The 143,938-nt window shown below is 40.2% G+C and overlaps 1 protein-coding gene and 2 long non-coding RNA genes across 5 annotated transcripts; 1 reads left to right on the top strand and 2 right to left on the bottom strand.

The window, feature by feature from the left end:
- Positions 1-56,039: 56,039 nt before the first annotated feature.
- On the bottom strand, positions 56,040-83,211 carry LOC308610826. 3 transcript variants are annotated; one of them, XR_014014661.1, is made up of 3 exons: positions 82,137-83,211; positions 81,127-81,242; positions 56,040-56,104 (listed from the first exon to the last, which is right to left on the bottom strand). It is a non-coding gene; the product is annotated as an uncharacterized lncRNA (long non-coding RNA). The 3 variants fall into 3 exon arrangements; XR_014014662.1 differs by lacking the exon at positions 56,040-56,104 and adding an exon at positions 57,661-57,804; XR_014014663.1 differs by lacking the exon at positions 56,040-56,104 and adding an exon at positions 75,981-76,646.
- LOC308610830 (speedy protein E4-like) lies at positions 70,234-75,019 on the top strand (the record flags this gene model as incomplete). The annotated part of the gene is made up of 7 exons (XM_081259828.1): positions 70,234-70,353; positions 70,448-70,529; positions 71,036-71,257; positions 72,063-72,121; positions 72,606-72,691; positions 74,209-74,377; positions 74,538-75,019. 7 exons carry the CDS (start codon positions 70,234-70,236, stop codon positions 74,796-74,798), a joined length of 999 nt encoding a protein of 332 aa, XP_081115954.1. The 3' UTR covers positions 74,799-75,019.
- An 8,729-nt stretch (positions 83,212-91,940) lies between the features above and the next one.
- On the bottom strand, positions 91,941-110,647 carry LOC308610827. Its single transcript, XR_014014664.1, has 3 exons — positions 110,245-110,647; positions 93,020-93,104; positions 91,941-91,988 (listed from the first exon to the last, which is right to left on the bottom strand). It is a non-coding gene; the product is annotated as an uncharacterized lncRNA (long non-coding RNA).
- Between the last annotated feature and the right edge of the window lie 33,291 nt (positions 110,648-143,938).

Here is a 143,938-nt window from a genome sequence, read left to right as displayed (position 1 = left end):
CCACATAGACAAGGACTCCTCAGGCTGCCCCTGGGAACGCACAGCTCTCACTTTCCCCAGGGACCCCCTCATCAGCCCCTTTTCTAACGCCTGCTCGGCTAGGGGCCTTCTGGGGCATCTGTACCGTCTTCTGCATCCCTGAACCTTCTGGGGAGGCAGAGCTGCTCTTGTGCCTTTCAGCCCTCTGGACACTCACCAGTTTCTAGGATGGAGCCTGGAGACAGCCCTTGTCATTATGGAGCTTCTCTCTGCTTTCCTCATGTGGCCAGACGACGGCGCTGGGCTGACCCTCCGCTCATCCAGGGTTTCCTGTGTGGGTGGCCTGACCAGAGACGAAAAGTCTTGGCCATGGGGACGGGACTGTCTGCCTCATCGTAGCGGGAGCATCCTCTAGTTCCACTGGGATTATTGCAATGTGGAGAGTGGTGGAGGCAGCTACCTCTTCATCCCAATGAGGATGCAACAAGGGGAATGGGTGTGGGGAGATTCATAGGGCACCCGTTAAAGGTGTGTATAAGGGAAAGGACAGTCGGGCCCCTTTGTGGAACTTGTGGGATTTCTGTGCAGCAGCATCTCGTTCAACTGAGGGAGGAGGACCCATGTGGCTGTGGCCGTGGGGACTGGCGTCCGGGGCCTCCGGGTCTGCAGAGACACCCCAGAGCTACTGTCCCTTCCCTTTGCACCCATGGCTGGACGTGTGTGTGCACTGGTATCAACACTGGTTTGTATCCCCATAGGAAATAGGTCCTCCTAACAAACTATGACCACGTTTCACAAGAACAGCTTGCTCACAGGGGCGGCAGGGGGTGGGAGAGGTGTCTGTGGCCCCAGATCTGAGTGGGAGCTGGGATCCATGCTGAGGAGTGTGGAGGCCTCAGTCACCGTCCTGTGGGTGTCGGCAGAGGCTTCGAATCATCAGAGCAGGGGAAATGACCCCCTCATTAGAGTGAGATGAGCAAACAATGAGGGGCAGGGAGTAGACCCCCGCTGTCTCCCAGAAGTGCCTCCCCTCCCAGTCCGCTTAGCCTCTGTCACAGCCTGTGCTGGCCCACCTCTGAAGCCCCTTCCTCCTAAAGCACTGAGATGCTCTGATCTTTTATGGACCTGCCCTGGGCCTCACCCCCCCTTCCCTGCTGGCCAAAGGCTCTTCTCCTGCTTCTGACTTCTGATTCCTTCCCCAGGACCCAGGCAGGTGTTAGGACAACAGAGATTCCCTGAACATGACCCCTACACCACCAGCATGCAAAACTGGGGCCGCAGGCTTCCACAGGTGGCATGACTCTCTGCTGGACCCTGCAAAGAGCTTGGAGAAGAAAGGGGCTCATGTCTCTCCACCTCCACAGAATCTGTAGGTCAGCCTCACAGGTCCCCCTCTGTCCAGGTGGGCAGCACATGTGTGCTCCCAGCCCTCCTTGACCCTTTGTGAAAGAAAGTTTTTGCAGCTTAGTAGTCTGATATTAGGCAAGGTGTCTCAGGGCTTGTTCCTTTTGAAGCCCTACAGGAGAATCTGTTTCCTCTCCCTTTCTGTCTTCTAGAGGCTGCCTGCATTCCTTGGAATTAGTCCCTTCTTCCATCTTCAAAGTGCATCACTTTAATCTCTGCTTCCCTCATCACATGGTCTCTCCAACTCTGACTCTTCCTGTGTCCCTCCTATACAGCTCTTTGTGTTTATATATAGCCCACCCAGAAAATTTAGGATAATCTCTTCATCTCAAGATTTTTTACTTAGTCACAGCTGCAAAGTCAATTTTTCCATACAAGGTAACGTTCACATATTGTCATAGGAGGGGTTAAACACGGACGTTTTGGGGGAACCAGAATTTACCCTACTAGAAGAAATCCACAAGAATACCTACCATCAGAATCCACATGAATAACAGACTATGACCAAGTGGAATTTATTCCAGGGATGCAAGCCTTGTTCAATGGTAAAAAATCATCAATGTAATCTACCAGATTGAGTCTAAAGACGAAACACGTACTGTTACACCAATTAATACAGAACAGGCACTTAACGAGATTCAACGCCCATTCATATTAAAAATGCTCAGACAACTAGGATTAGAAGGTCACTACCTCAACCTAATAAAGAACATCAAAAAACCTACTTCTAACATCACATGAAATGGTGAAAGAATGAATGCTTTTCCGAGTTCAAAAACAAGGTTAGAATGTCCACTCTTATCTTAGTTTTCAACTTAGTACTTTAGATTCTAGTTAGTGTAGTATAGCAAGAAAAGGAAAAAAGAGGCATACATATTAGAAAAGAAGAAATATAACTGTCATTCTTTACAGATGACATAATTGTCTACATAGAAAATTCCAAGGAATGTATAAGTAGATTCATAATAAATTATAATAACTTGCTTTAGCAGGATCTCAGAATATAAAATCAATACATACACATTAATACACAACATTGATCATATTTCCATATACTAGTAACAAACTGAACGATTGAAAACCAAAATTTAAAACATATTAAATAGGTTCCAGTTCAAGATGGCAACACAGGAAGATCCTGAACCCACCTCCTCCCACAAACACACCAAATCTACAGCTACATATGGAAAAATTTCCTCTGAAGAAAACTAAAAGATGGTGGAGCAACCCCTTCACATCAGGAAAACCAGAGGGAAACCACATCAAAACAGGTAGGAAAGGCTGAGACACAATTTTGCCATAAACCCCATCCTTGGTGTGGAGACACACAATTAGGAAGGAACTCAAAACCTGGAGCTTCTTCCTGAGAGGTGAACGGTATGGACCCCACATTGGGCACTCCAAATTTTAAGGCTGGCACCTGAGAGATACACCCTCAAAACATCTGACTTTGAAGACCAACAAGGCACATCCCATGAGACCCACAGGGCTGTGGTGAACTGAGGAACAGCTCTTAAAGGGCCTGTGCACAGACTCACCTGTCCCAGGGCCAAGTGTAGAAGCAGCCCTTTGAAAAGCACTCTGACTTTTTGTGAAAGGGACTCACTTCCCAATTTTAAAGCATTAATCTGAGGAACAGGGGCCTGCTGGAATACTCCCCAGGGACAGAGGCTGGCGGGTGCCATCTTCCTGCTCTCTCTCTGCCTTGATAAAACTGAAAGGTGCCATCTTTTTTCCCCTTTTTCCTTTCCTGCAGGTGACAACGTTGTGCTCCAGCCAGCTGGCTCCTTCTTCCCTGCTCTTCCTCTGTCTTGCTATATATATATTTTTTTCTTCTTCTTTTTCTTTTTTTCTTTTCCCTATTTCCTTTTATTCAAATGGTGTCATCTTTGCACTCTTCCCACCGCCTCACTCAGCCAGTAAGCATCATCTTCACACTTTCCTTCTGATGTGCTCCAGAGAGCCAGAATCTCCAAGACAGGAGATCCCATTTTTTTGGCCTCCACTCAGGGGATGCTCCTTGACCACCTGGCTCTGGAGGCCAGGAGGGATTTCTTTTCTGGGTCCCATGGGACTGTAACAATTGGAGAGACAGTTCTTGGCAGGATACCACCCCCAGGATGTACCACCACACATCAGACTGAGACACAGCCCCAGCCTTTACATGAAAAAGGCCTATTTGCTAGTAGGGACAAGACTTAAGAGCAGGCTTCAGGTTCAGCACACATCTAGAGGCTACGGATGTGCTCTCGGGGAAGGTAGGCTGGGGGTGCCATCTCTCCACTCTCACTCTGCCTTACTACAGTTCACTGGTATCTCCCAGAATGGAGCTTGTACACTTATCTGAAGCACTGTTTTCTTGTGACTGCTCCCCAGGGAACACCTTCAGATTGCTTGCTTCTGGGGCGCAGCAGGGCTTACACTTGCAATCTCACAAGACTAAATATATCTGCATTCTTTAAAAGCTGGTACCAAGTTTTCTGGCTTCCTATCAACCTGAATCTAGGTGCTGCCTGAGATCCTCCACTTTGGGTTGCTCATTTGTCTTGGCACACCCTCAACTGCTGGGATGGTGTGCCAGGTCTATTAAAAATAAACTGCTTAGACAATCACAAAGGTTTGAGAGGCAACCAAGAGTAGACGGGGTTAAATGACAAGGTTCATCTGTCACACAGCTCTTCAAGACTGGGAGATGTGGCTATTTCACTTAATGCATAGAAACCAACACAGAGAGTCAAGCAAAATGAAGAAAGGGAGGACTATACTCCAAAAAAAGAACAAAATAAAACCTCAGGAAAAAATCTTAATGAAATGAACATAAGTAATTTACTTGATAAAGAGTTCAAAGTTATGGTCATAAAAATGCTCACTGAACTCAGAAGGAAAATGGATGAAAACAGTGAGAACTTCAACGAAGAAATAGAAGATATAAGAAAGTTCCAAATAGAAGTCACAGAACTGGAGAATGCAATAACTGAACTTAGAAATACAGTAGATGAAGCAAAAGAAAGAATAGGTGAACTCAAAGACAGGTCAGAGGAACTCATCCAATCAGAGAATAAGGAAGAAAAAAGAACGTAAAAAATGAATATAGCTTAAGGGATTTATGGCACATCAAATGGAATAACATTCACCTTATAGGAACTCCAGAAGGAGAAGAGAAAAGGGGGCAGAAAACATTTGTAGAAATAATATCTGAAAACTTTTCCTAACCTGGGGAAAGAAACAGACATCCAGATACAGGAAGCCCAGAGAGCTCCAAAGCAGATCAACCTAAAGAGATCCATACCAAGAAATATTAAAATTAAAATGTCAACATTAAAGATAACAAGGGAATCTTAAAATCACCAAGAGAAATACAACTTGTTATATAACTTGTTATATACAACTTGTTATACAACTTGTTATATAACTACATCAACCTAAAAAGCTTCTACACAGAAAAATAAACAATCAACAAAATGAAAGGGCAAGCTACAGAATGGGAGAAAATATTTGCAAATCATGTACGTGATAAGGTGTTAATATCCAAAATATATAAGGAACTCATACAATGGCTATATATATATATCTATATATAGATATATAGATATAGATAGATATAGATTTTCAAACAGTTCAATTAAAACTTGGGCAGAAGAACTGAATAAAAAATTTTCCAATGAAGACATCCAGATCACCAACAGGTTCATGAAAAGATGCTCTACATCACTAATCACCAGGGAAATGCAAATCAAAACTACAACGAGATATCACCTCAAAGAGACTAAGAGGTAACAAATGTTGACAAGGATGCAGAAAAGGAAACCCTTGTGCACTGTTGGTGGGAATGTAAATTGGTACAGCCGCTATGGTAAACAATATGGAGTCTCCTCAAAAAATTAAAAAGAAAACTACCATACATTAGCAATCCTGCTTTGGGTATATATATATATCCAAAGAAAATGAAATCACTATTTCAAAGAGATATCTGCACTCGCACGTTCATTGCAGCATTATTCACAATTGCCAAGAAATGGAAACAACCAAAGTGTCCATACATGGATAAATGGATATAGAAGATGTGGTATGTACATAGATGGAATATTATTCAGCCATGAAAAAGAAGAAAATCCTGCCACTTGCAACAACATTTATGGATCCTTGGGGCATTATGATGAGTGAAATAAGTCAGAGAGAGAAAAATAAATACTGTATGATATAACTAAATTGTAGACTCTAAAACAGCCAAACCCAGAGAAACAAGAGAATAGAATGGTTGTTGCCAGGGGTTGGGGTTGGGGGAAATGGGGAGATGTTGACCAAAGGGTAAAATATCCAGTTAGCAGATGAATTTCTGGGAGTCTAATCTACAGCATGGTGATTGCAGTTAACAGAACTGTATTATATACTTTAAAGTTGCTAAGAGAGTAGATCTTAAATGTTCTCACCAAAAAAAAAAAAAGGTATTTATGCGAGGTAACGGAGTTGTGTTAACTAGCTCCGCTGTGGTAATCATTTCACAACATGTAACATACCAACAGGTTGTACACCTTAAACTTACACAATGCTATATGTCAATTACATCTCAATAAAGTTAGAAAAAATACAGAAAACAGACTGTTGCCCAACATTCAAGCAAAAATACTAGTTTGGGACTGCTTTTTCTTGAATTTAATCATTGTGCCTTCTTGAATCTGTTTTGTATCACATGATAGCAGACTCATAGAGGCAGCTTACTTCTGATCAGGTGCAGCCAAAAAGAAGCAACTGAGGGTATATGGGAGTTTAGGGATAAGCTACGCGATTTCTCCCTTTCTTCCTCTACTTTGTGAAGATTCTCCAGCAGCAAATGTGTAACTTCCACGGCTCCAACTCCAATGAGACAGAACTGGTATGGTCTGACATTGATGATCATTTAACCTGGCCCTGGACTCCTTTACAACCCTCTCCTTAACTTTGCCTTTCCAGCATAGGGGTACAAGTAAATTCCTGTTCCTACTAATCACTCCATTATCTAGGTGGCCCTTCTCAGAAGTTTCATCACTGGTGTTCTTAATACCCTGTATTAAATTTATTTGCAAAGACTTGAAACAATTTCTATTTTATTTGTTATCGGCAAATACAGTATAATAGAATTTAGAAATATTAAAAAAATTAGAAGAGACATGAAATCTCAAAATGGGGAAATGTTAGCCATGTTTAGGAAGAAAATGTACTAATATTATTGGAGGAGAGAATTCAGGAATTGGAAGATAACACTAATGCGTTTGGAAGGTAGAAAACTGTGGAGAAGTTTGAATGGTGGGCTTCATGCCACAGGAAATAGGAAGTGATTCAAAGTTCTATAAAGATTGTGCTCACTTCAGCAGCACATATACAAAGTTTTATAAGATTAATCTGAAAGTGGTAGGCAGTTTGGAGTATGTGATGGAGTGATGTCAAAGAAAAATTGCACCAGATGGTTAAACAGGCAAGGAGTACTTTACTCAAGATGATTCTGTAATAGGGGAGAGAGGCTGAACTCCGTTCTACTGGAACAAAAGGCATGGAAGTTTTTAGATGCCAGGATGAGCTGTAGGAAAAATAGTAGAGGATGCTGGAGAAGAGGTTGGTCAATATAATTAGACCATCTCTGTTTGCTTTGGCTCTTATTAAAGTTAGGCTCCTATACTCCCCACAGAGACTGGGAACTAGGGGCAATACCTTTCTTGAAGGTTATATTTCAAAGAGCTGACTCCCAGGTCCTTGAGAAAGACATTTCTGGGTTGGAAAATTATCAAGTGACTAGGAGAAAATTTACATCTCAAAGGGGCAGAGAAAGAATTTACAATTTCAAGTTTCTTAAAGTAAATGTTTTCAGAAAAGGGAGGTTAGAGGCCTATGGTAAAGAAAAATCCTGTCTGAAGTTTAGCCAAACTGAGGGAAACATTAAGGCCATCTTGATCAGTAGTTAAAATTAGCATTACCTTCAGGAAGGTTATTTTATAAAGAAAAGCAATGCCTTAGAAACTTTCTCAGAAGAATCAAAAGTAACTGTCTGCTAGTTAGATACAGGTCAGGAATAATGAGAAAGGGCAGTTACAAGGTAAACTCAACTAATGTTCTCTGTGTTGTAGCTTTAATAAAGATGAAATAAGTAGAAAAAAAATAATCCACTGGTACACGGTGAGAGCCAGTTGGATGGATTGCCCAATTAGAAATACTTCTTTATTTTCTAGTCATTATCAGTCAAGGATTAACAAACCTACTTTTATTAGATATACTTCTGTCTAGGGATTGAGAAATATCAATTATTTAAACTTAATCACTACTTTTTTCTGTGAGATTTTTAAAAATATACTTTGGGGAGAAGTAATGGAAGAGTGATATAGCACTAAAACATTGACGTGAATGACATAATAAGATCCTATCTTTCTCAATTTAAGGAGAAAAAAAGGGAGGGCAAAAGAAATGGGCAGAAAGTAAGTTTACCTACCAGTCATTGTGTTAAGTGTTTTCATATATTTATCTAATTTAATACTCACAAAACAATGAGACATAAGGAAGACATTTATCCCATTCCATAGATGAAACTCTATTTACAAAGTAATATATCAACCATTTGTAGAGCTGACCCTTGAATTTAAGGCCTTACGTCTGTGGAAATGCAAGAGCCAAACCCTGCTAATACAAGGTGCTTAGAAGAGGTAGACTTCAGTGAGCAGGAAAATCAGAGCATGCGTGAACTGATGACAAGTTTTGCTGATCTAGCAGCTTTGTGAGATTTGTCTAGATTCAAAGGCCCTTGCTCTACTAAACCATCAAATTAGAGGTGGTCTCCTTCTTAAACAACCAATATTTGCAGAGCTATTCAGACTTTGGGTCATGGTATTTTTTCAAGGATTAACTATTATCACTGGCTTTTCAAATTTTAACTTTAGAAAGTCCTTGCTTTTGTTGGAAGCAATGTTACATTTTGATGCAGTTGTTTGCAGGGATGAAACTTGGTCGCCCTCTGGAGGCTATTCTCAGGTCCGACTAGCATACCTTAATTTTGAGAAAGAAGTCAGGTCTTAACAATTTAACAAGTCATTTTAAATGTGTGGAAATTATGTATATACATTATACTTTTTTAGAAGTTACAAAACATTGAGTTCAAAATGCTCAAAATATTTTAAAATGCTGAATTAAACGATTTATGGCATAGCATGTTTTGAATTCCTGTTCTCCCTTTGGAAATGGAGATGGTCATCATTCTCCTTTTATCACGCAATATCTATACTGGGACTAAAACCGTTATTTTTTCCTCCCCTATTATAGGAACACATGGGCAATTAGTTCTATAAAATGAATAATAAAACATATGACACAATACTATACACTCAATTACTACCAAGATCTTCCATTTTAAGTTTTAAAAAAAAATCTCTAAATTTCCAATTAAAAAATTTTTTTTTCTTTCTCTCAGAGACAAAACATCAGAGCTTACAAGAACCCTTAAAAACAGAATGGCTCAAAGGATAAAAATGTTTTGCTCCCTAGTTCATTCTTGTTCAGTTTTCTTGTAGAAGGTGTATTATACCAGTTAGTGTAAATTATACAAGCAAAGTTCTTGCCATATATTGGTGACAGCTTTTCTACATAAAGTAAGCAGTTAAGGGGCTTCCCTGGTGGCGCAGTGGTTAAGAATCCACCTGCCAATGCAGGGGACACGGGTTCCAGCCCTGGTTCCCGAAGATCCCACATGCCGCGGAGCAACTAAGCCCATGTGCTGCAACTACTGAGCCTGTGCTCTAGAGTCCGTGTGCCACAACTATTGAGCCTGCGCTCTAGAGCCCATGTGCCACAACTACTGAAGCCCGTGCACCTAGAGCCCATGCTCCGCAACGAGAAGCCACCGTGATGAGAAGCCCGCACACTGCAACAAAGAGTAGCCCCCACTCTCCGCAACTAGAGAAAGCTCGCGTGCAGCAACGAAGACCCAACACAGAGCCAAAAATAATAAATAAAATTTTTTTTAAAAAGTAAGCAGTTATGATCTGCTATAAACCTACTGTTTCTTTACTTGATTTAAATGAATTTAATTCTTTAAATAACTGAGCAAGTAGAGAATTTAGACTCAGCCATTATTAGAGGTACCTTATACAACCAAAGTGGTATAAAAACCCTGTAACATGAAAGTGTTGTGGAGGTCCTTCTGGTCTTCTGAGACCGGGACACCTGTACCTTTATGTCCCATTTATAAATGCTCCTCTATAATGTTTGGGATGCTGAAATATTTGATGAGATAGATACCTCATGCCTATTACATGCCTTCCCTATATCTCTCTCAACTACATCCCTCTAATGAGTTGGTGCAGCTCCAAGGCTCTATCCAGTAACAAGGTAGTGTCAGGCAGTGCTTGTTGTACTCACTGGCTTTTAATCCTCCAACTGCCTTGTAATCTCCTCCTTCACACCTTGAGGCTTAGAAATGGCATATTTCCTGAGGAAGAGGTTTCTAGGGAGTCCTGTATACTTGCTTGAAATGGGGACAGGAGGATGGAGGAACAGAAGGGAAGATATACGGAAGATGAACGGATTTTTTTTAATATAAATTTTTCTGCCATAAAAACTATAGGTACCAAGCAAAGCAATCAGGGAAATATATATTCATGCATTAATTTACCACTTACAACGATGAGTAGATAGAGGACATTAGATAGATTAAGGAAGTATCTAGGAGGTAAAATGGATAAGATTGATAATGGATAGGATACAGTGGCTGATGCGAGAGGTTGAACTCAAGGATTATTGTTAGGTGCCTGGTTTATACAACTGGGTGAATGGTGTCACTACACACTAAGACAAATGAAAATGAAGGAGGAGAGATTCGGCAGTTTAGGGAGACCATGAGTATTTAGCTTTATGTATATTTTAAATGAACAGATTTAGATGTTAATTAGGCAACTGGATTTACAGAATTCAGATTAGAGGTCTCAGGTACACAAATGTCCAAACTTGATGGAGTTGGTAACTGAAGCTGTGTGTTTCTGTGAAATCATATTATGAGTTCCAGAGTGAGAGGACATAATGGCCTAAAACTGAATTTTGAAGAATTTCAACATTTAATGTCTGAGGAGAAGGATACGTACCTGCAAAGAAGATAGAGAATGAACTGCCGCAGAGATGAGAAGAAAACCAGAGGAGTTTTTGGGTCAAGGAAAATCAAGTCTCAAAGACAGAAGCAAATCCTACTTACAGGTCAAGTAACTAGGAGATAAAATTTTCACATCGCATCCATGGATTTGGAAATAACTTATGAAGTACCTTTTTATTGGAGTAATAAAAGATGGATTCTATTGGGAGTGGGTTGAAGCATGAGAAGGAAGTCATAAAGTGAAGGTATCAAATATAGATAAACATTTTTAAACAGCTTTATGGAGGTATAACTGATGCACAAAAAATGGCACATGCTTAATGTATACTATTTGATGAGTTTGGACATATGCATAAACCCATGAGACAATTAACACAATCAAGGTAATAGACATATCTGTCCCCTCCAAAAGCTTCCTTGTGTCCCATTTTTTCTGTGTGTGGTAAGAACACTTAACATGAAATTGACCCTCTTAACTAATTTTAAGTGCTTAACACTATTGTTAACTATAGACACTATTTGTACAGCAGATTTCTCAAATTTATTCATCTTGTATAACTGAAAATTCATACCTGTTGAACAACAGCTCCCCATTTCTCCCTTTCCCCAGCCCCTGGCAACCAACATTCTATTCTCTGCTTCCATGAGTCTGATTATTTTAGATACCTCGTATAAATGGAATTATGCAGTATTTGTCCTTCTGTGACTGGCTTATTTACTTAGCGTATTGTCCTCCAGGTTCATCCCTGTTGCCACAATGGTAGAACCCCCTTCTTCTTTTAAAGTTGAAAATATTCCATTGTAAATATATACTACATGCTTTGAACCATTCATCTGTTGATGAACATTTTGGGAAAAGCTTCTTGACACTGATCTTGGCAATGATTTATTGGCTATGACACCAAAAGCACAGACCACAGAAGCAAAAATAGACAAGTAGAACTACATCAAAATAAAAAGCTCCTGCACAGCAAAGGAAACAACCAACAGAATGGAAAGGTAACCAATGGAATGGGAGAAAATATGTGCAACTCATATATCTGGTAAGGGGTAAATATCCAAAATTTATAAGGAATTCCCACAACTAAGTAGCAAATAAACCAAATAACTCCATCAAGAAATGGGCAAAGAACTTGAATATACATTTTCCAAAGAACACATATGAACGGCCAAAATGTATATGAAAAGGTACTCAGCATCGCTAATCATCAGGGCAATGCAAATCAAAATCACAAAGAGATATCACCTCACACCTGTTAGGATGCTTAGTTTCAAAAATATAAAGGTAACAAGTACTGGGGAGAATATGGAGAAATTGGATCTCTTGTACACTGTTGGTGGGAATACAAAATGGTATATAGTCACTATGGAAAACAGTATGGAGGCTTCTCGAAAAATTAAAAATAGAACTATCATATGATTTAGCAATCCCACTTCTGAATGGATATATGTATATATATATGTATATATATATGTGTGTGTGTGTGTATATATATGTATAAGAGAACTGAAATCAGGATCTCAAAAAGATTGCACTCTCATGTTCATTGAAGCATTATTCACAATTGCCAAGATACAGAAAAACATTTTCAAGAATTATCTTAAAAACTGTGCCTTTGAAGAAGAGATAGTGTGGTAATTAGTAACAGAAGTCAGGTGGAGAAAGGTGAGTTTGCTTTTGCTTTTCTTTTTTGCTTTACTCTTCTTTATTATTTTTCCCAATTTGGAAGATTTTAGAATGTTTAAAAAAGATAGTGGAGGGCTTCCCTGGTGGCGCAGTGGTTGAGAGTCTGCCTGCCGATGCAGGGGACACGGGTTCGTGCCCCGGTCTGGGAAGATCCCACATGCCGCGGAGCAGCTGGGCCCGTGAGCCATGGCTGTTGAGCCTGTGTGTCCGGAGCCTGTGCTCCACAACGGGAGAGGCCACAACAGTGAGAGGCCCATGTAACGCAAAAAAAAAAAAAAAAAGATAGTGGAAAAGATCCAGATTAGAGAAGGTATTGAACAAAATAAGGATCCTTAGAGAGTGCAAGGTGATGCAATCTAAATCAGGAGTAAGGGAATTGGGTTTAGTAGGAATAGAGCTTCTGTTCTGTTAAATTACCAAAGGAGATAAAGATGGTAGCAGATGTAGTAACTCTATTATGTTAATTAACAGGAAAGTTCTAATGTTTTTTCTTTTCTTTTCTGTGAATTAAGAGATTATCTCCTGATATTATAGCAAATGGTGGGGACATGCCATTTAAGAATAGTGCAATAGCTGAATCACTTTGTTATACAGCAGAAACTAACACAACATTGTAACGCAATCATACTCCAATAGAGATTAAAAAAAAAAAAAGAATAGTGCAGAAAGAGAGAACAAAGTGTAAAGAGTGGGAAATGATGGGTCCAGATTAATGTAGCAGAATTAAAGGGCAATATTAAAGGACCTTTTAGGTTAGTTATCATGAATTTATAAAGGAAACAATCTAAACTATTATACACTTTACTTGGGAAGACTTTGAAAGCTGGAGATCAAGAAAACAGAAAGCAATGGTTTGGGTTGATCCAGCATAATTAAAAGACACTGGAACAGGGCTAGGGACAAACACACTATTAGATAATGGACATTGGAATGTAAGAGAGTAAGGGGAGATACAAAGGCAGTATCAGGAGAAAGCAAGGGAGTAAACAGACTTGCGTCAAAGTACTATCATAGTGGTGGGGTATTTGAACAAGTGAACTGGAATGTGAGAAGTTACTGTAAAGGGATGGCATATTTGTGTGAATAATTTTTAAAGACTATTTCTCTTTTTCCAGCTCTGATTTTTATTTTAGAGGACTGACTCCTGAAAACTCGGTTTCCCAGGATTCACTGACAACTAGCTTCCAATTAATTTTGAGTAAAGGAAGGACTGGTGAGAGTTTGGAGGAAGGGGATAGGGGAGAACCCAGAATGCCCTCTTTCTTTGAGTTGTACATACAACTGAGGCTTCGTCTCCCTCATGCGTCCAATTCCTGCTCAAGGGCTTCTCCCTCCATGTTCCCAGCACCCACCAGCAGTCTCTACATTCATTCCAGTTCTGCTTAGGGGATTCAGTCTTTCCAAACTCTAGGTTGCCTTCCTATTTCATTTGACTCCAGCTTTTATAACTTTTGAAACAAGCTCCTTTTATTAAAATCTACTTTCTAAACTTCCTGAAGCAGATTTCCTGTCCTGCATGAGTAATCCCAGGAAAAAGATGCTCAAGATGGGACTCTGGAATAAGGTTTTGAGCTTGAATGTAGTAGTGACTCCATTGCCAATGCAAAGACAAGTGCTTCTTCCGAGTAGTGGAAGCAATAAATAAATTACCAGCAATATTTGCTTTGAACATATTGCCAGTTGAAGACAATACATTTACATCTCAAGCAGCAGCTGATTTTGTCTATTACAGCAGTAATACCTACAAGCACCATGGGGACCATTAGCTGCTTCTTATAGCACCAGAGAGCTTACAAAATGAAAATGTTTACACTTAATGTTAAAAGGTGTTAGGTGTTTAAACTCTCAGATCGAGGCATGGGAAGACACAGAGAGCCACACTGAGGGCCTTAAAATTTTCTCATGTCTTAGAGCCACACAGCAGACATGGCTGAGGATCAAGTTTCAAATCTAAAAGTGTGGGTTGCAGAATTAAAATGCAAGTTCAACGTACATCTGTGCTAAGCCTCACAGATTAATATCAGGACACTGATCAGGAAGAGTTGGGTATTAAGATAAGGATATATTGAGTATTTAGGATAAGTGCAGGTAGGCAGACTCAGATTCATATGAAAATTTTTAACCCAAATCTTCCTGTGGTTTCCTCGCCAAAGGAAGCCACCCTCCTTCCTCCCCATTTGAGGAAACTAACCTTCCCTTACTTACTTAACATATCTCTAAAGACCTCATCTAAATAGGTTAGCTTTCAAGGAAATTTCTACTTTTCTCAAGACCCACCCACATCAGCACTTATTGCATCCTAATAACTACAGTCAGATTCTACCAGGCCCCAGTAGGCAAGTATAATGTCCACCCTGGTAGGAGTTAGCATATACATCAAAAGAAATGCTATATCCTGCTAACGTGTATCAGCAGAAACCTGTAGAATGTGTGTGTGGCATATGTTTTTTTGGGGTTTTTTGTTTGTTTTTTTGCGGTACGCGGGCCTCTCACTGTTGTGGCCTCTCCCGTTGTGGAGCACAGGCTCCGGACGTGCAGGCTCAGTGGCCATGGCTCACGGGCCCAGCCGCTCCGCGGCATGTGGGATCCTCCTGGACCGGGGCACGAACCCGTGTCCCCTGCATTGGCAGGTGGACTCTCAACCACTGTGCCACCAGGGAAGCCCTGGCATATATTTTATAAGTGTTAGACTGAGAAAGATCGAATATAAAGTTGCAAGGGGTTGAATTTATTATAAAGACGTTACCTGAGATTCAAAGTATTAGCTCTAGCTGATGGAATTGGCTCTAATCGTTGGCTTGTTTGGCTGACTGAAACATAGATTCAATAGTCAGCAACATTCAAAGAGGGCAAGATGCCATAATTTATCTGACAGAATGTAGACAAAGGAATCCATGTACATAAAATGAGAATGTTGGAGTGGATTAATTATGTAAAACCCACTCAACTATCCCATAGTTATGCCCCCACAGAGGTCACCGATAACATTCTTCTTCAAGACATTAAGACATTCTTTGATGAGAGAAATACAAGCATCCTTTTAAACCTCTGTGGCATCTGTCTTCTGTGGGCTAAAGATGACAATGCGGGATAGCACCAATGAAATGGCCCCCGTGCTTTTTAACAGGAACATTGGGTTACAAAGTAGCAGAGGTTAAGTGGTAGCATTTAATATGAGAAACAAGGTGAGTGCAATTATCATAAAGGTCAGCAGGGCAGAGTGGCAGTATTTTGACCCAAAGTGACTTCCAGCAGTAACAGATTAATCACATTTACACTGGGAATTACATTGATGAGCAGGCTTGAACTGTATAAATGAAAATAAAATTCAAGCACAAATGAGCAGAAACCTGCATTGATTTTCCAGGAATGAAAATTACAGCCTCGCCCAGACCTAAACCAGAGATCAGGTGGCTACAACAGCTTCAGGAACTTTGCTGCAACACTGTCAAAAGTATAGAGTGTGATTATTTTTTTCCTCCAGGTCTACCTCAAAGGGGTTTACAATTTTCCAGGGGGAATGTTTAGAAAGAAAAGTGGAAAACTCAGAATTTTTCAGAGATTATTAAGATAAATTTATACACCTGAGGTTCCAAAACATCACTGTGGTCTTCAGGTCATAATAGGGCTTATGGAAGCCATGTGATAATTGGAATTTTGACACAAGTTCACCTCACTAGAAATCTTGTGCAGTGACCTACACTATATTTCCCCATATCTGAATGTATTTTTGGAGTACACATACTTGGAAAATGACAGAACTCTCAACCAAGGTCAGTGCTATTAAGAACGGCTACTGCCTGACATCCATTAGGATAGCTATTATTAATAACAATAATAAAGAACAAGTATTCACATGGATGTGTAGAAATCTGAACCCTTCTACATTGCAGTTCCTCAAAAAATTAAACAGAACTACCATACGATCTAGCTATTCTACTTCAGAGTATATATCCAAAGGAATTAAAAGCAGGGACTTGAACAGATGTTTGTAATTTCACGTTCTTAGCAGCATTATTCACAATAGCCAAAAGATGGAAACAACCTAAATGTCCATCAACAGAGGAATGGATAAACAAAATGTAGTATATACATACAATGGAATATTAATGACCCTTCAAAGGTAAAAAATTCTGACACACACTACAATACGGATGAACTTTGAAGACATTATGCTAAATGAAATAAGCCAGAACCGAAAACACAAATACTGTGATTCCAGTCATATGAGGTACTACAGCAGTCAAATTTATATAGACAGATAATAGAATGGTGATTGCCAGGGTCTGGGTGCAGTGATGAATGGAGAGGTGTTATTTAATGGGTACAGAGTTTCAGTTTGGGAAGATGAAAAAAGTCCTGGAGATGAATGGTAATGATGGTTGCACAACAACGTGAATGTACTTAATGCCACTAAATGGTACACCTACACATGGTTAAGATGGTCACTTTTATGTCATGCATATTTTGCCACAACTGGAAAAAAATACATAGGAAGGGCCAAGTGGAAACTCCTGGAACTGTCCCTACATGAAAACGATACCAAAAAATAGCAATAGCACATATCTGGGGAATTTGCAGAGACTAAAATAACCATGCAGATGGGAATCTCCATCACCTGCCCCATTTAAATAATCTGTTTGGCCTGTAAAAAAGGCAAATAAGTCATGGACAATGGTTGTTGATTATCATAAGATAATGAGGTACTAATTCTAATCAAAGCTGCTGGATTTTATGGGCCTTTTTTTCCTGGAACAAATCAAAACATCTCTAACTCCTGATACACAGCTATTGATCTGGCGAATAGTTGTCTCCACATCAAACAGCAAAGGTAACGGAGCAGTTCACTTCTATCTGACAGAGACAGAAGTACACTCAAACTTTGTCTTACTTGAGTGCTATGCCAAGTCTCCCGATGTCTATAATATTATAGTCCATAGGGAGATTAGTCATCTGGATATCACAAAAGCATTATGATAGTCCCTTGTATTGATGAGTTTATGGTGATTGGACATGAGAAAAAGTAGGGAGTACTCAAGTTGTGTCAGTAAGATACATAGATGTCAAAGAGTGGGAAATAAACTCCATGAAAATTTAGGATGTCAAATATATCACAGCCTAAGTATGATAAGCAGACAAACAGAAACCAACCTCCAGAAAGCACTGAAGGTCATGTTGATTTGTTTTAAAGATGCAGGCAGCACACAGCTAGGATTCCGAAAGATTTGTTACACACTCCCTTTCCTAAATCCCATTCCTGGTAGTGACTGCTCTTTCCTTTTACCTCTTCTCTCCTGTCCTCACCCTTCCTTTATTGTTCCCTATCCTTCTTACCCCTCTGCCCTCTTTCATTCTTCCTCATAGAGAATAGCCTGGGCTATTATTTGTATTCTTTACATTCTTTATATCTCTCTCCCGTCCACCCCCCACCTCAACAAAGGCCTTGTACCAATTAAGAAAGTAAACATTTCAAGTCTTCAGAGTATTGACAGGAGAAAGGTTATGGGGAAATAGCAAATCCTGACAATTTAAATATTCTCTATGTATCACATAAGTATATTTATTGTAAATAAATTCATACATGCAATAATAGTACAAATAGAAAATATTCACAAGCTACCAGACTGCCAAATTCTGCATGAGATACAAAATCACATACCTATACTACCTGCTTTTCAATTTATAATTAAAACCATGTTACCTCAGAATTTTAAAAATAGCATTTGGATAATTATAAAAAAATTATAACTACATTAAAATTTTAAATTTCTGCACTTTTAAAGACACCATTAGAAAATGAAAGGGCAAGCCACAGATTGGAGAAAATATTCATGAGATATAGATATAGATATAGATATATACATAACATAGACTGGCATCCAGGATATGTAAGATGATCTTACAACTCAATAGTGAAGTAGTATTTGGGGGAAATACTACTTCAGAATTATAAGAAACAAATATTTGTGTTTAAGCCACCCAGCCTATAGTATTTTTTATTGAGATATAGTTGAAATATAACATTATGTAAGTGCAAGGTGTACACTTGTTGGTTTGGTACATTTGTATATTGCAGTATGATTACCACCAGTACCATTAGCTAACACCTCTATCATGTCACACAATTATCATTCCTTTTTTTGTGGTGAGAATAATTATGATCTAGTCTCTTAGCAACGTTGAAGTTTATAGTACAGTATTGTTGACTGTAATCACTATGTTGTGCATTAAATCTCCAGGGCTTATTTATCCATCAATACCAGTTGAAAGTTTATATCATTTGACCAACATTTTTCCAATTTCCCCACCCCCAGCCCCTGGAAACCACCATTCTACTCTTTGCTTTTATGACTTTGGCTTTTTTAGATTCCATATATAAGTGATATAAGACAGAAAAAGACCGTCTATGGTATTTTTGTCATAGCAGACCAAACAAAGGAGTATTTGGGAGATGCCATATCATGTAAGTTTTTTAGTCAATGGTGAGAAATATTGATTTTATTCAATTACAATAGGATAGTGCAATGCAGAGTTGGGTTTGGAGGCTTAAACATGGGAGAAAAATGATCTAATTTAATTTTTAAAGATTATCTATGGGGGGAGGGCTTCCCTGGTGGCACAGTGGTTGAGAGTCCGCCTGCTGATGCAGGGGACACGGGTTCGTGTCCCGGTCCGGGAAGATCCCACATGCCGCGGAGCGGCTGGGCCCGCGAGCCATGGCCGGTGAGCCTGTGCGTCCGGAGCCTGTGCTCCGCAACGGGAGAGGCCACAGCAGTGAGAGGCCCATGTACCACAAAAAAAAAAAAAAAAAGATTATCTATGGGGAGTTTCCTATAGACAAGTAAACAAGGATTCAAGAAGAAACTTTAGAAGGCCCTTTTTAAGAGTCCAGGTAAGGGACAGCAGATTAAGGTGGTAAAAATAGAAAAACATTAACTAGCAATTAACTGAGAAATAGATTTTCAGGAACTAACCCCCACACATTTAGATAATTCATCTGAAATATGCTATTTGAAAATATAGCTTCTTAGGATGCATCATATCTCTGAAGGAAACGCTAAAATACCAATGGATTGATAGTCCAAGCAATGAAGATTTACTGAGTGTGTGTGTGTGTGTGTGTGTGTGTGTGTGTGTGTGTGTTCCTCAACTGTCCTAGGTTCAAGGAAAGGCAAATAGAAATAAAACCTTCATGTTGGAATACTGTCCCACAGTGAGTAAAGGTATCATGTACTTTTAAAATTGTATCTATTTAAACAAAGCCTAATATAATGGGAGAAATAAACTAGACCTGGAATCAAAAGACCTGAGTTTGAATCGCAGCTTGATTAATTACCAGAATATTAAGTTCGGGCAAGTTGTCCACATTTGATCAATTTCAGGTTCCTTATTTACAAAATGGTAGGCTGGATGGAGTGATCACTAGGCTCCCTTCTTGCATGAGATTTTGTTATTCTACAACACCATACTGGTATTCTCATTAAAGTGAATTTCAAGTGTTTGGTCAAGAAGAGGCTCCGGCTTCCCTGGTGGTGCAGTGGTTGAGAATCTGCCTACTAATGCAGGGGACACGGGTTCGAGCCCTGGTCTGGGAGGATCCCACATGCCGCGGAGCAACTAGGCACGTGAGCCACAACTACTGAGCCTGCGCATCTGGAGCCTGTGCTCCGCAACGAGAGGCCGCGATAGTGAGAGGCCCGCACACCGCGATGAAGAGTGGCCCCCGCTTGCCACAACTAGAGAAAGCCCTTGCACAGAAACGAAGACCTAACACAGCAAAAATAAATAAATAAATTACTAAACTCCTACCCCCAACATCTTAAAAAAAAAAAAAAAGAAGAGGCTCATTCACTTCTTTTATTTCAAATTTAATAATAATGTAAGCCCTCATCCCATCAGGCAAAGAAGAAACTCTACCATTTCTCATCATTCAAGAATCCATTTCTTTCGTTAGGTCACATGAACATTCTAGAGGCTTAAAATAACTCTAGAAAGTGTGGGAGAGGCTCTGTATTTGGGCCTTAAACAAAAGATATATCTTGTTGAACTTTCATGGTGGCTTTAAATCTGCTGACTCTACTGCTTCACTGATAAACTGGAATAACAGGAAAGTTGGTGCCTGAACCCATATTACTTGCATGAAGTGCATAACCCCTGTTTCTAAAATCTTTCTGTATCTCTGGAGACATGCTCTATTTTCACATTGCCATAGTGAATGTTTAAGTTTTCTGCTACATGAAGATATGTCCCTCTCTCCAGCCTCGGGGACATCTATCCCTCTTCCTTTGGAGTCTCAATGGCTCTCCTCTGTTTCCTCTCTCTCTCTCTCACCTAACATTATTCTTTCAAAGTATTTGTGCTTTTCAAAGAACAAAGGAAAATCGGTCAATTCCAGGAAACAACAGCTTTTCACCCTAACACAAATCTCCCCTGAAGTAATTAACAGCAAATGTTGACTACCATCTTGAAGTGGTGGTCATAGAGTTATTGGGGAAAACAAACACAAGTTAAAGCTTCAATAAATTATACTGCCATAACTACAAATAATTAGCTCTTCAAGAAAACAGATTTATATATCGACAAAATCCTTGTTTTGGAGCCTCCTCACCAAATAGCCTTAGTCTTTAGGGGAACAATCAATGATTTGAAATCTATCCCTCACCAAGCATACTTTGAAAAGTTCATTCTACTATACAGCTCATTAGATCGAACTTGCAATAAATCTTAACAGACTCAGAGAAGAAAATGTTTACTTAAAGTGGTAAATTTTTCAAAACTTCACGTGGAGCCTGACGGGTATTTCCAAAGATCTGATTCCTGCATTTCACTTCAGATCATCCCCAATCATTAGAGAGATCTCTATCCAAAAGGTATGTGAATCTTCTATGTTCATGTTGCCATATCTGACTACATATATATTCTTATTTAACACACACAAAAACTCATGTACACACTGTCTCTCGCTCTCTCTCACATACACACACAAACACACACACACCCATCCCTTCAGTTCATATATTTGTAAACCTACATACTTTTTGTAACTGCAATTTATTTTTTAAATTCACATTATGTTATTATGATCCACCCATGTTAATACACACAAAAACATTTCATTCAATTTACCTATTGTATAATATTACTTCTGAGAACAAACCATAATTTATTTATCAATTACCTTTAAGAAGGGAATTTAGGTAACATCCACCTTATTATAAACAGCACTACATTAAGATTCCAATGCACATAGCTTCTAATGTAGATAAATAAGAATTTCCTTAATGATACAGAGGCTGACCTTTCTTTTATAAGTTTCGTGGCCACCCAGATTTATTCTTTTCTGTTTTTATTTGTCCATTTGTCTATACTGCTGTGGAAATGTTTCAATATGAACGTCATATAATCTGTTCAGCTTTTCTTCATACTTTGTGATTCTTTAAATGTTGTGTTTAAGAAACCTTTCCCTAACCTGACTTCATAAAGCTATATCCATATTTTGCTCTTAAAGTATTCATGTTTTTTCTTTCATATTTAATTTTTGATTTGAACTGGAATTTATTTTCTCATTTCTTTAAGATAGGGGTCTAATCCTTTGTCCATATGAATTTCCAATCATCTCAACACCATTTATTAAAAGGTTCATCCTTTCTCCACAAATCTGTAATGTTACCACATTAGTCTTTTTTTTAATCTATCTATGTTCCTGGGCCCTATATTCTGTTCAATTTTGTTTGTCTATACCTTTGCTGTGCCAGTACCACACTGTTCTAATTAATATGACTTTAAATGTTTATATCAGGCAGCATAGGTTGCCCTTTCTTCATGTTTCTTAATGTTTTCATATCTTCTTCAGAATTTTTTGGCTGCTTTCAACTCCCTACTTATACGTAATGGTCACCTTGGCTAAGACACGGTAACCAGACATTTGGTCAAACATGATTCATGATACTTGTGTGAAGAATTTTTTTAGATGAGATTAACATTTCACCCAATCAGTTGAAAGTCTTAATAGAAAAAAGACTGACGTCCCCTCAAAAAGAGGGAATTCTGCCAGCAGACTGCCTTTGGACTCACACTGCAATATCAGCTCTTCCCTGGGTCTCCAGCCTGTTGCCCTGCCCTGCAGATGTTTTGCACATACACATCTCCTATTGGCTCTGCTTCTGGTTCTCTGGAGAACTCTGCCTAATACACTTCTCTCCCATATAAACTTTAGATTTAGCTTGTCACGGCTTATGAAAATATCTATTGCAATTTTCATTGTGATAGCAATGCATACACAAGTTAGTGGCATGGTCAATTATAAAATATTGATTCATTTTTACAAAGAATATTATAAAGTGTTCCATTTAATTTTTTACATCCTTTAAGAAAGCATCATTTCCTCCATGAATATTTGACTCACGTTATTATATTTATTCTCAAATACCTGATATTTATTATTCTATTGTGAATGATATTTTTACTTAATAGTAAAAGTATTAATGGAATAGTATTTACTAATAGTAGTACATTTTCTTACTGGTTGTTGCTAATATTTTAAATTCTTATTGGTTTTTGTACGTCAGTCTTGTATCCAGCAAGTTCAGAGATTACAGATTTTCTTGTATTTTGTATGCAGACATTTTCCACCTCTTTTTTTGTTTTCAAATATATTTTCCACTGGCTTTTGCTTCTGTACATATAAATTAATCTTGTGTTAATATTTTATTTGGAATAGTTTTATTGATCTCTATAAATGGATGTGTTGTATATTTTATTTATTTATTTATTTTGGTTTGGCTATTGTATATTGAAAAAGTGAGTATACCCTCTTGTTTCACTCTCTAAAAAATTTTATATAAGATAAAAGTTAATTTGATCCCTGAAGGATTTGCAAAAGCACTTTTAAAATGTCTGGTCCTGGTGTTTTTGTTTGCTGATTTCTAGACATTTGACCAGACTATCCTATTCATGTAAAAGTTGTTAGTATACTATGTTTCTCTATTTCCTCTTAAGACAATTTTGCTAATTTTATTTTTTAATTCAAGTTGTTATAAATTTTCATATTAATGGCATGATACTCTTTACTTTATTCCTATAATTAGTAAAACTCCAAATATATGTAAGTAAAACCCCTATTCTTTCATAGTTTTGTTTGTGCCTTCCTCTTCTATGAACATAAAAAAATACCATTCTTTATATTTTCAAAGAAACAAAATTGAAGTTTACTGATCCTCTCTATTGTCAATTTAGATCCCATTTTTTACTGACATATAATTCACATACCATAGAATTCACCTATTTATATATTTCAGTGATTTTGAGTATATTCACATATAAGTGCAACCATCATTACAGTCAATTTCGAACATTTTTATCACTTCAAAAAACAAATCTAATATTCTTTAGGCATCACCTCCCTATATTCCCACCCTACTTCCCACAAGCTCTAAGCAACCACTAATCTATCTTCTGTCCCTGTAGATTTCACTATTCTGGACATTTCATAGAAAGAGAATCATACAATATAAGGTCTTTTGTGACTGACTTTTTTACTTAGTGTAATATTTTGAAGGTTCATCTAGGTGATAGCATGCATCAGTATTTCATTCCTTTTTATAGCGAAGTAATATTTCATTGTATGGACATACCAATTCTGTTCATCCATTTATCAGTTGATGGACATTTTCGCTGTTTCCACTTGTTTGCTACTATGAAAAATGTTGCTATAAACATTCTTGTTTAATTGGTGTGAACATATGTTTTCATTTCTCTTGGGTATACATCTAGGAGCAGAATTGCTGGGTCATATGGTAATTTCATGTTTAATTGTTGGAGGAACTGCTTAGATGGTTTTCAATTGAGTGATGCCATTTTACTGTCCTACCACTATTGTTTTAAATAGTGTGAAGTGTGAGTCCTCCTACAAGTTGGAGATTATTGATACCCTCTATAGTTTGTTTTCTGTTTGTCCTACTTGTTTTATTAATTATCTCTTCTTCTATGGCACAATCTATTTAATTCTTATGTTGCAAACTTAATTTCTAATAAGTTTCCTTTCAAATATGTGTGTGTGTGTGTGTGTGTGTGACACAGATTACAAGTACTGATTTACAGGTTCCCAGCAAGGTTTGTTATAAAAATATTTATAAAAATAAAAATATTTTTATAAATATTTAGTAAATTCTGACAGAAATTGTCATTAAATAATAAAATAGAGCTTACAGTTTCAAACTTAATAGAGTCAAAGTAGACTGCTATAAATATTTCACGATTCCAGAAGAAAAATATGAAAGAATTTAGACAAGTAGGAAAAAAAGGAAGATTTAAACCAAATTAGTAACTACATTTAATGCAAATGGATTGGCTGCTCCAAATGAAAAGAAAATACGTGTCAGATTGTATAAAATTACATGTAACTATGTGCTATCTTCAAGAGACATACCCAAAGAAAGTGGAAGAAGTAAATAATAAATGCAAGAGCAGAAATTAATGACATAGAAAATAAACAATACAAATTCAAAAGCTAACATTTGGCTCTTTGAAAATACTAATAAAAATGGCTATCTACTTGAGAGTCTTCTCAAGACCAAAAAAGAAAAAAAAAGATAGAAAGGACAAGAAGCCAATATCAGAAAGGTAAAAGGGTCATATATCACATACATGTTACAGACTTTACAAAGGAAAAAATGAACAAAGTGTTTTCAAATAAATTTTAAATTTTATAAAAATCAGTCCTCTAGAAGAATATAATATCAAAATAGATTCAAACAGAAATAGAAATTTATACATACATTTATACATTACAGACACTGAATCAGCACTCACTATTCTCACCATGAAGAAAGCTGAAATCCAAGATTTTTCACTAGTGTGTTTTAAAGAAAGGAAGAATTCCAGTAGTACACAAACTCTTTGAGAATAGAAAGAGGGAACACTATTCAACTACTTTTTAATATTTTCTTCATTTCAAGACAGGAAAGGACAGTATAAGAAAGGATAATTAGAAGTGACCTTACCCAGGAAAACAGATGGTAAATATAATATAAGCAAACTGAGTCCAACATAAAAAGCTAATTTCATGACAACCAAAATTATTTTACATAACAAAATTAATAAAATTAAAGATACAAAAAATTAAATCCAAAGTTTCTTATAATTTCAGCAGTCATGTATGATTTTACAAAAACCTGCAGCTAATCTTATCAAACTAGAAACAGAAACTTTCTTAAATGAAAATTAGCTATCTACCATAGAGTAACATTATAGATACAGGTGAGATGATTAAAGATTTAAAGATCAGGAAGAAGACAAGGATGCCCCCTGTCACCACTCTATTCAGTATTGTACTTGAGAGTTTAGCCAGTGGAGAAAGTCAAGAAAAAGAACTAAAATGTCTAAGGATTAGAAAAGAAAACACACAACTTGTTCTATTTAGATATGATATTGTTGTGTACAGAGAAAATACAAAATAATGTACAGGAAATTGCTAGGATTTGTAAGAGAGCTTCTTAAGATTTCTAGATAAAAATCAATAAAAATAAATTGTGTTTTTATATAATAGCATCAAACAGAAAGTGATAGTAAAAAGAAAGAAATCCTTTTAGATAGCACCAAAAGGCTGAAGTAGCAATAAATCCAATAAGATATACAAAGCCTTTATAGACAACATTATAATAGTTTTTCAAAGACCTTGAAGAAATCAGAAATGAAGAGATATATTTTGTGTTTATAAGTTGGATATCTTAATAGTGAAAAGATGTTAAGTCTCTAAAAATTAAGTTATAGGGTAAGAAAAATCTAAGTGAAAATGCCAAAGATTTTGTTTTGGACCTGAAAAACTTCTTTAAAAATTTATACGGATTACAAAAGCCTACCACACACTTGAAGAATAATATAAATGTGGGAAAACTTGTTCTACTGAATATTTAGTGTTCTTATAAAGCTCTAGTAACAAAGAGGGTGAAGTTTTGATATAGAGACAAACAAATGAACCAAAAGAAGACTTAATAGAGACACAGAAAAACAAACCAAAACATATATTGTTAAAACAAAATCATATGTATATATACACACACACACACACACACACATACATATGGCACCTCTGTATAACAGAGGTATCACAGCACCTCAACAAAGACATAACAAACTTTTCGATTAAAAAATGCTGAGCACTAGGGTATCCATAAAGAAAAAATAATTAAAATTGTATCATATTGTAAACAAAATTATTTCCAGATGGATTAATGACCTACATGTGAAATGGTACCAAATATATTTTAAAAGACAATATAGGAGGCTATCTTTAAGCCACAAAGTAGAAAGATGGAAAAAAGTATAAGCTTTAAAGGAAAAGATTGATGTATTTACCCACATTAAATTAAGAAATATTTTCCAACAAAAGAAAACACAAAGATAGTTAAAAGAGAGGTCATGCCACAGACCTGAAAAGATCATTGCAACATATAAAACCAATAGAGAGACTACTATTCAAAATATGAAAAGAACTTAAAAAGAATAAAGCTGGAGGTATCTCACGCCCTGACTTCAGACTCTAGTACAGACCTACAGTAAACAAAACAGTATGGTACTGACACCAAAACAGACATATGGAACAGAATAGAGAGACCAGAAATAAACCTATATACACTTATGGTCAATTAATCTAAGACAAAGGAGGCAAGAATGTTCAATAGGAAAAAGGTCTCTTCAATAAGTGGTGCTGGGAAAACTGGACAGCTACTTGTGAAACAATTAAATTAGAACACTTTCTCACATCATATACAAAAATAAATTCAAAATGGATTAAAGACCTAAATACAAGATCAGAAACCATAAAACTCCTTGAAGAAAACATAGGCAAAACACTCTGACATAAATAATAGCAATATTATTTTGGATCTGTCTCCTAAGACAAAGGAAACCAAAGCAAAAATAAACAAATGGGACCTAAATCAACTTTAAAGCTTTTGCACTGAAAAGGAAACCACTGACAAAATGAAAAGACAACCTACTAAATGGCAGAAAATATTTGCAAATGATATGACCTATAAGAGGTTAATATCTAAAATACATGAACATTGCATAAAACTCAATATTAAAAAAACAATTAAAAATGGGCAGAAGACCTGAATAGACATGTTTCCAAAGAATACATACAGGTGGCCAATAGGCACATGAAAAGATGCACATCACTAATCAACAAAGAAATACAAATCAAAACCACAATGAGGTATCACTTCATACCTGTCAGAATGGCTATCATCAAAAAGACTACAAACAACAAATGTTGGCAAGGATGTGGAGAAAAGGGAACCCTAGTACACTGTTGGTAGGAATATGAATTGGTGCAGCCACTATGGAAAACAGTGTGAAGGTTTCTCAAAAACTAAAATCAGAACTACCACAAGATCCAGCAATTCCACTCCTGGGTATATATCCAAAGAAAACGAAAATACTAATCCAAAAAGATGAATGCACCCAATGTTCACAGCAGCATTATGTACATTATTTACAATAGCCAAGATATGGAAGAAACCTAAGTGCCTGCTAACAGCCAAATGAATAAATAACATGTGCTATGATACACACACACGCACGCACACACACACACAGAGAAATATTACTCAGCCATGAAAAAGAAAGAAATCCTGCCATTTGCAACAACATGGATGGACATGGAGGGTATTATGATTAGTGAAATAAGTCAGACAGAGAAAGACAAATACTGTATGTTATCATTTATATGTGGAATCTAAAAAATAAAATGAATGAATATAACAAAACTGAAATAGACTCACAGTTATAGAGAACAGACTAGTGGTTACCAGTGGGGAAAGAGAAGGAGGAAGGGGCAAGATAGGGGTAGGGGATAAAGAGGTATAAAATGTGTAAAATAAATTAGCTACAAAGATATATTTACAGTTCAGGAAATATGGCCAATATTTTATAATAACTTTAAATGGAGTATATAATCTATAAAAATATTGAATCACTATGTTCTACATCTGAAAGTAATATAATATTGTAAATCAACTATACTTCAACTAAAAAATGAAATAAACTCTTAAAAGCAAGAATAAAAAGGCAAATAACCCAATAGAAAAGTAGGCCAAAAATTCAACAGACCCTTCAAAAAACAGCAAATCCCAAAAGCCAATAACTATATTTAAAACTGTAAAATATTTATATTTTCAATAGTAATCATGAAAACTAAAATTCACACCATAATGAGGTACCACTACACACAGATTAGGTAGGAAATATTAAAATAAGTGATAACAACTAATGTCAAGGAATTTAAATATGAGTCACCACCACTGTTGGAAGTGTAAGTTGATTTGACCACTTGTCATTATCTTGTGGTTTAAGGACATATTTTCTCTGTGACTCAGCATCTCATTCCTGAAACTTCCCTGTAACCCAGTAGTTCACTCCCGAGAGAAATGTGTTCTCCTGTGTACTAGGATACATATATAAACATGTATCTTGTTCAGCATTGTTCATGACAGCCATAAATAGAAAACAACACAAATATCTATCAACAGTATTACAGGAATGTGCACATAAGTAATAAATCTACAAAGAAAAACAATGAATGGGTTAACATAAAAGTTAGGTAAGTGGTTATTGTTTGTGCTATGGGAGGGTTTTGTGATGATGCAAGGCATGGAGGGGATTCTTGGTTGTTGCCAATGTTCCATTTCTTGACCCGTGTGATTGTAACAATTGTTACTGCTTCATAATTTTCATTAAATGTACATAGAGTCTATAGATTTTCCATCTAAACTCACAAAGAGAAACAGCTATTGTGCTTACTACCTAGGGAGTTAAGTACACAGGAATGATGCTACAGATGAATACTTATGTCTCCACAGCGATGCTTGCCGGCCACAAAAGCTAAAGCACCAGGATAACTGCCTTTCCTTATTTTCAAATTCCAAGTCTCACATAAATGCACTGAGTTTGTGGAATTTCTTTTACATAAAGATCCCAAGCTGAAAGAGGGTTTGGGATTTTTTTTTCTTAACTTCTAACCTCTGCCTTAGGAAGGTATACTAGAAAATGCAGTAGCCCCCTTATCCTTAGGTTATACATTCCAAGACTCCAGTGGTTGCATGAAACAGCAGATAGCACCGAATCCTATATATACTGTGTTTTTTTCCTATACTTACATACCTATGATAAAATTTATAAGATAGGCACAGTAAGAGGTTAACAATAATAATAAAATGTAAAAATTATAGCAATATACTATAATAAAAGTTATGTGAATGTGTCCCTTCCTCTCTCAAAATATCTCATTGTACAAATTTCATGCCTTTTCCATCTTAACTAAGCACTTATCATGCACTGGCCATAACTTTTGCAATTTGAGGTGTGACTGCAAAACTAGCATGAATTTATTTTTCCTTCTTCACAATTTCACATACAGAAGATTCATTCTTACCATAGATCTTAGCAACCTCAGCAAATGATTTTTTCTTTCCTTATTAAACCAAGAACTTTCACCTTTTCACCTAAAGACACTACTTTACAGCTTCTCTTTGGCATATCCAAATTGCCAGCATCACTCCTCTTTTGCTTTGGGGCCATTATTAAGTAAAATAAGGGTGACTTGGACACAAGCACTGTGATACTGAGAGTCAGTTCTATAACCAAGATGGCTACTAAGTGACTAAGGGGTGAGATACGCCAGACAAAGGGATGGTCCATATCCTGGTGGGTGGATGGATGATACAAGATTTCATCACGCTACTCAGAAATTTATGAATTGTTTATTTCTGGAAGTTTCTATTTAATATTTTTGGACTTCGGTTGACCGTGGGTAACTGAAACAGTAGAAAATGAAACCTTGAATAAAGGGAAATGACTATAGATCAAATAGATGCTGAATGCCAATCCACTTATTTCACTCTAGGAGTAATCTTGGATGAATCAATTATAATACCATCTGAACTCTCCAAATATCCTTAGTTCTTTCAGATTGGTAAGAAGTGGTCTTGTTAATGAATAGTAATTCTTTTTCCCCTTGTCAATAAACAACATGGTGCACATATTCACTGAAGTGTGTCAAAACTCACACCTGTTAAATGACATTTTCAAATTAACTTCCTTAAGGTGATCTTGCCCTTAGAGAAGTAACTTTTCTTGCTTTTTCAGAGTCCTTAACGCCAAGAATCAAGTTTATTATTTAACTATACCTACACTTCCAAATACTCTCACCAATAGCCACTGTCCCCAAAGAGTTTAGACTCTAGTGTTACCCTGAAGCATTTTTTCAAAGGAAAAAAAATCTCCCTAGAAAAAAGTATTTATATTCTCTTTAGGTTTAATCTTCCTATGGGTATCAAATAATATTCACTCCTTCCTTAAATCTAACACAGACAAAAAAAATTCCTGCATCTATACCATGCCAACTTCTGAATTCTGAATTTGGGATATAGTAAATTAATGATTAATAGTTTCTTCTTCAACTTCCTTTAGTACAAACACACACACATCCTAATTTTCTTAGTCTTTTAAAATACCATCACAATTGAATAAGATTACTAACTTCGATACTACGATATCATAATATAGGATTTCCTACTATGGTACCATAAAACATTGATCTCTGATAGCTCAATCACACAGAAAAGCTCTACAAACTCTAGGGTTCTACAGCTGTAGTTCTCCTTTTGCACTGCTTATTGAGAGGAAAAATTTGTATTCATACCTTATAACTTCTCTTTAAACTTGCCTTCCATTCTTAGGTTACTTAAGATTTTGTATATTCAAATCTGTCCATAAATTGGAGTCAAATATTACTCTGATATTTGATTAGGTGCTAAAGTCAGTGGAAAATATTGTTTAAGGGAGTAAAGTCAAAATTACCCTTGAAAATCTCTTAAATCAATCATAACATACACTGTTCACTAAATAATTTATATCAGTTTCTCTAAAGCTTAATCAATTTCCCTTACCCATCCTCTCAATTAATTATTCAATGAATTATTTGAGAATGGCAGAGAATCATGAATTCCTAAATAATGCATTCTTCTTCTCACGTACCTACTGGCTGTCTTTTCACTAGTTTCAAGCCCTCTTTCAAATGTAGCTGGAGCCAAATACTGTATCAACTGCATTGCCCCCATCAATATTGCCATATCATTCAGGGACTTTTCCTCTGTCTTCATAAACAATCTAATTTCCCTTCTATCATCCATTTTGGATGATGCAGACACACATATGACCTTCCCCAGACTTCTTCCCTCTCTTCATAGCCTGATAACAGCTTGTGAAATTTTCCTATGGGAAACTAATAAACTCACAAGAAAGCATTAACCTAGGCATTCATGTTAAACCATGCATTCTCTCCGCCAGTGCTTCCAGGCCAAGATTACTACTTTTCTCAAGTTACTCCCCTGCTGAAAGAGTATTCATTACATCAATTTACAAAAGCTGTGAGCACTCCCCTTCCTCAGCAACAATCTGGTAGTTTAGATAAACGGTGGAGTATTTCTTGGCTCATTTCTATGGTAGTCTTAGATGGAGGCACAGCCATATGTTATGTCACAGTACAGTAATCTCAGACAAGACCACAAGTATATAAATCCTTATTTATGTAGACTTGAATATCTGGAAGAGCATGAAAGTGGGTCTGTTACTAGAAGAAAAGCCTACTTTATGATACAAAACACATAGAGAACAGTGGATACCACGGATAGTGTTTTCCTCTTTTCCATTTAAAGTCTATACAGGTTTCAGCTTAAAGCTGCATCTCTGTAGGTTCTCCCTAACTTTTCTCCTCTTCACCATGACCTTGGTTTTTTCAGCTTTCTTCTTACTCTGCAAGGCTTGATTAGCAGTCAATAGGCTCCTTTCATCTTCTCAGCAAGATACGCTGTGGGAGAGGTCAGGTACCTTGAAGGTCCTACGGAAATATGTTTTAATCTTTCAGTTAAACATCTACAATCAAAATTTCCCTTGCAAATGTTGATAGCCTTTATTTGGTGTTATGATAATAGAAACTTTCTTTTCTCATCTAAGCTAAGGCTCTCTTCTAGGAGGGGGAAATGACCAAAAAAAGGGAGGGGGGACTTGGAGAAAACAAATCTTGTCTTACTGCATAACACTGAAGACAGAGAACAGAATTATATGGCACTTTTTCTTGAGGAGATGATGACATTGCACTGTGGTATTCTTTTTTCTTCTTTAATTAATTAATTTTTATTTATTTTTGGCTGCGTTGGGTCTTCATTGCTGCGCGTGGGCTTTCTCTAGTGGCGGCGAGTGGGGGTTACTCTTCATTGCGGTGTCTTCGCTTGTTGTGGAGCATGGGCTCTAGACACGTGGGCTTCAGTAGTTGTGCCATGCAGGCTCAGTAGTTATGGCACACTGGCTTAGTTGCTCTGGGCATGTGGGATCTTCCTGGACCAGGGCTCTCACCCATGTCCCCTGCCTTGGCAGGCGGATTCTTAACCACTGCGCCACCACGCAAGTTCTGCACTGTGGTATTCTAATGAGAGAAGTGGAATTTTTTTAAATTGTTTTGCATAGAGGGAATTTACCACCATAGTGGTGATATCTGACTTCTCTTGTGTCTTAACTTCTGAGACCTAAAGCCATTCAGCAGTGTTTTCTTGGTAGCTCTTGAAATACCAGACTGTAGTAGAAGAAATTACAGACCTTTGTCCAATGTCTAAAGCCAGTTTATTAACCAGAAGCACAATTTAAGGACTCTGTACTTCAAATAAATCAAATCCTTATAGTCTCTAATTTATACATAATCTTTCAGTTCCATTATTTTTCATTTCCAAAGATAATTTTTTTTAAATCCACTAGGCTATATTTTCTACCTAAACTATATGTTCCATTAAAATAAAAGTATGGGGGTTGCTAAATGGGCCAAGATCCTCTCATGTTCTATCATGTATGTCATTAAAAATAATTTAGAAAGCAATGCCATGTTTATTATCAGATTATGTGTCTGTTATAAAAGATACATTGGAAAACCAGGTTAATCATATGTGGTTTGATTGAGAAATTCAATCTTGATGAAGTAAAGAAATTTAAATGTTTAATTTTTTTTCAGTAACTGCTACAAGGGAAATTTAATGCTTTTGCAGTCTAGACCAAAAACTACATCTAATTTTAAAGAATTCATTTAAGTAAATATATGGACATTTCATGTACTACTATTATTATGTTATTATTTTTATTGGGGGATATTTGTTCAAAGCAACAACTCCAAATAGCCAAAAAGCTTCCCACATGCTCTTCTCTAAATTCCTGTTTTGTTTAATTATAACCCTGAGTTTAGAATTAAAAAGAAAAAGGGGAAAAGAGGGAGACCCTCCTCTGACTACAAGCACAATTAGCTGCCCATTAGCAGTTATGATCCTGGTCTTCTGCCTCTGATATCAGTGGCCTCTAATAACATGGGATGGGTTCACTCTGTGGCTTCAGCATGGGAAGAGTTTATGGTTCATCCTCATTCTTGCCTCTTTTACAACAGAAGACACCCCAAAGTGGAAGCCGTGTCTTACTTTTGTCACTTCCAGCAATAACCCCCTCCAACTTATTCTCTGGGCTACTGTTCGACCACACTGAGTTCTCTTTTAAGCTCTCTGAGAGTGACAGTGAACTAACTGCAGGACTGGTATTTTTATCATCTCTTACCCAGAAACACTGTTTCTTCTACCAGGTCTAACTGGTAGAACAAATGAAACAAATTTTCAAACAACAAACTTTCAAACACACAAAACCTATCAAATGATTTGTTTGCTTTGTTTTGATCTCAATAACTGTAGCTTTCATCTCTAGAAGTTAAATTGGGTTCTTTTTTATATCTTCTATATTTCGACATAACTTTTTTTAACATGGGTGGTACAATTATAAAAGCTATTTTGACTTCCTTATCTTCTCATTCTAACATCTGTGCCAGTTTTGGGTCACTCTCAAGTGATTATTCTTATTATAGTTCATCTTTCCCTGACCCTTTGTATGCCTGGTAATCTTTGGTTGGATGCCATAACTTATTAATTTTGCCTTGTAGTAGTGATGAATATTTTTGTATTTCTATAAATATAATTGAGTTTTGCTCTGGAACATAGTCAAGTTACTTGGAAAGGTTTTCACCTTTTTGTGTCTTGCCTTGAAGATTTGCTCTGCTCTCAAAAACTTCATTAGTTAAATGTTTTATATCTATTGTTTAGATGATGAAAATGAAATTCCTAGAGAAAATGTAAAAGCCATGTACCTGGCTGTGGTAGGATCTCAAAAATTATCATTGAATAATTGGAATTCATACCCCTCTGATTCTAAAAACACCATGGTGTCACTCTTCACAACGTTCCTCTGTTTTTAATTAACTCACTTACTAGCTAGGTGAAAAGTCCCTCAAAAGTTTCTTAAATATAAAATTTAAATACTGTGCTAAAAATATATATAATAATTTTCTTACCACTGGCTCTAACAATTTACTCATCTAATTCAGGCTTTTCACTTAACAGTAATTACATATGGTTATAATATGTGAGAATGTGCAACGAGAACTTACGTTGGAAAAATATCTGTTCTTACATTTCATATTATAAAAATGTTTTCACTGGGCTTCCCTGGTGGCGCAAGTGGTTGAAAGTCTGCCTGCCGATGCAGGGGACACGGGTTCGTGCCCCGGTCTGGGAAGATCCCGCATGCCGCGGAGCGGCTGGGCCCGTGAGCCATGGCCGCTGAGCCTGCGCGTCCGGAGCCTGTGTTCCGCAACGGGAGAGGCCACAAGAGTGAGAGGCCCGCGTACCAGGAAAAAAAAAAAAAAATGTTTTCACTGTACAGGAAAAGCCAGACATATTCTAAAATATTTATTTGCAGTAATGTCTTGGATATATATTTTCCTTTAATAATTAATAAAACTAAGAACTGACAATAACATTGATTGAGAAGGAGTATAATTTTGAGGTTCCTGCCTCAGAGATGATGTTAATCTTCATGTTCACATTTCATGTAGTTTAGTTCAGAAAAAAGTTTTCATTTTCCTCTTTGTAACTAAAAGAATCCCCATTCTGCATTCAGAACAGTCACAGTAAAAAACAAAGGCCTACTTTATATAAAGTCAGAATTTATAAACACACACACCCATATATACATATATGTGTATGTGTGTGTGTGTGTGTGTGTATATATATATATATATATATAAAACTTCCTTATTCTTGTTTCCAAAATATTATTGTAAAGAAAATTATGACTTATGTTGTATTTATTCATGAATAAACCCTAATGGAGAGTTCTACTCTTCGTTTTTGTCCAGTGTATGAACCCATATATAAGTTATGGAAATCCCCATCTTATGAGGAAGAATCTGTCTCTCGTTATTGAGATTGAAAATGCCAGCTACTTAATCTCTGAGTAACCTTTAAAGCCATAGGCTAGCATATGACCTTAGCTCTGACAATCAGTTATATCCATTCTGGAGACTGGACTAGAAGCTACTGACAAGAAGAAAAGACTGCTTAGAATATATTCTGGAAGTGGAAAGCACACACAGTTTTCAGTATCCAGAACAAATGTATCAGTGATTCATATTACTGTATTTAGCATCCCCTATCATTGATATTTGTAGTTCTAGCTGAAGTGTCTCTGCCCAGTGACTCTTGCACTAGGTTGTTCCCTGGACCAATTCTACAGCATGATTCCTAGGCATAAGTTTAAACTTCCAAACACCAATGCTGGTTCTTGAATCTTTTATTTAGAGATTCCATAAACTGTCCAATATCTTTTTAGTAGTTTATTTTCTACTTAATTAACCCAGAGTAAGTCATCTATTGCTCTAACATAAAAATTGATACCAGGAGAGATCAGAGACAACAGATCATTGAGGATATAGGGGAAACTGCCATCAGTTATCTAGCCTGGTTGGCACTGAAGACAGTAAATCCCTAGTTGGCAATAAGAAACAAATTGAGAAAAATTAACCTTAGAGTCTCCTGGAACTTAAAGCCTACTAGTGACCTGACTAGGGAAAACCAAGTAGTAACTCACATGTAAAAGGATGAAGGTCCTGGGACTTCCCTGGTGGTGCAGTGGTTAGGAATCCACCTGACAGTGCAAGGCACACGGGTTCGAGCCCTGGTCCGGGAAGCAACTAAGCCCACGAGCCACAACTACTGAGCCTGTGTGCCACAACTACTGAAGCCTATGAGCCTAGAGCCTGTGCTCTGCAACAAGAGAAGCCACCGCAATGAGAAGCCCGCACACTGCAATGAAGAGTAGCCCTCACTCACCACAACTAGAGAAAGCCCGTGCACAGCAACGAAGACCCCATGGAGCCAAAAATAAATAAATAAATTTATCTTTTAAAAAAGTATGGAGGCCCTGAATATTCCAAATCTGTAGGGTGTCATGGTTACTTCTAAGGGCACTGGGAGAGCATCCTTTCCCAATTGTATTCTTTGCTCCTTTGTCAAAGATCAGTTGGCTGTATATGCATATGTTTATTTCTAGTCTCTCTATTCTGTTCCATTCGTCTGTCTTTTTGCCAGTACCATGCTGTTTTGAGTACTGTAGGTTTGTAATATATTTTTTGAAATCAGAAACTCTTATGCCTCCAACTTTGTTCTTTCTCAGAACTGACAAATGGTGTTGGTGAAATTGGATATCCACATGCAAAAGAATGAAACTGGACTCTTGTATCATACACAAAAATCAACTCTAAATGGATTAAAGACTTAAACATAAGATCTGAAACTGTAAAACTCCTAGAAGAAAACATAGGGGAAAAGATCCTTGACACTAATTTTGGCAATGATGTCCTATCTATATGACACCAAAAGCACAGGCAACAAAGCAAAAATGGGCAAGTAGAACTACATCAAACTAAAAACCCTCTGAACAGCAAAGGAAATAATCAACAAAATGAAACGGCAGCCTATGGAAGAGAAGAAAATACTTGCAAACCCTGTATCAGATAAGGGCTTAATATTCAAAATTTATAAGAAACTCCTATGACTTAATAGCAAAAAAAACCCCCAAATAACCCAATTTAAAAATGGGCAATGGGCTTGAACAGACATTTTTCCAAAGAAGATATATAAATGGTCAACAGATATATGAAAAGGTGCTCAACATCACTAACCATCAGGAAAATGTAAATCAAAACCACAATGCGGGAATTCCCTGGTGGTCCAGTGGTTAAGACTCTGTGCTTTCACTGCTGAGGGTGCAGGTTCAATCCCTGGTCAGGGAACTAAGATCCCACATGCCGCACAGCACAGACCAAAACAACCCCCAAAAAACAACAAAAGAAAACACACAATGAGGTATCATCCTGAACCTGTTAGGATGGCTATTATAAAAATAAATAAAGTAAAGTATTGGTAAGGATGTGGAGAAATTGGAACTACTGGGTACTGTTGGTAAGAATGTAAAATGGTACAGTTGCTATGAAATAGTATGGAGGGTCTTAAAAACCTTAAAAATAGAATTATCACGTGACCCAGCAATGCCACTTCTCTGTAGATAGTCTAAAGATTTGAAATCAAGATCTAAAAGATATTTCTGCACTACCATGCTCACTGTAGCATTATTCATGATAGCCAAGATATGGACAAAACGTACATATCCACTGATGGATGAATACATTTTTAAAATGTGATATATACATACAATAGAATATTGTCCAGCCTTAAAAAAGAAGGAAAATCTGCCATGTGCAGTAACATAGATATATCTGAAGATGTTATGCTAAGTGAAATATGCCAGTCACAGAAGAACAAATACTGCATGATTCCACTTATATGAGATATCTAAAATAGTCAAACTCGTAGAAACAAAGAATAGAATGACACGGGTTCGAGCCCCGGTCTGGGATGTATTATACACTTAAAAATGTGGGAGTAGATCACATATTGTTTTCTTACCACAATAAAATTTCTTTTCATACATTAATAAAATAAATTAAAAATAAAGACAACAGGATAAACCAATGTAATAAGAATGTAATATTCCAGTCTTAAATTCCCAGCTCAAGATATTGCCAAAATATCATTAACTTTCTGTGAATGTGATAAAAGTCTTACTTCTTGCATCCACAGGTTGAGATAGAATAACACTAAACATTTAATTCTGATGACTGCTTTATTATGAGAGTTTAATTGGCATCTTGGAATGGGGCACTGACTGAAAAAGAACTGGACTTCTTTGTAGTGGGATGAGGATATAATGGTAGATTCCAATAAAGAAAGGACTCTCCAACCCTCACTTGCCATCTTTCTAAAGAGAAGTCAATTTTACGATATATAGTAACATTTCTTTCGCCATGATTGGAGACATGTAATGACTTAGCCAAGACGAGTTACCTAGAAAATGGAAGTCAATTTTTCCCATCCCAACCTCTTTACCCTTCCCTGTATTGATTCTTGGTACCTTCGATACCACTATTCTCCACTAGTCAGGGTGGAGACATGAAGATGAAATGATAAATGGCAGTTTGACTTAAGTCTGCCTCCCAGTAGGACTAGTAGGATGCCCCAAAATTCCATAAATATTTCATTAGTTTCTTAGTATATCATTAAAGTAGTACACTCAGCCACAAGCAGAATCACCATCTTGGCTGCATGTCTCAGGGAATAATATTTTTATTAGGAAGAGTTCAGTAAAAGCCCCAAGAGCTTCCTCTATTTATTATAATAATATGTCAAAAGCATGATTAAATCCCTAAGAGAATCACAGTGATTAGTTTCACTACTGAAGATTTTACAAATTCAGGGTTGGTGATTTCTATCATATTCCCTTTTAAAATTTCAATTTGTCTAGTGTAGAAGTCAGAGTATTCAGGAGTAAAACAGAAGATTGTTATAAATTTGATCAGCTAGAGACAGCAAATTGAGGCCGTTGTTCTGTATGTGGTCTCTTCACTAGAACAAATCAGTAAGGTTCTAAGGGACCTGCTTTGCTTTCTAAGTAATCAACAGTTATTGATTAGGCACATGCTTTTATTCCTTTACTCTAAAAAGCTGAGAACATCAGAACAATTTGCTTGCAAATCACAAGGCAGCAGTATTAATTTCACTGTATTGTCTCAACTTTTTCATTCTACACCACAGCTTAGTTCATAGAGACCTTGACCTTCTGACATCACACTTATCCTCTATTTTAATGACATCATGCTCAGAGAACCTACAGATCAGTAAATAGACTATCCAAAGTGTCTTGGCAAGACCCATGTCTGCCTGAAAGTCATAGATAAATTGCATGAACCTTGTCCATTCCCTATGATTTAGGAATCTCCCCCTTTATGAGGCAAATCCACCTTTCACCATAGAAGCTAAACATCTCAAGTACTTGTTTTCTCAGCCTCCTTTGAAACTAGGGCATTAGCACAAAAACGGAATTCTATCAGTTGGATGCATATGCCCCAGATTTGCAATTAAAAGCTGCCAGTGAGTGAGTGGAAAACAGTAATTGTAGAGTCTATACTGGTCACACAAAAGAACCCTAGTGGAAGCAATATCCTCTTTCCAGCAGCATCTAAATTCTGTGTTTGTGAGCTCAGCATTACAATCTGCAGAGTAATCAAGTAATCCAGCAGTAGCGGCAATCTCGTCTTCACCACATCAGACCATGAAATAAGTTTAGACATTTCTCCTGGCTGATAGTTTAGACCCACGGTTCTCTGACTCTCCAAACCATTCTGTGAGCTACTCTGTATCATTGTAATAAATTCATTTTCTTAAAGTTATCTAAGTCATATCATGTTGCTTAAAACCAAGAGTTCTGCCGATACACCCAATTAGCATTTAGTAAGCATCTTCAACTGGCCTTATCAGACCCTAAAGGAAACTAGATAGATAGGATACAAACTCTGTTAGTGCATATGCTTGTGGGGGAAACTGTGATGGTGTTAGAGTACACACATATGTAATAAACCATGGGAGTATAGCTAAAATTTTGCTTTTCTTATGCTAATTGTGATTTCTTCTTTGTGGATTATTAAAGTAAAATGCTTAATTCCTGAACATTTGGATCTATTTTAAAATAATTTTTGTTACTGATTTTTAACTCAACATCTCAATGGTCAGAAAGCATATTTTATTGTATTTCAGTCTTTGAAATATGTTGAGACTTGCTTTATGTACAACCATATAAGTAATTTTGTAATATAGTCTATATATACTTGTGAAAAGTGTGATTTCCATCATTGTTGCATAGAGCGTTTTATATATTTCAAATTGATCAAGTTTGATATTTGTGTTAAAAATCTTCCATGGACTTTTGGCTGGTTGTTCTACCTACTACTGAGGGAGTTGTGTTAAAATCTCCCACGATGATTGTGGATTTACATATTTATTCTTCTTTTCCTGTCAAGTTTTGCTGTATGAATTTTTAAAAACATTACTGTTTGTATGAAATCTTAGATTTATTACATTGTTTTAGAGAATTGATCTTTTAATCCTTATGGTATTTGAAACAAATTCTACAGGTAAGCCATTTGAATAAGATAATTTAACAAGGTTGCTGAGTCCAAGGTCAATATTTTAAAAAATCAATTGTATTTGTACAGACCAACAGCAAATAGGATATTCAGAAAACGATGCTGTTGATGGTAATATCTAAAAAGTGAAACACATAAAAATAAATCTAATGAGAGATATGAAGACTTCTATATGCAAAATTATGAAGCAGTACTGAGAAAAATTAAAGAATACCTAGATAAAGGGATATACCATGTTCATGGACTGAGGGACTCAACTTATTAGAGAAATCAATACTCCACATATTAATCTCAGTTTCAACACAGTCAAGTCCCATTAATTTGGGGTTTTTTATTTTTGTTTTTGTGTTTGGCTGTTATATTTGTTGCATATTTGTTTGTCTGTTTGGTTTTTATTTCTTTGGGGAGATTAACAATGGTTTTAAAATCACTGGGAAGTGTGTCCTCCTACAATTTAAAACTGCTACTCTCTTCCTCATTGATGCTTAAAATTTCATATTTAGATATACATTCTATAACTTTACCTTTCTTTGCCCCTCTTAAATCTCACTCCTCACACTTCCCTGGGAGAGGCAGCACCTTAAGGCTTGTAAGCCATTTACATTTCAGTACAAGTTTGATACAAGTTTCCTAGAAGAAGTTTTGGTAGGAGAAGGAGAGAACAGAGATAAGAGGCACCAAAAAGGGCAAGGAAAAAAGAAAATGAGTTCAATAAAGACAACCACAGATTGGAGAAAGACCAGCCTTTTGCTATTTCTCAATCCTTCTTAGAACAGCTCTGTTGATTGACATTCAGAAAAACAGATGACTGCAGTATTTCTGCTTACTGATTTACTTTATATTCCAGTATAAGCCACTACCAATCAAGCAGTCATCATCTGCTTAATCCAAAGTTTTACTTTACAATTGTTTTTTATGTTGCTTTTTAAGTTGATATGACATCTGGATTCTAAAACATGACATTCTGTTCTCTTTTGGATACAGGAAAAAATATTTTGATGTTTGAGACTCTATGATTAATTTTCCAAATGGTGGAAAGAGTACTGGATTGAGAACAGAGATTTTAATACTTCTTAATATTTAATATGCAATCATCTATCTTTGGTAAATTCCTTAGCTAAGCAGGCTCATATTTTTCTCATTTGTAAAATGAAGGGACTCAAATATCTCATGAACCTGTTCTCAACCCCTTTAAGAGTACATGACTCTTAGTCAGATGTTCATTGGATCACTCAGCAAATTCTTTCTAAGAATAAGACAGTATAATTTTAGATGACACCTTTCTTTTAATAACATCAATTAATTTTTTCTCAAAAATTTCCAGTTAAGCAGTAGAGATAAATATCTTTTAGATATGGGGATATCAATAAAGACTGAAGTTTTACTAAGCTTACAGAGTTGAAAGTAGAAGGATAAGTATTGTTAATATCAATATTATCATTTAGAAAATGTTTCTTACATCTTTTAGGTTTAGTTCAGAAACAAATAATGTTTTAAGTCATCTCCAAATGCTCAAAGGGCAAATAATTTATTCTATATATGACAATTATAATAACACAACACTTTGATTCCTTAAGTATGATTTGTAATTCAAACTTACCCCTCATTTATTATAAAAAAAAGTTTATTCCTTTGAGCTAAATTTACTAAAATAGATATAAATTGTCTGTGTTACATAATATTTTCAAATGTAACTTCCTTGTCTTACAATACCCTCACTTGAGACAGGCAATATAATAGATGTATTATTAAAATGCCTGCTCTTTCTACAATCTAATGGTTTTCAACATGACTTAGTCAATCAGTAAATACTTACATCAAAAGTTGCTGAGACCAGGGACTTCTCTGGTGGTCCAGGGGGTAAGACCCTGTGCTCCCAATGCAGGGGGCCCGGGTTTGATCCCTGGTCAGGGAACTAGATCCCGCATGCATGCTGCAACTAAGAGTCCACATTCTGCAACTAAGATTCCGCATGCCACAACTAAGAAGTCTGCATGCCACAACTAAGACCCAGTGCAGCCAAAAAAATAAATATTAAAAAAAAAGAGGGCCTCCCTGGTGGCGCAGTGGTTGAGAGTCCGCCTGCCGATGCAGGGGATACAGGTTCGTGCCCCGGTCTGGGAGGATCCCATATGCCGCGGAGCGGCTGGGCCCGTGAGCCGTGGCCGCTGGGCCTGCGCGTCCGGAGCCTGTGCTCTGCAACGGGAGAGGCCACAACAGTGAGAGGCCCGCATACCACAAAAAAAAAAAAAAAAAAAAAAAAAAGAAAAAAAGTTACTGAGACCAGGGGTTTTTAAATTGTAGTTCTTGGAGTTTGGGGATTTTGTCAAGGACATTTATGAGTTTATGAAAGAGCGGAGGGTACAAATAATCAAAGCCACACTTATTTTGTATTTCATAAAGTTATTGGGATTACATGTAAAATTTTGTTTGAAAGATGGGATATGTTCTATTAAACATCTGGATGTCACTGACTGTACAGACGCTTTTCAAATGTAGAGGTTTATAATAATAATAATAATAATAATGCATATTGAGCATTCATTAAATACCAGGCACTGTTTGAGTGCTTAAGACACACTAACTTATTTCATCCTAACATCAATCCAGTGATCATTATCTCAATTTTAAAGACGTAGAAACCAAGGCACAGAAAAATTAAATACCTGTCCCAGTTAGTAAATGAAAGAACAATAATCAAACTCAGGCTGTTTAACTCCAGTACGTTCACTCTTACCCACAACATTAATTCACTTTCTTAGGACCTCCTTAGAACAGAAAAATGGACAATCTTAAAAGTCAGAAAAAAAGAGACAAAATAGACTCAATGAAGTTTCTGATCAGAAAAGCAGCAATACAAAAGTGGTATTAAAAATATTCATCTGGTAATTAATGTAAAATAAATAATAGGAGAACCTAACTTTGGGTATTTGGGCTCATTCATTTATTAATGAATATTAATTGAGCTAGTTATCATCCTTTGTGATTAGGCTACATTAATGAACAAAGCATAAAGAAAATTCTGCCCCCTTGGACTTTCTAATGGATCCAGAGACTAGTTACCTTGGCCCAAAGACCTGGCCTAGGAGGATAGCAAGGAGCCTACAGAGTGTTAGTTGAAAAAACAGTCAAATTTTTTTCTATCTAAAGGCTATGGCAGAGATAGAAGAATGAGAAAATCAGAAAGAGGGACTAGGTTTGGAGAGAAAAATGATTTTGAATAGCTATCTTTCAAGGAACAGCAAGACATCCATTTATGAATATTTAGAAGGCAATTAGCAATACAAAGTTGGGGCTTTAGTGAGAGTATATTACATGGATACCATAGCCATTTCCCACTGAGGTAATAGCCAATCCAATGGCAGGTTTTAGCTGGAAACATAAAATTCAATCAATAGTCTGATAGAGGAGAACCAGCACACAAAATACAGAAGTATGGTGAATTCCCAAAATAATGGAATGGGAAAAATCAAAAAGAAGCACTCAAACTAACAAACTGATTTGCTAAATATGTGAAAAGAGTAACAGGTAGTACATAGTCAACACAATTACAGCAAAAAGATAAGAGTCATCTGTGAGGAGCAAAAAATCAAAGGCAATTGAGATTTTAAGGTAAATGAGACAGAAGAAAAACCTTTGAATTTGGAAATTATAAAGCCATTACTGATGTGGAAAATGAAATCTTGGTGCAATGTGGAATGAAAGCAGGGTGAATAGAGAACATAAAGAGTTCGTATATGTCATTTGTTTTGCACATATAGTACAAGGAAGGGGAGGAGTAGACCATTAGGAAGAAGGGCATGCTTCATTTTGGTGGTAACTGCATCAAGAACACTACAGGATTTTGAAACCACAAATTAGCTGATGATTAGACAAAACTTTACTTAGCTTTGGAAAAGCTGTGCTTCAAATAGCTTACGGATAGCCCAACTAATTCCTTAGTCTTTCCACTACTATATGCTCCTTCCAATAGAGTAATACAAACCTGTCACTTGTTTTTAATAATGCTTGCTCATTTCCCCAGCAGTTTTCTCTTAATCTACTATCTTTGACTTCCTTGCCTTAGCTTACAGTAACATTTTAATACAGGGACTATAACAATAATGCTGGACTCATTTATAATTCTATCTCTTCAAACACACTTTCTCACATGAAATGTTGTTAGGATTAATTAAAAAGAAAGTAAAGTGACAAATAAGAAAACCCTCTTTCAAAAAGATTTTTTAAAAGACCTTTGCTCTGAAAGGCAGATATGAATCACTGACAGCACACAGGTGGGTATTAGCTGGGTGTAATGAAGTTCTCACACTCTTTCACTCAAGCTTTGTTTCAGTCCAACTGTGCCCTCTACAGTCTTATCAAGTGAATGAAGGTGACTTTAGCTTGAAAGGAGTCTGATAAGTCTCTGATACTCAGTCCACACTTTTCAGACAGGAAAGCAATATTTGATCCTTTATAAAAATTTCCGACCTATTTAATTTGGGGGAACTCTCTAAGATAAAAGGTAATTAAATTTAACAAGTGGATACATTTGCTTGGCTGTGTGATGACCACTGGAAAAGAAAATAAAGTTTTATATAGTCTAATTGTGTCCTTCGATACTGAAAACTATTATTAGTGACAATGTGGAATTTTACCTGAGCCCTCGAATCCTGGAAAACAGCAAAAGTTAAGATATCCCTCTGCCCTTTGTGTTGTGGAAAACAGCTTATTCCTAAGAACCACCACAGATGCCTCCTCTTGTTTACCTATGGCAATGCCAGACAAAGATATTCCAAATTGCCATTTTTTTGTCTCATAAATTATCATCTGAAGTGTTTATTCCTACTAATCAATTGGAACAAACTGCTTATTAATCAAACTGTAAAGTTTCACTCCTTCCTCCAGGCTCCAGAACTCGGACTCACTGTCAGACTGAGTCAACAGATAATCTCTCCTAAGAACAGGCTGACCTCAGGGTAAAATATTCTCTGATCTACCATCCACTCAAGCTACTCTTTTATCCCATTTGCCCACACCCTACCCTTAATACCCTTGTTACTTCCTCTCAAGAGAAGAAAAACCCCTTTTGATTAACCACTGAGAGGCTTGCAGATCTTAGGGTCACAGCATTCTCCCTAATGCAATAGTTCTCCTCCCCCAATTGCAATAGGCCCCTCCTCGCACTTACCCTTTTGAGTAAAGTTTCTCCTTACTGTGCTGCTATTGTTTGGGTTTTTTTAGTTGACATTGGCAACTGATAGAAGAAGTAAATATTGCTGCAGCTGGATATATGTGATAATGGGGGATTGAAAACTCTAAAATTTTTATTTGATTTTTATTGGAGTATAGTTCTTTTACAATGTTGTGTTAGTTTCTTGCTGTACAGCAAAGTGAATCAGTCATACATATACATATATCTGCTCTTTTTTAGATTTCCTTCCCATTTAGGTCACCACAGAGCACTGAGTAGAGTTCCCTGTGATATACAGTAGGTTCTCATTAGTTACCTATTTTATACATAGTAGTTATATATGTCAGTCCCAATCTCCCAATTCATCCCACCCACCCCTTCCCCCCTTGGTAACCGTAAGGTTGTTCTCTACATCTGTGACTCTATTTCTGCTTTGCAAATAAGTTCATCTCTACCATTTTTCTAGATTCCACACATAAATGGTACTATACAATATTTGTCTTTCTCTGTCTGACTTACTTCACTCTGTATGACAATCTCTAGCTCCAACCCCATCTCTGCAAATGGCACTATTTCATTCCTTTTTATGGCTGAGTAATATTCCATTGTATATATGTACCACATCTTCTTTATCCATTCTTCTGTTGATGGACATTTAGGTTCCTTCCACGTGCTGGCTATTATAAATAGTGCTGCAGTGAACATTGGGGTGCATTCATCCTTTCGAATTATGGTTTTCTTTGGATATATGCCTAGGAGTGGGATTGCTAGGTCATATGGTAGCTCTATCTTTAGTTTTTTAAGGAATCTCCATACTGTTCTCCATAGTGGCTGTACCAATTTACAGTTCCACCAACAGTGTTGGAGGGTACCCTTTTCTCCACACCCTCTCCAGCATTTATTGTCTGTAGATTTTTTGATGATGGCCATTCTGACTGGTATGAGGTGATACTTCACTGTCATTTTGATTTGCATTTCTCTAATGATTAGTGATGTTGAGCATCTTTTCATGTGTTTCTTGGCCACCTGTATCTCTTCTTTGGAGAAATGTCTATTTAGGTCTTCCACCCATTTTTTGATTGGGTTGTTTGTCTTTTTGATATTGAGCTGAATGAGCTGTTTGTATATTTTGGAGATTAATCCCTTGTCAGTTGCTTTGTTTCAAAATATTTTCTCCCATTCTGAGGGTTGTCTTTTCATTTTGTTTATGGTTTCCTTTGCTGTGCAAAAGCTTCTAAGTTTCATTAGGTCCCATTTATTTATTTTTGTTTTTATTTTCATTACTCTAGGCGGTGGGTCAAAAAAGATCTTGCTGTGGAAAACTGTAAATATTAAATGATTTGGTTCATTCAGTGAATTATGAGTGTTAATGAATACATTAAACAGTCCACAAAGAGAGAGTCCTTTAAGCATCTGCTGTGTGCTAGGGTTTCCTCTACTAGGCCACAATTAGAAAAATCTGTTTGCTCAAAAAGCACATAGGTCACTACAGAAGACTAACATAAAACCATCATGAGATGCATTGATAGAAATGTACACAAAGTGCTATGTTTACATTTGATAAAGTCATTTACTATTGAGTGCCTAGGGTCTATGGCAGGAAAATGATGTGACCAGAAAAGTTTTAGAGTAAAGGTGATATCTGAGAAGACCATCAAAGAATAAACACGACTCTGTCAGATGAACAAACTGTGAAGAATCTGTATTTGGCATTGGGAACAAAGTGATCACAAAAACCCCAAGTAATACCATGGTTCCTCTGGAGAGCAAAAGTAGTTGGAACTGACTCAACTGTAGCTCACATATGTAAGACAACTGAAGGGGAGCTGGAAAGATGAGCAGATACAAAGCAGCACAGCCTTTTACAACTATGAAAGTTGGGGACTGCACAACTCAAGTGGGTACCATTCATAATAATGTCAATGTAAATGACACAAGCTGGAGTTGTGTACAGCCCTGAGCAAGACCTCTGAGCAGGTACCAAATTAGTAGAGTATTTTTATGCCAAGTGTATAAGTTAGGATGCTTTTGGTAGCAAAAAAATGGAAACCCAATCTGTCTGTCTTCAACTTTAAGAGGATTTTGGAAAGAACATCAGGGCTCATGTAACAGAGGAGGACCCTACAGGGCCTTCCTAGGATAGACCCCTCCCCCATATCCTCTACTTTAGCTCCTCTCTGAAGTACATAGATAACAGTATTTGATGCACATTTCCTGCTTTACAGATGCTAAAACTCCCACCAAATGGAAGGTTAACTACTTAATGACCATGAGCACATAGCCCCCAGGCCTACTGGAGCCGAAGAATTGATGAAGTTAAACCCTGTGACACTGTCCTGAAACCTCACCGTCAACCAAACAGAGAACCGTGCACAAGCTGATCACATACCCTGGGACTCCACTCCCTCACCTTGCCTTTAAAAACACTTTGCTGAAACCAATCAGGAAAATGAGGCTTTTTGAGTACTAGCTGTCCCGGACTCTTTGTATGGTGCCTTACAATAAAACACGGCACTTTATTTCACCACAACCCAGTGTCAGTAGATTGGGTTTATTGCACGTGGATAAGTGGACCCAAGTCTGCTTCAGTGACACTCACAATACTGCTATGGGGCTTTTGCACAGCAATGGAAACCATAAACAAGACGAAAAAACAACCCTCAGAATGGGAGAAAATATGTGCAAATGAGGCAACTGACAAAGATTAATCTCTAAAATTTGCAAGCAGCTCACACAGCTCAATATCAAAAAACAAACAAACCAATCCAAAAATGGGCGTAAGGCTTAAATAGACATTTCTCCAAAGAAGACATACAGATTGCCAACAAACACATGAAACGATGCTCAGCATCACTAATCATTAGAGAAATGCAAATCAAAGCTACAATGAGGTATCACCTCACACCGGTCAGAATGGCCATCATCAAAAAATCTACAGACAATAAACGCTGGAGAGGGTGTGGAGAAAAGGGAACCCTCCTACACTGTTGGTGGGACTGTAAATTGGTATAGCCACTATGGAGAACAGTATGGAGGTTCCTTAAAAAACTAAAAAAGAGAACTACCATACAACCCAGCAATCTCACTACTGGGCATATACACTGAGAAAGCCATAATTCAAAAAGAGTCATGGACCACAATGTTCATTGCAGCTGTATTTACAATAGCCACGACATGGAAGCAACCTAAATGTCCATCAACAGATGAATGGATAAAGAAGGTGTGGCACATATATACAATGGAATATTACTCAGCCATAGAAAGAAACGAAACTGAGTTATTTGTAGTGAGGTGGATGGACCTAGAGTCTGTCATACAGAGTGAAGGAAGTCAGAAAGAGAAAAACAAATACTGTATGCTAACACATATATATGGAATCTAAAAAAAAAGAGAAAGGTTCCGATAAACCAAGGAGCAGGACAGGAATAAACACACAGATGTGGAGAATGGACTTGAGGACACAAGGAAGGGGGAAGGTTAGGCTGGGACGCTGTGAGAGAGTAGCATGGACATATATACACTACCAAATACAGAATAATAGAGAGCTAGTGGGAAGCGGCCGCATAGCACAGGGAGATCAGCTCGGTGCTTGGTGACAGCCTGGAGGGGTGGGATAGGGAGGGAGGGAGGGAGACGCAAGAGGGAGGGGATATGGGGATATATGTATACATATAGCTGATTCACTCTGTTATACAGCAGAAACTAACACACCATTGTAAAGCAATTATACTCCAAAAAAGATATTTAAAAAAAAGAAAAAGAAAATAATGGAGGGTTTGTAAAGAAAAGGGAAAAGCCAAAAAGTGCTGGATATAATTGAGGATTTCTGCATTAGGAATTCTGCAGCACTGTGAACTACAAGAAAATTGAGTAGGGGGATGAAGATTTAAGAATGTTCAACTTTTTATGAATTTAATTCCTTTTTTCACCTTTTTTTATGAGTAATGGTTAAAATTTGAATTCCTTTATAAATTACTTTTGGGTGATTAACTGTGTTTTTTAAAATGCATCTCTGTACAAAGACTCTCTCAAATTTATTATGGTGGCCTAAATAAATTAATACATCTTGAAGGTCTTAGTGGTAAATCACCATGTTTAATTCCAAGAGAATTTAAAAGGTAAAGAAAAATTAGTTTCAAAAATATTTTCAACAAGTTGACATTTATGAAAATTTTTGAAAGATGAGCAGCTATGGGCGTACCACCTTGTTTTAGCTGATGAACTAATGAATATAGACTTCACACATTTTCAAAGTACTGAACTGCCTTTTCTTCTATAGCAATCCGCAACATATACCACGTTAAAAAAAAACAATAATCTTAAATCATGATTTCTTCCCTAAAATCCCCTTTCTACTCATTTATAAATCCTCCTTAATATTAATTTTTTCCTATCATATTTCTCAGCCTTGATTATTTCATGTATTTGATGTACAAATGTATTGAACACTTACAATATGTACAAGATACTTTTTTTTTAAAGCTACATGTTAGTTGACTCTTTCGTGCTTGGCACTGGAAGATACACTGTTGGAAGATTCAGCCCCTGCACTCAATTTCTCACAGGTTCAAGAAGATTCAGACAAGTAAATCCACAATTCAACACCCTACTATAAAAGGTATGAGAAAGGGTTGCCCAGGGGGTTTTGATTGTAAAGAGCAGGAGAAACTATCTTTTCCTGGGTATGGGAGGATTCCTAGAGATGTTACCTGAGAAAAGGAAGATGAGAAGAAATTGCTAGGTGAATAAGGGATACTTTTTAGCTTTTATTTCTATTCAATTCTCACAAAAGAAGAAAAAGTCAAAAAAATAAATGAAGGTATGTAACTCTCAGAGCTCCTTAGGCTCTTTGGTATCTATATTTGTAGCTGGAGATACATGTGCCACAATTATGTTCTAAGTTAAGGGAGTCTGCGTGTGTCATGCATCAAGCATGTAGCACAAGCTCATGTTAATAAAAATAGCCATTCAGGCATAATCAAGGTAGAAGAGCAACAACTCACTACATATTTACCGATACCTTTCCTCTAGTCTCCTCTCCTGTGTTCCTTTCACCCACCCAAATGTTTTGGTGTGTAAACTTTCCTCTCAAGACAATGGAGTCCACAGCATGGCCATCACAAGTTTGAGTGTTGAACAATAGGTGAGATCCCTAGTGAATAATTACACCCAGTTGGAGAAGACTAAACAGTGCTTGGAGCCAGGTGAGAGAAATAGCGTTTGGCTTATCTGCTCTGAAATAATATCTGAAAGACTCAATCCATAAAGTTTCCATATGGTTGAAAGCAAGTTGAAGAGTGAACACTGGGTCTTAACATTGTGTGTGTGTGTGTGTGTGTGTTTTGATTCATCAAATGTTAGGGAGAAACATTTTATGACAGAAAGAGCACTGGCCCCAGAGGCATGGGTTTAAAGTTCTGTATCTGTCACTCTCTTGACAGGAGGCTTTTTAAAAAGCTCCTTTAATGACTCAGTTAATGATTTTTTACATATGAAAAAGAATGAGCCTTTTTCAAACTTAAAAGTTTGATGATTTCATGGTCACTTTTAGTCGCAGCTTTTTAAGATTCCCCATCTAAATAAACTCTTAGGCTCCATGACGTGTGCCCAACCTAGACATGCCGAAGGGGCTTTGAAATCCTGGCCTGCTTTCAGCCAACTTTATGCATTTATATCAGCTGATTTGTTACTTGATAAAAATGTTCAGGATAATGCAGTCACTTTTTTCAATGTTGTAGAAAAGACCACTTCAGAAACAGATTACAACAGCCATGATAATGGACCGGAGTCCTGAGGCATGGAGCTGAGAATTCCATCTCCCCCTGCATGAGAGAGGCAGGTTGTTACCCTCTACAGAATCTAAGTTGGGGATTTGCTCCCTAACCCCCTAACTCTGGCTAACAGCTTCCCATCAGCCTACCATCTGTGAATGAATCTGGACCTGCAGATTTATAGTCTCAGTTGGTACCGTGTCTTAGGATGTGGAGGACAGCTCGCTTATTATTCCCTAATGCTGCTTCTTCTCAATCTTAAGAGCTAACTCAAGATTTAGTGGATAATCTATACACACGTTACATGAGCTACTCAGATTCCCTCCCACATCGTGTCTTCCAGACTGAGGAGTTCTTCCAACTGCCTATTCTCAAACCCCCAACCTCACCCACACCTTCAGCTGAGGAGCTGCTTCCTCAGCTGCAATGGAAGGGGGAGGCTTCTGGAAGCCTTCCAGTGCCAAACGATGCAGGGGACACGGGTTCGTGCCCCGGACCGGGAGGATCCCACATGCCGCGGATCGGCTGGGCCCTTGAGCCATGGCTGCTGAGCCTGCACGTCCGGAGCCTGAGCTCCGAAGCAGGAGAGGAGACAACAGTGAGAGGCGCGCGCACAGAAAAAAAAAAAAAAAAAAACACAGGAAAGCATTGGGGCAGTAAGACGGGCAGTGGACATGAACAGGCCCTTCATACAAAAACAGAAAGACACCAGTCTGAAAAGACCACAGAATGAAGGACTCCAACTATGTGACATTCTCGAAAGGGCAAAAATACACAGACAGTAACAAGACCAGCAGCTGTCGGGGGCTTGGGGGCACTGGTAGGATGTTCTGGTAGGGCACTGGTAGGGAAGGTGGCCCCCAGGGATGTTTCGGGCAGTGAAATGGTTCTGGGTGGCACTGCAGTGGTGGCTGCAGGTCATCACACCTGTCCAAACCGGAACAGTAGGACACAGAGAGTGAGCCTTGATATAAACTACAGACTCCAGGGGAGAATTAGGTGTCAATGCCGATCCATCACTGAGATGACGTGCCACACAGGCCAGAGACATTACCAAGGGAGGGAACCCAGAGGGATGGGTATAGGAAAGCGCTGTCTGCTCGATTCTGATTCTCCTATAACCCTAAAGCTGCGCTAAAGACTGTCCACCAATTAAAAAGAAGAAACGGCTTCTAAGCACGTGACAATACTCTCAACCTCATTCACGATTCAGAAAAACCCCAAGGGAACGTCCATACTGCTTACCGGGGCCTAGGATGAGCGGGAACACGCCGCGGCCTCGCCCCTTCCTGTCGGGCACCGCGCTGGAGCCCAGAGTCCCCCTGACTTGACCCACCACACCCCACCCCGCGTTTCATGCTGTCCACAGTCTCTACACATGACATCTTTTGATCAGATGACTCACTGTCCCAATTACAAGGTTTCAGTTTCTCTACAGGAAGAAACCAAAACCAGCACAGAGGGGAGGCTCTTCAGTCAAACTCAGGGTCTGCCTGCCTTCACGTCCCACTCTTCCTGACGGGAGGCCCACATCCTAAGGAGGGAGGTCCTTACCAGCACCTCAGGAGCCTCATCCAGTCCACCTCACGCTGCTCTGAGAGCCTCGCCAACCTCTGCAGCTACCCAAGTCCTGGGCACTTGAGGGCCGTCCCCCTTCCCCGAGTCACTGAGCCACGTGCTCTGACAATGCATTTAAAACCAGGCTCTCGGACTTCCCTGGTCGCACACTGGTTAACAATCCGCCTGCCAATGGTGGGCACACGGGTTCGAACACTGGTCCGGGAAGATGCCACATGCTGCGGAGCAACTAAGCCCGTGCACCACAACTACTGAGCCTGCGCTCTAGAGCCTGCGTGCCACAACTACTGAGCCCACGACCCGCAACTACTGAGGCCCGCATGCCTAGAAGCTGTGCTCCACAATAAGAGAAGCCACCGCAATGAGAAGCCCGCGCACTGCCACGAAGAGTAGCCCCGGCTCGCCGCAACTAGAGAACAAAGCCCGCGCGCAACAACAGAGACCCAACGCAGCCGAAACTGAATAAGTTAAATAGTAAACAAATAAAAAATTAAAATGAATGAATAAATAAATAAATAAAAGCAGGCTCTCCTTTGTCAGCACTCTGGAGTTCCCTATGTATCGACGGGCAGGATTCCCGAGCTCTCCTGTAATTATGTCTGTGAAGTGCCTTTCCCGAGGAGCACAGAAGCTCCTGGAAGCAGAGAATTGCTTCTTAAGATCACATGCAGAAACTGAAGACATTTGATGCTTATGTCAAAGATAAAAGACACAACACTAGATGGTGTGAAGGGTCCTCGAGGCCAAGAGCCAGGCAAGCAGGACACTTCCTCTGGGGACCCTTCCATCAGCAGAGAAGAAAATGTCCGTGGCCAGAACTGGCACTCAATTCGCTTTGAGCTGAGCAGCACCCGTGTAATTACACAGGCTCCCCAAAGAGTAATTACTCCCACATTTAAGAAAGGAGATGGCTTTTCAGGCAGGGAAGGCAAGTACAGTCTTCCCAGCTGGATGCACTGTGTGTGCTGATGGTCACGATGGAGCTGGGCCCCAGAGCTCTGCTCTCCCCTCAAACCCCCAACCTCACCCTCACCCTCAGCTGAGGAGCTGCTTCCCTGAGAACACAGAAGCCATCGGAGGGCTTCCCCACCTGCAACCCTGCTCAGCCATCCCCTCCCCACTCCAGGACCACGGGTAGCAGCTCTCCCCTCCCACACACGCATCTACTGGATCATTCCCACTGTTATTTCTCCCATCACAACACAACACAACACAACACAACACAACACAACATCCTCCCCGGACCTCTGCTCCTACCCCAGCTACTGTCCAGTTTCTATTTTCCCCGTCACAGCAAAATGTCTTGAAAAAGTTGGGACCAGAACAAACACAGTTCTCCCACTCTTCTCTCCTAAGCCTCTCCGATCAGGATTTTACCCCACAGATCCATCCAAACGCATCATCGGCGAGTTAGGACCTCCCCCCAGTGCTGGGCTCGATGGTTTTTGGCTCCGCGGAACGGCAACCTCGTTTGTCCAGTCACCCAGGGAAACTCTAAAGTGCTTCCCACATGCAGACAAAACGCTGTGATTAATATTTTAGGAGAAATACTCAGCGTGGAGAATACACTTGAGCTGCTGGAGGAAAGAGGTAGCGGCACAGAAAAGAAGTTTCTGTAACTACAGAAATGAACAGATAAGCTGTTTTAATGGTAGCAAGTATGGGATGAAGGAGAACGAATAAAAACCATCCAGAAGACGACATTAACAAGCCTCACACTACAACGTGGTAACAGAGGATGGAGAAGGACTTTAGAATGAACTCATTTTTCTGGGCAGGTGACAGGCTGGATGATGCAACGATGAGCCGCCAGGGACAACAGGACAAGGCAAGGGGCAGGGGAGCTGTAAATAATCATTTCTGGATCTACTGGATCTAGTCATCCGAGGGGCCCTTTGGACAAACTCCATAGAGATGCTGGCAAGTGGCTGGACAGAGGCATCTGTCGGGTCCAGGGGGGAGAACTGACAGAGCTGGAGGTGTAAAGCACCAGAGGGTGAGATCAGACGGGGTGGAGAGTCATGGACCAAGGGTGAAACGACAACACACACAGAAGGCGGAAGACAGAGTCAGTCAGGAAGACAGCAAGGAGAGATCTGTCACAGAAACCCACAGAGCAGACTCTGCGGACGGCAAGGCGACAGTGGTCTGAGGTGACGACTGGCAAATCTCCACTGCTTTGTATGCTGGATGCCAGGTCACCTCAACCGGATCAGGTTCCGTGGAGGGGCAGAACCAAGACCGCAGGCTGCACGATACAATTCAGCTGGGAAACAAGAATCTTTGCCAGAGACCTCACTGCATGGTGTGTAGCGCGACCCTCTGAGATTGTAAGAGACAAAGAGCGCAGTTTACTGGAAGGGTGACAAGGCTGTTCTTCCAGATGATCCTCATTGCATCCCTCGACTGAGCACTGAAAACAATGTACCTATGTGACAACGGTGTTCTACTGAACAGACAACTGATATGCACTGAGTGCTCCCTGGACAGCACGCTCTCGGCTTACAGGAAGCACAAGGAAGGCACCAACGTCAACACGTTAGGGGCTGTCGCTCAGGAAGGCTCGCGGCCTACAGCGGGATCCTCAGGGAAACCTTTTAACGCTCGAGAACAAAAGTGATTTGGCAGGACCATATAAGTCAAGCAAGGGATGGTGTTCTGCCACAAATGTCAAGAACACGAGGCTTGTACTGTGGCTCTAAGAGGATCGTGGCATCTACACGTAGAACTTGCCAGAAACACTTGGTGCTGACCTGCTCCTCTACACTTTGTCTAACCACATCTTTTACCGACTCCTACTTTCCCATTTTAACTTTTGAACTATTCGCCTCCCAAGGTGTTATCACAAAAGAACAGCAGCAGGTAAATACGTAAACAGCAAAACTCACCAGAGGCTGACTCATTTTCCGCTGCTCTTGGAACAACGTGCAGGACTGTGACAGTGGAGGCGGACCTGGAGAAGGAAAACGCAGGCAGTGAAACTACGACTGAAGCGGCTCGGGGTGCACGAGCACCCGCCCCGCGCTCCACAAGAGACACCTGTGGGAGACCCGTCCTTTCACCTTCAGAAGGGCCTGTGAGAATAAGGAGGGAGCAACCACCCTCAGGTCTGTAACTCCCACGTGACTCTGGTACCTGAGGGGATACTTTATTTTTCCGTAGCGAGTGTACATTGAATCCTATTAAAATAAACCTCCGTCATTAAATATGAAATTAAAAAACGCTTATAGTTTATCTCTTCTCAGTCTGTTAACAACTTAGATCAGAACATCCACAGGATACCCAGAATAAAGGGACACACTCAGGTGCGTTTCAGTCTTGCAATGATTTGTACAAACTTTACAAACTTAAGTGCGACGCTCGAAAACATCTTTTATTAAAGCTGACTTTAAGTGGACAGAACACCTGCCCTAGGAGTTTGGAGTCCTGTGAGCGACCCCACGTGCACACCCGGTGAGGGTCTAGGACAAGTCATCTCCCTTCTCAGGCCCCATCGCTTCCTTCCTCACCCGAGGCAGCAGGACAGAAGCCCTGCAGACTCATCCTGCACCGATTACACTGGGCGACTCCACAGGGCACAACCCAGGGGGGCGGCGGACGCTTACATTACACAACCAAGGTGCTGACGCGCCTTGAGACACACGTGCGAGATGCCGAGACGGCGACAGGAGGGGGAGGACGAGGAGGAGGGGGAGGATCGGGGTTGGACGGAGGGGAAGACGCGGCACGTCCCGGCCGAGCCTGTGGACCCTGCTCCCCCAGGACACCCGGAGCTCACAAGTCCCAGGGGAGCCCCATCTGGAGCAGCCAGCCCTGTCCTCCAGCCCGGCCCCTCCACCTCCGGGAAGCGGTCAAACCCTCCAGGTGGCTCTACCGCGGGGCCCGGGGCGGGCTACCCCAAGCCCTGCTCTTCAAGGGCAGCAGGCTCCACAACCAACTACAGGCCTGCAGACGCAACACCTACCCCGTCGGGACTCGCTCACTGGCCCCGGGCTCCCGAGGCTCCGGTCCGGGGGCTGCTCCTCGGGCGCGCTCCTCTCTCGGGGTCCCTCCGCTCCGCCTCCCAAGACCACTGGGCCAGAGGAGCCGGCTCTGGGCCCACGTCCCTCCCGGGACCTCGCTTGGCCCCGCGCTGCACATGGTCGGGCACTGCACCGCTGCCGGCCGCCCGGCCACTCCGGCCCAAACGCGGGCTCCGCAGCTCGAGCTCGGAGGTCACAGTTCCAGCCTCCGCCCGGCCCACGCGAACCCTCGCCCCCACAGCCCGCTCCCGCGGGCTGCCGGCCGGCCCGGACAGCGTACCGCCCCGCAGGCCCCGAAATGCTCGCCCGCAAGAGGCCAAGACGGGGGAACGACGGCCAGCGACGACCTGGGCACGCACAGGAAGCGGGGGCGGGGCGGCGACGGTGCGCGTGCGCCAACACGCACAAATCATGAGGCGCACCTGCGCAGGCGGACGCCCGAAATCCGCCTGCCAAAGCCCGCCAGGAGCACGGGACAAGTACCCGGACTCCAGAAGCCTCCCAGAAGTCTCCGTGCCGTCAAGATAGTGAACGTATGAAATGTCTCCTTCTCATCTGGCGCTCAAGTGCTGCTGTGCTGCGAGGGTGTGCCGCCTGGACCAGGGACTCCATTGCCCATTTGTCTTCACTCCTGTTAGGGATCAAGGAAAGGTGTGGCCTCAAGTGGGGGCTGTGTGATGGTCTCCAGGGTCCCTGGTCCTTTCCCGGCCCTGGGACATTTCGGGTTACATCTGAGATTCCCCCACCACCAGGAGAGGGGAAGGAGGGTATCATGTTCGCTTAACTGAAACGCTACAACTTTCATTCAAATCCTAGAATACAATAAATGCCCAGCCATGACACAAACTAATATTGCCCACGGAAGGAAAAGAAAATAGAAACTGTAGCTGTTTAGATTACACAACCAACGCATTAAAAACTGTACGAAAATCAGAACGTACACACAAACCGAAAACAGAAAACAGATACCTGGGATCTTACCTCTTAAAGAGGATACTGTTTATGTTAGGTAAAAATATCATTTTTCAAAAATGGAATCAGAAGGGTAATGATTTATCACTATTTATCACTGGGGCTGAAATAATATAACTGTGTTCTTGGCCAACTGTTCCTTAAAAGCTGCTAGGGGAAAAGGTAAAAATAAAATCTCCAGGGACTTCCCTGGTGGTCCAGTGGTGAAGACTCCTAGTTTCCACTGCAGGGGGCACGTGTTTGATTCCTGGTTGGGGAACTAAGATCCCGCATGCTGTGCAGCACAGTCTCATTAATTAATTAATTAACGAACACACAAAATAAAAATAAAAAATCTCTCGCCAACCGAGAAAATCCTCTCCACAAATGTAGAGAGAAAGAAAACGGTTTTACTGTTGAATAACCATTAAACCAGACTGTGCTGTGCACCCACAGGTGAACCACTAATGTTTGTGCAAATGAAATCAACCTCACCTTTTTTTTTTTATAGCTCAGCAGATAAAATCTGTTGCATACAGGTTCTCAAGATAAACGGGAACTTGCCTCATGGGAATAGACTTGACACCACCATAAAAATGGCATACATTCTTTCAGAGTACATCCTAAATTCACCTGGTCATCTCGGTGGTTGTCCATGCTAGTTAATACCCTTTATCCAAAGGAGAAAGACAACTTCTCCTATCTCTAGGACAAGCACGTACTTATAGCTCAGAGGAAAGTGCCTAACACCTAGCCTAAACTCCCCTGGTGACAGACAGATAAAGAAGATAGCTCTCAGGTCCTTAACATAAACATTCCTGGGTTGTAATGCTGGCAAGAGACTGATTTAGCTTTTAAAAAGATTTAGATACTTACGAAAGGGACAGAGGAAGTATTTCTATTACAAGCGTCTTGAGGAAATCCTCTAAAAACGGAAATAAGAAGTGATGATTCATGCAAATGAATAAGCACCTAACCCATTCCTGATTTCCCCAGCTGAACTGCCACATTAAATGAATCCTGCACAAAATGTGTGCTTCTCCAAAACTGCTCTTGGAAGTGGCTGCTTAGAGCCATGAATGGTCTTTTCCAGTTCTTGCTGCTGCTGACTGTGGCCTCTGCCTGAATTCTCACCGATGAAATGCTGCTTGTGTGGGAATGACAGCGACCACACCTCCTCTGAGCCTGAGCCTGGCAAACCTCCAGGGCGCATTTCTCGCATTTTCCAAGTTCACCACGTAAGGACATCAGCTACACAGAGTACCTTGCTGGGAAGCGCCTTGGAAGGGCAGTGCGCCCATGAGCACGCCACCAGGCCTCCAGTTCTCACCTCACCCACGTGCACTGACCGTGTCTCAGAAGACTGGGGTGGCCTGTGAACCTCAGCTGCTGTGCCCACCTCCACACCTCACTCTATCCCTTCAGCCCAGAGACATGCTGGGCTCCCCAGCCCCCTGCCCTGGACACTCTCTGGAAGTCTTTCTATTACAAGCTGTCTTGAGGAAATGCTCTAAAAAAGGGAATAATAAGTACGGAGTCATCCCAATGAACAGGATGTCCAGCAGTGAGCTGATGTCTCTCACGACTCACCCCTCTCTCCAAAAGGCGAAAAACTGTCATTTCATACATTTCCCCCTTTTTAAAGTTGTTGAAGCTAGGAGGGTAAACCTGGACCCTGCGATTTCACCTTGACCAGAAGCAGCAATGGCCACCTTTTAGTTTGCTTTCATTAAGATCTCTTCATATATATGGAGATTTACAATATAAAGCTTTCTCTTTTTGTATCTGCATTTCTATTAAATACAGATATTTTCCCTACTTTGTCACTTATCTATTTTTATTGAAGTATACTTCGTTTGCAATATTTCAGGTGTACAGCAAAGTGACTCAGTTACATGTATTTATGTAAGAATATATGTATTCTTTTTCAGGTTCTTTTTTCCATTATGGGTTATTACAAGATATTGAACATAGTTCCCTGGGCTATACAGTAGGTCCTTACTGTTTATCTGTTTTACATATAAAAGTGTGTATCTGTCAATCCCTGTTCTTTATCTTTTTAACTTAATTTTTTACTCTCACATTCTGTTATACAGACACTTAAAAAGATATTTTGTGTTCAAATCTTTCACTTTCACTTCATACTTTTCATCAGCTTGGACACTGTACTTGAAGAAGCCTTTCCCATCCTGCATTTCCTAAGTAGTTGCCTGTGTTTTCTCCTGTTTATTTTGGGTCTCTTAACATACCAATTTTATCAAGATAACTGGCACCCATCTTCAGGATTTGTAAAATCATTTTACTCTTAAAGTCTCTCAACCATTTTTTTCAACACTAACACATCTACCACAACCAGGAAACGCACTGTTTAAGAAGAAAACTCAAGTTTGTAATCTAACAGAAAAGGACAGGCTCTTCTTTGAAGCTCAGCGACACGTCTTAATTTAAAGGCAGGGGAGGGACTTCCCTGGTGTTCCAGTGGTAAAGAATCCGCCTTCTAATACAGGGTACGTGGGTTCAAAGCCTGGGAACGCTGGTCCGGGAGCTAAGATCCCACACGCCACGGGGCAATTAAGCCCGCGTGCTGCAATTAGACACGATGCAGCCTAAGAGAGATAAATAATTTTTTACAAATAAAAATAAAAAAATAAAGGCAGGGGAAGCAGGAAAGTGACCGTCTCATGTGAATTCCTTCTTATTCAAAATACAGGTCGTAGCAGTTTACTTGGGCTGCGTCACAAAATACGACACACTGGCGGGCTTAAGCAACACAAATGCACTGTCCGACATTTACGCAGGCTGCAAGTCTGAGATCAAGGTGTCAGCAGGGTTGGTCCCCTCTGAGGGCTGTACGGGAGGATGTGCTCCAGGCTTCCTGGTGGAGAGGGCGGTTTCCTCACAAGCACATGCACTATGTATGTACCACGTAGGTGCCTGGGCTGAACTCCGATCCCAGGGCTGCTCATCTGGAGCAGCACCAGGCCGCTGGAGGGCTTGTCACGGACCCGTTGGCAGGAGGACTGCAGGCTGACACAGACGTCTGCTCAGCTGTGGACCCATGGCCCGGCCACAGCCCTGCCAGAGGCTGCCTGGTTGAAATCCAGGTCACGGTTCACCTCCCTCCTGCTTATTGCATTCAACGATGCCTTGAAGACCCCCTACTGCACCAGCCTGGGTGGCACATCCCACCCAGTCATTTCCACATCAGAAGCATGTCCATTGAGAAGGTTAAAATTAGGCCCTGGCTCAGTGCTGTGGAATTAGAATCTGTGAGGCTGGGTCCAGGCATCTGTGTTGGAATATTTTCTCCACGGGACTCTCATGCCCAAAGGACTGTATTGACAAAGCCCTTCTGCTTCACCCCACTGATATTTCTGCACTAGAGCTACAGCCGTTGTTGTATTAAACTGCATCCGCAGGAGGAAGAGAGAGGAGGAGAGGTGACAGTTCTGCTGATCTCCAAACACGCTGTTACGGAACCACACTTGGGTCCACTCGCCCGCACGCACTAAAGCCAGTCTACGGACACGGGTCACGGTGAAGGAAAGTGCCGCGTTTATGGCAGGGCAACAAGCAAGGGGTCCAGGTATCTAGGGCTCAAAAGGCCCCCACTCCCCCGTGGCTTTCAGGGAAAGGTGTTTACAGATGGGGTGAGGCTGTCGGTGGGAATGTACACTGGTGCTGCCGCTATGCAGAACAGTGTGGAGGCTCCTCAAAACACTAAAGCTAGAGCTACCGTAGGACCCAGCAATCCCACTCCTGGGCATATACCCAGAGAAAACCATAATTCAAGAAGACACACGCACCCCAATATGTATAGCAGTACGATTTACAATAGCCAAGACATGGAAGCAACTTAAATGTCCATCGACAGAGGAATGGATAGGGAAGATGTGGTACATATGTGTGATGGAATACTACTCAGCCATAAAAAAGAATGAGATTATGCCATGTGCAGCAACATGGATGGACCTAGAGATTATCAGACTAAGTGAAGCATGTCAGACAAAGACAAATACCATATGCTACCACTCCTGTGTGGAATCTAAAACAGTGATACGAATGAACTTCTGAACAGAACGGAAACAGACTCACAGACATAGAAAAAAACCTTATGTTTACCAAAGGGAAAAGGTGGGGGAGAGGGATAGATCAGGAGGTTGGGGCTAACATATGCACACAACTATATATAAAACAGGAAATCAACAAGGACCTCCTGTAGAGCACAGGGATCTCTACTCAATATTCTGTAGTAACCTAGGGAGTTCCCTGGTGGCCCAGAGGTTAGGATTCTGGTCTTTCACGGCCGTGGCCCGGGTTCAATCCCTGGTCAGGGAACTGAGATCCTACAAGCCACACAGCACCACGAAAAAAAAGCAAAATTCGGTAATAACCTAAATGGGAAAACAATCTGAAAAAGAATAGATATCTGTGTCCATATAACTGAATCACTTTGCTGTACACCGGAAACTAACACAACACTGTAAATCAACTATACTCCCAATATAAAATTTAAAAAATGTTTAAAGTGAATTACAAACGAGTGGGGTGAGGGAGAGGAGGTTGAGGGGTGTGTGGTCAGCTTGTGGACATTCTTCCGATTGGTTGGTGGTGAGGTAATCTGAGGTCAACATCATCAACCGGCTGGTTCCAGCTGCTCTGGGGTCTACGTGCTTGTGGGCAGCATGCAGTTACCTTCCTCCCCCCTGCTGGGGGCTTCAGTCTCTGCAAAACAGCTCCAAGGACGTGGCTCAGAACAGTATCTACAGCCCTCAAGGAGGAACTAAAGGTCCTTGACTTTGTTTAACGGCTACACTAGTATTATTTGGTCTTTTGGGACTCTTTTCCTTTCTTTTGGCACTTTCTCCCTTCTCTGATTAAATTGTTTGTTTCCAACTCATGGAAGGCTAGGAGGCTAAAATTTTCTAAAGACAAGAAGCAGGCAGAAGACATGGGGAGAATCCGTCCCAGGAAGGCCCCACAAGGTCCTGCTCACTTACAACATCACATTCAATCTGGGCTGTTTACGCCATTTTGGGACAACATACCAACACATCTTAAGATGGGTCCCACCCGACTGTTGCACATTTGGACAAGGTGCGGTGGGGTGGGATTATGCAAATCCAGATCTGAAGACTAGATAAAGCAATCAGGGTATTTCACAGTATACAAGAGAAATTTTCATGGGGACAGAATACCAACCTTCTAATATTTGAAAGCCTGTTAGCCAAGAGGGAGAGTGAACTTCTGTTTTGTTATACAAGGACCCAATCAGCTGTGATGGTTGAAAGCATGATGAACGCAAATCTGAATTCATTTGCCTCCTAACAATGCAACGTCTACAGCAGAGGGACACAGGTCCTCAAGCAGCAGTGCTTTTCCCAGCAGTGCAGACCCTGAGGAGAGCCAGGCTGTGGCAGCTCTGGAGGACCTCAGACACTCTTTGCACGGCCTCTGAGACCTAGAACATCTCAGAAAGTCCACGAGTGCAAACCAAAGAGACACTCAGTCCCTGCACCTTGGATGAACTGATTTGACTCTACGTATGCATTGCTTGGGCTAATTAGAAATATGGAAGTGATCAGAAGACAGAATAAACCTCTGGGCACATCCTGAACAACAGAGATACTTCTCATCAAAGTCCAAACAATAATTCAAAAGCAAGATTCAGAGCCAAAATGTGGAAACAAACCAAGTGTTCACTGACAGATGAATGGATCAAGAAAATGTAGTGTGTATATTCACACAACAGATATTATTCACCCACAAACAGGAAGGAAAGTTTCTAATTGATACAAAGACCATTTATGTATTTTTCAAAGATTGACATTTCTTTGTATGAACAGTGAAAATTTAACAATTCCACTTTTAAGAGGAAAGGTTAGTGTTTCTTTGTAGAAACAATTAAGTCTCAGCAGTAGAGGCATAAGCACACACGTGCACACAGAGTAAACAGAATAGCGCCCCGCTACCTCCCCGCAATCTGATCCCCCGATGAGCCCTGCTGATTCTCCCTCCAAATATAGAGAACCTGTTTACTTCTCTCCATCTTCTCAGACATCGTCTTCCTGGACTACCACGCCAAATTCCTAACCTTATCTGGGTCTCCCGACTTCCACTCTTACTGAATCCCCACCCCATCCATTTATGCAGCAGCCAAAATCAATTGTTCCTCTTTCAGTGCAAACTGGATCAGGACACCTCTCATTCACTGCTTTCCCACTGCACTTGGCAAACATCTGAACTTCTTCAGACCCACGGTTTTATTTCCTTCTCACTCACTGTGTACTGTCCACACTGGCTTTGGGGTCTAGGAAGGAAATTTTGACACAGGCTACCACACAGATGACACGCGAAGACGTTAAGCTAAGTGGATAAGTCAGATACAAATGGACAAATGTTACATGATTCCACTTCTGTGAGGTCCCCAGATGGGTCAAATTCATAGAGACAGAAAGTGGAGTGGTGGGTGTCAGGGGCTGGGAGGGGGGTGGGGAGTCAGTGTTTAATGGGGACAGAGTTTCACTTGGACAGGATGAAAACATTCTGGAGATGGATGGTCGGGATGGTTGCACAACAATGAGAATTCTTGTTTTCCTTCCTTAAGATTTTTGTTTTACTTATTTTCGGCTGCGTTGGGTCTTCGTTGCTGGGCGCAGGCTTTCTCTAGTCGCGGCGAGCGGGGGCTACTCTTCGGTGCAGTGTGCAGGCTTCTCATTGAGGTGGCTTCTCTTTGCGGCAGAGCATGGGCCCTAGGCGCGTGGGCTCAGTAGTTGTGGCTCGCGGGCTGAGGAGTTATGGCTTGCAGGCTCAGTAGTTGTGGCGCACGGGCGTTAGGTGCTCCGCGGTATGTGGGATCTTCCCGGACCAGGGCTCGAACCTGTGTCCCCTGCATCGGCAGGCGGATTCTTGACCACTGTGCCACCAGGGAAACCCAAGAAAAAAGGCAAGACTCAGACCCCAAGGGGAGGAGTGGAAGTACGAGTTGGGAGGTTCAGAAGAAGCTTCCAGTGACACTGCATGACCCTGAGTTGGCTATTTTCTTCTCTGCATCTCGGCTACCATATACTTCCTACCCTCATAGAAAAATAACCTGTCTGGAATTGGAAATTTTTCCATTTAGTCTTTTTGTGCATGTGACATTTTTATTCAGAAAAATCATCTGTGTTGAACTGGAGTTTTTTCCATTTAGTATTTTGTACATGTGACATTTTTATTCAGGTAGTGAAATCTCTGGGTCAACAGTGATACCACATTCTCAAGATTTTGATAAGTAGACTAGAACTTCTTAACTGGAATCAAGGGGCAGGCTTTGGATAATCCATGGACTTTGTGACATCCAAAGCTGACCTTTTTGTGTGTGTGTGTGTGTGTGTGTGTGTGTTTGTAGACACCCTTTGAAGGGTACGTGAGCACCTGTAGTTTTCTATGATTTTAGCTTCTCCAAATGGCTCTTGGACTCAAAGGTGCCTGAGGGGAGCGGACGTGTACTCCCCCAGTACAGAATTCTGAACGCAGTGTCAGTAAACATTCAGCCAAAGAGCTTTGCCAAATTGCGTGTTTTAACGTAACTTTTTAATCCACTGAGTCGATGTACCTGGGATCTTTTTTTACATACTTATCTCACTCTTTATTTATTTTTTTTTGGGGGGGGTACGCGGGCCTCTCACGGTTGTGGCCTCTCCCGTTGCGGAGCACAGGCTCCGGACGCGCAGGCTCAGCGGCCATGGCTCATGGGCCCAGCCACTCCGCGGCATGTGGGATCTTCCCGAACCGGGGTACCAACCCGTGTCCCCTGCATCGGCAGGTGGACTCTCAACCACTGCACCACCACGGAAGCCATTATCTCACTCTTATAAGGCAGAAACGTTGCTGCTTCCCCTAAGTTTCCTTGTCCCTCTCCCCACTCTCCCACCAGGCCGTGGAAGAGGAATGGGAGGGAGAGGGAGAGTCCACCAGGGAGAGGACAGTGCACCTGCTGGGAAGCGGTAAAGAGGGGTCCAGGGTGGGAGGGAGGGAGACACAAGAGGGAGGGGATATGGGAACAGTGTATATGTATAACTGATTCGCTTTGTTATAAAGCAGAAACTAATACGCCATTGTGAATCAACTGTACCCCAATAAACTTGTAAAAAAAATTAGAACTACCATATGACACAGCATTTTCATTCCTGGATATATATCGAAAAAAATAAAACCAAAAAACATTAATTTGAAAAGATATATGCACCCTAATGTTCATGGCAGCATTATTTACAATTGACAACATATCGAAGCAAGCTAAGTGTTTATTAAGAGACGAATGGGTAAGGAAGATGTGATATATATATATATACAATGGAATACTACTTAGCTAAAAAAAAATTTTGTTTGAATTGAAATTGTATCAAGTATCTTTTCCGACCTCAACGCTATGAGACTAGACATCAATTACAGGAAAAGAGCTGTAAAAAAATACAAACGCATGGAGGCTAAAGAATACACTACTCAATAACGAAGTGATCACTGAAGAAATCAAAGAGGAAATTAAAAAATACCTAGAAACAAATGACAATGGAGACACGACGACCCAAAACCTATGGGATGCAGCAAAAGCAGTTCTAAGAGGGAAGTTTATAGCAATACAATCCCACCTTAAGAAACAGGAAACATCTCGAATAAACAACCTAACCTTGCACCTAAAGCAATTAGAGAAAGAAGAACAAAAACATCCCAAAGTTAGCAGAAGGAAAGAAATCATAAAAATCAGATCAGAAATAAATGAAAAAGAAATGAAGGAAACGATAGCAAAGATCAATAAAACTAAAAGCTGGTTCTTTGAGAAGATAAACAAAATTGATAAACCATTAGCCAGACTCATCAAGAAAAAAAGGGAGAAGACTCAAATCAATAGAATTAGAAATGAAAAAGGAGAAGTAACAACTGACACTGCAGAAATACAAAAGATCATGAGAGATTACTACAAGCAACTCTATGCCAATAAAATGGACAACCTGGAAGAAATGGACAAATTCTTAGAAATGCACAACCTGCAAAGACTGAATCAGGAAGAAATAGAAAATATGAACAGACCAATCACAAGCACTGAAATTGAAACTGTGATTAAAAATCTTCCAACAAACAAAAGCCCAGGACCAGATGGCTTCACAGGCGAATTCTATCAAGCATTTAGAGAAGAGCTAACACCTATCCTTCTCAAACTCTTCCAAAATATAGCAGAGGGAGGAACACTCCCAAACTCATTCTACGAGGCCACCATCACCTTGATACCAAAACCAGACAAGGATGTCACAAAGAAAGAAAACTACAGGCCAATATCACTGATGAACATAGATGCAAAAATCCTCAACAAAATACTAGCAAACAGAATCCAACAGCACATTAAAAGGATCTTACACCATGATCAAGTGAGGTTTATTCCAGGAATGCAAGGATTCTTCAATATACGCAAATCAATCAACGTGATACACCATATTAACAAATTGAAGGAGAAAAACCATATGATCATCTCAATAGATGCAGAGAAAGCTTTCGACAAAATTCAACACCCATTTATGATAAAAACCCTGCAGAAAGTAGGCATAGAGGGAACTTTCCTCAACATAATAAAGGCCATATATGACAAACCCACAGCCAGCATCGTCCTCAATGGTGAAAAACTGAAACCATTTCCACTAAGATCAGGACCAAGACAAGGTTGCCCACTCTCACCACTCTTATTCAACCTAGTTTTGGAAGTTTTAGCCACAGCAATCAGAGAAGAAAAGGAAATAAAAGGAATCCAAATCAGAAAAGAAGAAGTAAAGCTGTCACTGTTTGCAGATGACATGATACTATACATAGAGAATCCCAAAGATGCTGCCAGAAGACTACTAGAGCTAATCAATGAATTTGGTAAAGTAGCAGGATACAAAATTAATGCAAAGAAATCTCTGGCATTCCTATATACTAATGATGAAAAATCTGAAAGTGAAATCAAGGAAACACTCCCATTTACCACTGCAACAAAAAGAATAAAATATCTAGGAATAAACCTACCTAAGGAGACAAAAGACCTGTATGCAGAAAATTATAAGACACTGATGAAAGAAATTAAAGATGATACAAATAGATGGAGAGATGTACCATGTTCTTGGATTGGAAGAATCAACATTGTGAAAATGACTCTACTACCCAAAGCAATCTACAGATTCAATGCAATCCCTATCAAACTACCACTGACATTTTTCACAGAACTAGAACAAAAAATTTCACAATTTGTATGGAATCACAAAAGACCCCGAATAGCCAAAGCAATCTTGAGGACGAAAAATGGAGCTGGAGGAATCAGGCTCCCTGACTTCAGACTATACTACAAAGCTACAGTAATCAAGACAGTGTGGTACTGGCACAAAAACAGAAAGATAGATCAATGGAACAGGACAGAAAGCCCAGAGATAAACCCACGCACATATGGTCACCTTATCTTTGATAAAGGAGGCAGGAATGTACAGTGGAGAAAGGACAGTCTCTTCAATAAGTGGTGCTGGGAAAACTGGATAGGGACATGTAAAAGTATGAGATTCGATCACTCCCTAACACCATACACAAAAATAAGCTCAAAATGGATTAAAGACCTAAATGTAAGGCCAGAAACTATCAAACTCTTAGAGGAAAACATAGGCAGAACACTCTATGACATAAATCACAGCAAGATCCTTTTTGACCCTCCTCCTAGAGAAATGGAAATCAAAACAAAAATAAACAAATGGGACCTAATGAAACTTAAAAGCTTTTGCACAGCAAAGGAAACCATAAACAAGACCAAAAGACAACCCTCAGAATGGGAGAAAATATTTGCAAATGAAGCAACTGACAAAGGATTAATCTCCAAAATTTATAAGCAGCTCATGCAGCTCAATAACAAAAAAACAAACAAAATCCAAAAATGGGCAGAAGACCTAAATAGACATTTCTCCACAGAAGATATACAGACTGCCAACAAACACATGAAAGGATGCTCAACATCTTTACTCAGTAGAGAAATGCAAATCAAAACTACAATGAGATATCATCTCACAGCAGTCAGAATGGCCATCATCAAAAAATCTAGAAACAATAAATGCTGGAGAGGGTGTGGAAAAAAGGGAACACTCTTGCACTGCTGGTGGGAATGTGAATTGGTACAGCCACTATGGAGAACGGTATGGAGGTTCGTTAAAAAACTACAAATAGAACTACCATATGACCTAGCAATCCCACTACTGGGCATATACCCTGAGAAAACCATAATTCAAAAAGAGACATGTACCAAAATGTTCATAGCAGCCCTATTTACAATAGCCCGGAGATGGAAACAACCTAAGTGTCCATCATCGGATGAATGGGTAAAGAAGATGTGGCACATATATACAATGGAATATTACTCAGCCATAAAAAGAAACGAAATTGAGCTATTTGTAATGAGGTGGATGGACCTAGAGCCTGTCATACAGAGCGAAGTAAGTCAGAAAGAGAAAGACAAATACTGTATGCTGACACATATATATGGAATTTAAGAAAAAAAAATGTCATGAAGAACATAGGGGTAAGACAGGAATAAAGACACAGACCTACTAGAGAATGGACTTGAAGATATGGGGAGGTGGATGGCTAAGCTGTGACAAAGTGAAAGAGCGGCATGGACATATATACACTACCAAACGTAAGGTAGATAGCTAGTGGGAAGCAGCCGCGTAGCACAGGGAGATCAGATCGGTGCTTTGGGACCGCCTGGAAGGGTGGGATAGGGAGGGTGGGAGGAAGACGCAAAAGGGAGGGGATATGGGAACATATGTATATATATAACTGATTAAATTTGTTATAAAGCAAAAAAAATAAAAAAATAAAGATGAAGAAAAAAAAAAAGAATAAAATTTTGCCATTTATGACAAAAAAAAAGAGGGGTCCGGATACCTTGAGGGGGGTTTTGGAGGACGGGCAGAGGTTGGGTCAGTGGCAGGAGATACCATTTACCCCGATCCCTGGGACAAGTGCACGCATAGGTCTGACAGTTACTTGTGTTTTCCTTCAAACTTGTTTCCTTCAAACTCTGATGATGACATCAGAGGCTTCCGACCTTCCCGATTGGATGGACCAGACTCCTTGGTGCTTGGCAGCAGTAGTAGACAACAGAATCTCGCCAGAGCTTCTCTCCACTGACAGTTGCCCCGCAGCTTGGAGAAGGGACGACCACTTGTGTTTAGCCCAAGTCCAGAAGAAGAGTTGGGACAAAGCAGAGTCTAGGCTTCGAGGAAGGGAAGAGTCTGGGAGACATCAGGGACAATTGTCAACCGACTTCCCAGGCTGAGGAGCTGAACTCCCAGTCCAGCTCTTCAGGGTACCCCATGGAGTTGACTGTCTATGAAGAAAGCCCAGGACCATCAGGTGAGGGAGCTGGCATGAGAAGGAATTTCAGAGATTTGACCAGTAAGGAGGAAAGGGTACAGAGGTCGGGAAGGAGCACCTGCATAAGGTGCCTATGAAAGAAAGGAGACATTCAGAGAGCCAGGGATTGAGGGAGGAGAGCACAGGAGCTGGGGACACGGAACACCTGGGGAGCAAGAAACAGGGTTAGGAGATGAGATCCAAGGATGAGAGAAGAGGAGAGAGGAAACAAGGGGAGGGTTCTTTTTTTTTATTCCTGGTGGGAGAAATTATCTACCATGAGAAAGAGTTTCGAGAACGGGAAGCTGGACAAATGACAAAGAGTCAGGGGAGGGATAGGTAGATATGGACAGAGAAAGATGGAAAGATGACTTGGGGCAAGGTCAGCGGTCTGTGAGACTGGAAAGCACGGGCAGGGAGGCGGAGTCGGGGTGGGGTTGGGTGGTCACCAGTGGCTGGATTCCCAAGACGAGAGCGTCATACTGCAGTCTCTTCTCCTTCGTCAGCTCCCTGGGCTGGTTGCAGCCCCCCGCCTCAGCGTCCCGGCTGTAAGAGGAAGAGGTCAGTGGCGTTCAGAGCGGAGGTGGAGGGCAACACGGCCGCTGAGGCCCAGGACACCTGGGTCGTGGAGTCGTTCAGTGGGCTCAAGATGAAGCTGAAGCGAGAGCGGGTGTCTTCAGTGCTGCCTGAGCACCACGAGGCCGACACCTGGGTCGTGGAGTCGTTCAGTGGGCTCAAGATGAAGCTGAAGCGAGAGCGGGTGTCTTCAGTGCTGCCTGAGCACCACGAGGCCGACACCTGGGTCGTGGAGTCGTTCAGTGGGCTCAAGATGAAGCTCAAGCAACAGCGGGTGTCTTCAGTGCTGCCTGAGCACCACGAGGTCTTCAAGTGGATGCTTGGTAAGGACCCACCGCCCTGCCCAGCAACCTCCAATCCTATACTTGAAAAACAAACAAACCAAAACTTCCCATGACTACACTTTCCCAGTGGAAAAGAATTCCCTGCTACTTGGTGCGCTCTCCGTCCCTGGCGGACTGTCTACGGATAAAGGATACGGGGGACACATAAAAGATACAGGATGAGGTTAGACTTAGAAATGATACAAGACTAGGTTAGATTTAGAAATGATACAGGATTAGGTTCCCTTGGTTTCAACTGTACCCGAGACTCTAGCTCTTACTGGCCTTTTGAATCTTACTGGCATGTTCGGGGTGGAGGGAGGAGGGGCTGACAAGCCATCTTCACCCCCTGACATGACTGTCAATTGAGACATTGGCTGAGAGTATCTTGATGCCCTCTGCAGGTACGTGAATGCATGATGAAGGGGCATCACTCCCTGTCACTCGGCCCCCACAGAAGGGGAGTCACCCCCTTTCCTCCCACAGTGAATGGTCTTCCCTCCCCTCTTTCCGTCAGCTTCACCCTGGGCCACATCTTGGCATTTCCCCAGGGGGGCGCGGTTCACCCTCTTGGCTCTGGAATGCTCCCACGACAGCCCTGTTCCCACTGGCAACATCTGCCCTTTTTTCACAGAGGATCCCATCGTTAAGAAATTCCTCGCCTGGGACAAAAACCTGGAAGTATCTGACAAGGTAAGTCACCCACTGAGATGGATTCCTGCTCCAGCGCCTGTTCTAGGTGGGCGCGCTGGGTGCTTTCTACACCCACGTTTCCACTCCCCTCCTAACCTCATGCCTTGTCAACACTTCCCTCCAGGGGCCTCGAGGTCCCCTCTGGGATCTGAGCCCCAGGAGTGACCCTTTGGTGGTTGCTGCCTAAGTCCCCTCTCCTCTCAGATCCTGGGGACTCACCTTGGCTCCGGTTCATCGAACACCGTCCTGTGCCCGCGGCCCTAAGTCCACGCCCTCAATCCCACAGCCTCCCACCCTTGGAGCGCCGCCAACTCTGACCTTCTGTCCTCTCCCCTTCCCCAAATAATCAGGCTCACCCCACACGCGGGTCTCTCCTCCAAGTGGCACCACCCATTCCTCGTCCCCTGCTCCCTTCTCCCTCCCACTCTTTCTCCTCTTCCAGGATGTGACCTCTCTCCTACGTTTTTTCCCCTCTTTCCATCAGTATCTCCTGTCGATGGTGATAGCGTATGTCAGCCGGGCCGGCCTCTTCTCCTGGCAATTCCAGATAATCCATTTCTTCATAGCTCTGTGAGTACCTTGCTCCATCCCCGCCATCAATATTCAACACCCTGGGAGGGCAGAGGGAGAGATGTGGGGCTCTGACCTTTCATCTATTTTTTTAAACCCCTTTGTACTGACTCTAGGTGTGAAAATGACAGGATTACGGTACCGTGGTTTCTTTTTCAAACCATGTTCTGTTTTTTATAGCATTCATTGTCAAAACAAACTACCCTAATGTCAATTAAAACACTGAAAGAAACAAAGCAAAACGCGAAACTTTCCTAAGAGGAGAAGAAGAAAGAACTGACACCATCCTGCCCCCGAGTAACAGACTTGAGACGTTTCCGGTTCGAATTCTCCGGTCTCAGGTCTTCCGACATCAGCACCAAGTGTGATTATCTTCCGTTTCTGCATTCCCACGACAAATGCCACAATCGGGGCCCGTATCACATAGCGCGGATTTGGTGTCAAATGCTCCCCACTGATGTTTCTTCCAAGTCTCCCAAGCCAGTTGGCTCTATTTGCCTGAACATCCTTCCAAAACACAGGTCTGACCGCTTCACACAATTTCATTGGCTAATGACATGCCAAATCAAGGCCAGAGTTCTGCGTTGGGATTTAACTCTCTCTGCAATCTCCAGCACACCGTCCTGATACTTTACTCCTGTGTTTCACTGCTCCTTCCAAATACCCTGCCCTCTAAGTTTCTATTGAGCTTTCTATCCAGGTATCTTTGCCATACATTTATCTGAAGAAAACGACCCTATCCTTAAAGTGGGTTCAAACACCAAAACCTTCACGATGCCCGATCTCCCTAACTTCTGCATCCCAGAGGCACTTTAGTTCAAATTGTATTATAATGTGATGCTTTGCATTATAGTCATTTCTTATCTCCCCCCTTCCCCTTCCCCGGTCCCACTAGACTAGACACCACGTGGAAGGCAGGTCTCGTCAAAATGTCAATGCATTCCCAAAACACTCAGCACAATTCTTTTCATTGGGCAAATGTTTGTTATTGTGAGACTTCTAGGTAATCAGTATTGCATTTGGCCATGAGATAAAATGTTCATTCATTCATTCATTCATTCATCTAACAAACCTTATAAAGTACACCCTACATGCTGGGGAATATGAGGTGGTGGGAACAGAGATTCACAAAAGGCTGTTGAATTCATGCATCAATATGAACCAAGCCCTAAATGTGTCATTTGCTAAGAGAGGGATGAATGCAGAAACAGATCAGATCAGCTCCTGCCCTCAGGAACTGTACATGTACCTACAACATAGGAAGAGAGGTGTGTGCACATAAAACAAGTTGAAGGGAACGGGGGGTTTGGATCGTGTCCTCATCATCAAGGTGTGAGAGGCACCCTTCTGAAGGTCCTGCCTGGCAGTGGCTCCCTGATGACTGGGCGGCTCCCGGTGACGCTGGGCAGGGCTGGGTGGGTCGTGTGAGGATGCTCAGCCTGCCTCTTTTCTGGGAAGCTGATCTCAAGTGGAGGCCCTTCCTGTCCTGATGACAGCGACCTGATGTCTTTCCCCAGCTATGTGGCCAGCGACATGGAAGAGAACAACCAGGCCCCCAAGCAGGCCATCGTTTCGTTCCTCTATGGAAAGAACAGCTCCCAGCATGCCTTGTTCCACAAACTGCGTTCCCAGTTCATCCGATCCATGGGCTGGAAGACATGGGTCACTCGGGAAGAGTGCGAGCAGGTGGGTGGGCTGTGGCGGTCTCGGGGAGGGGGAGGGACGGAGAGGAGGTGGGGATCATGGGGGACTCGGTTTGGGACCTGGGGACAGACGAGAAAGAACCGGAGGCGGGGCAACGGGAGGCAGCGGCATCCTCATTGCCAGGGGCTGTTTGTCTTTCCAGATCCAGGCTTTTGATCCAGAGCTCTGGGTGTGGGGAAGAGATCGCGCCCTCTTGCCCCAGAGGCCCCAGGACCACGCAGGCCTGAGGTCATCGGCCTGCGCAAAGGTAGGTCTGCGTGCGCAAAGGTGCGGGTGGAATGACGTGTTGTCTACTGAGGAAATCGGAGGAATCCCACTGCTGGACCCACATCACCTCTCACGCTATGAAGGGGGCCAGCCAGGCACACAGCCACGTGCCGACTCTGCGCCAGCCACGGACTGACAGCCACACACAGACACCAGCACCGCGAGGCCCGTGGGCACCAGACATCGGGGAAACCAGTTTGTCCCAGACGCATGGGTCTCACTGAAGTTATTTCACCCAAAGCAACTGGGTCCAAATAACAGCTTTGACGAGATGGTGATTCTTTTCCATATACTGTGTTTCCAGTTTCTCTTTTTCATTCATTTTTGGCCTTACATCCCTCAGGGTTATGGGTTCTAGCATTTAGCTACAACAGAGTAAATGTCTACAAACAGGATATTAGATAGAACAGCCCACACGTTCAATAAGAAAAGATGAATTATGACTAGCTTTATATTCATCCAAATTTACTTTCAAATTGCCTATGGCCAGATCACCTGTGACTCTTTATTCCCCCTGACTCACCACTTCTGGACCAATGATTCCTCTAGTACAATTCACCTTTTCCCCCTCACGTTTATGGTCAAGGGGGTTTATCACAACGACTGAAGGTTAAGGAATGCCATCTTCAGCATGGCTTATTACAATTGACACATTAGAGTTCTAGATGTGGGCAGAGGATTGAGCAAACATTTGGGTTAAGTCTTGCAAACTAGCTGTCTTAGTCCATTCAACCTGCCCTACTACAGACCGCGTTGCTTAGAAACAACACAGCATGGTCTCTTTTACAAGGGCAATAATCTCATTCATGAGGGCTCTACCCCATGACCTAATAACCTCCCAAAGACCCCACCTCCTAAGACCAGCACCTTAGGGGTTAAGATTTTAAGATTTCAACATAAGAATTTTGGGGGACACAAACATTCAGCACATAACACTAACCAAGTTTAGGGCTGAGTATTATTTAAACATTAGGATCCAGGGACTTCCCTGTTGGCACAGTGGTTAAGAAACCGCCTGCCAATGCAGGGCACACAGGTTTGAGCGCTGGTCCGGGAAGACCCCACATGCCGCGGAGCAACTAAGCCCGTGCGCCACAACTACCGCACCTGCGCTCTAGAGCCCACGAGCCACAACTACTGAGCCTGCGTTCTAGAGCCCGCAAGTCGCAACTACTCAGCCTGTGCGCCTAGAGCCCGTGCTCCGTAACAAGAGAAGCCGTCAGGAGAAGCAACAGAGAGTAGTCCTCGCTCACCACAACTAGAGAAAGCCCACACACAGCAACAGAGACCCAATGCAGCCAAAAATAAAAGAAAGAAAATAAGTAAATAAATGAAAACTTAATAATAACATAGACATTAGGATGCAGGGTTAGGGTTAGGGATCCGGCCTCAGGTCTCCTGGTCCATGATGTTGACTTGTCAGTGATGTCTGTAGTGTGCTTCCAAGTTCAGAATTTAAGTGGTGCCAAAGGACCAAGGTGAGTTAAGACTAAAGCAGCATTCTCCAAATGCCAGCTCCCTGAGCAGAATCACCTGGAGTCTGGGCTATAAAGCAGATTACTGGGCCTGACCTTGGGTGTATTCAGTAGTTTTTGGAGTCAGGGTCACCAAAGTCCAAGAATCGCACTTGAAAACAATGAATGGTTCAGGACTGGGGTTCAGAATGGAGAATTTGAGATAAAACTCCAATCATAAATGAGTCTCAATTCTGGTTAGAATTGACTAAGAATGTGAAAACCTTTATATCTGGACAGTTGCCACTTTGAAATCTGACATCCTTGCTCCTTCTCTTACTTCCAGATCACAGAGCCCAGGAGAGATGAGGATGTTCAACAAGAAGTCAATCCAGACACTGACGACAGCCGTGAAGAAGGAAGGGAGAAGCCTCTTGTGCAGATCATCGAGAAGAAGCCAGCATCTTCTAGAATGAGCGGAGGCCAGTTTTCGTGTTATACTCCTAGGAGCGGGGCGTGCTTCTAGGAGTCTGTGGCAGGACAATAAGAAAACAGGGTTTATTCAGATTCTACCCTTTTGGAAGGCACCACCTCAATTTTCAGATCATTTCATTTCCATCTCCCCTGAGACGAACATTGGAGGTCCCATTTTTTGTACACTTGTTTGCCCCAGTCTAGAAGCATTTGAAGGTGGAGTGTAGCGGCTCAGAATAGGAGGGAATAACATTAAAATATATAATTAGAAAAATATATATATATATATAATTACAGCCACAGGGTCATGACTCATGACTTAAGTTTCACTGGCTTATTTTGAAAATGTCACCTATAAAATTATTGTATTTTTATATTTTATGTTTATATATTTATTTTAAATAGTTTTGAAATAGTCTTCATTTTGAAACATCTTATTACTACAAACTTTTGTGATGAGAACTGTAGCTGTTGTATATTTACACATATATACAATTTTACTCACATTTTCAAGAGAGATTGTTGATTTTATCTATTACATAATATTTCCATTCTACTTATGGCATAGTGGGTATTTCCTCCCAATTCTTGTAAGCATAAATTTGTATTTTCTTAGTTCTCATTATTGAATTGTGGGAATTCAGTCCTAATTTTTTAACTTGCCTCAGCATGTTTGTATGTTATTTTAGATTGTTCAAGAGTACTGTGCGATGCAGCTTTTGGGGAACTGTACAATAAAGATGAAAGTCTTCTCATAGTCAGGATGTGTGTGGTCATTACCAGTTGGCTTCGCCTCTTTGCTGTCCAACGAGGTGTTGCTTAATGGCGTTGTGATTATCCAACCACATTTCTTAACTCTGAAAAATAGTCCTCAATTATTTTTCATGTAGAGAAAACTACAGAAGATGAGGCAGGTCTTGCATCATTCAGGACTCCAATACTGAGAGACAACTCTTGGGTAAAAGGAAAGATAGCTTTATTGAGGAAGCCGGCAGTCCAGAAGAGAGGTGGACTCATGTCCCGAAGAACCAACTCTCCCCTCCTGAAGTTTTGCTTGAGGACTATACAGGGAAAAGAGAAAGGGGCTACATGTTGAAGAGAGGGTTACAGGGTGCGTGATCAGCTCACGGTCATTCTTCTGATTGGTCAGTGGTGAGGTAACGGGGACTCAACATCATCAGCCTTCTGGTTCCAACTGGTCTGGGGTCTACGTGCTTGTGGGCAACATGCAGTTAACTTCTTCCACCTGCTGGGGGTTTCAGTCTCTGCCAAACAGCTCCAAGGACGTGGCTCAGAATATTACCCAATAGCCCTTGAGGAGGAACTAAAGGTCCTTGACTTTGTTTAACAGCCAAGAGATGATTATTTTGTCTTGGCTGTTTTTTCGGCCTCGCCACGCAGCTTGCAGGATCTTAGTTCCCTGATCAGGGATCGAAAACAGGCCTCTAGCAGTGGAAGCGCAGAATCCTAACCGCTGAAGTGCCAGGGAGTTCCTGACAGTAGACTTTAAAATAAAAAAAAAAAACAGACCAAAAGGAACACAGTTTTAAGGAAGCTTAACTTTCTCAGAAATGCAGAAATTTTGTTGTGCATTTATTTTCTTTCTTTTTTTCCCCCAATACATTTATTTATATATTTATTTATTTTTGTCTGCGTTGGGTCTTCGTTGTTGCACGTGGGCTTTCTTTAGTTGCAGTGGAGCGGGGGCGACTCTTCATTGCGGTGCGTCGGCGTCTCCATGCAGTGGCTTCTCTTGTTCCGGAGCATGGGATCTAGGCACGTCGATTCCAGTAGTTGTGGCTCACGGGCTCTAGAGGTTTTTTATGTTTTGCAAGTATTCATCAAATGTTTATTGCTTGAATGAATGACAAATAATTTCTTCCAACAATCTTCAAACTGCTTAACACTATGACAATATTTAGCGTTTCAAATTTCACATGACCTTAGTCTTTCTGTGCTCTAGTTTCTAAAAGCACGTGGGATCTTCCCGGACCAGGGCTTGAACCAGTGTGCCCTGCACTGGCGGGTGGATTCTTCACCAAGGAGCCACCAGGGAAGTCCCTGTACATTTATTTTCAAAAAAATAATAAGGCCGGATGAATTCAGAACTAGGTGCAGAAACCTCTTCCAGTGAGATACAGAATCTCTGCTGTTTAGGCAGATTTAGAGAACAACTTTTCCAACCACTTATTAAAGAGACCAATACTCCATGAAAAAAATTTATCATTTGTACAGAGAGAAAACCAAACTCCAGCTTTGCATCAATATAATATTTGCTACTAAGAGAACCATAAGCTCTTTTTTGAAAATCTCTGGAATAAACATCAAAACTGAGCTGCCTTCGGCTCAGACAAATAAAATTCCCTTTCTACCCGTCTCCTACAACTTTCTATACTCATTCAGGTTGTGTCCTTCACTATCCTCTTTCTGGTGCTGGAACAATCAGTCATTTTACTTTAGGACCAAACTATTTTTGTTCCTGTTAATAAACAAAACTACATCGCATTATCTTGCATACAAAGTTGTACCTCTCGGTTGCTGGAACCAAGGAGGACCATGCAGGGCCCTTCCATGTCCCCTGCCTCTTGTTTGTAAAATAGCTGCAGTCTCCCAGGCCTCCCCTGAGTCACCAAAGAACAGGTTCAAGCAGTTACTGATTAGGACAACAGCAGTCACAGAATCTTTAGTTCCTCCCGAAGGACGTAAGTAACAGTGTCAGACACACACTCCTAACTTGTTTTGCAGATACTAAAACCACTACAAGAGGAGAAAGCTAACTGTATGATGACCAGACTGGAGCTATGACACAAGCTGCTCCATCTTGAGCAGACCTGAACCAATGGCTTACACAATTCCAGGAACTGGCCTCAAGGAAATGGGAACAAACCAACACTGGAATTGAAGATTAACTGTGCCTGAAACAATCAACATGACACTGACCACACCGCTGCATGACCAATTTCAAGAGGATGGTCAGAGCTGACTGTGCTACTCTGCATGGAGCCCCCACCGGCACAGCCCAGAGACTTCCCGTCTTTTCCCTATCAACCCCTTTTCCCTCTCATTGGCAACTGGGAGATGGTATTGGGGACACTAGCCCACCATCTTCCCAGGTTGCCAGCTTCCTGAATAAAGCATCTTTCTTCTTCCACCAACCCTTGTCTCTGGAACACTGACTTCTGAGCGATGAGCAGCTGAACCTGAGTTCTGTTCCAGCCGATAACATCACTATGGGTCAAGTCTCATTCATAGTATATTAATACTAACTTTGAACCAAAGTTACTTCCATTTCACAAAGAAAACTAGGAGTGAATGATTGACAACTGCCCATCACACATCAGCATTTCAGGCTAGCAGAGCTCATGAACACACATAACACAACTTTACACAGCCACAAACATCCCTTACACAACTTATTCAAGTGGCAGAGACAAACACATTCATTAACACACCCACAGACAGAGCCTCTAGGTAACAAGTAAACATATGCAGCAAGAGCATATAACTTGAGATTATGCTTAGTAATCAATGCCTCAGGTTTCTGTCTTGCTTACAAATGACCTCGGTATCCAATGATTATCCAGTAAGTAACACAACTTAGTACCAGTTCAAGGGTTTACGTAAACTGAAGATCTGGGAATTTATCGACAAGCTAACACAGTAGAAAACATAGTTACTGTTGAAAGAAAGTTTGTCAGAATAAAAACTAAATGTGGTTAAACACAAACTTACATTTTTCATAACCTTAAACATTAAGTAGAAGTAATATGAGCTTAGTTGATGGGCACACCTATATAAATTTAGGAAGAACACACCCAAGTAGAATTGTTTTAAATGTATGCCTAATACTGATAAATAAGATACGAATAACTTTTTATTAAACCAAAAATATTAAACTAGCTTCATGTGTCAAAGATTTACCTAAATTATGTAAACTTGAAGTCTTTAAATTTCTGAGTTGATTTTTTTTTTTGGCTGCACCGAGGGGCTTGCTGGATCTTAGGTTCCTGACCAGGGACTGAACCTGGACCCTGGCAGTGAAAGCACCGAGTCCTAACCACTGGACCGCTGGGGAATTCCCTGACTTGATTTCAATAAGAATATTTTTCTAGCACATTTAAAGTATTAGAAGTTCTAATTCCTTTCTCTCTGAGAATTTTAGGGATATATAATTTTTATAAGCACATTTGTATCTTTGTAAGCCAATCAGGACAGAAACCCTTTAATTTAACAGACTCTACAATCTACTTTAATAGATCCAGAAGTAGGAAAACATTACATATTCGCACTGTCAGAGGTAAAGACCTTTTTGAATTATAGACACACAGACATACAGAGAAATGGAACTTTTACCTGCAGCTTTAAGTCTTAGACTTGGGTCAGGAATAAACACTCACCAGTCTAGATACTAAAGAGCCATTCTCATCCCATTGGGCAAGAGATTCTTAATTGATTTGAGCTTGTCAAAGTAGACAAATAGACAAACAGAAAAGACTAAGAAAAGACTAACAAACTAGATCCTCTGTTACCTCTCACCTAACTGAGATCAGTTCTGTAGAAACTTAATCCCTTTAGAGACCATCAAGTCTTCAAACGACAGAGCCAAACTCAGAACCACTGCTGCCACCAATGGGGAACCACTTAGCTGGAATCTGAGAACAAAGGAGAAACACAAAAGTAATAGAAGGGGAAACTAAAGAAACAGAAAGTGAGCCAAGTTCAAAGGCTGCTTGGGTTCACCCCTGGGAGAGGAGACAAGATGTACCTGGGCTTCACTGGCTCATGAAATACACCACTTGTTGCTGGGCTTTTACGGCTTTATTTACGTAGAACTGATATACAAAATCTAGCCCATGTTTAATGTATATAACTTGATGAGTTTGGACATATGCACACACCTGTGATACCATCACCACCATCACGATAATATACTCATCACTTCCAAAAGATTCCTTCTATCCCTCTGTGTGTGTGTATGTGTGTTAGAAAGACGTAACACAGCACCAGGTACATGAAAAGGTGCTCAACGTCACTAATCATCTGGGAAATGCAAATCAAAATCATCATGAGATACTACCTCACATCTCTTAGAATGCCTACAATTTTTTATTTTTTTTAAAAGATAAGAGTTGTCAAGGTGGTAGAGAAATCGTAACCCTTGCATATTGTACGCAGGAATGTAACATTGTGCAGGCACTGTGGAAAAGAGTATGTAGTTTTCTCAAAATCTTTTAAATAAAATTTCCATATGATCCAGCAATCCCACTTCTGGGTGTACAGGCCCAGCTCAGAGACACTGCAGCTTCAGTTCCAGAACACTGCAATGAAGCCAATACCGCCATAAAGCGAGTCACATGAAATTTCTGGTGTACCCGTGCATGAAAAGCTTCTGTTTACACTATACTGTAGTCTGTTAAGTGTGTGACAGCCTTGTGTCTAAACAAACAATGTACATACCTTTATTGAAATATACTTTGGGGAAGAGAAATATAGATCAATGGAACAGGATAGAAAGCCCAGAGATAAGCCCACGCACATATGGTCACCTTAGCTTTGATGAAGGAGGCAAGAATATACAATGGAGAAAAGACAGCCTCTTCAATAAGTGGCGCTGGGAAAACTGGACAGCTACCTGTAAAAGAATGAAATGAGAACACTACTAACACCATAACACAAAAATAAACTCAAAATGGATTGAAGACCTAAAGGTAAGGCCAGACACTGTCTAACTCATAGAGGAAAACACAGGCAGAACACTCTATGACATAAATCACAGCAAGATCCTTTTTGACCCACCTCCTAGAGAAATGGAAATAAAAACAAAAATAAACAAATGGGACCTATTCAAACTTAAAAGCTTTTCCACAGGAAAGGAAACCATAAATAAGACAAAAAAACAACTCTCAGAGTGGGAGAAAGTAGTTGTAAATGAAGCAACTGACAAAGGATTAATCTCCAAAATATACAAGCGGCTCACGCAGCTCAATATCAAAAAAACAAACAACTCAATCCAAAAGTGGACACAAGACCTAAATGGACATTTCTCCAAAGAAGATATAAGATTGCCAACAAACACATGAAAGGATGCTCAATGACACTAACCATTAGAGAAAGGCAAATCACAACTACGGTGAGGTATCAGCTCACACCACTCAGCATGGCCATCACCAAAAAATCTACAAACAATAAATGCTGGAGAGGGTGTGGAGAAAAGGGAACCCTCCCCCTGCACTGTTGGTGGGAATGTACATTGATACAGCCACTACGGAGAACAGTATGGAGGTTCCTTAAAAAACTGAAAATAGGGCTTCCCTGGTGGTACAGTGTTTAACAATCCTCCTCCCAATGCATGGGACATGGGTTCAAGTCCTGGTCCGGGAAGATCCCACATGCCGCAGGGCAACTAAGCCCGTGTGCCACAACTACTGAGTCTGCACTCTAGAGCCCGCGAGACACACCCACTGAGCCCGCATGCCACAACTACTGAAGCCCGCATGCCTAGAGCCCGCGCTCCACAACAAGAGAAGCCACCGCAATGAGAAGCCCGCGCACCACAACACTGAAGCACCTGCTCGCTGCAATTAGAGAAAGCCCGCGTACAGCAACAAAGACCCAACACAGCCAAAAATAATGAATAGATAAAAATACATAAATTTATACAAAAAAACCCCAACTAACAATAGAACTACCATATGATCCAGCAATGCCACTCCTGGGCATATACGCTGAGAAGTCCATAATTCAAAAAGAGACACGTACCACAATGTTCACTGCAGCACTATTTACAATAGCCAGGACATGGAAGCAACTTAAGCGTCCACTGACAGATGAATGGATAAAGAAGATGGGGCACATATATACCATGGAATTTGACTGAGCCATAAAAACAAATGAAATTGAACTATTTGTAGTGAGGTGGATGGACCTAGAGTCTGTGAAACAGAGTGAAGTAACTCAGAAAGAGATAAACAAATACCATATGCTAACACATATTTATGGAATCCAAAGGAAAAAAAGTGGTTCTGATGAACCTAGTGGCAGGACAGGAATAAAGATGCAGACGTAGAGAATGCACTTGAGGACATGGGGAGGGGGAAGGGTAAGCTGGGACGAAGCGAGATGGAAACCAAAGGAAAAAAAAAGTGGTTCTGATGAACCTAGTGGCAGGACAGGAATAAAGACGCAGACATAGGGAATTCACTTGAGGACACGGGGAGGGGGAAGGGTAAGCTGGGACGAAGCGAGACAGTGGCATGGACACATGTACACTACCAAATGTAAAACCGATAGCTAGTGGGAAGCAGCCGCATAGCACAGGGAGATCAGCTCAGTGCTTTGTGTCCACCTAGAGGGGTGGGAAAGGGAGGGTGGGAGGGAGACGCAAGATGGAGGGGATATGGGGATATAGGTATACATACAACTGATTCACTTTGTTATACAGCAGAAAGTAACACAACGCTGTAAAGCAATTATACTCCAATAAAGATGTTAAAAAACATACTTTAGGGACTTCCCTGGTGGTCCAGTGGTTAAGAATCCGCCTTCCTACAGGGGGTGCAGGTTTGATCCCTGGTCGGGGAACTGAGATCCCACGTGATGTGGTGTGCAGCACAGCCGAAACAAAAAGAAAATTAAAAATACTTTACTGCTAAAAAATGCTAACCATCATCTGAGCCTTCGGCGAGTAGTAACCTTTTTGCTGATGGAGGGTTTGAAATAGTGTGAGAATTACTAAAATATGACCCAAAGACAAGAAGTGAACAACTACTGTTGGAAATACAGTGCCAACAGACTTGCTCAACAAAGAGTTGCTGCAAACCTTCAATCTGTGAAAAACACAAGATCCGGGAAGCACAATAACTATAATAGAATATAATGTAATACAATATAATACAATATAATATAGCCTGTATATTCAAAGAAAAGGAAATCAATATCTAGAAGAGATACATGCACCTCTATAGTCATTACAGCATTATTCACCAGAGCCAAGGTAGGAAAAAAATGCAAATTTTCATCCACAGAGAAATGGATAAAGAAAATGGGGTATATACATAGGATATTATTCAGACTTTCCTATTAGAAGGAAATCCTACCAGTTGTGACAACGGGGATATAAACAGAACACATTATGATAGGTGAAATAAGTCAGTCACAGAAGGACAAAACTGTGTGTTTCCACTTATATGAGGTGAGGTATCTAAAAGAGTCACCCATAAATTGTCAGGGGTGGGGGAGGAGAGAATGGGGAGTTGTTCAACGGGTATAAAGTTACAGTTACACAGGATGAATATGTTCTAGAGAACTGCTGTATGACTAAGCATCTCTAGTTAACGAGGCACACTATTGTTTTCGTTTGAATTAAAAAAGTTTAATTCAAGTGTAACTGACCTACAACACTATGTTAGTTCCAGGTGCATAATATCAATATTTCTGTACATTAGAAAATGATCACCAAGATTAACTCTAGTTATGGTCTAGTTACCATCCGTCACCGTACAAAGTTATAATGCTATTGACTGTATTGCCCATGCTGTATAGTTCATTCCCATGACTCATTTATTTTCTAACTGCTTATCTGTTCCTCTTAATCTCCCTCACCTATTTCACTCATCCGCCTACCCTCTTCTGGCAACCACCTGTTTGTTCTCTGTATCTATGAGTCTGTTTCTGTTTAGTGACATTAGTTCATTTGTTTTGTTTTTTAGAGTACACATACAAATGAGATCATATGGTATTTGTCTTTCTCTGTCTGACATATTGCACTTAGCATAATACACTCTAGCTCCATCCATGTTGCCACAAAATGGCAAGATTTCATTTTTTTTTAATTTTTAAAAATTTATTTATTTTACTTTTGGCTGCATTGGGTTTTTGTTGCTGCATGCAGCCTCTTTTCTAGTTGCGGCGAGCGGGGATTTCTCTTCCTTGCGGTGCATGGGCTTCTAATTGCTGTGGCTTAGCTTGTTGCAGAGCATGGGCTCTAGGTGAGCGGGCTTCAGTAGCTGTGGTACATGGGTTCAGTAGTTGTGGCTCACAGGCTCTAGAGCGTGGCTCAATAGTTGTGGCACACGGGCTTAGCTGCTCCGTGGCATGTGGGATCTTCCCGGACCAGGGCTTGAACCCATTTCCCCTGCACTGGCAGGCGGATTCTTAACCACTGCATCCACAGGGAAGCCCCTCATTCTTCTTCTTCTTTTCTTTTTTTCTGGCTAATAGTCCATTGTGTGTGTGTGTACAGTTATATATATATACATATACATATATATGTGTATATATATATATATACGTATACATATAAATATATATGTATATATGACACATCTTCTTTATCCATTCATCTATGGATGGACACTTAGGTTGCTGCTATACACTGGCTATTATAAATAATGCTCAATGAACATAGGGGTGCATGTGTCTTTCTGAACTAGTGTTTTTGTTTTCTTCCGAAAAAATACACAGAAGTGGAATTTCTGGATCTTATAATTAGTTCTACTTTAAAAGTTTTGAGGAATGAGGTGCACTACTTTTGAAACGAAGTTTACCTGGTGATGTTAGGTGAATCCATCCAAGATCTCTGTGAAGACCTCCAAAACTGTTAAAACATAAGGGTAGGGACTTCCCTGGTGGTCCAGGGTTAAAGAATCTGCCTTACAATGCAGGGTACCTGGGTTCAATCCCTGGTCAGGACACTGAGACCCCACGTGCCACAGTGTAACTAAGGAATGGTGTGGAGGAGGTTAAGGAAAAGACCATGCCAAGCTCAGAGGCCATTTCAGATGGCAACAAACTCCTGACATTGACTGCAAATCAAAGTTCTTTATGTGGAACAATCGAAGAGGCAGGATTGGTCCTGTTAGCAAGGTCCCCTGAGATGCCAGGTCACCTGACCCCCAGCTCCAGATGCAGAGATGTCTGGGACCCAGGCTTTGCTGGCCTGGGAAGGCTGAGGGTGCCCAGCTGCTGACAGGACACACGAGGTGGGGGGATGAGGGGGGCCGGGGGAAAGAGTTGGTTGCCGCCCAAGGCAGACAAGCGTCTGTGCAGAACTGCCTCGGCTCAGCCTCGAGAAGCCTGGCTCAGAAATCGACAGCAAGTCTTCCAGAAGCTCTGCGCATATTCCATTCAGGTGTCGCTGGTCACATCTGTGGCTGCCCGGATGAAGACTGGGGGCCCACTCGTTCACACACTGAAAGTTACTACCAAATGCAAGAGAGTGAGGGATCAGACCATGAACTACTCTAATTTTAATGCCTAAGTAGAATCACGCGCACCTTATTCTACTTTCCGGTTTTGCATTTGTAATTTCACAAAATGTGTGATTTGTGGGGCTTTTCTAATTGCTTGTCATTTTGCCTGATGCGAAAAAAACAGCACAATAAGAAAACATTATAGTTTTCACTGGTAATGGGCATAAAAATATACGCACTGTGCCTGCTTGAAAAGAGCATTAATGTGAACGTTCCAGATGATTTTCTATTTGGTGATGGGTTAAGCGGCTTGACCACATTCACTTTTATGTAAAGGGAAGATGAGAAAATTGCACTCTTCTTGCACTTTCAACTTTAAGAAAATGGATTTCGGGAAACCTGGATAACAAATTAAGAAAGCAATCAGAACTGCAAATATTTAGGGGTTTTAGGTTAGTTTCAAAACACAAGGGAACAACCCATGATGTATGTGTCTTAAAAGACCCCTTGGTACAGTAAGATTCCACAGACAGCCTTGTAATCACAGAACTCAGAACTGGTTACACATTTCCCACAAGCCACTTTCTCACTGTTAGGCTAACAGTGTCGGCTCACTCCCCTGCTTGGGGGCAGAGAGGACCGGTCTCCTTTCCTTTCTGAGATTCCTTTCATGAGTGGCTAGAAAGCTTAAGCACTGGAATTTCATTAAAGAAAAGGAGTATTCCTCAGAGGATTGTAAATGACACAACCCCAAGAGGACTTTAACAGCTGCGTCCCTGTGTCAGAGATCTCCCACGCATGGCTGGGGCCCAAATGACACAGAACAGTGGGGGCCCAAGGGCCGCAGTCCTAGGACGCCGCTCCCCAACCAAAAGAGTCCTCTTGCTCCTCAGGGAAAAACAAAGGTGTTCTCAGACACACACAACTTCTGGAGCCAGGAAGTGAGGACCCCACCTGCCTGGCCTATCCCAGGAGAGTGGCTGATGCAGTGCCCAGAACCAGCAAGGGGAACTGAGACCCAACAGAAAGGGAACCAGGAGACCGATGCATTCCTCCCCCCGCAAAGAAGCTGCACCCCAGCACTGACCAAGGAGGGTGCTCTTCAACTAGGAATCTTATCCACACAAATGTGCTGATTTTGAGAAACTTTTGAAATGCATGGTATTCAACCTCTCAAAGTAAAAAAAAGTAATGAATTATATAGCAATGCGGGAAAATACAGGAAAATGACAATAAACCTTGGAAAACAATGTTTACTAACAGGACCCCAACTGGAAAAATTTAGAAACATTTAAGACGACTCTGAAAGGCAGTAAGACAAGGAAAACAAAACAGAACAAAACAAAACAAAACAAGACAGTATTGGGGCAGGAAGACAGGCAGTGGACATGAACAGGCCCTTCATATAAAAACAGAAAGACACCAGTCTGAAAAGACCACAGAATGAAGGACTCCAACTACGTGACATTGTCGAAAGGGCAAAAATACACAGACAGTAACAAGACCAGCAGCTGTCAGGGGCTTGGGGGCACTGGTAGGATGTTCTGGTAGGGCACTGGTAGGGAAGGTGGCCCCCAGGGATGTTTCGGGCAGTGAAATGGTTCTGGGTGGCACTGCAGTGGTGGCTGCAGGTCATCACACCTGTCCAAACCTGAACAGTAGGACACAGAGAGTGAGCCTTAATATAAACTACAGACTCCAGGGGAGAATTAGGTGTCAATGCCGATCCATCACTGAGAGGACGCACCACACAGGCCAGAGACGTTACCAAGGGAGGGAACCCAGAGGAACGGGTATAGGAAAGTGCTGTCTGCTTGATTCTGATTCTCCTATAACCCTAAAACTGCTCTAAAGACTGTCTACCAATTAAAAAGAAGAAACAGCTTCTAAGCACGTGAAAATACTCTCAACCTCATTCACGATTCAGAAAAACCCCAAGGGAACGTACATACTGCTTACCGGGGCCTAGGATGAGCGGGAACACGCCGCGGCCTCGCCCCTTCCTGTCGGGCATCGCGCTGGAGCCCAGAGTCCCCCTGACTTGACCCACCGCACCCCACCCCGCGTTTCATGCCGTCCACAGTCTCTACACATGACATCTTTTGATCAGATGACTCACTGTCCCAATTACAAGGTTTCAGTTTCTCCACAGGAAGAAACCAAAACCAGCACAGAGGGGAGGCTCTTCAGTCAAACTCAGGGTCTGCCTGCCTTCACGTCCCGCTCTTCCTGACGGGAGGCCCACATCCTAAGGAGGGAGGTCCTTACCAGCACCTCAGGAGCCTCATCCAGTTCACCTCACGCTGCTCTGAGAGCCTCGCCAACCTCTGCAGCTACCCAAGTCCTGGTCACTTCAGGGCCGTCCCCCTTCCCCGAGTCACTGAGCCACGTGCTCTGACAATGCATTTAAAACCAGGCTCTCGGACTTCCCTGGTTGCACACTGGTTAAGAATCCACCTGCCAATGGTGGGCACACGGGTTGGAACCCTGGTCCGGGAAGATCCCACGTGCTGCGGAGCAACTAAGCTCGTGCGCCACAACTACTGAGCCTGCACTCTAGAGCCTGCGCACCACAACTACTGAGCCCGGGACCCGCAACTACTGAAGCCCGCATGCCTAGAAGCCATGCTCCGCAATAAGAGAAGCCACCGCAATGAGAAGCCCGCGCACCGCCACGAGGAGTAGCGCCCGCTCGCCGCAACTAGAGAACAAAGCCCGCGCGCAGCAACAGAGACCCAACGCAGCCAAAACTGAATAAGTTAAATAGTAAACAAATAAAAAATTTAAATGAATGAATAAATAAATAAATAAATAAATAAAAGCAGGCTCTGCTTTGTCAGCACTCTGGAGTTCCCTACGTATCGACGGGCAGGATTCCCGTCCTCTCCCGTAATTACGTCTGTGAAGTGCCTTTCCCGAGGAGAACAGAAGCTCCTGGAAGCAGAGAATTGCTTCTTAAGATCACATGCAGAAACTGAAGACATTTGATGCTTATGTCAAAGATAAAAGACACAACACTAGATGGTGTGAAGGGTCCTCGAGGCCAAGAGCCAGGCAAGCAGGACACTTCCTCTGGGGACCCTTCCATCAGCAGAGCAGAAAATGTCCGTGGCCAGAACTGGCACTCAATTCGCTTTGAGCTGAGCAGCACCCGTGTAATTACATAGGCTCCCCAAAGAGTAATTACTCCCACATTTAAGAAAGGAGATGGCTTTTCAGGCAGGGAAGGCAAGTACAGTCTTCCCAGCTGGATGCACTGTGTGTGCTGATGGTCACGATGGAGCTGGGCCCCAGAGCTCTGCTCTCCCCTCAAACCCCCAACCTCACCCTCACCCTCAGCTGAGGAGCTGCTTCCCTGAGAACACAGAAGCCATCGGAGGGCTTCCCCACCTGCAACCCAGCTCTGCCATCCCCTCCCCACTCCAGGACCACGGGCAGCAGCTCTCCCCTCCCCCACACGCATCTACTGGATCATTCCCACTGTTATTTCTCCCATCACAACACAACACAACACAACACAACATCCTCCCCGGACCTCAGCTACTACCCCAGCTACTGTCCAGTTTCTATTTTCCCCGTCACAGCAAAATGTCTTGAAAAAGTTGGGACCAGAACAAACACAGTTCTCCCACTCCTCTCTCCTAAGCCTCTCCGATCAGGATTTTACCCCACAGATCCATCCAAACGCATCATCGGCGAGTTAGGACCTCCCCCCAGTGCTGGGCTCGATGGTTAATGGCTCCGCGGAAAGGCAACCTCGTTTGTCCAGTCACCCAGGGAACCTCTAAAGTGCTTCCCACATGCAGACAAAATGCTGTGATTAATATTTTAGGAGAAATACTCAGCGTGGAGAATACACTTGAGCTGCTGGAGGAAAGAGGTAGCGGCACAGAAAAGAAGTTTCTGTAACTACAGAAATGAACAGATAAGCTGTTTTAAAACCATCCAGAAGACGACATTAACAAGCCTCACACTACAACGTGGTAACAGAGGATGGAGAAGGACTTTAGAATGAACTCATTTTTCTGGGCAGGTGACAGGCTGGATGATGCAACGATGAGCCGCCAGGGACAACAGGACAAGGCAAGGGGCAGGGGAGCTGTAAATAATCATTTCTGGATCTACTGGATCTAGTCATCCGAGGTGCCCTTTGGACAAACTCCATAGAGATGCTGGCAAGTGGCTGGACAGAGGCATCTGTCTGGTCCAGGGGGGAGAACTGACAGAGCTGGAGGTGAAAAGCACCAGAGGGTGAGATCAGACGGGGTGGAGAGTCATGGACCAAGGGTGAAACGACAACACACACAGAGGGCGGAAGACAGAGTCAGTCAGGAAGACAGCAAGGAGAGATCTGTCACAGAAACCCACAGAGCAGACTCTGCAGATGGCAAGGCGACAGTGGTCTGAGGTGACGACTGGCAAATCTCCACTGCTTTGTATGCTGGATGCCAGGTCACCTCAACCGGATCAGGTTCCGTGGAGGGGCAGAACCAAGACCGCAGGCTGCACGATACAATTCAGCTGGGAAACAAGAATCTTTGCCAGAGACCTCACTGCATGGTGTGTAGCGCGACCCTCTGAGATTCTAAGAGACAAAGAGCGCAGTTTACTGGAAGGGTGACAAGGCTGTTCTTCCAGATGATCCTCATTGCATCCCTCGACTGAGCACTGAAAACAATGTACCTATGTGACAACGGTGTTCTACTGAACAGACAACTTATATGCACTGAGTGCTCCCTGGACAGCACGCTCTCGGCTTACAGGAAGCACAAGGAAGGCACCGACGTCAACACGTTAGGGGCTGTTGCTCAGGAAGGCTCGCGGCCTACAGCGGGATCCTCAAGGAAACCTTTTAACGCTCGAGAACAAAAGTACTTCGGCAGGACCATTTAAGTCAAGCAAGGGATGGTGTTTTGCCACAAATGTCAAGAACACGAGGCTTGTACTGTGGCTCTAAGAGGATCGTGGGATCTACACGTAGAACTTGCCAGAAACACTTGGTGCTGACCTGCTCCTCTACGCTTTGTCTAACCACATCTTTTACCGACTCCTAGTTTCCCATTTTAACTTTTGAACTATTCACCTCCCAAGGTGTTATCACAAAAGAACAGCAGCGGGTAAACACATAAACAGCAAAACTCACCAGAGGCTGACTCATTTTCCGCTGCTCTTGGAACAACGTGCAGGACTGTGACAGTGGAGGCGGACCTGGAGAAGGAAAACGCAGGCAGTGAAGCTACGACTGAACCGGCTCGGGGTGCACGAGCACCCGCCCCGCGCTCCACAAGAGACACCTGTGGGAGACCCGTCCTTTCACCTTCAGAAGGGCCTGTGAGAATAAGGAGGGAGCAACCACCCTCAGGTCTGTAACTCCCACGTGACTCTGGTACCTGAGGGGATACTTTATTTTTCCGTAGCGAGTGTACATTGAATCCTATTAAAATAAACCTCCGTCATTAAATATGAAATTAAAAAACGCTTATAGTTTACCTCTTCTCAGTCTGTTAACAACTTAGATCAGAACATCCACAGGATACCCAGAATAAAGGGACACACTCAGGTGCGTTTCAGTCTTGCAATGATTTGTACAAACTTTACAAACTTAAGTGCGACGCTCAAAAACATCTTTTATTAAAGCTGACTTTAAGTGGACAGAACACCTGCCCTAGGAGTTTGGAGTTCTGTGAGCGACCCCACGTGCACACCCGGTGAGGGTCTAGGACAAGTCATCTCCCTTCTCAGGCCCCATCGCTTCCTTCCTCACCCGAGGCAGCAGGACAGAAGCCCTGCAGACTCATCCTGCACCGATTACACTGGGCGACTCCACAGGGCACAACCCAGGGGGGCGGCGGACGCTTACAGTAGACAACCAAGGTGCTGACGCGCCTTGAGACACATGTGCGAGATGCCGAGACGGCGACAGGAGGGGGAGGAGGAGGAGGATCGGGGTTGGACGGAGGGGAGGACGCGGCACGTCCCGGCCGAGCCTGTGGACCCTGCTCCCCCAGGACACCCAGAGCTCACAAGTCCCAGGGGAGCCCCATCCGGAGCAGCAGGCCCTGTCCTCCAGCCCGGCCCCTCCACCTCCGGGAAGCGGTCAAACCCTCCCGGTGGCTCTACTGCGGGCCCTGGGGCAGGCAAAGCGAAGCCCCGCTCTCCAAGCCGCGGTCTCCCAAGCCCTGCTCTCCAAGGGCCACAGGCTCCACAACCGCCTGCAGGCCTGCAGACGCAACACCTACCCCGTGGGGACTCGCTCACCAGCCCCAGGCTCCCGAGGCTCCGGTCCGGGGGCTGCTCCTCGGGCGCGCTCCTCTCTCGGGGTCTCTATTTTTAAAATATTTATAAGTAACCCATTTTGTAGAAAACACCTATCTTTCATCATAAGAATTATGACACTTTATACTTTCATTCCACCCTAACTTTTATACTCTATTTTCTACCATTTGGCAACTTATACCCTACGCTCTAGTCAAAAAGAATCTCATTTACAGTCACTTAAATACATTGTGTTGGTTCTCCAGTCCAGGATGTTCCTTCTGCCTGGTATGCCCCTGACCTTCTCTCCACGTGGAACATTCCTACTGACGTTCAAAACCTAATTCCAAGACCCCCTCATTGTTGGCATTCTCTTTAATATCCCCTAGAAGGGTTACTGACTCCAAGTTCTGTTTTACAAATTTATATTTTTATGATCTTTTTATTTAATAGCCTATCCCTATTCGATTGTAATGAGTTGTTCATGTATCTCTCACACTCTCTTTTGAGTTCCTCTGGCCTTTATTTTTTCTTTTATCTCTTACCCATAAGCACAGTGCTTGCCCCATAGTACGTGCTCAACGTGTTGGCTGAGTGAAAAAAGACACCTTTTAGCTCTAATCATTTGTGAAATTTCATTTAAAATGACATCAGATTACCCTTTGTTTCCTAACTTAATTTCTAGTACTATAGAATGTACACTCAGAACATCGTCAGTGGCCTACAGAAACAGTGTTCTCACTGGACTTCATGCATATAGTCAACCCCCTTATAACTTTCTCTGGCATACAACTGCCAGACATGTTATTAAGAAAAAAAAAAAAAAAAGATGTACCAACCCCTCACCTATTAGAAGACTTCCAGAAGCTCTCCATTCCTTATGGTATCTTTTCTACTTGATTTTTCAAATACCTCTGTCTTACTTCATCTATTCAGAACTGCCTTTTCCACCTTTGGCTTTTCATTTTCAATTTCATTCATATCATTATCTGCACTTACCCATAGAACCTAAGCATATTTCAGTTTCTTAGGCAAGTTTCCTCACTAGAGGTCAAAGGGGCAAGGACTATTGTGATAAAATATTAAATAAATAGACGATAGGACTTTGTTCTATTGGTCTGGGAAAATTACTACCTGAAACAAAATAATTCTGGAAACTGAAGGGATCAGACCAGTCAGCTTTGTTTACTTCAGACTCAAATCAATGTCTTGTCTTTACCTGAGCTCTGGTTACATTTAGAAAAAAGTACTGTAAATACAGTGAATGAGCAAGGCCACTATCTGAGACGTGTCTGGGTCCTTAGTATAGTAACTGGGGGAATGGTAAGCGTTGGTCAATGTTTGCTGATTGATGACTCAATACATCTGGTTAAGCCTCACCATCAGAATTCCAGATTTTTTAACAAGCTTCTCAGTCTTTTCAACCCAAAGAAAAAACTAAAGAAAACCAGATGACAAGAATTTCAAATTGTAAAATATCCTGGTTGTCAAATTTAAATAGGGATACCCTGTGCAATGGAGAGGCTGGCTGGTGCCAATTTCACATTTTGTTCTCTAGTGTCCGGACGAAGCCTGCTCTGCCAGTGAGCTGACAGGTCGAGAGCACTCCAGCTTCCACAGACACCCGAGAACTTTCTATTTTTCATGGTCTTCCTGCCTTACCTAAGGGAAGGACTATATTCACAATGAAAAGAGTTATGATTAATCACCAATAGAGAGATTCTTCCACTTTCTGGGTGCCCACGTTGAAAGTCTGGTATAGTCAACACTCCCTCTAACATAGATCGTGTATTGAAATGAGAAAACTATCACCTAATATGGCCAGAGAGATGAAGGGACTTGGCCCAGCTGAGTCCAGGAGACACCTCTAATTCAAAACCTCAACCATTAACGTAGTGATTGTGATCAAGGAGACTTATAGCACATAAGAGATTCAAAAAGCATAATAATCCACCTCCGGCAACACTGCCAGTTTAAAAGAATGATTAACCTTCTCTCCCACTTGATTCAACCTGGCTGTGTATTATACCACTCTAAATGCTAGCAGACTCTATGCTTATGGCTTCCATTAGGTAGCACTTAGTATACACGAAAACTTTCTTCAAGAAGTAATTACTTTTGAAACCATAAACCTTTCAGTTGGGAAAAAGAAAGGAGGTGCAAGTAAAGGGAACTAGGAAAAAATAAGAAAATACCCTCAAATATAAACATGTTGATTCAAAAAATAATTTAAAGGAGATTTAAACGATACTAGGTGAGCATTTATTCTGTTTCTGCTTTAAATAAAGCATTCTGTTCTATTTGTTAGGTGTTATACTTGCTTAGTATCTAATGTCTGTTAAAAACCTCTCGAAAGAGATGTATTCATTCTGGTATCCTAAGCACCTATCTGGATGAACAGCACAAGCAATGGGAAGTCATGGGGCATAATGGACCTTGCAAAGGCTCTGGAATCCCTCTCTTACTTATGGTCTTTGAGACTCAGGCTCCTCCTCTATGTAGTGTTCATAAAACTTAGTGGAGATAGAACACTAGGGACACAGAAGGTCAAAGCAGGTATTTACTACGACTTTTCAAATATCTTCCTTTAGGAAAACAAATATATTTTATTTGCAATGAGGCTTTCTTGTGAATTTTATTCTTCTAAAGAAAAATATTTTTAGTGAACAATTGATTCGTTTGCCTCCCTGTGCTACTTTATTGACAATACTCAGGTAGGGGTGGTTTTCTCTCAAGCAGTTACCTCCATGTGATTTGTATTTCAGACCTTCCTAAAAGCATGTTTTCCTGCTCTTTCTTTCCACCCCATCCCAGCTCTACTTAAAATATTGTGATCCTCTATTAAAATGCACAGAACCCTGGGAAAATAAGGAGAAGCAAAATGTTTGTCACTGCCAGCTCTGGTATGCATATATCAGAGGCTAAATTATAACTGATGAAGACAGAAATGGGACCCATATCTGTCTGACTTCAGAAACCAGAAGTGTAGGGCTTCCCTGGTGGCGCAGTGGTTGAGAGTCCCGCCTGCCGATGCAGGGGACACGGGTTCGTGCCCCGGTCCGGGAAAATCCCACATGCCGTGGAGCGGCAAGGCACGTGAGCCATGGCCGCTGAGCCTGCGCGTCCGGAGCTTGTGCTCCGCAACGGGAGAGGCCACAACAGTGAGAGGCCCGCATACAGCAAAAAAAAAAAAAAAAAAAAAGAAACCAGAAGTGTAGCTACTACAAGCTGATGAATTGGAACTCAGATCAAGGCCTAGAGTGGAGAGGAGTCTTCTGATCAGAAGGGGAAAGTAAACAAAGGGCAGCGTTTAATTATTTAATAAGAAGTAAGAGAATGACTATGGTGTTTTTACAGAACAGGATATAATATTGAAATAAAACCCCCCAAAGTGACACAGAAACATAATGCAATCCTCTTAAGCTACAACCCTTCCTAAACCAAACCATACCATTCTCTTCACACAGCCTGGAAAGTCAAAAGAAAGGGGATACTGATCTGCATCACACTGGCATTAGAAGCAGATCTAGTTTTAATGAAGTTTTACTTCATGGACTGAAGTTTCCCCCAAAAAAGGGTAAGCTTTTTTCTCAAGAAACATCACTGTGTAATAATCAAGGAGCCAGGGATGGTGGTATTCATTGTTCTAAGTACAGGGATTTGTTTTGCAGAAAGAAGTGCCAATCAGAAAGAGAACTGACCAATAATTACTTAACAAAACTGCTTCAGAAGTAGATTTCTAAATCTACTTTTAGATTAATTGATAGTTAGAAGAATCTTACTAAGTTTATTCATTTAGAGGAAATCTGTGCAAGCCTCTGAAACCAAGAGGTATTGTATCAAAAGAGATAAGGTCACTAGACACTTATGTAAGAGCTACTTCTTCCTCAAATGGCCACCATATAGTCATTTCTGACTATTACATTACCAAGAAGTAACAATGCACCTTTAGGAAACTAGTATGAAAGAAAAACATAATAAAATTTTTTGCAGGTGACTCTTTGATCTCATAGGTGTGTGTTAATTTTCCAAAGCTGGGACTGGATCCCGCCTTTACAAAGTGCTCCTTGAAATATCGCATTGAAAATCTTCTCTTTTACTCCTTATTGTAAACACTGTATATGTTTTTAAGAAGACCAATAAAAAATATGGACTATGGGGCTTCCCTGGTGGTGCAGTGGTTGAGAGTCCGCCTGCCGATGCAGGGGACACGGGTTCGTGCCCCAGTCCAGGAAGATCCCACATGCCACGGAGCGGCTGGGGCCGTGAGCCAGGGCCACTGAGCCTGCACGTACGGAGCCTGTGCTCTGCAACAGGAAGTGCCACAGCAGTGACAGGCACGCGTACCGCAAAAAAAAAAAAAAAAAAAAAAAAAAAAAAAAAATATATATATATATATATATATATATACACACACACACATATATATATATATGGACTATGAAATTATTTTTCCAGTAGTGAAATTATGGAGAATACGACTTGCATTTCTACTGTATTCCCGCAAAAAGAGGAAGTCCTTTTCCACAAAGACTCTCATCAATGTTAACTCTGGGAGAAAAGTATTTGTAGTTGTCTCATGCTTTGTGGTGAGAGACTCTCACTTTTCCCCGTCTCTATTGTGGGAAACAGGGCACACTTTGGGCTGAGAATTCATGCTGTGGTCGGAAAAGAAAGAAACGAAAAATACCCTCATTAACACTGCTCTTTAACAAGTTCAGCAAATGGGCCTCAGGCATTCTAAACAGCAGCAGTTAAAAAATAACTTTAGATTTCATACATTTCTTCCAGTAGGATGAAAAGCTGAGGTATGTTAACTTTAATTTTATGGTTTGGGTGAATACAGAGTTCGATTACTCCCTGTCAAAGCAGAAATCAGCCTTTTACAGGGAGTAAGTGCTAATTAAGCAAAACAGAGTAAGCATGTTATATGAAGTATATTTGTTTCTTTCCTGTGCACTTTGGCTGCACAAGCTCTAACCACAGTTTCCGGAGGGACCATCAGTGCTCCCTAAGAATGCCAATGCAGTGTTCCGTCCAGTTAGTGGGCTGCAGAGACCACTCAGAATGCTGATGCTTTCCACAAAGGAGATGGGGCTAGGGAGGCAAATGCAATCAGGGAGTATTACCTCTGTCTTGTGTGCCTGCTACAAAACAGTGTCCTCTCAAGATTACTCTATCCCTTCTTTGCTTTATACGTGTATGTGTAAGTTTGTGTAGGTTAAGCTTTACAAATCTCTCATAAGAGAAAACTGAAAATGCCCAGGAAAAAGACAAAACTGCTTCAACAGAGAAAGGTCTCTCTGTTCCAGTTGAAGAGGATATAGAGTTAATAACAGGAAATATCCATCCCCTGAAACTGTAGGAAACATGGATGCTTCCACAATTTACTCAAGGTCTCACTGACCAGGCTGTAATTTTAATTATTATTTCTTATGATTATGGTAGATAAAAAGTCTCAGTAGTATGCTAAAACTCTTGAACACTTGTTGACCTTTTTTCTTGATAGCTTTCCTCCTGCCAGGCTCCAGCCAACAGTAGCAGTAACAGATATCCAGATCTTAAGAGGATAGAAGTATAATGGTGCACTGAATATGGAAAGGAAGAACCAGTAATGGTTCCTATACATTCATAACGCGAATCAGCATCAAACTAAGGAAAAAAGCTTCCCCAAGAAGAAGTTGACAGCAAATAGTTTCGCCTCTTAATGCACTGAGGAAACAACTTTGAAGTTATCCGTAGCCACCGCTTCTGAAGCGACCAGTAGCTTTCCAACTATTAGTTTACTTGTATTAGATTAATTTATATTAGAGTTTATTTAATGTAATTGCTCACAAATTTTAAACCATTTTGTAGAGTAGTGTTCTGTATCTGTTTAAATGAAATGCTTTCCTAAGCTCAAGATCAGTGTTTTTATGTTGTGTAAATTATGAAATTACTGTGGAATATCTGGTAAACTTGATAGGAAACCCCAGATGTCAGCACTTTGCTGGGCAAGATTTAAAGTGGCCCACACCATTAACCCTCAGCAGGAGCAGTAGCAGTGGGCTAAGTCATAAGGGCACGCCCATCCATTACATTCACCCAGGATACCGTGAGTGAGAATCAAAGGGCAGGGAGACAGAGACCTCTATGCTCAGATTCCACTGCCAAGAAATGGCCTAAGTCAGCTCTTGTTGTTGAAGAAAATAACCCTTTAGGAATCAGACTGAATCCTATTTTAAGTTTTAGAGGAGGAAGGATACTATTTAAACATTGATGAAATGTGCCTCTCTTTTTTTATCAGCATAGAAATTTATTTGAATTCAAAAGAATATGGTTATATTTAGCATAGTGTAATAATTATCTAAAGCACATATCATCGCTGGCTCTGAAACAGTTCTAAAGATGTCATTCTTTTGAAGTAAAAAATATGCAGTAAAAATGGACAAGGAAGCAAAAATATGAAAAAAACAGTTTGCTGAGTATGGGAAGTTGTTACAAGAGGGGCACACCAAGATAATTGTAACAGAGTCCAAATTACATAACATGCAGCAAGGAGTTCTCTTGCTTTAACAACTCCTAGAAAATAAACCAGTAATCTCAATGCAAGAATATCACCACTGGGATAACAGGACAAATTTTCTGAGGCACACAGGTAGTAATTCACTATACTTCCCCTTTCTCTAATACCTTTTCTCACACCAATTTCTTTTCTTTCCTCGAGGATAGATTTTATCCTGTTGAAAACAATTTTAGTTTTATATGTAAAGTGGAGTAAATAATATCCTGAGTGAAGTAGGCAGCGTTTTAGCTGAAGATGCTCAGGAATCAAACTTTTGAAAAAGGCCAATCAGCTAGCTAGCTAGCAGTTACCATCAGTGGCTTGCAGAAAAAAAAATTACAGATGATGTTTGTTAAATAGATAAAAAGAATAAGCAGTTTAAAATGGGTGAAAAATCCCAGGATCTATTGTGACCTAGAGCAGAGGTCCCTAACCTTTTTGGAACCAGGGACCAGTTTCCTGGAAGCAAATTTTTCCAGGGAGGGGAGGCGGGGTGTGTGGGGTTCAGGCGGTAATGTGAGCCATAGGGAGCGGCAGATGAAGCTTATAGCTGGCTTGCTTGCGACTCACCTCCTGCTGTGCAGACCATTTCCTAAGAGGCTGTGGACTGGTACCCGTCCAAGGCCAAGGGGTTGGGGACCCCTGACCTAGACACTCAAAAGCAGACAGTTGACCTTTGATTAAGCCCACTTTCCTGTGGAGTGAGCCATAAGGGGCTCCAAGACACAGTTTGGTTTCAGTGTTTCAGTGTTCACAGCCAGAGGGCAAACTCAGAATGTCTCCGCCTCTTGCAAAAACTGGACCACGAATGAGAAGTCTTTTTTAGAGTAGCCCTTCATGCACAACATCCCTGCAGATCTGATGGGCTTGACTGCCCAGAAGGACTGGGCTCTTCGTGCTGGTAGCAGAGCCTCATGCTAATCCCAGATCCTTAGCCATGAGTGTTGCTCAGAATCCGCCCTGATAGTAATTAGCCAGGTGAACTCCATCCATCACCCCAGGTACAGGATTGTAAGTGTCACTTGACCAACATCGTCCTAAACTCGTATTTAGGATTTTAGCCAAGAGTTTTGGGTCAAGCCCTAACCTGAGTCCCAGATTCATAGCTTCAGCAGTTCCGATCCTACTAACACCTAACAGCAAGTGTTTGCAGATCTGCGAAGCCTGGCCAGTCCCGACAGCTCCACGATGCACCACATGGGAGCCCATGCACCACAGCAGCTCAACCCCTCCCATCCTAAATGTGAGGTTGCCAGACCGAGCCATTCCCACACTACCAGAAACAGGGGCATCCGTGAAAACTGCTCCCATTTTCTCAACTTCTTTGGCCAATTCTCTCAAAACCATAGGATCAAAAGTACTAGAATCTATTAACAGTCTTTCTTCACTTTTTTTTGAATTCCATTTGCTCCAGTATAAGCTTCTAGCGCATTGATGCACTGTAATAATTCTGTCACCTTTTTCGGCTACATCCGCTGCAGAAGACACTACCGGGTTCACCTGCATCTAGCAGCTCTTTGCATGCATCAGGGAACACATCAGCAATAGTGAGTGGCTAGCCATGTTTCAAGAGCTCTTTTGCCACTGTATTCCCCACGTTGCCTACTCCAATGAATCCAACTGGAGTCTTGGAAGCTACTGACCTAGAACACAGCGCTGCAAGGCTGGCCACCGACGGCTGCTGTGGACGACTCCCTGTACCAGAGGCACGAGGTGGCTCCACGGAGACGGAAGGAGGCTGACACGTTGCCCGCGCCCCTCCTTCCCACGGTGACCTCCTCGACTCCCGGCTCACCCACTGGCTGCTACAGGGTGCGTGGTGCGGAGGGCCGGCTCGGCTGTGGCGATTCTTAATACCTCTTTGGTACTAGGTTACACATACAATTTCACCTAGTGAGCGATTTAACAGAAGGAATTTTTTTCTACGGCATTTTTGTGGCACAGCAGATAGAAGCGAGGTCACTATTTCTTTGAAAAACTGAACTAAAAATTTATAGAAAGTCATGATTCATTCTACAAATATGCTGAGTCAAAGAAATGTGGAAATTGATGCAATGGAGGAAGAGCGCTAGATTTCCCTGATGCTCAACTGGGACCTTTCTTCTGGTGTCAGAACATGGTTGTGTAACTCCTGTAATCCCAGTGGATTTTCCAAAAATTCCAGAATCTTCAGATTTTGGTAGCCCCTGCTTACTGCCTTTTCCCCCCCCATGCCAAACCCCCACCCCACCCCGCACACATTTATTTTTTGCCAGTTGTCCTCCGGGGGGCTTTTCTTTATATAGTTATTGCAGCAGTTTGTTAGACTACTGACCCCCAGTGAAAATGACCCTCCCCCCCGTTTTCTCACCCTGTGTAGTTTTGTTCCACCTTGACCTGGGTTTGGTCACATGACTTGCTTTGGCCCAATGGCATATCAAGAGCTGAAGCTTGGAGAGTACTCGTGCTTTAGGGCTTGTCCTCATGGAAACCTGACATGTTAGGAAGCCTGGCTAACCTAGTGGAGAATAGGCCCAGGCCACAGCCAGCATCAATGGCCAGACATGTGAAAGCAACCAGCCCCAGTCCAGCAACCAGATGATGGCAGCCTCAGTAGTCACCTCAGGAGAAAGCAAGATAGATCCACCCAGGGGATCCCAGCCCATTCTGCTGATTCACAGATTGTGAGGAGATAAAGTGCCTGCTGTTTTAAACCACCAAGCTTAGGAGTAGTTCATCACACAGGAAGAGATATAACTATCTTCACTGTTAGATTATCTTCCCATTTTATACCATGTTTCCCCTCAAACGACTGTTCCTTTATCCAAGATTCTAGAAAAGAAATAACAACTGATGAGCCTGACAGAGCCTTAACATTTTTTAAAAGCTTTATAAACTTTTAAAATAACTATGTTGATAAAATCAATATTTATTTGATCACAAAATTATTTTCTTCAGTTGCCTTAAGGAGTAATGCAGAATTGTACTAAGTTTATAAATCTGGAGGCTCTAAAAATGTGTTATTCCTTGGATTCAAGTCCTAGTGTACTTTATGTGGGCATTCACGTTTGCAAAATGATTCCAGGAAATTTGCGATTTCATTTTACAACTTTGGCCTAAGGAGTCTTATGATATTTTACCTGAGAAAAATAACACATTAATTCCACTTTCAGCTATTAAACCCATGGCTTCCTGTATTTTCTAAATTCCCTATCAGTAAAGAAGACTACGTATAGCGTACAAGACTGTCATGATTAGGAGGAAGGTAGTACAGAAAGAACCTGTCAAATTAGGCATTGCCCAGTCATGTCAGTATACTAACGTGGGGAGCCACAGGCAGCTTGAAGCCTGCAAAAAAGACAGATACAATGTAATGATTATCCTAAGGATCCGGATAATGATTCCTATGATTTTCTTTTAAATATTAATGGCAGAGGATTCTGGGGAAATGATGGTGGCTACAGAGAAGATTTTTATCCCTGAATATGCCACCCCTCCCCTAAATACACAAGCCCCCACCCCCACAAAGAAGAAAGAAAAGCATCTAGAATAGCAAGATCAAAAACCCACAGACAACATCTACAACAAGGTGTCCACATTAACTGCAACATACAGCCAGGTAGGAACAAATCAACAACAGGAAAAAGACCTACATATGTGTATCCCAAGGTGTGTGGGAGGAAGACGAGGGAAGGACTCTCTCTCTCTTTCAGGAGAGCCAAAGGTTACTATGGTTCAAGAACTCACTGAGACAAAAACTCATTGAGAACAGCGACAGAAACCGGGAGTGAACGTTGCAGGCTCCACCTTGCAGCTGAGTGCAAGAACTTTGAAATGTTCTGAGGATGCCAAGTGTTCTGGGGTCTGTGAAACCTTGACACCTATCATACCAAAGCACCATTCCAGAACAAATCCCCATACTCAACAAGGACAAGAAAGAGGAGCCCTGGGTAAATGGGCAGAGGAGGGCCGAGGAGGAAGATTTTAGAAATTTTAAGGTCATTTTTAAAAATTATGTTGTGAACATAATAGAAGATAGTGAGCCCTGGAGTTCTGAAGCTAGAAATTATATTCTGATCTATGATTCCCTTCTAAAGTGGAAACTTATTTCATTTAAAAATGAGTGACAGAAGAGTATTCCATTCACATCCTGTAGAAAATCAGTGAGGAAAAAAAAGAAAAAAGAAGGGTGAAAAGAAAGTTCCAGCAAATCCTGAAAACGTGACAGAAAGACACGTCCACAGAACAAATGAAATTTATTGCCTGATATTGCGGAAAAAGTAAAAGAAATTTTAAAAGGAATAGAAACTGCTTTTAAGAAAAACATAAAAGAAATTAGAAAAAATCAGAAATGAAGTGATTGGAGAATAGCAAGATTTGAAAAGGTGAAAAAATTCAGTAAGTAGTTTGTTTAAAAAAATCATGTCTCGAGAGAAGGTTAAACGAGAAGGAACACAAGTTTGAATAAACACAGTGGATAATGCCTCCTTGGAGAAATAGCTGATTTCAAATCCAGCATAAGAAACGAACTAGATGTTCCTGTTACACCTTGTCATACAAGAGAGCTGGGAAGACTTCAAAGACTACTGTGGTTGTGTGGAAAGGACTCAGGAGCCAACTTGAACAGGATCCGTGAACCTAAGAGGGGACAATCTCTGCATCGATATTTATAACAACCTCACTGAAAACAACAACAAAGAAAGAAAATGCCTCATTAGTCATCTTCGGAAGCTACTTTGCAGTCAACCTTTCTCTCTCCTGTTTTTTTCCTTTTTTTGTAAAACTGGTAAATAAAATAAAAGAAACATTTATTCTTCCTTTCCTAATTAAACTGTAACTCAGGGCAACCAAGTATTTGATGAAATAATGTTCTAGCTAATAAATGAATAATAATCTAATTAGTAGACTATCACCATTTGGTACCCTTAATAAATTAATGGAGCTAGACATTGATCATTAATGGCTGCAACATCACAGTAAGACAGACACTTTATAGTTCCTTTTGGAATTCATCAATATTATCTATGAAGTAAACTTGACAAAAAATCACACCTGAATTATGTCAGTGCTCTAGATCTATCTACCAACTGACAGTAAATACATGGGCCAAAGGAGCATGATAAATGTATAAGCATAAAGGGGATGCAATCAGCATAATCCAGACAGTTGGGAACCCTAATTGATGAATGCTTTGAATTCAATGACAAACACTTGCAAGAAAAATGAGCAAATTGAGTTCTTTTAAACCTATACTTTAAAAGAAATTGTGTTTGGATCAGCAATCAAATAAATAATGGTTATTAAAATAAAAATACATGTATAGGACAATCAAGGAAACATGAACTGACTGGCTATTTCTTGATATTAAGGAATTATTATTATTTGCGGATGTGTGATAATGACATAGTTGAGCTTACAAAGGGCAGTTCTTGCATTTTAGAAATGTGTATACTGACGTTTTCACTGAGAAAAAGAAATCTGGGATTTGCTTTAAAATTGCTGGGGATTATGGCAGTAGTAGTCAGAGAGGGTGTAGAGAAAATGTATTGGCCTGAAATGGACATTTGATGAGAACAATTGATGAACGTTTCTACTTCTTTCTTTTTACTTCTGTAGATGTTTGAAATTTTCCATACTAAAACATGTTTTATAAATGTAGATGGCTTGCAATTTGCTCTTCTGAGCTCTCAGAAGGCAAAAAGCCATTCTTAAATTAGGAGCTTTCTTCTCTAGCCAAAAATTCTAATGATAATTGTGTCCCAACTGGCCAGTGCACTCAGATTGCTCTGAGATCTGTTGGTGGAAAAAAAAAAAGAGGCTCTTTAGTCTTAGAAGAAAACAACAAAGAGTAAAGGCTGCTGCTAGGTCTAGGGCAATAGTGTAGTATCAGTATAAGACAAAATATTAGTTTCTTCCAAAATCCACTTGTTACTACTGTGTATACTTTTGCAGCAAAATATCTTTTCTACATTGTCAGCATTAAAGTAAATTTACTATTTAGGTGGCATTTAAATTATCATATGCTCAAAGCCTAGAAAGAATCCCCTAGGCTGAAATGACATGAAATCTTATTTTGGCCATTGTAGTGTATTCTCCAGTCCTACTTGCTTTGTCTATAACTGTCCTAAAAAGGTGTGAGGAGATCTGCCAATATGAATGCCAGGATTCAAAATGAGTTCTTTGCAGCTTGCTTCCTTCAGGATCTTCTGCCCTCAGACCCATGTATTTACTTAATGCCTCAGATTATTGTATATGTCACATCTTTCCAACTAGAAGACAAGCTCCTTTAAGGGCAGTGACGAGTCTCATCAACATCGAATTTACTCCAACACCAGTGCTTTCAAAATGTGTGTTGCTTAGTATATGTCTGACCGTAAGAAGTTATAGAAACAATTCTACTCTAACTAAATAATAATGATATTACTACTACTATTTCTACTACTACTGCTAATAAAATGTATGAAATAGAGTATACATGGGAAAATAAAGATAACACTGGAAATCCCAGACTATAAAATGAATGATCCCAAAGCCACTTGCCAATCCATTGACCGTAAACAGTTACTTGTGAATTGGTCAACATTTAAATGCATAATTGAGAGAAGGGTTAAAACAAATTTTATTACCAAAAAACACAATTTTTATACCTACAATTTTTGAGCTCAACTAACCTGTAGTTTTAACAGAAATAGATGAGATTCAAAGTATTCATTCAGGTTCCGAAATGATCCATTCCCTATCTTTCCTTATGAAACAATCAGTTATAACTCTAATAATTTGTCAAGGATTCACCAATCTCTACTTCCTTTATTTTCCAAGGTTTGGTATCATTACAAAATCAAGTCCTTTGGCGGAATGTAATAGTTTCAAAATCCCTCATCAGTATTATTCACTGGGATAAAATAATATGAAAATTTAACCAACACTGACTATGTGCTGAGAAATGATCCTTCAGTGATTCACTCCAGGTGGAGACTAGCATTCAGGCTGCACCTGAGGTAGAACTGTTGCCTGACCTCTGAGATTCTGCAAAGAGACCATATTTACATCTTTTGTCTCTTTTAACTTCCCTAGTCCCCTTCTCTACTTTCAGAATAGTGATTCCCAGATAAGGACAAAGAGTTCAAACAGTGTGGTTAAAGGCGTAATTAGTCTGCTCTGCAGCCAAGTTACTCACAGAAGAAATAAGTTGGCTTTCACAGTTGTTAGTTTCTTCCTGGGCTTTGTTTAGAGGGGTCTCAGCTCAAGCAAGCAGCCTGTCAGCAGCCTGAAATAACTCTGTGGAAATCTAATGGCATATATGTAAAATATGTCTATGAAACCTTTTATTCAATCTTAGATCCATAATTTTACTACTTCTTTAGGCCTGGAAAAGGATATTCAGCTACAAAAGGACAGAAAAGAAAATGTGTATAATACCTCATGCCCTCCTCACACCCTAGAACCTTATTTTACCCGTTTCATCAGAAAATGATGTATGCTGTAAGAAACATTTTTAAAATTAGTTGATCAAATATTTAAGTGCACCAAGTCTCTGTATTTATTAAAGCAAATATAGTTACCTTTCTGTCCCTTTCTAAAAGAAAGCAAAAGATACAGTTCTTTTTTCTTAAGACTCAGGGTTTATGGATATTAATTATTACACTGTATTGACACCCAGACATGTTTATAGGAGGCTTTTGAGACATACAGAGCTAGTTATTCCCATACCAAATGGCACTTCTTTTTCCTCTGCCTTCTGCTTGTATTTTTTCTGTTGTGATTATATCCTACTGAGGCTGCTACATGTCTTTCTTTGATTTGAGGTTCTAAAGGTAAGACTGTATAGTCTCCTTTTTACAGAATAATAATGGGTTTTATGACTGTTTGCCTTCAGAAGCCTCCTTTTCCACTCATTCGCATTTCATATCTATGGTGAGGTGTCTAAAACAGATGAGTTAGTTCTGAACTGGTGATATATAAATCAATTATTATTTGATTCATATTCAAAGCAGCTCCTCCTAAAATAGTGGTCTTCCTGCCTGTGGGATGTAGTCTAACCTACTGCCTGGATTTACACCCACCAACATCCATATTTTGTCTATTGTTACCTTGGACACTTGTAGGAACTGAGTGAGTTTCTGTTTCTATAGTGTCCATTGACAGACAAATGAATAAAGAAAATATGGCACATATGTAGAATGGAATGTTATTCAGCCTTAAAAAATAAGGGAATCTTGCCATTTGCAACAACTTCGATGAACCTTGAGGGCATTATGCTAAGTGAAATGCGTCAGAGAGAGAAAGACAAACACTGCATAATCTCACTTTTACGTGTAATCTAAAAACGCTGCTCTCACAGAAACCGAGTAGAATGGTGGCCGTCAAGGGCTGGGGAGTGGAGGAAATGGGGAGTTGTTGGTCAAAGGGTATAACCTTCCAGTTGTAAGATGAATAAATCCTGGGAGTCTGATGTACAGCATGGTGACTATAGTTAACAACACTCTATTGCATACTCAAAAGTTTCTGAGATAGTAGATCTTACATGTTCTCATCACACACACACACACACACACACAAAAGGTAATTAATTGTGTAAGGTCATGGGTGTGTTAATTAACCTTATTGTGGTATAATCATTTTGCAATATATACATGTATCAAATTATGATGTTGTACACCTTAAACTTATACAGTGTTACATGTCAATTATATCTCAATAAAACTGGAAAGAAGAAAAAGATTTACATGGAGAAGGGTGAGGCTGGTAGAAAAAAGCCACTGCTTTGAGCAGTACCGAGGTGGGCGGAAAGCCATGGGGCTCTATTAGCACTGCTGGGAAGGCTCTGCTCCCCACGTGTGGGGAGGGGGTAGGACAGCACAGCTGTGATCCTTATTGCAGACCCTAGGCAGCCTCAGGCAACTTTTCAAAGTTAGATGCTGAAAACCAATAAATGAAATTATAAGGAAGAATTACATAAATGTCTTTATTCTACTTCTGGTCCTCTTGGCAACTTTTTCCATCTAAAAGCTGCGCCCTGCAGTTCTCAAAGCAGGAACATTAACATGGATCAGAAGTTTCCAAACTTTTCATCATCAACCCCTACACCAAAAGAAAAGTTGAAATTTTATGACCCCTAGTATATGAAGTATCTTGTGTGTTTTTAATATTTATCAAGAGAACATTTAACAGTTACCTACTATGTGCCAAGAGAAAATAAAAATAAGACGTAGACGTTAAATGCAGATCTTGTTCCGGTATTATTCTTCCTTTTGACTTCAGTATAAGAACTATTGAGCTATTTGCTGTCCCAGTAAGGGGGTAAACAAACAATTACAGAATCCTGTGAGCTCTTCCCAAGTTTGCAACTATAGGGTTGGTCCTAGAATTGCTCAATAACTTTGTATTTTGATTTAAGGGGAAACTAAAAGAACTTCCTGTCCCAAAGTAACTCTGCTTTGTGGAGACTGGAGGTGCCGTGCAACTGACTCAAGATACTGTTTATTTGTTTAAACAGTTAAATGAGTAGTTTCTATTTAACAAGTGAGCACAAATTTTCACAACAGTACCTACCCCATGACATAGCTCAGACGAAAACTCTGAGGGAAAGGAAAACTATATGGGCAAAAAGTCCAGGTTCCATCCACTGTACATGGGATATTGATAGGCTTGTCAAACTTACAGAGGTACCTGGGGGTACCCAGGAACCCTGGGTATTTAGTACACAGATCAGCAAAGGATGGTGGAAAATAAGACGACACCAGGTCAGGGGACAAATTAAGCAGGTGAAGCTGGTCCTTTATACTCTTTATACTCTTTTCCCTTCTGATATACCATGGCTCTGTGCAGAATATGTTCTGTATCCTCAGTAGACCTACACACACACACACACACACACACACACACACACACACGTGTAACACACAAACATGCATGCATGCATGAATGTACACATACATGGAGTCCCCAGTCTTCTCAGTTAAAATTCAGCTTGTAGTAACTAAAGAAAATGTATAATGCCCTATATTTTATAGATTTTAAAAATACTTGCACTTTAAGAGAAAACTTTTAATGTCTGAAAATCCCTTCTGACGAAGGAAGTTATTTCTGATATTGGAGGTTGACAGTTTCACAGAGAAAACTTCAGGAGCACAGAGACATGCCTGACCCTCTCCCCACGCACCATCTGGGGAGAATTCACCAACACAGAGGCTCAATCCCTCTGCTAAGTCAAAATCAAGTATACCAACATCATTATTTCACAGAGAATACCCTACCTCATGTTAGGCATTCATATGTATTTTATTTGTTGAAGAGAGGAAGAAGATATAAAGGAGGGAATCATCCAAAATTACAGAGGACAGCATTTAAGTCAATATAGATATTTAAATTTAAGGTAAAATTCAATGATGATTTGAAATTATATGTGGAGTTTTATTTACTAAAGAGTATTTTGCAAAAGTTCAACTCCTATTTTAACTTATATTTTCAGAGAAGGTATTTGGTCCAAATGAAGAATACCTTCAATTATTGTTCTTTTATTGCAAGCAAAAAAGGATTTATACTTCTTTTCATGAAATATGCTTGTCTGACAACAGAAGGATAAATAGTTTATATTTTTAGAAACAACAGTCATCAGGCTACTGATATTCTTAATTAGTTTTAATAAATATGAATGCTTCTTATCATCTACTCTTTAGCTTGTACCTGAGGAGTTGAATACCTCCGGGAAGATATGTGCTCCAGACCCGTAAATATGCAGTTCACAGAGCCCACTACCAGAGGGCAATAAAGAAGTCAAATCTTGAAACCATGGAGTGAAAATAGTGGGAGTTTAAATAAAAGCAACATTTCACAGTATGCTTTTCTGACCAACGTTATATCTAATAACTTAATGGATTGTATGTACATGGATTCTGAAAAGTCAGCAGCACACTTCACTGGTCAATTTCTATGATAAGGGGAACGTAATTGGAGTGTAGAAAAACAGTATACTTACATCTTAAAATTCCACCCCTACAGAATCTACTACTCACTATTGAAAAATGGTAAGAAGAATAGCTTTCTGTGTCTCAGTCACCAGTTAACATTTTCAAGAGTAGAATTTATCTTCCTATGATGCTCAAATACACAGGAAAAATGCAATGGATAAACTCTATATGACATGTGAAAATAATTCTTCAAATGGAAAAAGTAAAAGATCTACAAGGAACAGTTTTATATGCATTAGTGTGGATATATACATAAAGAGGCTCTAAGAAACATAAGAATCACTTCCAGGAAGTAATTTTAGGTAGAAGAGAATTAACATGGATGAGGAAGAAAAGAGAGTTGGTTTTAAGACAGTTTCATTTACTTGTTTTTTTGTGTTTATTTGTTTTATTTATTTGGTCTTTGGAATATAAGGCAACAGTGGCTTTCACATCCGTATCCCAGTGGAACAAAGGGACCGAGGTCTATACTGGAGCCCAGCCATTGTTTGACTAGCTTGTAATAATACTGGTGAAATACAGCCAAATCATTTGAACTACAAGCATCCTCTCTGACAATAATCTTAAGACATCAACATTATAAATTAAAGAAAGGAAAGAGAGAATACTGTTTTCTTTAGAGAGAAAATACAGATTCTGGATCAAATCAATAATGTCAGCAAACCTCATGGCTATAAAATATTCTGCTGCCTATCATTTAGATCATGCCTCTAGAAGAGGGAAACTGGGTGACAATTTCCCCAGATTTTATTTTTAATTCAAATATTTTAGATAAGAGGCATCTCTAGTAAAACACGGTATCATTGATTTTTTTCCAAAATGATAGCTCACAGGAGTTCCTCTTTCCTTCTCAAATACATATGGGGAAATGGAGGTGGGTGGGTTAGAGGAACTATCTAAATAGAGCATAGTAATCAACAGTTTGTTTTTTTAAAATACAAATTTCTATTTAAATTGTTTCCAGAGACAGAAACACACAGAGACAATTCCATGTGACAACAGTGGAAGAGACCAGAGTGATGCAGCTGCAAATCAAAAAATGCCAACACCAGTGATTGATGGCCACCACCAGAATCTGGTTAGGACAAAGAAGGATCCTCCCCTTGAGGTGTCAGAAAGAACATGGCCCTCTCAACACTCTGAGTTTGATCTTCTGGCCTCTAGAGCTGTGATAAAATAAATTTCTGTTCTTTTAAGCTAACAAGTTTGTGGTATCTTGTTATGGTAGCCCTAGAGATAACAGTATTTGATTCCTGAGATGGCAACTGTATTCTGACTATGTAATGACTATTCCAAGATGATCAACAGACACAAAGATAAAGAAAGGCAAAACTGAGACTAAGCCCAGTTCTTTTTATTCCCAGAATAATAAATGATTTTTTAATTAATTTAGATCTCTTTGTCTAACCCCTCTGCTTTTCAAAAGACTATGTGCGACCAATCAAGTAGTAATATGTTATACTTTCATTTTAATTCATCTCAAATTATTTCTAATTCCCCTTATGAGTTCTTACTTGACCCATGAATTATTTAGGAATATATTGTATAATTTCCATTTGTGATTTTCAACAAATTTCTTTCTGTTAACGATTTCTTATTGCATTCTGTTGTCATCTGAGAGCACTCTTTGTATTGTTTATATCCTTTAAAATGTACTGAAATTTGTTTTATGGCCTAGCATATAGTATATCCATGTGCATTTGAAAACAATGTATATTCTGATGCTGTTGGGTGGAATGTTTTATAGATGGCTGTTAGGTCTAGTTGATTGATAATGTTGTGCAAGTTTTTTTATTTTCTTGTTGATCTTCTGTCTGTTCTGCTATTGAAAGAAAGGTATTAAAGTATCCAACTATTATTGTAGAACTGTCTGTTTCTCTTTTCCGTTGTGCCAATTTTGCTTCATTGTATTTTGAAGTTCTGTTGTTAGGTGCACATAAGTTTATAATTATTATACATTCTAGATGGTATAATCCTTTTATCATTTTAAAATATCTTTGTCTCTAGTAAAAATTTTCATCTTAAAATATATTTTTTTCTGATATTTTCTTAGCCACTCCAGTTTTTTTGTTGTTGTCTTGTTTTGTTTTGTTGTTACTGTTATGGTATATCTATTCCAACCCTTTTACACTTCACCTATATATTTTCTTGACTCTAAAGTGGGTCACTTTCTTGTTGATGTTATATACATATATAACTGTATATTACTTTCAAAAATTACATATATAATAACAAATTATGGCAGACTTTGAACTGGACCTTTTATTTTTTTCGGTACACGGGCCTCTCACTGTTGTGGCCTCTCCCGTTGCAGAGCACAGGCTCCGGACACGCAGGCTCAGCGGCCATGGCTCACGGGTCTAGCCGCTCCGCGGCATGTGGGATCTTCCCAAACCGGGGCACGAACCCGTATCCTCTGCATTGGCAGGCGGACTCTCAACCACTGCGCCACCAGGGAAGCCCTGAACTTCACCTTTAAATGAGTATGATTTAGACAGTAGAGCTTCCCTACCAAATGCAAATAACTCACTTGAACTCTCTTTTTTGTAAAGGACAGACCAATTCTTCCAAGGGGAATTCTTGAACTCATTAGATATGTGATATTCATTATAATTCGTTGCATTTAACACCACAGAAAGGACTTGATCAAAGGCTATTTTACTCTTTTCTTCCTCACTGGATGATTAGCTAGGTTCATTTTTAAATGGAAGATATACTCTAGATATTTAAATGTAGGGCATCTCTTCCTTTCAAATCTCAGAAAGAAAGGTGTGCTTCAGTTTCCCTGCAGAAAGCTCTAGTATCTTACCCCCTTTTGAAAGAGGAACTAATCCTTCATTCTCTATTCTTCTTTGTCTTCTTCCCTTCATCAGCAATGAGCCTCTTTATCATTTTTGTCAGCCCAAAGAATAATTTTTCTCTTTCCAGGCCAGTCAAAAATTGTACACTACAAAGTAAACGGAAAGAGCTTTATTTATAAAAATAAAACAGCTATGGCATTAGTTCTTAAAGAGTATAAAATGTTGATCCCTCATTCCAACAAAAAGTCTTGTTAGCATTTAGGGTTCAATGAGAGGCAATAAACAAAAATGTTTTGGTGACTCATTTGACATCTTTACTAAAAGGTTTGAACTCATAATGGTGAATATCAGACATATTTGTGTTAGGCAATTAAAATTAAATTATATCTAGACGTATTTTAAATTGCCATATTAACATTAACAAGTAATCTTAGAACTCATCTTGAAAGTAAAAGGTACTTTTATACTTTATAATGAAAAAATCAATAAAATGTGCCTTTATGAAGAGAAAATGTAATTATAATACCAATTAATGTTAACTGGTCACTTTTTTATTGAAGTAGAGTTGACATACAATATTATGTTAGTTTCAAGTGTTCAACATAGTGATCCAACATCTAAATACATTTGAATTGGTCACCATGATAAGTCTAGTAACCATATATCACCATACAAAATTATTACAGTATTATTGACTATATTCCTTATGCAGTAGATTGCATCCCCAAGACATTTATTTTATAACTGGAAATTTGTACCACTTAATCCCCTTCACCTATTTCTCTCAGTCCCCATCCCCCTTCCCCTCTAGTAATCACCAGTTTGTTCTCTGTATCTACAAGTTTGTTTCTCTTTTTTAGATTTCACATATAAGTGAAATCATACAGTATTTGTTCTTCTCTGTCTGACTTATTTCACTTAGCACACCTAGTACTCTAGGTCAATCCATGTTGTTGCAAGTGAAGATATTTCATTCTTTTTTAGGACTAAGTAATATTTCATTATATATGTGTGTATATATACACCACATCTTCTTTATCCATTCATCTATTTATGGACACTAGTTTCTTCCATATCTTGGCTAGTATAAGTAATGCTCCAATGAACAGAGGGGTGCATACATCCTTTCTTATTAGTGTCTTTGTTTTCTTTGGATAGATACTCAGAAGTTGAATTGTTGGATCATATGGTAATTCTATTTTTAACATTTGGGGGAACCTCTGTACTGTTTTCCATAGTGGCTGCACCAATTTACATTCCCACTAACAGTGCACAAGGGTTCCCTTTTGGATGATGGCCATTCTGACAGGTGTAAGGTGATATCTCACTGTGGTTTTGATTTGCATTTCCCAGATGATTAGTGATATTGAGCATCTTTTCATGTGTCTTTTGGTCATTTGTATGTATTCCCAAAGCAATGTAACCCCTATCAAAATACCAATGGTATTTTTCACAGAATTAGAACAAATAATCCTAAAATTTGTATAGAATCATCCAAACAAACAAACAACCTCCAATAACCAAAGCTATATTGAGAAAGAAAAACAAACCTGGTGGTATGACATGCACTGATCTCAGACTATACTACAAAGCTATAGTAATCAAAACAGTATGGTATTAGCATAACAACAGACACATAGGTCAGTGGAATAGAGAGCCCAGAAATGAACCCACAGTTATGTGATCAATTAATCTACAACAAAGGAGGCAAGAACATACAATGAAATAAAGACAATAAATGGTGTTAGGAAAATTGGACAACTACCTGCAAAAGAGTGAAACTGAATTATTTCCTTATACCATATATAAAAATAAATTTAAAATGGATTAAAGACTCACATTTAAGACCTGAAACCATAAAACCCCTAGGAAAAATACATTGACATCGATCTTAGCAATATTTTTGGGGGGTCTATCTCCTCAGGCATGGCCAACAGAAGTAAAATTAAACAAGTGTCATTATATCAAACTGAAAAGCTTTTGCAGAGAGGAGAAAACCATCACAAAATGAAAAGGTAACTTACTGAATGAAAGATTTTTTCAAATGATATATCTGATAAGGAGTTAATATCCAAATTATCTAAAGAAATCATACAATTTAATATCAAAAAACCCCAGATATTCCAATTTAAAAATGGGCAGAGAACCTGAACTGGTTACTTTTTAAAGTGTTTGATACAGTACTTAGATGCATTCTTTTTTCATTAGCCTTGAATATCAATACTCTTAACATCTCCGTTTATAAATGAAGAAATTAAGGAATGGAGAGATAAATGACTTGTCTAAGGTACAAAGCTTATTACAAAAAAGATTATACTAAACCAGACCTCTGATTCAGATTCCTATACTTTAATCATTATGGCTTACTGCAGAAGATTAGAGACAGAATTTGACATTGAAAGCTTAGATTCCAGTTTTTAATGAGACTTCTTCACCATGCCTTTATGTCTAAGGGAAAAAATTCTGGTCTGTACTGCCATTAATGATAATACTGCTTTAGAGAAATGTTCTGGAGGGAAAGGATATTATTCAAATTTATTTTTAAAGTGTTTTTTTTGGTTTGACTTTGTTTCTTAATTTTCTCATGCTAGGATGGGAGGGCAAACAAAACCTAAACTAACAATACCAACTATACGTGTGTGTGTGTGTGAGAATGTGCCTGTACTTATAAGTATGAAAATACAACTTACAAGAAAAGGCAAGGCCAGAATCTATAAGGCTAAGGATTTTGACTTTATCTTAGATGCAAGAGAAAGCAATTAAATGAAAAGATAGTTGTGTAGATACTAGGCTGTTCAAGTAGAGCAAAGGAGAAATGGTAGTGGCTAAGACGGTGGCAATGAAGATGAAGAGAAACATTATATATGTGATGAGAGAGAGAGAGATGAGATTCCAGAGGACCTAATGATGCAGTCTATGCAGAAAGTGAACAAAAGGAAGGAACTGAGGATCATTCCCAGGTTTTTGCATGGAGTTACTTTTTGTGTGAATCATGGCACCATTCACTGAGGAAGAAAAGATTTGCAGGATGGAAAAGTTTGGAAGAAGGAATCATTGAAGTTTCATTTTAGACATCTTAGTTGTAGAGACGTCAAGCAGTGTTCCTCATATTTCTCCAATGAAAAGAATCACCTGGGGATCTTATTGCACATATGGATTATCACCTTTTCTGCTAGAACTTCTGGTTTGGTAGTCTGAGTTGAACACAAAGTACTAGATTTTCTCACACTGCAGAAGAAAAAAAACACACTGAAGGAGGTGGGAAAGAGCTAACCTAAGTAACTTTGGAAAACAGTATTTTAATATACTGTAATTAACCATGCACAGTATATACTGAAAAGCTAAAGACAAAAAGAAATGTACACAAATATTGAACTTGTTAGTAAATTTATTTTTCACACGTGTACAGGTTAATGATTTTTAAATATTTTATGTGTATTCCAGAATTGAGCAAATGAATAGACTACAAATAATGAGAATCAGGTTTCTAATTGTTAAAGAGTGACAAATAAGGAAAGGGTAAGGGAGGCTAGAATAAACCCTGTGCTGTTGGATTGGAATCAAGGTATCAATTTGAATTCATATATCAATTTGAAGTTATATATATATGTAGATAGACAGATGATAATGTGTGTGCATGCACACGTGTGTGTATATACACACACACCCAGGTAGATAATATGAAAATAGAGATACTTGTATATTTTTATGTATTCGTATATATGTTTTTAGCTCTCTCTGCTGAAAACACAATGAGGTAGCTTGGATAGTGATAAATCCACCTCATACCAAGATTCTGGTTTCTGAATACCATTATTAATGCAAGGAACAAGAACTCCATGGAGAAGTGACTGATTCAAGGCTGAGACAGAGGAAAGTAAAAGATGGGTCTGGAGCATTTTGTGGTGTCAGAAAGTAAGATACTACTCCAAAAATTGTATGGCCATGTAGGAAAAATATAGGAGACAGCTGGAAGGAGTACCAGTGACCAAATATGGAACACTTTGAGAAACAAAACAATTAATGATAGTAATAAATTTTAACCTGTAGAATAAAATAATTATCCACAAGTTCACACTGATGTATGTATACATATGAACAAATAACCAGATAAATACATAAATGAAGGAGAAGAACAGCTCTTTCTTATACTCAAATTATAGTTAATAAATGTAGAGGGAATGACGGGAATAGAAAATGAACAATCATCAAACACCACAGTAATTGGTGGAGTCAAAAATTATTGAGGGATGCTAAAATTAGTATGGGAAAATTAAACAAGAAGCAGAATATTTCAACAATCTCAAATAATTACAAAGGGAAAAATAGTGATTTTGCAGCTATCATTATAACTAAGTCATCAAAGTTAGCATCCCCAGTAGTGAGACATACAGATTTGTTTGTACCTCTAATATGTACTGAAAATGGCATAATATCTCTCCTGAAGTGTTCTTGTCAAGAAATACATATCCTCAGTCTAACCATGAGAAAATATCAAACAAACCCTATTTGAGAAAAATTCTACAAAATGACTGGCTAAGATTTTCCATTAGTTCAAGGTCATAACAGACAAAAAAAGACTGAGGAACTATCCTAGATTAGAGAAGAATGGGGAGATATGACAAGCAAATGCAATAAGGGATCCTAGATTTGAATCTGGACCGCAAGACAATAGGCAATATTTGAATACGAGTCTATAAATCATTAGTAGCATTGTGACAATGTGAACTTTTTGCTTTTAATAATTATACTCTAGTAATATAAAATGTTAACATTTGGGGAAGCTGAGTAAAGGGTATATGGGAACTCATACTGCTATGTTTGAAGTTTTTTGATAAATAAGATTTGATAACACAGTTTTATAAAAACTTAGTTTGGACATTTCTGAACCTCTTTTTTGTTTCCTTATGGAAGAAAGTTGCTTGTTTAGGGATAATACTAAATCAATGGGGGTAAGATTTACACAGGACCAACCCTAACATTCATAGTGTGTGGCACAGGAAACAACTCTGAATGGCCATTTCAAGGAACAATATACTTAAGTGTATACAATGAGTAAAATGGATGAACTACACAAATTAATGAGTTGAAAAACCATAGAATCATAGAATTTTCTCACTGTAAAGGCTCTTACTTTCATAACTTTTCAGTTCCTATGGGTAAATACCAAAGAGCAGGATTACTAGATCACTGTATGGTAAAAGTGCGTTTATTTTGTAAGAAACTGCCAAGTATCCCGCTAGCCACAAATGAGAATTCCAATTGTTCTGCATCATCACCAACTTCGGTATTTCGGTTTGGGGATTTTAGCCATTTAAATAGGTGTGTAGTGGTATCTCATTATCGTTCTAATTCAAAATTCACTGATGACATGGAATGTGTAGCATCTTTTCATATGCTTATTTGCCATGTGTCTATTTTCTTTGTTTAACCATAGTAGCTTTGTTGTTTTTTTTTTTTAACCAAGGCCTGCTAACTCTTGTCCTCCTATGTCTATTTATGTTGTCTTTTTTCTTTCTTTCTTTTTTTGAACTTTTGATCATTTAGTCTTTTTCCTGGTTATGTCCAATTATTTTTTATACTAAAATTGGGCTTAACTTATTTTAGGAAACTATAAAGATACCTCCACATTCTGGATGTTGTTATCTTTCTCTTCAGAAGATTTACTTTGGCCCATGGCAGACAGTTACTATAGGGACTGGTAACCTTAGTCCATTCTCAGTTTGAGCTCATTCAAAGCCGTTTTTCAGTCTGTGTGAAGGTTGGTCTATTCCTGTCTTGTCCTTCCTCTACGGGTGTTGCCCTTTGGGATTACCATGTGAAAGTTTGGATTCTCCCTATTCCCAACTACCCTTGTATTTGTTAGGCTTTAAATGTAATGTTTCCCACAGCCCTGTGAGACTAAAGATACACTTAGCTTGTCATTCCATTAGTTGTTGCCTTTAGCTTGAGCTGTTGCCCATTGGCTTCTGTGGTTAGAGTCTTTTGAACTCCTTGGCTTTTCAGTTCGTAGGCTGTAAGATTTGAATCAGCAAATGCCCAAAGGAGAAAAGCTACACCAAATGTCAAGCTTGTGTATGTGTTTCCCTTCTCTCCACAACTTGGCCCACGTCTTGGTGTCTCTCTAACATTCAGATGGCAGCGAACAGATGTTTTCTTACTCTATCCAGCTTTTCTAAAATTTCTTTAGACTTCGCCTGATCTTATGTTATTATTGAACTACCATCTCAATTACCCCTAGGAAGAAAATTGACAATTTTATGTTTTATTTTTTTATTTTCTATATTACCTCAGTTTCTGTAGAGACCTTTTACCTCACTGTTCGGTCTAGTTCCTGTGTTAGCAGTAAGATGGAGATAAGCTGGAGGCTAAGAATACTGGGGGGAAATCACTGATGAATCATATGTCTCATTCTTTTTGTTTTTCCTCTCCTTATTTATTACTCTGGCAGCCTACACCTGCCTTTCTTCATTTGACCCAGCTGCCCAAATAAGAAACCCACTCTGGTAAAGACCAGACTTTACTCTCATAAATGTCTGCATGTTAGGATTAGCTAGATGATGAACACCATGCCAGAGTTCTTTGTGTGAGACTTTTGCAGACTTTTGTTAGCCCTTTAGTTTGCCTCTTGCAAACGCTGCTCAGATTGTTGAGGTTTTCTAAGATTCTGTAGGTCAAACCTCTCTACCTGCATACCAGATGAGCCCTTCTCTCTTTCCTGACTTCACTTGTGGGAGGTTAGCCCTCGGTTCTTCTTTTTCCTCATCCAATCATAATTGTTCATGAATTCCAAAAGGCCCTCAAAGTATCTGTCGTCCCTTTCTCTCTTCTCTTTCTTATCAACACTGTTAAATATTAACCATATATTTGCATACCTCTTTCTTACTTACAGTGGAATATTGGAAGGCTCGATCATTAAGTGTGAGCCCCACCAAACTAGGACTCATACAACACTCTCCTCCAGGCCAAAACTTTTGATATCCACTGGGTTTTTTTTAATACTATCTTATATGTAGCTAAATTTGTAAGGATTTAGTTAATGCCTGAGTTATGTGACAATAAGAAATCAGTCAAATTAGCACTACAGAAGTGCAGCTTAGACCTAGGGACCAGAACCAAGGACCACAAAAACCTGTTAACCAATAAGTTTCACTTGTACTTCATGTTTAACAACTGCTGAGGGTGAATGGGAAGTGAGGGAAAAAGAGTTTAACTTCATATCACAGAAACTTGCACTAAAATGAAGAGGAAAATGACCCAGTTCCTGGTTCAAGTCACTGTAATCTGCTTCAGTAAATAATAACAGCACACAAGGAAAACAAACACTATATGATAGGAACAATGGATAATTAATTACCAGATCAGGGAGGACAGATTACACTTGCTATGGGATTTCATTAAAGAAGGATTCCAAAAAGTACTGGTTCCTTCTGAGAAGACTTCTCAGAACAGGTAGCATTTAAACTGAGTCTTGAACAAGTATATAGAGGGTAGGGAACAGGCCTTCCGGGCAGGGAACAGGCACAGTGTCAGGAATGGCACAAAGGGCTTATGGAATAGGGGACAAAAAAAAAAAAAAGCTGAACACAGGAGTGCTACGTGTTGGGGAATATGGAGGAAGGCTGGCTGAGGTTGGTTAAATGAAACATAATTAGACGGAAGAGAAAGTAGGTGCAAAGACACATGGAAGACTGTAGAAAGCCCCTGAAGATGGAGGTCAGCAAAATAATATGAAGAACTCAGTGGTACTTTGACACTGTATGAATGTCTAGGTTTAAAAAAATCAGGAAAACACAATAAAAGAATAAACTACTGATACAATGATATGTAACCAGAGGCCAGATACCAAAGAATACACACTGTGTGTTTCCACGTATGTCATATATGGTGATAGAGGTCAGCTTAGGTGTTGCCCTGGGAGAGTATGGAACAGAAAGAAGTAACAGAGAACCGTGTAGGGTGTTAGAAATATTTTATAATATCTTGACCTGGTGTTGGATACATGGGTGCATAGAGATGTAAAAATTCAGTTATTAGCAATGCAGTTAACCTACTAGAGTTTTTTTAATATATGCGTACATTAAAAAAAAAACTCTAGTAGGTTAATTAGGCTGTCAGTTGTATGAAGTAAATTTTGGTCAAGGAATAGCCAAGGTAGTAATGCAGTAATAAGTTATAAATGTACTCACTGTGCTCTAGAATGTCACAATTGGAATATAAGAAATATGTGTAAGAAAAAAGACAAATATTCAACTTTGATGGTTGGATGAGCTGAATAAGTTAGATCACTCTACTTTCAATTTAAGAAGTTGGCCAGTGTTTGGATACCTTTGAACAAAGAAAAAAAAGAAATACAATTTTTATTACGCATATGCTATGTATCAATCCCTGACTTCTATTTTGACACATATAAACATGGGAAATATTGCACCTTGTAACTGAGACAATGAAGATGAGTGAGGTAGCTGGTTTTGACACTAGAGGCTGAGAAAACCATCAGCTCATAATTGTAAGAAGTCTGAAGTCGGAGGAAAAGAATCAAGAGGAAATAGTGGTAAGTGCCAGGAGCTTCTGGAAACTACATCAGAGATGAAGACTCCAGGACTGCTGAGCTTTCTAAGAGTCCCAATAACTCAGATAAAAACAGAGGGCTTAAAACTGAATCCTGGGGATATATGTATGCATATAGCTGATTCACTGTGTTACACAGCAGAAACTAACACAAAACTGTAAAGCAATTATACTCTAATAAAGATGTAAAAAAAAACTGACGCCTGCAAAGTAACAGTTGTTAGGACAAACAGTAAAGAATTATAAGAAAAATAATCACATGCCTGTCCCAACAGAGAAATAGCCTAAGCTCCATCTCACCATTTCTCCGATTGGCCTTTCACAAAATACAGTCCCATCAGCTGAATATAGGTTTGTCAAGTAACTGTGAGTAAGACTGAATTAAACAAAAATAAATCAATTCCTTCCTCCAAAACTTTTCAGAGTATGTAATGAAACAAAGTGAAACTTGAATTTCATGTCGGGATGTAGAGTACAGTTCTTCCCAAATGCTTCTGTCCTGTAACTGCATTAACATCATCTAAAACCAGTGTTCTGCAGGACAGAGATTGTGAAACGCTGCTCTCATCATGTAAGATATCAAGTCTTTCTGAAAATCCATTCTTCCTTCTGCCCTTTCTCCTGTTGTCCCTGTCACCTGGAATGTCTGTCCTAAGCTCCACCTGCCAAAACCCTACCCATTTTTAGGATCCAAGAGATAATAAAAGGCTTACATTACTGAAAGGCAGAGAAAGAAATCCCTTCCTAGGGATCTACATTTCCTTCCTAGGGAAAAGAAAAATTGTAAAGTATACCACAGTGACCTTAAGTCTATGAATGTAACTATGTTGTGTTACTTGGAGTTCTGTAAAAGTCAATGTGCTACAATATACATGGATATGAATGTTTGATCTCTTACAAGTAGAACTTGCTGATAACTTTCATCATGAGCGAGGTTAATGATTAAGGGAGCCATTGTATTTGGCTCAGCCCTTATAACTAGGGAATATTAAAATTGGAAAGGTCCCTAGATATTAGCAAATCTATCCACCTCATATTCTAAGTAAGGAAACTGAGACCTTCATAGATTGGATACTTATATTAACAAAGGAAAAGGATATAAGATTGGCAGACCTACCTTTTAGATTAAGAATTTTGAGATTTTTATAGACTACTAGGACATTATGTCCACTGATATTGAGACAATGTGTTTCTTAGTCATCATTTCCTATTGCACTGACCAAGCGAGGTGGCAGTCAGTAGTTGTACAAAGGGAAAAAGAAAACTTTAGAAACTCCCGATTTATATACACAGGGAAATTCATCATTCATGTTATTTAAGCTAACTGGATGCAGTTTATCAGCTACATTGAGGAATGGTGAAGTGAAGTGTCTTTACAATTAACATGTTAGTTTGTGTCATGACCTCCCTGGTGTTCAAGTGAGTTAACGGCTAGCACTCAACTAGGCACTTACGAGTCCATTATAAATCTGGACTAAACATTTATTTGTGGCATCTTTATTCTTCTTTGGTGCCCTTAGGCAGAATTAGCCCTCTTATGTTTTGATAAATTCAAGTATTAAACAGGGCTAAGGTTTCACAAGTTCTTTGGCCTAAACATGGGGGTAAGGGAGACCAATGAGCTGGAGTACTTCTAGATTTAAGAATGGTCAGATTGAGGAAGAAGAGTCTTATGCCAGAGGTGAAAGAAGACTGATTATAATTACCTATTTTTAAAAATTCCAACCCTTTTCAATGTTCTAAAGTGACCAGGAAGTACATGGGTATGCTAGGAAGTAAGGGAGTCAAGCAAGAATATTCTCTAAGAGTTTGTGGATGGCAATGAAGAGGAAAGGAAGATAGAGACAATCCTGGAAAAGGTTTTGGTTGGCCATAATAATGAAGTCAGAAGGAGAAGAAAAAGAAGAAGAAGAAGAATGACACATGCAATGGGAAAGAGAAAGCAAGAATAGAGAAGCAAAAGGGAGAGTAGAAAAATGAGACAAATTTGGAGAAGGAAATGAGGAAGAAAACTGGGTGAAAGAAGGAAGCACTGATGGTAGACCACCTGACACTCAAACATTAACACGATGCACATTTAAGATGTGTCATCAATGGCCATGGTCATTACCCTCAAATAGTTTACATACAGTATGTGTTTCAGAGACATTTATAAATTGAAAATGACATTAAAATAAGTGCCAGGGTATAAGTATTCATGGAATTGTATGGGAGAATAAAAAGTCCCCCGTCAAAGAGCCTTCTGAGACATCGGAAAAAAAGGAAAAACCTAAAAAGCATAAGACTCTTCCTATTTTCATTTCCAATGATACATCCCAATCTTGATGATCAATCAGCGATTTAAATATCAACTATAAACACAGTATTTTATTAGCTGCTATGAAGTATACTATACTAGAGCAATAGAACAGAGAGGACCTCAAACCCTCTGTTCCCTCAAATTGAAAGGCAGGCTTCCTGACCTCTCCAGACCACTACTGGACACAGGGAACACACACTAATGTTTCAGGACCCCAACCAGCAGTCACCTGCTTAGTGATTACTTCCATGACACACCCTCACTAACACCACTGACTTTCGTGCTCCTACGGGACATGACATATATTTCCTATTTTAACACATACCACAGTGCATTATGATTGCAGGTAGATGTTCTAACAACTTAAAAGAGAATGATGACTTTTTTGCTCTTTACATCTTGTTATTTCCCTACTCATAATATTTCTTGAAGAGAAACCATAAAAATATAAACAAACACAAAAAACAGATAATATACAAAACGTGTGCTTTGCACCTTAACACAAACTTAAGTAAAATTAGTTCTGACAGTATCCGGCATGACAAACTTCCATGGTACAAATGAGAATGGACCAAGGTTTGAGCAGGTACAGGAGATAATCCAGGCATGAACACCACCAAGGAAAGGTAGACAGGAAGTAACATGGTGTGTAGGAAATCACGAGACCAGTCTGATGGGAAGAGACTGAAACAAGACTGAAACTCACTTTCTAAACCTCCATCTCCAATTGGACAATTCACAAGACACAGGTGCACCAAAGTGGCCAAATATTCAACCCCTTTAATGGGGAGGAACAGTTTAAAATTTTATTGCTTTAGTTTGCCCAAAAGCAACTATCAAATGTTGGCAGGACACAATGAAGGCTTACCTTTGTTAACATAGTTAAGTCTCTCTCTCTCACAACTAGCCCACTTGGCTCCACGTTCCTTAGCGCACCCGATGCACTTACACAGCATTGATGGGCTTTACACAACTGGAAGGTCACATCTTTATTTCTTATTGCAGGAACACAACATCTGGAAACTTTATTTCTATCGGAAGCTAAAGCAAAATTATTGTAAAATGAGTCATTTAAACCATACATTTTATCACCGTTAAAAAGCATCTGCTCTGTGCTAAGGATTAGAAATGACTCCTGTCCTTAAAGCCTCATTAAGGAGGAAGATCTATAAACTCAAAATTTCAATCACATGAGATAAAGAACCATAACCTTTAAGCACAGAAGTGCCTATGGAGGCCAAAAGTTATATCTAAGTGACGGCTTCATGATAACCCTGAAGTACAGTCTAGAAAGATGAGGCTATGCAGAGTTAGAGTAGGAGGTGCATTAACTGCACAGGGAGCACCTGTGCAAAGACACTCAAGCCTGACACCTGCTGGGCACTGTAAATACTGCAGGTGGGGATGACTAAAGACCAGGGGTCCAAGTGTGAGAAGAGACAGAAATAAAAATAGAGATGTTGGCCCAAGCAAGCCTGGGAGAGAGCATGGCTTGTATCGCACAGGTGATGAGGCCTGGGGCTACCACTGGCTGAGTAAGGGTGCCTCCGCTGATTAGAAAAAGGCGCCCCGCTGCTGAAGGACCAATTAGATAAAGGGAGTGATCACAAAAAGCTCCCCTTCCTCAAGGCCAAAGAGCCCCAGGAGGCTTGGCAAAGCACAGTTCAGACTACAGGCCTCTGTGCAGAGCACACGCTGGGCGGCTAGTATGCACTAACTCTGTGTGGGCAAGCCATTAGCAGCATTATTTTAGGCATATCTTGTCGTGTTAGAAGATCACTCAACCCGAGTAGGCAGATGAACTTAGAGGAACTGAGACCAGGGGCCGTGAAACCACCCAGGAGTTTCTGCCATAGTCTGGGCAAAATGTAATGTGGATGAAGAAGCAAATTTAGGAGGAGGCCAAAATTTACAAGATAGACCCACTGGATGCAAGACATAAAGAAAGTTCAGTGAAGGAACTCTGAAGAGAATGGGCTCTACAATAAATTTTTCTTACATTCAATGTCAAATATCAGGCAAAATTAAGTACAGTGGCCTCTAAGGTCCCTTCCAGCTCTAATTTCTTTTGATTTCTAACTTATTACTCTGGTTAAGTAAAGTCCCTTCAGAGGTACAGAACAGTTCTTATACCTGAATGGAACGCAAAGAATAATCTGACTTCTCTTCACCAGGGGAGGAGTTGAACTATCCTTGCAGAAGAGATAACAGATGGTGTGAACCCCAGATCCTAGAAAAGGGCCAGGCACACGATAAGTATTCAGCTTTTCAAAATCAAATGAACAATCATTTCCTGTCCTAGATCTTTACACCCTTCCTCTGCTGGCTACTTTCTCACAGCTTATAAACATCCTCAAATATACCCACTTAAAAATCTCTCAGACCTATGATTCTTTGGATCTTCTTATGGATAACCTAAGTCTCTACCATGCCTTCAAACACCTCTCCTCCCCAAAAGCCCAGATCTGAACCTTGGGCCCAGACCTGTCTACCAGGCCCCTCTAAAGCACTGAAGATGAACTAAAATCCTCGCCCCACCCCCAATACCTTCCTACTGTGCTCTGTATCTCTCAAAAAGATGCAGCTGTAAACTGTCACCCACGCTTGCTGCCCTCTCTTTTCTAACTGGTCACCAGGCCCCACCCATCCTCTCTCAGATCTGCAAAATCCAGTCCAACCTTTTATAACTTAAGTGGGAAGCTTAGATTACAATCCACCCTGCACCCAATCAAGTGCCTTGCACATGGAGGTCCGAGTAAGTCTCTAAACCAGAAGTCCATCTCACTGTTCTTTAGGGTTTCCCACAGCCTTCAGGATAAACATCTAAACTTCTGACAGGACAAACAAGGCCCCGTTCTGTTGGGCCCCACTAGGTTTCCAGTATCAACTCTCATTTCTTTCCCAAACCCTGAGTTCCAGTCCTATACCTTAGTTTTGCCATATTTTCTTATATTTCTCAAACTTTGACACACACTGCTCCCTCCTGCCACCCCAGTAGCTTCTACATATCCTTAGAAAGGATGGCACCTCCTCCAAGAAGCCTACCCTGAACTTTCCCTTCCAAGATTCTGTGCTCTGCAAAGGGGAAAGGTGGGGGGGGATACATTAGGACTTTGGCATTAACATAGACACACGACTCTATATCAAATAGATCATCAACAAGGACCTACTGCACAGCACAGGGAACTCTACTCCATAGCCTGGAACAAACTGTACGGGAAAAGAATCTGAAAAGGAATGGATACATGTATAACGGAATCACTTTACTGTACGCCTGAAACTAACACAATATTGTACATCAACTATCCTCCAATATAAAATAAAAATTAAATTAAAGAAAAAAGAGATTCTGTGCTCTATAGCACCAGAACTCACTTCTTCCAGAGCACTGACTACTGTGCTTGTGTTTACTTGCTGCCCAGTAGAAGGGAAGATTACCTAGGGCAGAAGCATCTTCTCCAGCAGCCCTTGGTTCTGACAACTCATTCAAGTGCCAGGCTACTTTACACACATAACCTGCTTAATTCATTCTAAGAACCCACAGAAAGAGTGGTTATTAATGTCATTTTACAAGTGTGGGGATTGTAGTGCAAAAGAAACCTGCCCAGGCCACAGACAGCATAAGCCCTGGAATTCAAACCCTAGGCTGCCTTCACACCAGTGCTCTTTCCACTATATGATACGACTACTGAAAAACAGATTTTTTCTTTCCTGAGCCCTGTTTTAATGGAAAGGAAATGAAGCTGGGATATATCCATTTCCTAATCGCTTTGGTGTGTACCAGGCAAAGTCATTCAACAGACCAGGTAACATCTGTGCAACAATTAACGATGCTCCAAACTGTGCTAAGTGTTCTACTTTGTAGAGTCTAGAAGCATTAACACAGTGCATCCTTGTAACCGCCAGAGAGACTGGGTCCTGTTAAGCCCACGCTACAGATGAGAACACTGAGACCTTGAAGCCTTAAGGCACTCGGCCGGGGTCACCGAGCTGGCAGGAGTCCTAGGCCACACGCCCTGTCTAGTGCACGCACACCCGGTCACTGGGCACTGGTTCTAGTGCCCACCCTCCACCTTGCACCATTTAAAACCCCGCTTCTCAGCGCCCACACGAGGGGCCCTGGAAGCGGGAAGTACAAACCTGTCTCGACACGCCGTGGCTGGAAGAAGCTCTGGATACAGATCAGGGGCAGCGGGTGCTCAGGAGCGGCGCCCAGTGCACCCCGCGGAGGCGGTCAGCCTTAAGTCCAGCAGGCCCTCCTGTAGGGAAGCGCGCACGGAGGGCAGAGGCACCGAGTCCTGCAGCGTGCACAGGTCCTCAGAGCGCGGAAAGATATCGGCCACGCCGTCCCGGCGCAGCTTCACCAAGGGATCATGGCCCGAGCGCGGCCTCGGGGACGCTGGCTGCGGACATGATGCCCACACCCGCCTGGGGGCCCCGGCTCGCCTCCCGGCCCCTCGGGCGCCCACCGCCCGGCGGCTGCGGCCCCGCAGCGTGCGCAGGACCGGCGTCCCAGCCAGAAGACATAGGGCCACGGGCCCCAGCTACGCCAACCCACCCATGCCGCGCTCCGGAGACCCCGCAGGGCCTGGTGTTGGCGCACGCATCTACGCCCTCCACGCCGCGGGGCTGCCGTTTAAGTCAGCGGGCGGGACCGTGGGGGCGGGGCTCGAGGACGTCAGCACGCTCGCCGTGCGTCACGTCTGCATGCAGCCCTGTCTCCCATGGTGACGCGGCCTGAAGAGTAGGGGCTTGAGCTCTGAGACTAAGGCAGCGCGAAACGTTGGAGGTGTGGAGTCTTTGGGGCTTCCAAAAAGCGTTTGCTGACTCATCCAAACAAAAGTGAGACCTGGTTGTATCAACGCATTTGAAAAGTAAACTCCCGTAAGTGTCTGTGCTCCCCCCGCCCAGGAGAGAGCGTGTATTCCGTGAGGGACACACGAAAGGCTGAGTGAACGTCTGCCTGTGGTCCCTTACCTGGTGCACGGGTGTGTGAATTTATGCGGAGAGCTCTTAATTTCCGTAGTTTCTGCTAACTTGACACGGTAGTTGGCAAATGGTGACGTGTTCCATGCATTCAGGACATGATCGTGGTTACTAATAATCACTTTGTTTTGTACTGACAACTCCACAGAGAATTTACTACTGAATATCCACTTTACAGAAGAGAAACTGAGGCGTAGGAAGTGAAGTGGCCGAGTAAGAGTAAGGACTCAGACAATTGGTGTTAGTAAATGAACCCTGCAAGGAGGCCGTTAGCCTGCGGTGGCTCTAGTGATGCGGCCGCCTACGTAAAGCAACCGAAATCTAAGCCTGTCAACGCCTCAGGGTGACGCACAGCGCTGAGGACAACCAGTCAGAAACCACCAACTAGGCTTTAAAGCGATAGCAAGTCAGTCATTTCCTTGCTTTGCTTCTGCCCTTTGAAACTAAAAATCTCTGCAGCTCCTGTGGCTGGAGTGCTCCTCACCACTTCCGCTTTGGCGGTGCCTGAATTGAATCTATTTTTGCTCACGTAAAGTCTTCTTTTAAACATGCCTCAGTTTGTCTTTTAACATTGGCCGTAGAAGTTGGATCTGTGTCCAGTTTCTAGAACAGTGGTCGTCCTCTGGTCAGGCCTTAGGCGTTATGCATACAACGTTCCTCTTCTACCACCACCTTCTGGATGCCTCCACCCACTACCAGCTCCCGCGTAGCAGATCCCCTAGATGTGGTCAGCAATGGCTTTCACATGCAGCGTGCTCACATTATAACATCGCAGACACTCCTCCGTCCTCCAGCCAGCATGTGAAGTGCAACATTACCATTCCTGTTGAAGAGCCTGCTGTGACCACTTTCCCAAACACAGCCACTCCCCAGCTGACCCTGGGTGACCACTCTTCTGAACTTGGTCTCCATCACTGCATGGATGTCTTTCTATTTAGGCTACATTTTTAAGTATTCTTAAACCTCATATAGTATTCTACTATGTTTTCTCTTCTTACTTGCTTTTTTTAGTGTTATCTTTGCTAGGTTCATCCATGCTGACACGTAAAGATCTGTCTAGTTCATGTAGTTTCCTCACTATGTAGGATTCCCATGTAGGGAAATGCAATAATTTATATGTGCATTTTCCTGTTGATGGACATTTAAATTGTTTCCAATTTTCAGTATGATTTCTGTTGTAAAAAATTTTGTATACTTTTTAAAGGATACTTTACATTTACAGTTATTACAAAATATTGGCTATATTCCCTGTGTTGTACAATACATCTTTGAGCCTATCGTACACCCAGTAGTTGACATCTCTCACTTCCCCACCCCGTATTGCCCCCTCCTCCCCCTCCGCACTGGCAACCATTAGTTTGTTCTCTATATCTGTGACTCCCCTTCTTTTTTGTTATATTCGGTAGATTGCTGTATTTTTTAGATTCCATATATAGGTGATATCCTACAGTGTTTGTTTTTGTTTGACTTATTTCACTTACCACAATGTCCTCCAAGTCCATCTATGTTGCTGCAAATGGCAACATTTCTTTCTTTTTTAAGGCTGAGTAGTATGCCATTGGTTATATGTACCACATCTTCTTTATCCATTCATCACTTGATGACACTTAGGTTGCTTCCATATCTTGGTAATTGTAAATACTGATGCTCCGAACATTGGGGTGCATGTATCTTTTCAAATACATGTTTTTGAAAACACATGTTTTTGTTCTTTTTGGATTTATACCCGGCACTGGAGTTGCGAGGTCATATGGTAGTTCTATTTTTAGTTTTTGAGAACCCTCCATACTGTTGTCCACAGTGGCTGCACCAGTTGACATTCCTACCAACGGTGTACCAGGGTTCCGTTTTCTCTAAAAATTGTACATTTTCTTCCTAGGGTTAATTGAGATGATAGTTGAATAATAACAGAAGATCAGGCGACGTCTAAAGAAATGTTAGAGAAGCTGGATAGAGTAGGAGAACTTCTGTTCGCTGGCGTCTGAGTGTTAGAGAGACACCAAGACATGTGGGCCAAGTTCTGGAGAGAAGGGAAACACAGACGCAAGCTTCACATTTGGTGCAGCTTTTCTCCTTGGGGCATTTGCTGATTGAAATGTTACAGCCTAGGAGCTGAAAAGCCAAAGAGTTCAAAGGACTCTAACGACAGAAGCCAAACGGCAAGAACCGTTTTCCATTGATAAACAGCATTTTAACTATGTAGAAGCAGAAAATGAAAAGAAAGAACTTTGCATTACATTTAATACAAGTTTAGGGAGATCTTTGTGGTATATTAGTGAACTTATTTGTGGAAATTTAGCCATGTACATTGTGTTGGAGAGGCACCAAGGGTTCAAGATTTCTCACAATTTGAGGACACAGTTGCCTTAAATGTAGGCATGGTGGCATCCATTTACATAACAATGATTTGGAGGATGTTGTGTTCGTCAGCTCTTGCTGTGATAATGCTTTGGAACAAATCACCCCAAACTCAGTTACATAAACAAGAATTTATTTTTCTTGGACCTATGGGCTAGCTGCAGTGGCTCTCTTTTAGACCTCTAGATGGCTAGTTTTGCTCCGTGTTTTGGGTCAGTTTGAGGTCTGTCACACGCCTCTTCGTCTGGAGCCCAACTGTGAGGCCGCAGCTCCCAGGCCCTGTCTTCTCTAAAAGTTCACTGAAACATAGGTGAGCCCAACCGCACAAGCCCAGTTAAGGCCTCTTCTGCTCATTTAAGGCCATCATGTCTGCTCATACTTCAGTGACCAAAACATGTCACAGATCTAAGCTGTATTTAGAATATGTGTATTTGTTTAAAGTTGGGTGCTCTCACAGAAGAATATTGCATTTTGGACAGTGTTAGCTTAGCATTTCCATCGGCATTTGCAAACGTGATAAACGTCGTGTGCACTTTTTCACCTTTGAGAACTTTTTGAAATTGTGGGACAATTTCTATGGGGAAAGAGGAAGGTAAGTTTTAGAACTCAACTCTAGTTATGGCAGTGTTGGGAGAAGAATTAATGAGATAAGGTCAATACAAATGAAAGATTTGGGATTCACATATTCATAATTAACATCAGCATTCTTCAGAACATTCCTGGAGAATTGTGATGCTTGCTTTACGTGATTTCTATCATAAATCATTATAATCTGACCAAGCCACTTCAGTAAAACATACATCATACAGTACATCGCATTTTAGTTTTTCCTACCACTGCACAACTTATCATCAGGCACGAAAGGCTACATATGGTATGGTTCCATTTCTACGAAATGTCCAGCAGTGGCACATCCATACACACGGCAAATATTATACATTAGTGGTTGCCAGGGGTTTGGAACAGAGGGAAATAGGGAATGAGTCCTTAAAATGGGTGTAGGTTTCCTCTTGGGGGGATGAAAATGTTTTGCAGCTGGACAGCGGTGATAGTTGCACAGCATTGTGACAGTACTAAATTCCACTGAATTGTAAAATGATCAAAATGGTGAATTTTGTGTTCTGTTCATTTTACTACACTAAAAAGGAGAAAGAATTAGGGAAAGACTTAGAGTTTGGGAAAGTAAGGTGAACTGGTCAAGAAAAAGACCGCTCTACTGTTCAGTTTTCTCTCAGCTCTCCCAGTGCATTAATCCTCAGCAAAAAGTAGCCTGAACTTGTAGATGATAGTCATTCAACAGAGTCCAGGGAAAAGTAAATAAAATAAAAGCCAACTCTTCTTCTTTAGCACATCTATGAAAGGTTAACTTCCTGCTCAGCCACATGGACATTCATGAAGACGTTTCACTTTAGGTGTCCTCTACTTCAGTACTTTACTCACAGCTCATTCACACATGTAGGCAACAGCATTCCTTAATTCGATGGACTCTGCAGTGCTGGTTGTGATCAGTCTCATGAAAAGAAAAGGGAAGGAGGAAAAAGCCTCCACATTGACTTGGTGGTCTTGACAAAATGGATGCAGAAGACAGCTTGAGTGTCAAACTGGAAACTTTTATTTTCCTTTTCCTTTGCTTTTTATCTTTCCTATCAGGTCTTCTGCCCACTTCCCACCCCCTTCTTTCAAACGGGAGAGACACTAATTAGCTGCTTTTTTGTGTTTGTGCTAAAACAACTATTGTTTTGGGTTTCTTGTTGTTCAGTGAACGTTATTGCTTTTACTGCCAAATGAGCTTTGGTGGTTGATGTAGGGGGTCTCTTGGGAACTTAACTTTTTCCAGTTTAAGTGGAAAAGCTTTTTTGTTTGAATGGGCTTTTACTGGGTGCTTCAAGGTTTGCTCTTGGCTCTTTGATGGGGGACTGGGTAGCACTGTGTTTCCTTTGAGGCTCCGATAAATAAAGGATCCAATGTCCTCCTGGGCACTTTGTGTTGATTTTGCTGTGTGTCCTCTCTAATAGCCAGATGCAGATTCCAGGAAAATGACATATAAATGAATAGAAGTAATCTAATATTTTTAGAATTTGCTTTGGCCATACTCCTGGTCTTATTCTACTTGTAGCAGAGCATTAGTTATGTATATATTAACTATAATATACCAATATTAAATATTATATTGATATATAAATGTCATATACTAATATTTATATTAATGTATAACAATTATGTATTATATTAATATATATTTTTGCCTAGCATATATTATATACAAAATATATGAGTAATGAAATGTATTTATATGGTTAATATGTTCATAATATTAATATGATATATCCTGTAATATTGATTATAAAACAATTATATCATAATATATAAATTATAAATATATATTTATATATATATTATAAATATATAATTATTATTATCTGATATAATACACTATAGTTAATATATTCTATATAACACAATACATAATGTATTAGTATAAGACAATTATATTATGTAATATAAATATAATACATCTATGAAACTATATATATTTTAATTATACATTACACATACAAGTATGTATAGCTATTTATAATTTTATTTACATAGGAATCTGTTCATCATAACAATTGATGTAAAAATATGCAATATTTTCAATCAAATAGGCCTTAACCTCACTACCTACACATAACTACTTTTACAATCGTGAACCCTGTCTAACTCATGCTTCCATATCTCTCAACCTGCTTTTCTACACATGCACATAGACACACATTTATACACTATATATATGTATACTACCAGTTTTCAGTTCAATGTGTATAACTATATAATATATATAATTATATTCCTGTGTATGTATACAAATATAAATCAAAGGTATGTGTATAGGTATGTATTTCATATGTTTATATAACTAGATCATACAAATAATGTATGTGTATATAAATACATGACTATATACATACATACACAGAAATATACTTATTTAAACAAAAGGGACCTAAATAAACATAGTTCTCTAAGAATAAAACTAGTTATGTCTCACTGTTTCAATAAGAGTGTATAGTTTTCTACTGTATGTGCTTCTATAATTGTTATGAACAATTCCCATTTGTTGAATGTTAAGTTGTTTTAATTTTTTGCCATTATTAATGAAGCTCTAAAGAATACGGTGGGCAAGATTACTTGAAAAACTCTCCTAAAGGAAAAGGGTTAGGTATGCTAGGTTAAATGTACACAACTTATTTTTAAGTGCGTGGTTGATTTTTGAAGTATGCAGTAGAAATTTCCAGGACCCATGAAAGAAGGGTGGTACATGCGTGAGAGTTATAGCTATATTAGGAGTGGATTGAAGATCTTGATAGCTTAGAACAGAAGCTGGAAATCCTGTTTTTATGGAACCAAGTGGCAAATATTTTAGGCTTTGTAGACCAAAGAGGCAAAATTGAGGATATTATTTAGGTACTTAGGTAACCGTTTAAAACGTTACCAGTTAAAATGTGTAAATTATTCATAGCTCATAGGCCATAAAAATAGGCCTCTGTCTGGATGCCTTAGTTTAATGACACACCTGACATAGAAACTTGTTTTTAAATGGCCATGACCACATGAGAGGCAGGAGGTAAGACTCCATTCCTACTAGATGGGAAGTTAGAACTAAACCTATCTATCCCTAGCTTCACCTTCAATGAAAAGGTGTGCCAGGAGAAAAAATATCTGCTGGCAAAGGGAGACTAAAACCAAATTCTCTTGGCCTCTGCTCTGGGTAGGAAACAGGTAGGAAATCTTCAGAATTCTGAACCCCAGATCTGTGTTCCCAGTGTTTGGGTTGCCAATTTATGTGCAGTCTTGCAAACAGAAGCTAAGAAATTAACTTAAAATGCTCCCAAATCGGTGGTATTCCAAACACAAAACTAAACCCTTTCTGGAGAGGTAGACCTTGAACACAGGCCTATAGCATTCCCACAGATAAAGTTTAGCTAAACATGAGCTCATGATCTAAATTTACACAATAATGAAGAAATCAGCTAGAAGTGAAGAGAATCAGCAAAAAGCAATCAATACCAGAATTAGATTCCCAAGGCCATCCATCAGATGTTGGACTAATCAGGTGCAAGGCAGAAAATATACATAAAACTAGAACTGAAACAAGGAACAAGGATGTTTTAAAAGACTGGGTAGGATCTTTAAAACATTTTTCAAGTACATGTCATTGATAAAGCTAAAAACTCGAAGGTCGTGTAATACAGCAGATTAATCATGGAGAAGAGTGAATTTATGCTGTTTTTAAAAATATGGCAGATCAGATTTTCTGCCTAATTATATAAGTAGATCTATCTTTAAAAAATACACATTATTTTAAAGACTTATTGGCTGTAAAATAAGTTAAGGGTATTTCAAAGGGCTTCTCTCCAAAGAAAAGTGAGAAGTAGCAAAACACAGAAAGTCGAGGGTAAAAAATGTCAATATATACATTGCGATAGGGTGAACTAAGCCTTAGGCTAGCAACAATGTGGATGAGCTGACCCTTAGATACTTACAACTAAGCTGGAATCTTCAAAAAGTTCAACTATTTATAACTAAAAAGATTTCTAAAAATTAATAATCAAGTGTTTTAATTGATATCAGAAGAGTAAATCAATAAACCTGGAGAACATAGAAAAATAGATAATAAATACATGAGCAGAACTTAATAAAACAGAAAAAAGTATAAAATTGAGGTGATTTAGTAAGTCAAAGGAATATTCTTTGAAAAGATTTAAAAAACACACTTTGATTAAGCAAAACAAAAACATAAGTAAATAATATACAGAAAGAATCAGGACAATGTTATAGCAGAGAGTACAAACAGAGAATATATAAAATGCCAGTAAATTTGAACATTTCTGTAAAGTGGACAATTTCCTAGCTCCTAAAGTTTACCAAAACTGACACAAGAGGAAATCTATAGCTGGAGTTCTTTCACCAGTAAAGGAATTATGTCAATAGTTTACAATCTTTCACCAAGAAAATACCAGACCCAGCCAGATCATTTGGGAGGTGTATTCTATCGAACTTCTATTAAACAGGTAACATTAATATTAACAAAGAAAAACTTCTAGAGAAAGCGACGGAAGAATGCTCCTTTATTCATCTTATGAAGTCTATATAATCCTAATACTGAAAATAGATTAGGACTGTAAGGAAAAAGAAATTTACAGGTCAAATTTCCTTGTAAATATAAAAGCAAAAATTTTAAACTATGATATTAGCTACCCAAGTTCACTAGAGTAAGAAAAAGCATGAGCAAGTTAGGTCATCCAATGAATGAAAAGGTAGTTTAAAGTCAAGAATATATATCAATAGATTGAAATTACCACATTTTATTTCTTTCATCTGTCTCTTTAAAAAATTGATAAGTACTTATATTGATCTCTCTTGTACTAGGCACTGTGCTAAGGCACTTACATATTTACTCCTTTAAACCTTCTATCATCCCTGTGGGAAAGTTCTATTTTGCTTCCATTTCGTAGCTAAGACTCTAACCCCCAGGAAAGTGAAGCAACATTTGTAAGTTTTTGTGGATGGTCAGTGATGGGACCAGTACAGGAACATCCAAAGTCTGTGCTTGGGAACAGTGCCACATGTTCACACTCACATTACAGATGAAAGGAAAGGAACCATGCACTTACCATATGGATTAAATCTCACATTACAGGTTAAAGGAAAGGAACCATGCACTTACATTATAGATGAATACCCCCATAACAGGTTAAAGGACAAAGAAACATGTGCTTCTCTCAAAAGTTGTAAACAAAGCATATCCATTTCTTAATATATTTCCCAATTTCTTTTGCTTGTTTTCTGACCTTTGTAGTGCATTTTGCCATGAGGCAAATTTTAATTCTTATATAATTAAATGTATCCTTTTTTCTTTGTATCTTAGAAAGGTATTCCTCATGAATACTTTATTTCATGTCTCCCAGGTTTCTGATACTTTTACAGTTTCATTATTTTTTTAACTTTTAACTAGTTGCTGTATCTAGAATTTAGTAATGATAGCCATATTTTCCCACTTCTGTTGAATAATTTTTGCTACTGATCCAAAATGTGAATTTTATTTTAATCTCAATTCCCTTATGCTCTTGCATTTAATTTTAAGATGCTTCCTATTCCACTGGTTGTTTTGTCTATCTAAAACAAAATGCTACCTTAATTATAATGTAATTATAATATAATAAATGTAATTAGTAAACATAATACGAAATATAATAAATAGCATATATAAAATAACAAAATATAATTTACCATATAACAAGGTCCAAGGAGAGCCAAACTATACAATCACTTGAAATAGCCCCTAAAAGATAGTTTATAAAGTTCAATATTCATTTGTAATTTAGAAGAAAGAGTAAAATAGGGATTGATGAATGCTTCCAAAATAAGAAGAAATTATATGTCTAAAAGAGAAAGAGGTAAATGATAAACTTTAGTAACACTGGCAATAAATGCAGGACAAGATGAGGATGCCTGATATAATGTTAAAGAAAAAGTATTATGTAACATTGTTTTTGCAGCACTGATGAGTTCAGTGAAAAGAGAATCACATAGAAATGAGTATCTCGTTCTTCTTAATGTCTGTACACTTGTCCATTGCATGAACATAACAGCTTATTTAGCCAATATGTTACTGATCTGCATCTGGATTTCTAGGTTTTCATGGAATTTTATTATGCACAATTGTTTCAAACACTAGGACTTCCTCTCATGTTTATATCTTTTGAAAGAAACAATATCCCCACAGATGATTTATCTGTGCTGGCTGCTAGCTGACTTTGGGTACTTCTCAGTTCTTCCCTTTACCTTCCTTGTCAATATGAAAATGGAAGGCAAGAAGGTCTCCTGTTTAGAGACTGTAAAGGTAGATCTTGATGATAAAGTCTTGGTGGTAAAGGCTAAAAGTATCAACCCAGAACAAATGTTTTTCCAGCTGTAACTATGTGTGATTCCCTTGGCTTGATTCCGTAGAGGATGTAAGACAACACTGTAGAATCTGCGTCAAAGTGCTTCCAGTAGGATGGGCTAAGTCAAGTATGGTGGCATATGTAATTCAAGACAAAATATAATGTCTCCTTTTCTCTCCTAGCAAAACTTGGTGGAGTGAATGTAGAAGTCACTGTATGCTTTGAATTAAAGGAACACAATAAATCTTGTTTTGGAAGGTAAGTATTCTGGTCTCTTTGTGGAGATGAATTGGAAATTGTCTAGAAGAAGGAAAATGAGGTTAACCAAAGTTAAACTCATAAATAATTGAGCATTAATTAAATAACTGTGGTCTATGTTTGTCTTTGATCATAATTTCTCCCAATTTATAGACCTCTTTGCTACTTGATGAATCCTTGTCAGAGATGCACTTAACAATGATTATTACTTGTGTATTAGGTTTTGCCTGGGCCCTGAAGAAACTACCCTAAATTACCAGCTATGATTGTCACTTGATTTCCTCACAGAGAACAATCAGAACTCCTTGTCTTAAGTGGCTTGGAATGTGAAGCTAGTTAGTCTCTTAGATATTGTTAGAGGACCCTACAGAGCCCATTGGTGAAAGTTTGGAAAACACTGGGCTTCTTAAAATTGATTCTTGTAGTGCTTTAGGAAAGATCACTGAACCAAAAGGATAACGGTGTTTCTGGTTCTGTTGTTAGCATTCTCCATAGAAACATTGCTGAAGCTTCTGGACTCAATTTCCTTCCCCATGTGTGAATGTCACTGAAAATATCCAACTCCATTCTATCCCCATATAACTTCAGAAACTAAGCAAAATGAGGACTCAAAATTCATTTCAAATAATGAAATGAATATATAACGTAGAATGGAACTGGAAAAATACCTGGTTTAAATTCTGGAAAGTACCAACTATACAATTCTGGATAAGTTGCTTACTCTTGCTTAGTCTAATGTAATGCCCATCTCACAGGATGTTATGATGATTAATTTAATATCTTTGTATAACACACAGTGTTATGTAATTTCTTCTTGTTTTTCTTGAGTAAATTCATATCCTTAAGCAACTCACTGTAAGCAATAGTTACTTACTTGCTTAAATTACTCTTATCTTCTATTATCACCTGAACTGTGTCCTGCTCAAGTTAATATGTGGAAGTCTTAACCCCCAATACCTCGTAATCTGACTGTATTTGGAGATAAGGCCCTTAAATAGGTAACTGAGGTCAAATGAGGTCAAATGGGTGGGCTCTAATTCAATATGACTGGTGTCCTTATAAAAAGAAAATATTAGGACACAGACATGCACAGAGAGAAGACCATGTGAAGACAAAAGGAAAACATGGCCCCTACAAACCAAGAAGAGATACCTCAGAAGAAATCAATCCTGTTGACGCCTTATCTCAGATTTCTAGCCTCTACACTGAGTAAGTAAATTTACTTACTTAGTGAGTGAGTAAATTTCTGTTGTTTAACCTCCTCAGTCTCTGGTACTTTGTCATGGCAGCTCTAGGAAACTAATACAACTTTTTATGGCCTCCTTGTCTCAAGTTGAAAGTTCAATATTTGGCATCACAGCTAAGAAACAAAAATATCATCTACATTCCTTGTTGTAGTCTTTCTTCCCCATTCTCATTGCTAGTAATTTTCATATTTGGGTCTGTTTTCTGTATCTTGTAAACAGAGCATTACGCTCATTTCTAGTCTTACTGCTAACATACAATAAATGTGCAGATACCGAATAGATTTTGGAGAAGTGCAACATATAGTTGGTACATGTGTGAAATGTGTGTATTCATATAATTTATAGTGTTTCTCTATTTTCTTCCTTTGGTGTGAGCTAAGATTCTCTGCTTTTGTGACTAGCACTCCTGAATACTAATCCCTGAATTTAATTCACCAAAAATTGTCAAAAATAATAATAATATGGGGAAAGAGAGAGTGATAGAGGGAGAAGAACAAACAATCAGGCAAGGGCAGTACTGTGAATTATTAGGGTCTTATTAATAACATTATGTTAGTCTAGAGGAAATGACCGTAAGTATCATCAGTGAGCCCAGTTGGTCTTTACTGACTGCTAGACACATCCCTGAGTTCTGTTCTTAGTCTCCAACTGTATGATGACTACTGTCTGGAAGTATTATCTGAACAACTAAAGTCACTTAATGGAAAAGGAATATGTCTTTAGAGAAGCAACAATAACTTTTCTATCTTATTAAAAAGCAATGTTGACTGTCTGGAAACCTCAGTCATATTTGTAAGCAGAAAAGCATTGGCTATTAAAAGTGGATGATGTAAAGAGATGAGCAGAAACTTTGGCGATAGGTATACCTGGATTTAATTCTCACTTCTACCACTTGGCAGCTGGATGGCCTTAGGCAAGTTTCATACCTCCCTGAAATTCACTTGATTCAGTCTGTAAAATGGCATAATAACTTATTGTAGCATCCTTTTAGGAATTTTAAATCAGTTATTGAAATAAAAGTACACACTATATAGACAAGTATGGATTCCTCAATAGGTGTTTGACCTTTCACTTCTCCAGTATCCCACCCCCATGAAATAAAGAAAAATACTTTTTAAAATGTATGAATATTTCATTGTTCTAAAGTTAAAGCCATAAAAATAAAAATAATCAAATGGCCTACTATCATACCATTAGAAGAACAAAAAAATAGGTGTTCATGAGAGTTCCAAATTAGAATACAAGTTTTCATTAGGCACCTGTTTATGTATGCTATTCTGCTCTTTACAATAAATAATTAAATTTAAAAGACTTATTTCCTCACCTTTAAGACTTTATGAGTTTACAAATTACATATCGACCTATGCTAAAGTTTATACCGACCCATGCTAATGAATTCAGTACAGAAAACAAAAAACACTGCACTCAAGCAAACTACACATATATATATATTACTTAAATGCATTTATATCCTAGCATGTCTCATAAAGCATTGTGGTAACTCACCGGAATACAGACAATCAAATATGACTGCAAAAGCACTTAATATAAACAGGGCAAGGATACATAGACAGAAGATGAAGAAAAGATGAGGGAAATGTGAACAGGAGGAAGTGTAGTTAATCGAGTTGTATGTTTTGACCTTAAGATTCTCTGTGTGGGGACTTCCCTGGTGGCACAGTGGTTGGGAATCCGCCTGCCAGTGCAGGGGACATGGGTTCGAGCCCTAGTGCGGGAAGATCCCACATGCCATGGAGCAACTAAGCCCGTGTGCCACAACTACTGAGCCTGTGCTCTAGGGCCCATGAGCCACAACTACTGAAGCCCGTGTGCCAAAACTACTGAAGCCCCAGCGCCTAGAGCCCATGCTCCACAACAAGAGATGCCACAGCAATGAGGAGCCCGCACACCACAACGAAGAGTAGCCCCCGCTCACCCCAACTAGAGACAGCCTGTGTGCAGCAACAAAGACCCAACACAGCCAAAAATAAATAATAAATTTATTTTTAAAAAAAGATTCCTGTGGATAAAACAACATGTAAATAATTGGTTACAAAGCCACATTATTTGAAGGTGCCAGACTGCACATTAACAGTCTGACACAAAAGGACAGCACAGGAAAACTATTCAAAGGTAAAGATTTTTAAATCTTTGCAGTTTGATCCTTTTAGAGCAACTATAATGAGCTCGACACACATTTCAACACTCAACATTTTAATCACATGTTCAAAGTATGTCTCAGAGTCATTGGAAATAGCTGTTGTCTCTGTCCCTGATATCCAAAACTGATCTGTGATGTGTAAAACTCAGGAAGTATTGATATCCACTTTTTGGCATCTGAACAGGAAACAAAGTTGTTTTGCAGTGATAATAAAGAATGAAGTAAATGCAAAAGGTTACAAAAGACAAAGTACTGAGGGAATGTATTAACAAAACAAGTCAAACTAAATTCTGGTGAACTGGGGCCTACGATTTTACACACTCCATGGAAATACCCCAACCTAAATACTGGCATAGGAGGAAGGGTACTGCGAAGCCCATCACAGTATAATCCTTTAAAATGTCCCTTTCAAGGTTGGCTCCACTCAACACTGAGTATAGGAAATCTTCCCATCAGGCAGAAACACTGGCTGCCCAATGATTGACCAAGAAATTAACACACTAATGAATAAATGATGCTAATTTATTTCTATCCCTGACAACGGAAAACAGCACACACTCTGTGTCAATGGTATGTCCTCTTTCCCACTTTTCTAAATGGTAAATTATGTTTTTCCCTTCATTGCTTTATATCATGTGTGGCAGGCATGATGGGAAATGGCTATCAATGGTTCTGTTATTGATTTCTACCTTCATTTCACTGTGGCTAAAGAAGATACTTTGTATGATTTCAATTTCTTAAAAATGTATTGGTACTTGTATTGTGGCCTAACGTATGGTCTTTCCCGGAGAATGTTCCATGTGTACTTGAGAAAAATGTGTATTCTGCTGTTGTTGAGTGGAGTGATCTATATATGGCTGTTAGGTTTAGTTGATTAAATGTGTTATTCAGTCCCCCTACCTCTCTACTGATCTTCTGTCTAGATGTGTTTTCCATTATTGAAAGCAAGGTATTGATCTCCACCTATTATTTTAGAACTATCTATTTCTTCCTTCAATTCTGTCAATGTTTGCTTCACATATTTGGGGGTTGTTTGGTACATATATGTTTATAGTTGTTATATCTTCTTGATAGATTGAACTTGTTATCAACATATAGTGGCCTCCTTTTCCTCTTGTGATAGTTTTTGATTTAAAGTTTATTTTGTGTGATAGTAACATAGCCATCCCAGATCTATCTTCCTTCCTTCCTTCCTTCATTCCTTCCTTTCTTTTTCTGTCTCTCTTTCCTTCTTTTTTGTTACTATTTGCATGGGATATTTTATTCTATGCTTTAACTTTCAAGTAACTTGTGTCTTTTGAAATCAAGTGAGTTTTTTTGCGGACAGCATATACTTGGATTATGGTTGTTTTTAAAGTCCATTCTGCCAATGTTTATCTTTTTATTGGAGAGCTTAATCCACTTACTTTTTCAAAACTTACTGATGAGGAAGAACTTAATTCTGTCTGTTTCCTGCTTGTTTTCTGTATGTCTTATACATTTTTTGCCCCTGATTTACTCCATTACTGACTTCTGTGCTTAGCCGATTTTCTTGTGGTGAACTCTTGATTCCCTTTTCATTTCTTTTTGCATATAGTCTATTGATATTTTCTTTGTGGTTCTCAAGAAGATTCCATTTACCATTCTAAAGTTAAAACAATATAATTTCAATTGAAACCAACTTCAGTAGCACACAGAAAGTCTGTTCCTCTACAGTTCCATTCCTCCTCTTTACATTATTGTTGTCACAAATTACACCTTTATACTTTGTGAGCCCAAAAACATGGATTTATGATTATTTTATGCATTTGTTTTTTCAAT

The sequence above is a fragment of the Mesoplodon bidens genome (genome assembly GCF_964165515.1).
Source record: "Mesoplodon bidens genome assembly, contig: HAP1_SCAFFOLD_238, whole genome shotgun sequence".
Classification (NCBI taxonomy): Eukaryota; Metazoa; Chordata; class Mammalia; order Artiodactyla; family Ziphiidae; genus Mesoplodon; species Mesoplodon bidens.
Note: the sequence above shows the minus strand (reverse complement) of the source record. Positions and strands in the feature narration are given on the sequence as shown.